This window comes from Astatotilapia calliptera, chromosome 9, assembly GCF_900246225.1.
Source record: "Astatotilapia calliptera chromosome 9, fAstCal1.2, whole genome shotgun sequence".
NCBI lineage: Eukaryota > Metazoa > Chordata > Actinopteri > Cichliformes > Cichlidae > Astatotilapia > Astatotilapia calliptera.
This window is the reverse complement of record NC_039310.1, coordinates 9,675,901-9,820,079: the sequence shown is the minus strand read 5'-3', so window position 1 is coordinate 9,820,079 and position 144,179 is coordinate 9,675,901. Positions and strand designations below refer to the sequence as shown.

General features: G+C 41.4%; 1 protein-coding gene across 2 annotated transcripts; it reads right to left on the bottom strand.

Moving 5' to 3' along the window:
* Positions 1-56,387: 56,387 nt before the first annotated feature.
* mmp16a (matrix metallopeptidase 16a (membrane-inserted)) lies at positions 56,388-132,516 on the bottom strand. 2 transcript variants are annotated; one of them, XM_026179200.1, is made up of 11 exons: positions 132,010-132,516; positions 111,138-111,286; positions 109,921-109,935; positions 109,516-109,638; positions 103,115-103,419; positions 83,537-83,698; positions 79,035-79,246; positions 67,116-67,254; positions 61,818-61,968; positions 61,152-61,267; positions 56,388-58,730 (listed from the first exon to the last, which is right to left on the bottom strand). In XM_026179200.1, the coding sequence occupies exons 1-11, from the start codon at positions 132,133-132,135 to the stop codon at positions 58,396-58,398; spliced, it is 1,833 nt and encodes a 610-aa protein (XP_026034985.1). In that variant the 5' UTR covers positions 132,136-132,516; the 3' UTR covers positions 56,388-58,395. The 2 variants fall into 2 exon arrangements, with proteins under 2 accessions (XP_026034985.1, XP_026034986.1); XM_026179201.1 differs by lacking the exon at positions 109,921-109,935.
* Between the last annotated feature and the right edge of the window lie 11,663 nt (positions 132,517-144,179).

The following is a 144,179-nucleotide window of genomic DNA, read 5'->3' as shown; positions in this document are numbered from 1 at the left end:
GGCTTTACCTAAAGCTAACAAGCGCTATCACCAAGCTACTTTCATGATTAAATATTTTATTTATCTGCTGATGAGTGTTAATCCACAAAACGTAAGAAAATAATACAATTTGACTCAGCAAACCTGGAGTTCAAGGTGCTCACAGCAGGTTGTATAGTTTGTCAGATAATTTCATTCACTTCCAATTCCACTAAAAACTCTCAACAACAGGACAAATTTCAGTGACTCAGAGTAGTTAAGTCCTAGCAAACAGCTACAACTCCCTGTGCTGGCAGTCCTGTGAATCACAGAGGCAACAGCCCAGATTCCAGCCTTACCAGAGTAAGTAAATAAGTAAATCAGCCAAGCAAGATAACATGCGAGTCTGCAGGAGTTTACCATTGCTTGGAGCCTCAAGTGGCCATTAGTGGAACTGCAGTTTCTGGCATTTAAGATACTATAACAATGGCCCAAAGTGCAGTACAGATGAATAAATACGTAAAAACAGATTCAAATGAAAAAAAGACACAAAAAGGATAATAAAATAATAAATAATAAAAACACATCTCAGCAGAAATGATTTGTGCGTTCCAGCTGTTTTAGATGATTGTTGGACTCATAAGGCAACTTTTCAATGGTTACCAGGAAGAGAACCCAAACACAGGACCCCCATCATCCAGTGCTGTCAGATGGTTTTTGTACTATTATTGTAGACGAATATTCTGTAGTCCTGTTGGTTTTTAGCACCATTTTAATGATATATAAGAACAAAAAAAAATGCAGTTTCTTTGCTTCCTGTTTTGAGAACTTCTCTTCCTGTAACAGCTCTGATGTGGAGGTTTTGTCTGGCTGGCAACACCTATAGTTCAAGGGAATGCTGCAGCGGGTCCAGCACTGTAACACTGAGTATAATTGGTTGTGTGAGGATGTCACCAGCTGTGTACAAAGTGAGCAGTGCAGCAGGTATAATAGGGCCTTTAGGCACCTTTATGTCTTGCAAAACCTCTAAAATCTTACATTAGCTTTTCAAACATGCATCTGCAAAAAGTATTATATATGAATTTAGAGAAAATTGGAACCTGATAGTTGCAACTTCAAAACTAGCAACGTGAACAATGGCTTTTATGATATCATAGACACACCCTGCATTATTAGCTTAGTTAATGTTTTTTCCACACATGTGGCCTCATTCAGAAGACACAAAGGATGATAAGCTGATAAGCGGTAGCAAAAATCCAAATAGAAACCCAAAGCTTCTTTCTGTCTTATTCAACTCTTAGGACGAGACAAACATTTAATGGCATCACACTGCAACAGTTTTTAAAAGGATTTTTAGGACAGTTTCCATTAATCTCCGCCATATGCTGCACAGCTGTCACAAACAAAAAGCCACCTCGCAAACCAATTACATGTCGGTGTGGGGAAGAAAACACGCGGGCGCAGCGACTCGATTAGATGGATGACAAAATGAAACAACAGAAAGGAAACAAATTACACTGTGTCAGCGAAGGCATCAAAAACACCCAAAGGGACGATGGCGGATCTGCCTCACACAGCTCGGCTCGCCTCCCAAACTCAGCTCCTCCCTGTTACTCCTCACAGCTGCTTCTTTCTGACTGATGAGCCAAGTGAATCATTCATTGGTGAAAACAAACAAACTCATTTGTCGCAGCTAGGCATTATCATCTAGTCTCATTTTTAACAATGCCAGTATTCCTTTGTGAATATAAAGTAGCTGCTCGGGTCCAGGTAGCTCCCATGGTCCAGCGGTGGAGTATTGATCCTTTCTAAAAATGTAAGAAACATTTCTTTCAAAAGACAATTTAACCACACAGTGATGAGCAAAATCGACGTTAAAAAACTGACAGGCAAAGTCGATAACATAGATTTTCTTGTTACAACAGCATTTGTCACAGGATGGGATGTACAATTTAATGTGGGAAGGGGACAGTCGAGTTCAATAACACACGATAGCAAGAGCAAAATTTTCTAGTGCACACATTTCATAAATCCAGTGGTCCATCCGTTTGTGTTTGTTTTGATTTCTAAGCAGGTATTACAGGCACCCAGAGAGGGCAGGTACTTTGTAGTCAAAAGTAGTTTGTAATGTAAGTTTTTTAGTGCAGTAAAAATCAGATAGGAGATTCATGGCAGCTGTTTGCTTTGATTATATAAACTTGAGCTCATTGTGTAGTATTATACTGCAGCATAGTTATAACTAATTAGGCAGCTCATTCTGTTTCCTTACAATACTTTCTTGAAAGATATAAGACATTTTAGGATCTACTTGACATAAAGACAGATGGGAAATGTAAAAGTGAGGTTAGAGGTCAAATTCAGTTTAGCTCAATTCAATTTTATTTATATAGCGCCTTTTTATTGTAAGGTAGAGACCTTACCAAAGTATAGAGAAAACCCCGACGCTCAGATGACCTCCTATGAGCAAACACTTGGTGACCGTGGGAAGGAAAAACTCCCTTTTAACAGGAAGAAACTTCCATCAGAACCAAGCTTAGGGAGTGGCGAGCATCTGTGGTAACCGGTTGGGAATGAGAGTGGAAAGTGCTAAAGAACAAGAGTTTTAGAGAAAAAAAAGACATTTAATAAAAGTTTGACCTCATTTGACCAGAAAGAAGAGGTCAGAGGTCAATAGTTACATGATATTTAAAATCCCCACATATCATTTGCTTTATGTATATATATTATCAATACAAACAATAGGAACAAGAATCATACTTTTAAAGAGCTCTTTCTCTCTTTACTATCAGTCTGTAGATCTTGAAGGAAAGGTCAGAGGTCATGTGCAACACCATATTTTAAATCTTTATAAGATACTTTCTTTATGTTAACAAAATAAACCACACTTGTAGAAATCATAGTTTCGAAGTTCCAAGGATTTTTGTCAATTTTCGTGCCATAGCTCATTAAGTTCACCTTGAAGACCTCGGTCCATTTAAGCTAAATTTTAATGGATTGTTAACATGACCCCACACTACACCCCTGCAAAATTTATTCAGAATTCCTGTCATTACCTCAGCCAGGGAGCAGCAAAGACACAGGGAGCTGAAATGATAAGCTAACAAATTAGCTAAAGGGTAAATGCATTTCTTATTTTTCATACTCATCATCTTGGCCCCCATTTCTTTGAATACCAGTTCATCCATTTTTTATATATATATATATATATATATATCTTTGGTTGCTTTTATCTGTTGCTCTTCCTGTCAGGTTATGGCTGAATAACCACCTTAAAAATTCACATTTGTAGGATTCTCGAGGAAAATTCAATCAAGGTTAAATGATAACTTCAATGATTATGCTGATTAAACAGCTTCTTTTCTCCATTCCTGGTTTTAAAAATAGATTACATGATCCACACTAACATCGGCTCATTTTTCAACCTTGATATCAGAATTTACTTTAGGGTGAACATAATAGTTTTTTGAACTAAAACACAGGCAAAAATGTGCACTAGGAGCTTTGTGGCATTAGTTTCAATAGTCAAGCAGCTCCTGTGGGTACAGTGTTTGGAGGCCCAGTACTTTTTGTCCACATAAATGGCCCAAGACGGGGCTTTCTAGTCCACTGGTCTAATCTCTGGACTAAGTATTTCCCAATTACCCTCCTACCCTAACTTAGCAGGCTAAAGCCTGTGCCTTATTAAAGTACTAGCTTTGGTCACAGTGTAAAACTAAAGAGCTCAAACAAACAATTTGCATTTTATTGGCAGACTGAAAGGTGTGCACAGTGAGCTCCAGCATAGCTTCACACTCATAACGATTTTATAAGAAAGCTATGCATTATCTTGTCTGATTATCATCTGCAGCCTAGTGAATGCCCCATTTTTATGGCTCCTTTTAGCCTGCTGCTCTGACATTACATCAGTTACCTTGTCATCTCTATACATGCTTCTGTCACTAAGATGGATCTTGGCCCCACACACACACTCACGCGCACTGTTCTCCATCAATTTCTGCTCCAGATGTGATAGCCAGAGTGGTGGAGTGGCTACAAATTATTCAAGATGTAATTTTCCAGCAGGGAAATCATATTAGAGAATCTTAACTTGGACCTAGGGGAAACTTCAAGCACTTCATCAAATAATGGGCATGGCATCCAAATAATATCCCTGACCCATTTCTGCTCTCCTGTGAGCGAAACCATCTCAACCACTAAGAAACGGGAAAATTTGGATGTTTGATCCTCCTGCCAGCCAGGTCCAGTTAAAAAACAGGAATATATGGCATAATTAGAGCTGCTAAAGAGGCTGATGACTGCTACAGGATGACTCGCTACAGTTCTGCTTACTTTCCTTTGATCGTGTGAATATAGCTAAAAGCTTCAAACCTACATTTATCACATGTATGTTTTGCTTTTGCTTTGGAGACCCTAACAAACGCCTGCTTTCTTCTGTCCACCGTACAAGCCTTCTATCAGACTGCACTACAGAGTACTCCATTACCTCTCTGCTAAGGAGCTAACCACTCTATCTAATCTTTGGTCCAAGGACAACACTGCTCTGATGAGACTGCCATATGATTTAGAATGGATCTTCAGGGTTCACAGAGGGTGTTTTAAAGCCCCCTCCCCTCATGTCTCGACAGCCATCAAGGTACGCCTAACATCCCTCTTGACCAACCCTGGAGACTTCTCTCAATGTACCCCAAAAATGAATAGTGGCCCTCTTAGTGCGCATTTCCATGATTGTTTGGCCAAGTTTCAGTTTTGCTCCTTCCATCTTTTATGCTGATAGTCTCCTTAAATTGAAGAAGGTCTAATCCATTCCTGTCTTTGCCAATATGGATTTGGATATCAGCTAAGTTCAGTGAATCAATCCAACTAGTGTGCCCAACTTTAAATTAGTGATTCGACTAATTGGTCAAGACAGGATGCAGATTTTTTTTTTTTTTAAAAAGACTGTCAATGTTAAAGCAGTGAATTTTGAAATAGTTGCAACAGGGCTGAACCCTACATTTCCTGTAATACAGTGCAGACACCTCTGCACACACTGACTAAGATCCAAGTCTAGGCCGAGAACAGTGGTCAGATCAGGGTTATTTATTTTAATTGAAGAATCACCAATCAGAGAAGACTTTTTTCCCCATTTCTAAAACATTTTCTGTTTCTTTTCATTTCAGATAAACATGCATAAGAACTTTACCTTTGAACGCTAGCGTGTTAATGAGCTAACCGCACTGACGTGTTGGCGCCATGCAACCCCACGCACGGGGCAATCTCGCGTTAACTCGCGAACGGAGATTTGCCTCGTTAATGCGGTTATGGCATCATTTAAAAGCGATTAAAGCTGACAGCACTACTTTGAATGCACCGTGAAAACTTTCTCAAAGAGAATTTTGACTTTAGCATACAGCTAGTCAGAGGCTACGTCTACACTAATCCGGATAAATTGGAAAACAGCGTTTTTGTCTGAAAATGCTCCACATCCACACTATCATTTTGAATCATTTTCATCCACACTGAAAACGGTCCAAGGACAACACAGCTCTGATGAGACTGCCGTATGATTTAGATATACTGCGCATGCGTGAAAAGTAAGATGATTGAGCTGCGTCTTTCCATCTGCCGTTTATTTACTTTCCGGCTCTTTGAAAAGTCACGGCAAAATTTCAAGGAAAAGTTCTGAGTTTATCCGGAGCTATCTGGAGCATGTACAAACTGATATTAATCTTTAGTAGGGCTGTCAACATTGAGAGCAAACAAAACAAGTGCTGTACAATGCCGTCCGCCCTCTCAGTTGAATTGGTCACATGACTGTATCATATGACTAAAATGCTTTTTGAAAGCCTCGGTTTTCATTGTCCAAACTGCGATGCGATTTCAAATGTATCCACTTTGGAGAGCGTTTTCAAAAAGCTTTGTTTTCCTTGACCAAAAACGCCGTCTCAGTGTGGACGGAAGGCCAGAACGGAGAGAAAAAGATGCGTTTTCAAACGAAAACACATTAGTGTGGACATGGCCTCAGATTAGTAAAGTAGCACCTTCACCACAACTTCATGAACGTTGAACTTTAAACAGTATATGCCTCAACACCAATCTGGATGACCCCATGGACTCGACATAATTGGAATACCACATTCACATAGACCCTTTCCACATAGCATTTTTTCTGGTATAAACATAACAAACTACTTTTTTTTGTATCTTTGCACATTACATTACAGAATGCTAAAACCTCAACGGTGAGCAGGGGGACTTTTCCACCTTTTTAGCCCTTCCTCTTTCCTAAACCATTTTCTTTGTCGTACATCAACAATACGATGCTAAAGTTCACAATGAGGTATTTCACATTTTGGAAAGTTAATCTGACTCTTGTGTAAACATTTGCACGAGTTTGAAATTTCTCCATGGGTGGCGTCCGATGCTTGTCATTGAGCTTTAAGTGGCTACACCCAATTTGAGTCTATCCTGTAATCCACATTGATCCCCTGCTCCAGTCAGTCCCAGGCAGCTGACCAATAACAAAAAGGATATGGGTCATGGAAATGTAAACCGAGCCAACATTTCAGCTCAATCATTACAGTATAATTAGATTTTAAATGCCCCGAGAGAACTGTTGAGCTCCAAATGCAGTAATAAAATGCAGGTATTCAAGTATTTCCTGCAGTCCTAACTGTGCTGTCAGCGAGCACTAACACTGTACAGTAGTGTGATGCCTAGTTACATACTAGGAAGAGTACGGGATTTGGTGAATTGGATGATGGTAATTAGGTGAATAATGACTGGAGGGGATAGGGGAATTGAAACAGGATAGAGCTCACTGTTTTAGATTATTACAAAGTAAAGAAAATCCCAGCGGAGGGCCGGGCAGGAAGAGAAGGAAGACAGTGTGATTTTGGAAGTTTAGTGCAAAAACTTGAGCCACCTGTTTCAGATCCACCTTGGGGGTTTTAAAGGCCCAATCCTACAGTTTCTTATTTTCCACCAACAACTGCTCTTTTTCCCTGAGATCATCTTTGGCCTCCGTGAAGGCCTACACGTTATGTGTATATGTGCATCCTAGCTGCGTTGGTCTTACAGCCAACAAACTTTTCACATCTGGTGAAAAATTAAGCATCTATGAGCTGGTTCCTAGAATTTTCCCTTTTTACACGTTATCCGGTCAGTCTAAATGGCGAGCTATTAAATAGTCCCCAATTACACTTCACATTTTATTTCCAACTGTTCCTTTTCTGCTTTTTGCAGCATTACTCACTGCCTCGTCAAAGACCGTTCTTTTTCTTGGATAGCCTTCTACATCCATCTACATGCAAACATTTTCAGTCCTCACCGGCTGCTTTTCTGTGCCGTTCTTCATCCCGTAAAAAAATAAATAAATAATGAAATAAAAAGATATATTCCTCTTCCTTTGACTTCCTTTGTTTACTTGGAGCTGATGGCTGCCTTTATTTCACTCATAAATCTCGTTGTCAGTCTTTGACTGGTAGATTGAGCAGACAAAATGGGCTGCAGCTCTGAGCCTAGAAGGAGTTTGTTCCACGACATTACACTGCTGTTTGCAGGATGCCTCCATCCTGAGAGAAAAGCGGTCCCGTTTCGGCACGGCGACAGGAAAGAGGAAAATAAATCCGTGCAAGGCCACGCTGCGAATTGTTGTAGGACATCGCTCGTCATTTTTACGATGCAAATGAGGTCATCTGTAAACTCCTACATAGCAATTTCCAGACATTTAGGTCTGTATTGTGAAAAATGTTTATTTGCTGAAGTTTCTGTTATTTTCCAAAGCAGTGGAAATCCTGGCACACAGCAGACAGACTTTCAGCAACAACTGCCATGTCTTGGGGATTATTTAACCTCCTGTTAACTGCAGTTAGTGCCTTCAGGTGTCTTGGTGTCTTGGTATGTACTCAAGGGTTTAGTCTTTGTTACCCGCCTCTCCATCATGTCATGAACCCTCACAGGACTGAGAGCTGAGGTGCAACTGGGGACCAAATGGGCTATTAAACCCACACCAACTGGTGTTCTGGTGCCGATGTTAAAAAAGCACCCAACAGCATTTGACTCAGCCCCCGTCTTGCATGGTCGATTTGAAAGCCAATTCTTCTGAAACACTTGGTTTAATGGAAGGCATCTGGATATTTGAGCGTCTCCTGATGACCCTCCTCAGACAATCTGAGACTCATGGAGCAGCAGGGAGAAGGGAAGAGGGGAAAAGAGGCAAAGAGAAAAGTCTAATGAGGAATTAGAGGAAATGAGAGGGAGCATGTGAACGAGGAAAGCAATATAGGAGATGTGAGCAGAAGAGATGACACAAAATGAGCAACCGGGGAAAGTGTTTTGCTTTCACACTAAATGATCCACCTGCTGAGGGTTGTTGTGGCTGCAGGGATGAGGTTTGTTTTGCCCTCGGGATGTTCCTCATCCTCAAAGTATAAGCTCACAGCTGGCTCCTCATTCATCCGATGGTAGTCTCAAATTTAGGAAAGCAAACCCGCAGTCAAATCCTGTGTTTTTTAAATTCCTGATATCTTTCAGATAAATACTTTCTGCAAGGTGTGCGAGCAATGCAAGTCCTACGGCAGGAACAAATGAAAAAAAGCGTAGAGAATTTTGTGTTATGTTTGTGTTTTACAATACACAATAGTTACAATAGTACACACAGAGTACTTGGTATTGGTCTGTGAAGTTGTACTCAGAACAGTGCCAGCATCGCTTGCTCACACAGTGATGTGAGCACATACATGGTCGTGTTTAATAGGTGTAATGTTCTCCCTGATTAACAAGCTGAGTTTTGCAACAGAACATAAAGCACAGAAAAGGTATCACTGGGTTCCAGGTGCTCGTACTGGTACTTTGCTGTTGTTTCAAATGTTAAAGGTCCCCAGCAGAGTGTAATTTACGATAGTTTACATCTCGGGCCACTAAAAAAGACTCTGTAGTAGTATTTTAGTGAAAGTCATGCCATAACAACAGGTAAAAACTACAGTAATACTTTGTAGCATATAGGACCACTTTACTGCTAGACCAATGCAATTTTTGCCCATGACCTTCACCCCTTTTGCCGATAAGTATGACTACTTTGGGTGATGTAGGTCTCTAAAAAACAAAATAAATACTGTGAGTATTTAAAAGTAGAATGGGAGGCAGAGCCTTCAGCTTTCAGACCCCTCCTCTGTGGAATCAGCTTCCAGTTTGGATTCAGGAGACAGACTCCGTCTCTACATACATCTCTCTGTATTTAATTATTAGTTATTATTCATCTCTGGCTCTCTTCCACAGACTGTCTTTTGTCCCATCTCCCTCCTCTCACCCTCAATTGGTGGCAGCAGTTGGCCGCCCCTCCCTGAGCGTGGCTCTGCTGGAGGTCTCTTCCTGTTAAAAGGGAGTTTCTTCTTCCCACTGTTGCCAAGTGCTTGCTCATAGGGAGCTGTCTGATTGTTTTCATGGGGTTTTGTCTATAATATTGTAGAATATAAAATGCCTTGTTGTGATTTTCAAAATTGTATTGAATTGAAAAATAAATCAAGATTAATAATAAACAAAAAACAAACAAACAAAACATGAAACCACGACTACTGTTATAGAACCTACTATTTTAAAAAGTGCTCATGTATACCAACTGGAAATAAAGCACCCATCAAAGCTACCACTGTGCACATATATGTTCCATAAGATCCTCTGCTGTGCATCGTCCTTGTTTTCTCCCTTTTATTGGGGTTTCGACTTCAGATTGAAAGAGGACTGTCAACACCTGGTCACTGAAAACCATTAGAGTCTTCAGAAAAGTCATTTATTAAGTCATATTGGTTTGCCGGCTGGAGCTCCACGGAGCAAGGTCGGCACTTCTCGTGTTCTTCTTTCTTATTCTCAGTGCTACATCTTTTGCACGTGACAAAAGCAAAAGAAATGAATTCATGGAAAGAACACTTCCTCTGGCTATTGAGATGTATCCAAAGTAAAGAGAAGAAAAACAGTCTCTCAGCAGCTCGCCTTTCTCTTCCCCCAGGACATCTGAAATGTGCCCTCCCCCTCCCTTCTTTTCTTTGATATGGGCTTAGAGTAGAGGGGGAGGCCCCTCAGGTAACCAGAGCTGGCTCTTTGGACTGAAGGGCCAGCCTTTCAGAGAGACGGATGTGTCATTGAAGTCATCCAACCGTGACCTACAGGCAGGCAAGACAGGCTGGGAGGGTCTGACAAACAACCACCAAATCTCTGCATGAGAACGCACTCCGCCACCTGTTTTTATGCTCTTATTATAATCCTGTTGAGAGGAAGTTTCATTCTCAGTCTGGGAACCTGAGAGGACTTCTTCTCCCTTTTCTGTTTCAGTCTTCGCTTTCTTGGTGAATTACATTTGATTTTGAAATGAAACATTTTCCCATGTGTGGATTGAAAATGTTAAAAACCCTGAAAATGTATTTTGTCAAGCTTCTCACAGTGACTGGTGGCTTCCTCCTGCTGTTCCAAACTTACCCTTTGGTTACTGTACACATTTTTGTCAGATCTTTCCACTGGTTTGGAGAAAATACCACTCAGTACATTATATTTTCTCACCAGTCACAGGTTAGCAGTGTTTGACTTTCTCTGTGCAGTATGGAATTAAACAGTGATCATATAAAGTGCCTATAGCAGCGGTCCCCAACCTTTTTTTGCGCCACGGACCGGTTTAATGTCAGACGATATTTTCACTGACCGGCCTTTAAGGTGTCGCGGATAAATAACAAAATAAAATGACACGACCAAGACAAAAACTGTGGTGTTTTGTAAATATAATAATAAATGCGGATTAACTGTGTAATTGTGTAACTTTATTAGCAGCGTCCTCCTGAAATGCGGCAACAACATTGAGCGTAACATCCTCCTCTCTGCCCCTTAACGTTCTCTGGTCGCTATGGTAACGTGTAAATATTTCTTTCAAAATAAGACACACAACTACAACACGGAAAAAGACCCAGGAACACAGAGTTAGCGATAAAAACCTTGAAAACTATCACCGCTAAGCCTCAACTCTCGCGGCCCGGTACCAAACGATTCATGGACCAGTACCGGTCCGTGGCCCGGGGGTTGGGGACCGCTGGCCTATAGAGTATTTCTGGATGTAAATGTGTAGAGCTTCTCTTTTAGATGGAATGAAGAAAAGCTGTATTGCCAGCAGCAGAAACAATACCTTGTCACACACGCATTTGTAATTCCGGCTTCAAAGATGTAGAAAAGCGCGTATCTCTGGAGCTTGTGTTTGAACAGACTGCTCAAATACAGAGACACTAATACAGATTATAAAGTCACTCCTCTCTGTGATATCTGGAGGCTTTATAAACACTGTAATATTATATATGTGGAGGTATATTCACATGTGGCTTATCTGTAAAACCTGACAGCTTTGGCATCTGCCAGAAAATCTTTGCAGTTTTATCATCTCTGTCATACAACGCACACCGTGAGAGTCGATAGGCAAGCTGAGAGCACCTAAACCAATGGCGGAGACTACTGATCCTAATGAAAACAAATTGGGATAAAGAAAATGATGGTTTCTGGGTAAACTTTACTTCTGTGCAGTATTTAGAGGGGTTGATTACAGCTGCACACGGTTTAAATTAAGCTGCTAAAACTACTGAACCGAGACAGAAATCTAAATAGTAATTTGTTGTTGAGGGAAATGTAATAATAATGCTACCATATTTTTTCCTGCTGCCCAACAGCAATAAGTCGCCATGAAAGTAATGAAGCCTTCTCTGACTGTGCACTCCAGAGGATTAATGCGAGCTGCCTTTTCTGGCCTAGAGACGATGAGCTTCCAAACAGCCTCCGCCATCTTTACACTAAAGCTCGCTGTCAGGCACAAGTTGATTTGTAGAACGGGCTGGGATACTGACTCGCACGTGTAAGGGCTATTCAATAACTGGGGCTTTACACATTATAGTTAAATGGGGTCATTTGGCAGCCCGTGCCTGCTCTCCCGCTGTGTATCTCTGACAGGGATCAATAGGACTCATTCTGTTCCATTGACTTTCAATCACCTTCCTCTGAGTTCCCCTGTTGCCCCACCAGCCACCAACCGCTGACTCATTACAGGGCTGGGTAAGGGTAACTAGGCCTTTGCAGCTGATGCATTATGGTCTGAAGGCCCGCGGGCAAAAAACCATCTCATCCCCTCCGTGGCGCTCTGATGACAGGACGCTGGTGTTTCTGTGGTAAATTTGCCTGCCTCGTTCTCCGTGGAAACTTTTTCTCGTCAGAGAGCATCGACTGGCTGAAATCATTTTGAAGCCATCTGAATCTCTAGCGCTGTCACACTCTGTGGCAACGGGTGAATTTGCTGAACGAATAATTGCAATAATTAGTCAACGTTGAATGCAATTGATTCTATTTACAGCACCTGGGAGCCAAATGATATAATTACAGAGTCTGACGGAAATTTGAATTTGAAAAGCTGCACATTGTTTTTTTTAGCTAAGTTTAATTTAGAACTCTAAAGGTTTCTGTGTGATGTAGATTCAGTCCACATGATGTGCCTTAAAGACATTCTGTTTTCACTGATCAGTGGATATACTATACTGTTATACTATACATTATTATGACCATTATTGTCCAGAAGGATCATAAAGGGGGGCATGCTTTAGGGTGTGTATATTACTCCATGGCTGCTGTTTGAGTGTGTAACATCGGTCTGGTTGTAACGTCTGGTTTCAAAAAGCAAAGACAGCAGAAAACATAAAGGTGAAGGTTTTAAAAGCCGGACTTGCTGACAGTTGCTGACGTCACAGTGGCACCGTCCATCTTTTTTATACAGTCTATGGTCTGTAACAATGTTTTGGTGGGTGGTGCGAGTTGAAAACACAGACAGCTCTTTAAAACAACTTTGTTTTGCATTTTAAAACTTATTCCCACCACTGAGACTGCAGCACTGGCTGTTTTTCCAACAGAGGAAAAAGTTCCCATTGGAGGTTTAACAGTTTTAGATCATGTTCTCTGCACAGTGAAGTTATTTGAGCCCTTTGTTCAGCTGTCTGTGCACCTATCCCTACATCAGTGCCGAGGCCAACTAACATCACTTTCCTGTGAAAATGACTAGGAACTAAGTGAAAACCTGCTGCTGGGAGCCAGCGCTAACAACACACATCCCATCTGTTCCACTAGTTCAGCAAAAAAGAAAAAAAAAAGGTTTCAGGTCCATCTGAGCAGACACAAAAAGAAAAACAGATTCATCTCCTTTGGAAAATATTATTAGGCCTCCATGGCTATGTGTACACAAGGTCTGCCTGCTGCCAAGCACACAAACACAGATGAGTTTTTACTGTCTCTTCGGCTTCGAGTGAGAGGTCAGCTGGGAACATTTCCTCCTCCTCCCCTTCTTTATTCTCTCTGTGTCTGTCGCACTGCAAAAAGTATCCTCCTTAGTTTTTATGTGCTGTTTTGACAACAGCTATCACGATTTCAAAACAGCCGAGTTTGAGGGAGTATGTGACAAGATGTTTGAATTCATACTGTGCAGCGCACTGAGTGACAAGCTAATGCTACATTCACACCAACCACTCGCAGTCACTTGTCCTCAAAGCAACTTTGGTGCGTCAAGACAACGATAAAACAGTAATAGGAAGAAGTCAGTCTGCTATCAGTCTGCAACTAAATAGAGTCGTGTTGGCAATTATTTGCAATCTGTGGCAATTAACTGTGATAATCCAAAACTGCAGATCTGTTGCTGTCGACATCTTTTACACAGAAATTTACATAAATTCGTAGTCCAGTCAGAACCTTACAGATTTGAAAGAAAAATCTTGAGATTTTGCCAAAATTAGGGACGTCGTTGCTGCAGGATGGCAATTTAACTGCAAAATGACACAGATAGCATCGCTTGCATGTAGCAGTACAAGCAGAATATGACCAGCTGGTGACCAGATGAGTCAAGGCCTTGACTGCGAAGAGATGCATCGTAGACGAGTTGATTTCACTGTGGTGGAAAATGCCTGCGTTGAATTAGAACAACATTTTTTGCAAACCTTGGCCAATTTGTCTGAGAGTGACTGCAGTCAGTCCAAGTCAGACTGTGACTGTGTGCAGACAGGGATAAGCATTGCAGTCCAATGTGGTCACCCAGAGGCTGAGGGTGTTACACTCTTTACCTCTGGGCAACCAACTGATCACCACAGATACTTGCAGTCGGTCACCAAATGCAAAAAAAATACAACCACTTGTAACTGTGAGGCAGCTGCATTTTCTCATCAGTAACCTGATGTCAAGGGTGCTTTCCCACATTCACACAGATTGTTTCAGTGGCTTAGTTATGACTATTCACTGGGCAGGAGAAACAGCAACAATGGTTATGAGAACCACAGGACACACAAGGACAACAGTCTAGAAATGTTGAATTTAAAAGCTGAAACCTGAGCTGACAGAAACAGGACAAATTTCACTTTCCGAGACCACGCCTGGAAAAATAAACATCTTCTGAACATTACTCAATGGTAATGTAAGTAATAAAATAAAACATAGCTGAACATTGTCACACTTGTAAGTTTCTAGCAAGACTGCCTAATTGAAGAGGAAGCGATTTGTTTTCGTACAAATGAAGCAGATTAGATATATACTGAATAAAAATGTGATTAATTCTTCAGTTCTTGGCAGCTTTAAAAACGCATGAACCAATTCCAACCTTTGGGCTGAAATGAAGCCAGTGAGGTGTCGATAAAAAGTGCAGTTCCTTCAATGTCCACTTAAGGCTGGCTTCAAAATCAGGCCAGTCCCTGTAGACTCATTTCCCCTTGTTAAATTATAGGGGAAATCTCCAGAGCCGAAGAATGAAACCAACACAAAAGTAGTCTATGGAGCTTGGAAAGAAAAGCGTCTGGACCTCTTTAAGTTTCTTTAAAGACGTTTCACTTCTCATCCGAGAAGCTTCTTCAGTTCTAAGAGCGATGGGTGGACAGGGCCATTTGACCTCAGTAAATCAAAATAGGGTGGGGCTAGGCTTCACAGTGGGTTCACCCGAAACCTTGGGTGATTGCAATGCACACCTGTTTTCACACCTTCGCTCATGTGATTAGGTAGAGGATCAATAGGGGGTCCGTGGCCCTATTTAGGACACTCCCATAGGGCTTAAAATCTGGGGCTCTCCACCAATTGCTCTTAGAACTGAAGAAGCTTCTCGGATGAGAGGTGAAGGTCCAGAAGCTTTTATTCCAAACTACAATGACCTGGATGGCTGAACCTTCACAGACAACACAAAGGTAACAAAAACTGCAGTTCCTCTAGGCACCACTAGAGGCTGCTTCCAAAAGCGAGTTAGTCTCCCAGCGTTAAAAAGCAGCCACGTAGACGATATTTGAGCTCTGCGGATAGTTTCCCCCTTCATAATAACTCAGAGTGGGCTGATTTTTCTATAACTCATCCACCTGGATAATTGAGTTAGGGGCTTAGCTGTGTTGATTGACAGATGTCTGACACAGGCAGCTGGACTCCGTTGGCGTCTGTTAGGCCTCATCCACTGCTTTGATTTATTAAACTGGACCTTTTCACCACATAGTGTGTGTGTGTGTGTCTGTGCGTGCACTGTTGGTTCCTTTCAAAGCAATTTTAATGGATTACCTAAGAAATATTATGGCTTGTTGTGTAGTCCACACTGTACCAGAAGTATGTTCTTCCATTTTGGTGAGTGAAATTCTAGTTTTTCTGATATGTGTATCTGCATGTTGCTCATGTACACTTTAAGAATGACTAAATTAGCCAGCATTAACAGATAAATGAGCACTCCACCTTTCATCTACAGTAACTCCAAAATACCCAACGTAGCGACGGCCAAAACATTAACGATAAACCTTCACAATGTGGAGTCCAACGTCAGTAACTGAGCTCATGGTGTCATCATCCATCTTTTATACTGTCTATGCTGTCCAAGTCTGGAAAATAAAGAAATAACCCTTCCTGGCTTCTAACCGGTGAGTGAGATCTGATCTTACTCAGCCATTTAGTTTTACATTATTACATTTTTGTCTTTTTATATTAAAGTGTTTTCAGTTTTATTACATTTTGTCTTTGACTCACTGTTTTTGCTCGCCAAAGTTATGTCACTTTAAATCACTTTGATTTACAGATGCAGCCTGCGAACCCAACTCAACCCATTCATTGCTAGTGTTAGCTGATAATACTCATCCATGTTTGGGTTTGAGCTAAATCAAGACGGCTAAATTGTCAAAATCAAACGATGTTGTGACTGCAACCCTGTCCTTTTACACAATTTCTTTGTACAATTCAAATTTAAAAGGGTTAAGAGATAAAAATTTTAAATCAATTTAAATCAAAATTAACATTTCTTACAGTGCGCTCTCTCCCTCGGGCTACTGTATGACATCTTTCCTTCCACGTTGCTTTTGGAAAGCAGGATGCACAAAGGGAGAGACATTCATTAAGGTGGCCTTGACATCAAACGGCAGAATGGAACAAAAAGTGAAGAAGAAGAAAGAGAAGAGGGAACAGCGGAGGCGAACTGAGGAATAAATGCCTGCTGAGAGTCAGGTGGAGGAAGAAGGAGGGAGCGTGGGAAGGAGGCAGTAACTGTGTGCGTGTGCTCGGCACACATGCCTCTGCATGCTCTGCCCATGAAGTTGATGGAGATTGAGCCATTAAAGGCATTATCATCGTTCTGCTCAGGGGGCCAATTGATGGCGACGCAAACAGAGACAAAAGCATCCAACCTGTCTCTTTACCATTTATCATTGTTAGAACGACAGCTGGAGCACTCCCAGTATCCCCGCAAAATCCCCCAAGTGTGTCTCTGTTTCTGCAAATCCCTCCATCTTACACTGTATATTTTACAATGGAGCCAATTTACAATGACGCGAGGAAGATAAAGCCGAGGCAAACAGAGGCAAACGCAACTCTGATGGAAACATTTTATTTTGGTGGAGAATGGGTGGCCGGAGGGTCGATGGTGTTTTTTGCATTCCAGATGCTTGCTGGAAAATGGGCTGTCATCTGGGTTTCTATGTGAGCACAAGAGGAGACAGCAGGGGCGTCCCAGCACACGACTACTCTATACTCTTCAGCAAATAGGAATCCCTGGACGCCTATCCAAACAAACTTTTCTTTCTGCGCTTGTTTATGTGTATGCACGGTTCTCTGTCTGTCTGCAGACTGATTTCCTGTGGGGGCGTGCATGTTTGCATGTATGTCCAGACCCCTCAGGAGCCTGTCCAGGCGCACGGTGTTGAGCACTGAGCGTCGAGTCAGTGCATTAGTGTCACGGCAGATGTATCCTCCGGCCTGTCCCCTGGCTCTCACTGTTAGCCCATAGAGATGCGTTCAGCTGCAGCCAGCAGCACTTTGCGTGATGAGCTTGGGCAGTAGCCTCAATAAGGACTGATGGCACCATTTGGAGAAAAAGAAGGAAGGAGGCAGCGCACGGGAAACGAAGTGAGGGCAAGACAGATGGAGAGGAAAAACTAGAGGAATGGATTACTGAAAGGAGAAGATAGAGATTTAAGGATGGAGCGATGCTCAGCAGAGTAATGGTGGGGAGAGATGGGCACACCAAGAGTAATGTTAGTTTATACTGAGCAGTGTGCACTCATATGGGCAAACTGCTGGCTATTAAGAACAAGCAGTCATGTTCTGTGACTACAGCCCGATCCGACACCTATCATTACCCTGGTGAATTTATTATGAGGTACTGAGAAAAAAAGTCTACTTCACAGGCACATTTAATCGATGACTGCAGGCTCGTTGGCAGCTGAGCCCGTGGCACGTGTGAGCCAATGGCACACTTTTATAAGCTTCAGTAAGTCTGCTGCTGATGGGAGGGGGCCGGGGGGAGAGGGGGTAAGCAGGGGGTGCCATGTCATTAGCACTTCACATCCATATTGCTGAGGACCTATAATTAGCAGTACAGCACTACGGGGAACCAGACATGCTGCCGCTGAAAAATCAACACAAAGGTGATTCGTTTAGATGAGGGTCGTTGACTTGATGAAGAGTTCGGTCTCCACATGTTGGTGGTGAGCTGTGAAGGCAAACATTATAAACAATATCATGTTTGATTTCACAGCTGATCAGCTGTTGTGTGCTGATCATTAAAAAAAGACGCAGTCAACAATCAGCTGACAGGTTTCTGCCCTTCACGTAACGCTGGACAAATCAGCAGGAGACAGGGAGCGCCAGGGTTTTCTTTTCATTCGCCCAAAGTTGGTTTGCACCCTTAAACCTAATCAAAGCAATATCAGTATCTAAAAATGCACTGCAGCTAAAACACTGCCAGACCAAAATCACTGAACGGAAATTTCTGGAACAGCTTTCTAAGGCTGCAGACGGGAGGAGAAAGACATCTGAAGAGTGTTTCCAATCCTGCTTTTCCTTTCCATTTTCACCGCACCGTCATTAGATGATACACTACTTTTAACTAATTTTAGCTAAATCATTAGATTTCTTTTCTCTTCGCGTGCATTTGCCCAAGTGCACTTGAGCTATTCCCAGATGCATTTACAGTCGATCATTTCCAGCGGTGCAATTTGCTCAACAGTCCGTCTCCTACCCACAAGTAAGGACAACTAATTTCCAAAGTCTGGTAATGACTTCGTTTGCTGAGGTCGACTCAGTCAGAGAGCTTCCTAATCAGGCGCTGATCACCCACCGACCTGCGACACCCACTTCCTCCGAGCTTGATTATCTCAGCGCTGATTTCCGGCAGTGTGGCAACGCCGCATGTCGTCCGAGATCGCTACTGATGACAGTGAGTGCTAATTAAGAGGGAAAGGATGTAAGGAAGGATTGACTTTCAGAATCAATGTGAGAAGAAGCTGTGGGATCGGACCGAATGGCCAAATAAAATGAAATTACTTCAAACATGTATTTCTGGATAGTATTATAACATATAGCATAGTATTATATCAAATCTGATATTCTGAATTTTTTAATTTCCTTTAGGAAACAGTTACTCAGTCCCGAAAGGAAATCATGAGCTATGTTATCACAGATATGGTGCAAATGGTTTTTCTGAATAAACGTGTACACTGAGCGCGGTTCTTATCTCCCAATAGGCTGCACTGCCCTTATAAAAGGCCTTCTTCAGTACACCAGTCCCTAGGGCTGCTCAATTAATCGAATTTTAATCACGATTATGATCTGGGCTTTCAACGATCATTAAAAATGACTGAGCCGAATATTAGTGTAATAATGTGAATTATTGTTTGCAAGATGTTTTGTTCCACAATAGATTGTGTTGCTGCACGGACGTTTTAGAGTGTCACACAAGTAAGGATTGTTAGGCTGTATGTTGCTATTGTACATGGCAGAGGACCAATCTGAGTCGCATGACTTGTTAATAAAATTTACTACCCCGTTGGGTAGGAAATAGATATTCTGGAGTCTGTCGTGAATGAGACCAGAATATAACAATTAGCCCCTCCCTCATTTATCCGCGACACCTTAAAGGCCGGTCCGTGAAAATATTGTCGGGCATAAACCGGTCCGTGGCGCAAAAAAGGTTGGAGACCGCTGATTAAGGGGACCCGAGGGAAGCTCGGAAAGCTAAGCAGAAGTTAGTTGGAGAGTGACTGCCGTTGGTTGAAAAGAGAGTTTAAAAAAAAAAAACTTCAGTGGTGTTGCACACTATTTTATATTATTTTTTTAAAGTCATTGTTAACCCTTTAAAGCCGGTCAGAGCAGCACGCTCCGTTTTGCGTAACTATTTTTAAATCCCTGTAGAACCTGAACCATGTAAGCTAGCGCAATAATTTGTTTTGCATATGAAACCGGAGGAGTTGTACTTACATCTTATGCCATCAGCTTGTCCTCGGTCACGGTTTCGTTCCACATATAGCTTTGCAAAAATTGCATAAAAAGCGCTTGCAGGAACAAAAACATAATATTCCAGAAACACGCTTTGCCGTTCCTATCAGCTGTTCGTAACACTTCCCACAGTGAAATGATGCACATGCTGTTTTCTTTGCAAATTTGCATCATAGGATTGTTTTTTGTTTTTCCTGCAGTATATAAAAATTGCTGTATCTCCAAAATAAAACTATGAAGACACTCAAAATTAATTTCCTGTGGTGGGAAACTATTTTTTGCAACTTTATTGTATTTAAAGTTTTGAGGGATAAACCTCTTAAATTTCTCCAAGTAGAAATATATGTAAACAAAACAAAAGCAATTTTCAAATTTTTTTGTAGTTTATTGCACTTTTTTGCAATTTATGTAATTACTATGGACTTAATGCATACATATTATTAAAATATGGGCTATAACAGTTGTATTGATGTATAGCAACTTGAAATGCTCCCACAAATGGCACTACAGCATGTAAAAAAAATAATATAAGCTCTGGCGGACTTGGTTCTATAGTAGGTCTTAAAGGGTTAAATAAATATCGTCAAATAATCGTGATCTCAATTTCAGTGAAAATAATCGTGATTATCATTTTTGCCATAATCGAGCAGCCCTACCAGTCCCATCCCACCTCCTAGCAAACAGACCCACTGTCATTATGTTCCCATTAGCTCTCGCTAACTCCGCTGCTCCAAACATTATCACGGCTAGACGCTAATGTTATGACTATGATTATCATTATGTGTTCCTGGTTCTGGAAACACACACACCAGCACGGGAGACTTCATTCCATTTCCCTTCCTGCCGTGAAACAAATCAAAAACTAGTTATGCTGCCGTCCGTGAACGCCATCGCCGCTACCTCGCCACGACATTAATATCAACTATCGATAGAAGCCGGCTGAGAAACTGTCGACTGGGGCCCACTTCTGAGCTGAAGTCAATTAGTGCGGAGGACGACCTCTTCAGATCTACAATTATTACCCCCGACTAAAAACTCTCTGGTTGATGCTAGTCTGCTCTAATAGCATCTTTGGTCGGCTACTCAGTAGAGCTAATTCACATTTATGAAAGAGCATAAATGTGCGTGTATGCACAGTGTTGCTCAAAAGTTTCGAGTCACCCGTCCTTTCTTTATATTTTGTTGGGAAAATAGGTGCAGCAGTTTACTGAAACATATAGAAACATACATGGAAACACAGCTTATGAGACAAATACAGATGGTATGACCATCTTTATTCTTCAACACGGCCTGAACTCTCGTAGGCAGCTTTCATGTAATTTCTTTACGTAGTCTTCAGGAATAGTTTTCCAAGCTTCTTGAAGGAAATTCAAAGCTCTGTCTGATCCCACAAAGCTTCAATAATGTAGTGCATTGGGCTCCATTGTGCGTTTTTCTAGGCTGATAGGCAGTGTGTTTGGGATCATTATCATGGTGAAAAACAAAGTTGTTGCCAATCAGATGCTTTCCGGATGGTACTGAATGGTGGATTAAAATCTGAGAATATTTTTCTGCGTTCATTATTTGATAATTTTTAACAAGATCTCCATCATTACTGCCTCAAACCACGGCAGCGCCTCCACCGTGTTTCACAGGTGGCTGTGGACACTCGCTGTTGTACCTCTCGCCTGATCTCCTCTGTATGTATTGAGGATGATTCAAACCGAAAATGTCCACTTACCTAGTTTCCTCAATTTCTTAAGGACACAAGTCAAGTCAATAATCCTTTATTTGTCACATTCATTGTTACACACACATGTCACCTGCAGTGAAAATTTGATCCCTTCCGACCATACATACATTGCACAAACATCACACTGGGAAGACAGGTTGGAGACAGGTAGAATGGTGGAAAAACAATGGAAATACACACACTACATGTCATGCTGAGATATGGCAAGTTCTCACCTAATAGCACTTTGAGAATAACCTTGTTGGTGTAAAAATACTGTTTTGTGCTGACAAATTGTGTAATCTTTGGTATTTTTCAAAAATTAAAGACATGGAAACTAATTATATGTTTTTTGCTACAGGCTGGAAAGTTGTTGTATTATTCCTTCTCTTTTATATTTTATTGCATCATTGTTGTGCATTTTACTTATTTTAGTTGCATTTGACATTGTTAAGCACTTTGTGCAGCATGAGGTGTTGGAAATATGGAATAAAAATAAACTTGACCTTGACCTTACACAATTTCTTTGCTAAGTTGACTATTAAGTGTGTTGCCAGCGTTGTAAAGACATCCTTCAAGTTTTTTATTTTCGAATGATTCATAGGTCAGTTTTAAGTGGTTCAGAAAAGAATCCCCCTGAAAATGCTCAGGTACAAGAACTGGATTGAGAATGAGTAAAAATGCAGAGAGTGTATCAAGAAAGACTTTTAGAAAGCTGGAGAACTATTATGACTCAAGACTTTTGCACAGCTCTGTTGCATGTTGCTTTAAAACTCTTCAGCTGCTCTTTGTGGACATGCATCCCAGCATACACACTGAGATAAAAACTGGTTTTCACAGATTGTGTTCCATTCTCTTGACAGCTTTCAGTGTTACAAGCCAAAGACAATGTTACCACAGTGAAATCGACTCCTGCTGCAGCAGACTGGATAATAACAGAGAAGTAACAAATACACAGTTTTCTTATATTCTGTAATCGAAACATCCGGAAAAGGGACCAGACTTTCAACAGGTTTCATTTATCTCTGTCTATTTTCTATTAACTTTTAACTTGGACGTGTCAAACTGTGCCCTGTCTTTGAATTACTGTGGTTTAGTAACAGTGCAGATAGATAAATGTTGACCTGTAGCATGTTTGTAAATGGTTAAACTTCCATTGAAAAATCTTGATGCATGCTCAATCATCTGGGTAAGGAAATCCCAAGAAGTGGATTCAGCTCATCCGGACGTAACGTTTTCAACCTTAAGGTTGGGAAACCTGCAGGCAGTGGACTCTGAAGAAGTCCCTGGAATGAGTGACAAACCGTTTGTCCCACTGAAAACGCTACGTCCAGATTAACAGAATCAGCTTTTTGGGATTTTCTTAAAATAAAAATAAATGAAAAAGACTCCACTAGCTTTATAAAGAAACATCAAACAATGAGAGTCCACAGAGGTCTCCAGTCTCCAGCATCGCTAATGGAGCTGATTTCACTCACTGTAATCAACGTCTCTTTGCAGTTTATGCATCAGGAAGTGTTCAGTAAACCTAGTTTTGAGAGATATCGGCAAACAGTGAAGTTGGGATAACAAACACTGAAAATCCTGGAAAGTCCAGCAGGTCTTTATTACATCATAGCTCGGCTGTTTTTGTGCACAGCTGGGATTATTGGTCTGTGTTTTAGCTGGCATTGTGTTTTTCCACCGAGCCAAGCCAGAGCAGTGCTGCAAATGTGAGTTGTGTGACTTTTCCTGTGGGATAAATGAAGTGGACTTTTACTTCCACCCCGGAACCCTGAATAGGTTTTCCCACTTTGCAACTTACCTGTAAAAGTAGCATCTTAATCATGCATTTTGTTTGAATGGCCAGTGAGAGGCGACTGCTCTGGCTGCAAGAAGACATGAAGGTGTGTTGTCACCATTCATTCATCTCAATTCAGTTTTATTCATATAGTACAAATTCACAACAACAGTCATCCTTAGGCACTTTATATTGTAAGGTAGACACCCTAAAAGATTAGTAAAATCCCCAACAATCAAAGCGCTCCCTATTTTCGAGAGTGGGAAGGAAAAGGTATAGTTTCAAAACATTAAGCTGCAGACAGATAAAACTGCAAGCTTTATGCTCTGTAACGTACTACAGTGGTTAAGACTGTATTTTATGGTTTCTGATATATGATTGCAAAGTGTGTCTTGTGTGTCTCTTCACCTCCTTGCCTCTACTTTCTCTGCATCGTGTTCTTTTTCCTCTTTGATCTCACTCTGAAGCCTGCTTGGCTCAAAGTGCTCTCATTTTGTTAATAGGAGAAGCATGATATAAGCAAAATGCAGCTGGACTCTATTTGCAATACAAATGCAAATTTCATTTCCTCAGGAGCAGCGTGCATGTCTCATTCTTGGCATCAAAGATGTCTCCTCTTATTCTTCTCCAAATAGTTAATGAGTTAAAGCGATCCAGCATGACTTATTTATGAAATCAAAGCCAGTTCGGTGGGTCAAAGTTCACCAGTTCAGTTTAACATTCAGAGTATCACTGTGTCACAGCTTGTAATATCACCAGGTAATCCGAGCTGCGATCAATCTGCAGTCCTCTACCAGAGCACACAAATGTAGTTTCTGTCCCATATATGGAGAAATGTTTGACTTTTCCCTCATTTTTCTTTGAAGCCTTCAGAGTGAAAGTTTCGGACTTTGCAGTGAAGCCCAAATTGCACGTGAACAACATGGAAAACAGACAATTAATAGAAACACCTCCCAAACCTGCTCCATCCCCATCTGCATCCCTCAATTTTCTCTTCACCTTCAGCTCTCTAATAACAGTCTTAAGTTGACATTCGGTTTTTCCCAGGGCCAAGCACTTAGGGTAGTGCTGTCTGCTTTCTAATTGTAATAATAATTGTGGTTCCGGCTAATCTCGGCCAGAGCTGTGACCCTAACCTGCTGTGAGCGGATTTGAGATAATGAAATAATTGCCCCAAACGCTTTTTACCCAAGCAGTCGCTGAAACCTGAACCCCCTCAGACGAAGTGGCATCGACATTCATTCAGTCTCTATCAGCGGCGTTTTCCACTTTAATTGAAATTTAGATTGTTGTTGACCCTCTGGGTGAGGTTTCATGGACCGAAATGTGTTGCGGGAGGATAGCATGCAGCTCTAACGCAGCTGCCATCGAGCCATCACTGAATGTCTGTATGCATGTGTTTGTGGAAGCTCGTCTTGGTGTTTTCATAATAAAAGGATATCTGTGCCTTTTATCTTCCTCGGCCAGCTCTGCAGCCGTTTTTTGCATATGTGTGTTAGTGATTAGACAAGTACCCCACACACACTGAGTCCTAATCACTCCCTGTTTGTCATACAGTGCACACCATTCACCATCTCCTCTGCTATTTTATTTCATTTCTTTCTCCACAAAATATTGCCAACAAAAATTCCATAATGGAACAAAAACACGTTTCCTCTAACAATGAGGCAGTGCATCGGGCTGAATCGATTGTCTCTTTTGACAGCTTAAATGCCACGCTGCATTTAAGCTGTCAATAATTGCACAAAATTATGATAAATAAGATTCCAAAAGCTGAATTCAAAATACTCCTTTTTACTGAATAAACTGAGTCACCATTATGTAAGGAGCAGAAAGCCATGGAGTGGTCAATTCAATTCAGTTTGGGGTTTTTTTTCTAGAGAAAGAAGTCCAAACAAAAGTCAACGTGAGGCCCTTCATACTGTAAAGATAAAGATAATACAAATGTAAGATGGAAAACCTTAACAATCTGACAATCCCCATAAGTCTGGTTCTGTCAGAGGTTTGTTCCTGTGAAAATGGAGTTTTTCCTTCCCACTGTCGCCAAATGCTCAGTGATTGTTGCCGTTTTCTGTGTCATATTGTATTTACCTTACAATCTGAAGTGCCTTGAGGCAACTGCTGTTGTGATTTAGTGCTATATACTATGATCTGAATGAATTTAATTGATTAGCACCTTGTGACAGCAGGAAGGAAACCCTGGCTCAGGGAGGGGCAGAAGAGAAGACAAATGAAAACAAAGAGGAAAATGAGAGATAAAATACAAACTGTTGGAGAGAGAGAGCAGACACAGTTTAATGGCATGCAGTAGTGGTGTATAAACACACGAGGATTAAAAAGAAAGACATGGAGAAGAAGTGCTGATTGCATCATGGGAAGTCCTCCAGCAGCCTAAGCCTGGAACAGCATACTGCCTCTAAGACATGGATCCTATAAGCCTTCTCAAAAGGAAAGCTGTACGTCTAATATTAAAAGTAGAGAGGGTGTAGGTCTCCCAGGTCTAAACTGGAAGGAAGAGAAGGCCATATTGGCTTCTCTTCATCGTTAAATCCAAAATCAAGCTGAAGATCCTTCTCCTCACATACAAAGTCGTGAATAACCAGACCCCTTCTTATATTAAAGACTCCAAAGTACCATCACCCTAATAGAGCTGCCATTTTCTTTCTCTGCATGTTTGCATGCCACTCTGCATTTAATCATTTTTTATTATTATAAATCACTGGCTGTCTCCCACAGTGAGTGTTTTGTCCTGTCTTCCTCCCAACAGAGTAACAAACACATGTACTAAGTTTTCAGCATCACCCTGACACAGGTCAAGTGGGTGATTTCTGACACGGCCACACTTCAAAGATGGATTGTGTCTAACTGCTCACGTGAAGTTATCTTATACTTGCGTTCTTTCTGCTGGCCAGCAGGGGGCGAGTCCTCTGATTATTTATTTATTTTCCTAAGAGAACACAATGTTTATTTTCATTTCATTTCAAGTTATGTCCCAAATTAAAGTCATATAGTAGTAGTAGTAGTTGTAGTATATAGTATCCATATTACATATAATAGTATATAGTAGTAGTATATAATAGTAATATAATATAGACACCATGTAGTCGAAAGAATGAGTGAATATGGAGGAAAATTCCTGCAGAAATGAATAAAGTCTTAAAAAGCTCAAGCTTAAGGATATCAGAACACATCAGCTTCAGTTGTTCGAGTTCTGCATCCTTTCACTGAAGCACTTTAAGGACCTCAGAAGTGAAATCGACATGAGCTATCTATACACCAGCTATTCAGCACATAAGGAAACAGAGCTGAGCGTAGAAGTGAGTCAGCGTGATATAAACTACTCTATTCAATTTAGGAAGTACAATTTAAACAGTGTGGATTTAAATTGCTGAAGACCAAGACATGACGTGCAGTCATGTGCTGCATTAATGAGCTCTAACACTATAAAGGCTTATATGCAATGACTTTTCTTTTCTTTTCTTTTCTTTTTTTTTTTTTTGACGGCTATTCAATGATTCTTCTGTTTTGCACCTCTTTACTATTTTATTGACTTTCCAAGGACTTGACTCATGTGGGAGCTGCAGAAACCACTGGAATTTCAGGATGATTTGCAACCTGATTGGCAGAAAATGTCAAACGTGGTGCAAGTTTGTCCCTCTTTTTCCTTGTTAGGGACGACTTCACACATATCTAAAATCAGAGCCTAACACATAAAGATGCATATGAATTAGTAATAATGCAGCAATATGGTGCGTTTCACAATGATTTGAAAGGACATGAGAGTTGTGCCCTAAATGAACCACAAAGTTTCACTAAAACTAAAGATAAATACTGACAGTGTGGTTTTTTTTGTCCTGGAAAGGAGTATTTAAGGTGATCCAGAGTACATAAACAGATAAAAACAAAAATCACCAGGTATATTTATACTGAGATCTCTGCAGCAGATTACACAGCTCGGATCTGCTCTGTGGGTTGTATACATTTATCTTACCAACTTAAAAACAGCAACAATGCAGCAAAGAAACTGACTTGTACAAATAAGAACCAAATCTGAGAAGATGGAACTGTGAAAAAAGCTCAACAAACCCATGCATGGACCCAAAGTACAGTATCAGTATGGGCACCCAGAGCTTGCATCCATCTGGTTTCTTAGCTGCTTATCCAAAATAGGGTTGCAGAGGGAGCTGGAAGCTATCCCAGCTGTAATTGGGCAAAAGGCAGAGTACACCCTGGACAGATCGCAAGTCCAACTCAGACCTAAAACAAAGAGAGAGACCGACAACCCCACACTCTCAAATTTACACCTAGGGTCGATTTAGAATAACCAATTAACTTAACAAGCATGACTTTGGAGGGTAGGAAGAAAACCACAGAGGCGCAGGGAGAACATGAGAGCGATTCTTTCTACTGTGAGGCAACAATACTAACAACTGCACCACCACGTCGCCCTAGGAAACATACTGAAATATAAAATCTGTTTTTTGGGGGTGTTTATGGCATCTTACAGCTTCAGTGTAAAAAAAAGAAGCCTTATCACAGCCAATCAGCTTCATGTTAAATATCTATAGAGATTTTTGACTCTGCATCTTTGGTGGGAGACACCGTGTTTACGCTGTAGCTTTGAGAGTTCAAATATCACTGAGGGGAATCACAGAAACATGACGCCAGGAAAGCAAGATTCCACAGAACGACTCGTGTAATATGGAAACCCCTCCTGTGCCCAGTTTGGATCGATATTTCTAAAGAAAATAGAAAATGAGACGTCTTCCTCTTGCAATATCTCACTGAAACACAAACACACATGGAATGCACTGAAGCACACATAAACACATTTAGTGCGAAGGCCCATTGTGCTAGAATTGTAGTTATAAAAGCTATGACACAACAGCATGAATAATAGTGGCTGTGAATCCACTTCAGGGCCACAGTGGCCACAAGATCAGGAATCAGTGAGCTTAAATTATTCAGGCTGTGAGGTGATGGGACTGTGAGAGTGAACATCCTGTTTGAGGATTAAAGGTACACGGATGAGCTGTATATATTCTCTAAACACCACAAAGTGACAGTGTTATTACCGCTGGCAGATTGTGTTGTATGTTATGAATGAGACAATCTTCCCAATTACATTTAATGGCGTTTATAAATGAATTAAAGTTAGTATGTTTATTTTTCAGACAGCCCGTGTTCAATCACGGCACGTTGACTTTTCAGCTTTTAAACCGCGGCTGCACCTCGGAAAATTAAAATTAAAATGGAAATAAAGGACAAAGACAAAGATTTTTGCTCTGACTCCACAAAAAAAGAAAGTAACGGCCTTTCTGTGCTGAATGGCATTTAGATCCTGTTTTTTTTTTAACACTATTCATCGCACTAATTAAACTGACTGGGGAACAAAAGCCAACTTAGCCCATCCAGTTTCCTTAATTGCTTTTGACACAGTGCACAGATGATCAAAGATAAGATCCATAGTCAGTTTTAGAGTTAGTACAATTTTTAATTAGCCTCTTTTATGGAAGTAATTTTCATGGAGGCACCAAGAAAGACACACAGAGAGTTTTCCCGACCACTGAGAGTGCTCAGCTTCAGGCAGCACTCAACCGAATGTATGACCTGATTCATATGAACGCATTGCCTCTAACATGATGCTCAAATGTCCTGCAATAGTGTGAAAGGAAGGAGTCATGCTAAAGCAATTACACTGCTGGAAAAGGAACACTTTGAAATGATGCTGAATACCTATACTCAGTGTTGGGTAAGTTACTTTAAATTAGTAACTTAGTTACATTACTAGTTACTTCTATCAAAAGTAACTCAGTTACTTCAAGTTACTCGTTACTTTCAGAGTAACTAGTTATTAGGGAAAGTAACTTTGGTTTTACTCAGAATTCTCTTGTTAATGTGTTGCTTCCGTAACTGGATACCCAGCCAGATTGCCAAAAATCATAAAGCCTTTGAATGAAAACAAACACTGTTGTGACAGTGATGTACACTGTTTTGATGGTATGTATCAATCTATCAATTGTTTGGTGTAAGACTCAGATAATTATTTTTTAAAAGCGAGATATTTTAAATGAGAATAAGAAAGAAAAGTATTTCTTTGTGCCCCCCTCTCCCTGTTAATGCCCTACCTGGCCCCCCTGGCAAAACTTTGCTAGACCCGCCCCTGCACAGTTACCAGCTGTCAGCTACCTAAAAAAGGATCCTGGTGTTATTTGTCTCTCAGAAACAGTTCATAACTTCCCTTCAACTCATTCATGTCACCTAAAAGGTAAACCTGTTTCTCCATCACAGCTCTTATGATTCAGTAAGGACATCTCCTGGTTTCATCTTCATGTTTCCCTCTCACCAGATAACCAAACCGACATCATGACCAGCAGCTTTTACAGCTGTGGCTCCAACAAACATCAGCCGAAATATGTAAGACTGCTTTCTTCCATTTGTGCAACATCTCTAAAATTAGAAATATCCTGTCTCAGAGTGACGCTGAAAAACTAGTTCATGCATTTATTACTTCCAGGCTGGACGACTGTAATTCATTATTATCAGGATGTCCAAAAAACTCACTGAAAAGCCTTCAGCTGATCCAAAATGCTGCAGCAAGAGTCCTGACAGGGACTAGAAAGAGAGAGCAGATTTCTCCTGTTAAATCCAGAATTGAATTCAAAATCCTGCTCCTCACATACAAGGTCTTAAATAATCAGGCCCCATCTTATCTTAATGACCTTGTAGTCCCATATCACCCTATTAGAGCACTTCGCTCTCACACTGCAGGCTTACTTGTTGTTCCTAGAGTATTTAAAAGTAGAATGGGAGGCAGAGCCTTCAGTTTTCAGGCCCCTCTTCTGTTGAACCTGTCATGGTCCTGGGCCATGTGGGCCCAGTATTCTTAGTTTCTTGTATTTTTGTATTTCGTTCCTTATTTAGGCCATGTTTCCTGAGTTGTCCTGTTGTGTTGTTCCTTATTTGACTTCCCCTTGTGACTTTTACCCCCTGTGTGCCCCTCTATGTATCTGTGAGCCCTCATCTCCCCTCCTTGTGTTTCATTCCATGTTTCCCCAGCCCACTATGCCCGTGCTCTCTCTCCTCCTGTTTGCACCTGTGTACTTCCTGTTTTACTTTGACAGTCTCCCGTCAGTGTTGTTTACTCCTGCCATGTCTTGTTATGTTTATCTGTGTCAGCTGTGTTCCCATGTGTGGCCACTTCCCCTGATCATCCCTCTTGTGTATTTAGTCTCTGTGTTTCATGTAGTCTGTGTCGCGTCGTCTGTGTTACCACCCCCTGTGTTCTGTATCTCCAGCCATAGCTTTTCCTTAGTTTATGTCCAGTTTAGGTTTCTGTTTGAACTATTACTCTTATGCTGCCCTCACTCTGTTTTGTTCCTTTCATCAGCCAGAATAAAAGGCTCGCTTTTGTTTAACTCCACTCCTGCATCCTCGCTTGTGTTCGCTCCTGGGTCCACCACACACATTTCCGCACGGTCTGCATCCGCAGACCGTGACAAAACCAGCTTCCAGTTTGGATTCGGGAGACAGACACTATCTCTACTTTCAAGATTAGGCTTAAAACTTTCCTTTTTGCTAAAGCATATAGTTAGGGCTGGACCAGGTGACCCTAAATCCTCCCTTAGTTATGCTGCAATAGACGTAGGCTGCCGGGGATTCCCATGATGCATTGAGTTTTTCCTTTCCAGTCTCCTTTCTCACTCAGTATGAGTTAATAGACGTCTCTGCATTGAATCATATCTGTTATTAACCTCTGTCTCTCTTCCACAGCAGGTCTTTTATCCTGTTTTCCTTCTCTCACCCCAACCGGTCGCAGCAGATGGCCCCGCCCCTCCCTGAGCCTGGTTCAGCTGGAGGTTTCTTCCTGTTAAAAGGGAGTTTTTCCTTCCCACTGTCGCCCAAGTGCTTGCTCATAGGGGGTCATATGATTGTTGGGTTTTTCTCTGTATCTATGAAGCGCCTTGAGGCGACTTTTGTTGTGATTTGGCGCTATATAAATAAAATTGAATTGAATTGAATTGAACTGATAGTAGAAAGTAAGATTAAATAAATTCTAACAACAGCTGATCAAGCTTAAACGTGCTGCTGTTGTTTAATGCGACCTCCGCTGGTTTCCTCTTTCTGGCGCAAAGTGGGAGATAAACAAACAAGAGAGAAAAGCCGATCAGCTGATCATTGATCAGTTTCATGATTGAAGTAGAATGAGAGAAGAAGAGGCAGCTGTGCAGCGTAAACACAGAATAACTCCAGCTTTGTGTCTTTTTCATTGTAGCTGAAGTCCGGGACAAACTGTATTCCTTTTCACCTCAATACGAAACGTGTAATAATTTCTCTGAATACGAGACGATTCTGTTTTTTACGGGACGTTTGGCAACTCTAATAATTAACCTTATGAACAAAATAAAGTTCATCATAGCACCACCCAGCTGTATAGAAACGCCGTCATGCTAGCTAGCACGCAGTAGGAAAAAGTCAGCATAACGAAAATAAACTCCACCTAAACTTGGTTTATATCTGACCCAGATAGACTGCAGGTCATAACTTCTTACCTGAAGTTCAGTCACCTGACACTCGGACCGGCGGCCGCCTCGGGTCTCTCCTCCTCCTGCCTCCCCTTTCCCTCATCCACCTGCTGGCCTCCACCACTTGTTAATGTTACTGAATCTGTGGAAGCTCCGCGATAACCACCACACGAAGTAACGAGTAACGCGTTCCTGATTTTGGCATAATAACTAGTTACCGTGCTCGTTACCACAATAATAACGTAGTTACTGTAACGCGTTACCTAATAACGCGTTAGTTCCTACACTGCCTATACTGATATGCACTTTTGGTCAAGTTACTTGAAAAGAGTAATTTGTTACTAATTACTGAGTACTTCTCCAAGAAAGTAATCCCATTACTTCACTGATTAATTATTTTCAAAAGTAATTCGTTACTTTATTAGTAACTAATTTTATTACGTATTCATGACCTGAATACATAATAAAATTCTATTTTTTCTGCATAATCCATCATATAAAATTGAATCAATTAAAAAAGTCTCTTTTTAAAACTTCGTTTTATTCATTTTAATCTTTTAACTTCATGCACATTGCATCAAGCGATGCTTGATGTGTTTACACTCACTCTTTCAAATAGATGCAAGCAAAACACAGCAAAAAGAAAATAGAATCAAAGATTCAGCAGCACTAAGTTTTCACCTGTTTAGCAGGAGTGGGGCTGGTGGAGTTTTGCCAGCGTGCTAGGTGCTTGCTCAGATTTGAAGTTTAATTATTTGCTGTAGAAAGAAGTTTCTTCCCACGTAGAGTGTACAACAGACGCTAGTGTTTTTGTCACTTTTTACAGAATCAAACTCAAAGTAAAGGAAGTACTTCGCACTCTGTCCATGAGAGTATTATCCGTTGTTGATCTACACACGTCTGTTGCTGCCACAGACGTTACACGCGCTTAAGTCACTGTCATGAGAAACTCTCACAAACAAAATCACGGTAGTAACAGTAACAGTAATGTAATTACTTTTTTGCAATAGTAATCCCTCACTTTACTCATTACTTGAAAAAAGTAATTGGCTCACAGTGACTGCCCATCTCTGCTGATATGTACTGGGTAATAATAATAATAATGGATTGCATTTATATAGCACTTTACAATTCCACTATTCATTCACTCACACACTGGTGGAGGCAGCTACAGTCGCAGCCGCAGCTGCCCTGGGGCAGACTGACAGAAGCGAGGCTGCCATATACTGGCCAATACCAGTATGCAGTAGGGTACAGTGGTCCTTGCCCAAGGACACAACAGGTATCGAACCGGCAACTTTCCGGTTACAGATGTGCTTCCCAATCCCCTGAGCCACGGTCGCCCATAATGTGTTAGGAGTGAAAGGATGCCCTGCTGTTTAATGGAAATGAAAAGTGATCAACCTACAGATTTAGAAACAATGTCATTGCAGCAATTTGAAATGGTACTCTGTTGTTTGCATGTCCCACATGTGGTTGTGTTACCATGTGAGTATTCATCAGTTAACTCTCAAAATAGACATTTTTACATAAAAACAACAAGAAAACGGTCTGTTCACCATATCCAAGGCGTCCTACAGAAATACAAATACACACGTTTGTTTATAATGTTTCAAACAGTATTTGAAAAAAAAGGACAGATTTTTTTTTTAAAAGATAATCTTCAGATTCACCTCTACTATAAAAATGTTTTAAATCTGCAACTTCTTGTTTGACAGTCTTGACCTCCAACATGGCAACATGGCAGACAGAACCCTTCATTTCAGTACTACTGGTACTGGAAATTACTTTGCAATAAATGGTTTTTAATGTGTGGGCCCACCGTGTAGTTATTTGATAGTATGAAAAGAATTAAAATGTTAATTTCTAGAAAAATTATCAGAAATGTAAATTCCATTTAACCTCACAAAGACTGAGCAAACTAGTGGAGGAATGTTCCACAGCAGCTGGTCTCATATTCACACCAAAAAACAGCAACTCCATTTTACCAACTTGATGTAATATAACAATAGTAATTGCTATTAACGTGTGCTGTTGGGCATATGCACACTCAAGCCACACTCATGAAGTCTGTTTCTGATTGTTTGGTCAGAGACATTCCCATCAGCGGTGTCCTGCTGGAGGTCATTTTGGAGCTTTGGGCATTGCTCATCCTGCACAAAGCAGCTGATACTAGCCCCGCTGATGGGTTAAGCACCTTCTACGGCCCTGTCCAGCTCTCCTAGAGTAACCTCCTGAATTTCTTCCATGCTCTTGAGACTGTGCTGGGAGACACAGCAAACCTTCTGGCAGTGGCATGTATTGATGTGCCATCCTGGAGGAGTTGGACTACCTGCGCAACCTCTGTTGGGTCCAGGCATCACTCATGGAACTGACCCTAGCCAGAGAAAAGAGGAGGAAAATGTCAGAAGCCTCCACCTGTGAAACCATTGCTGTTTAACAGAATTTCCCATTGTTGCTCCTCTACTCCACCTGTTAATTCCCTTCATGCCAAAGCAGCTGAATCAGATTAACAGCCCCCTCTGCTACTTAACCGACCACATCAATATCCCACATGTTATTCATCTTTCTCATTGTTCAGTTTAATTTGGGCTCATAAGAGCTTTTCTAAAAATCCTAACTTTACCACATGTTCAAGAGCTGCAAGCTTGCATTAATAATAGCTGTTAAAATACTGGCAATTAATATGAACGTTTTAGAAATGACCTTTTGGTGCACTTTCAGGTGGCCTTTACCTTGAATCTTTGACTATTTTCTCAACACAAGAACACAAAAAAATATATATACTGTAATCAAACTCAGATGCTGAATTCCTTCTCATTATTTATTTATTTTCATTACTTGTACTGTTTATATCAGAATTAAAATAAAAAATCTCATGTTTTCACTCAAAGTAACATAAACATCTTCTCTGGCAGGACACACAGTTGTGCTTAGCCGATGATCCAGGCAAATCAGACGATCTCAGACCCGGCCAGCATCAGCCGATGACTAAGCTAATAGAGCTTTATGCATCCTATAGACAAAATACATCTGCAAGCCCATTTGCAACCCACCTTCACCGCAGCCCCTTCATTTCATTGTATTCATGCTATTTCTGAATGAAAGCTCCCTGTGTTCGATAACATGGCCTTGCAGTTACTCTCCCTGCCTTTAGGTTCTTGGAGGAGAGAGCTGTACTGTCAAATATAAATGACTACAGATGGAATAATAATCCCACCACTAACACGATAATGACAGAAACCTATTTAAATGTGCTGAAATCTGGTTTCTTGACACTGAGGAAGCTTTAATTCCCAAGTACACAAGAAAAAAGAAACGGCTTGTTGGGTAACCATCTCATAAATTTATGAAGTACATTAGTCTGTGCTCCCTTGGATTAGTGGGGAGATTAAATCTGATCAGAATCGGAGACGTCCTCAGTTATCAAACACAAGGCCTGAGCTGACAGTCCAGAGTGAATTCATATAGTCGAGTGTGTCCACTGAAAAATGGGCTACATCTTACTTATTGATAGATACAAGCCTCAGAGTTAAAAATTAAACCATACAGAACATTTTAAATTGAGTGCAAATTTATGTTTCATATTTGGAATAAGCTTTCCCGAGTATTTTAATCCAAACATTTCAGCCTGCGCTCCTGAGAGGTTTGGAAATGAGATTCTGCTGTCGTGTATAATCCACTTCTATAATGACTTCTCTGTAAAAGGGATAGATAGTCTGAGGCCACGGGGGTTTGCTAAGTAACTCTGTCAGAGAGCTACAGCTACTCACCACTAACACAGCCACTTACTAAAAATACACACTGTCTGCTGAGTAGCACATTTCACAGCTCTGCTCGACACTGTAAATAGACATTTTTCAGTGTCCTCACTGTAAAGGTGAAAACTTTGAGTCACAGCCAGCTTACAGCAGAGGCTCAGTGAATGACTGTTTTTAGATACCCCTACAAAGGGCCATCTGTGGTGCACAGCCACCGTTTTATCATGCCTGCCACTGAATCATTAATAATGAAAATTCCATTATGAAGTCTTAAATCGATTCATAAAGTGGTGCCAAGTAGTGCCAAGGTTTAGAGTTTGATAAGGAAGAAAGATTCATTTTTTTAAAGAATCCACTGTGTTGGTGCAGATGAAGCCATTTGTGTCCATTCTGACAAGATGCATGAACGAGCTCTAATGAGTGCAGTTACATGAATGGTTTTTATCTAAGGCAAAATTACATGAAGTGATTCATTACAGTTTCAAGAGAAAAAATGTGAACAGTTGGATTTTACTCATAAAATGTGGCCAAATCTGAAGACACTCATTGCACACAAACAGCTGCATTTTTAATGTCTTTGTTGAACTGCAGGCTGGAAAAAGTAGGTAAACTCTTAGAACCACAGTCAGAGGCTTCCTGCAGCTGCTTATGAGCCTTGTACACAATAATGAGGTCAATTTTTGATTATTCCTGCTATTAAACTGTTTCAGTTAGTCATTATCTCTGCTACGTCTTGATCTTTTTCAGGTTGTGCTACTCCCATCACATCTCTCTGACTAGCTTATTCCAAAAAACTTGTTGTTTCTCATGTTAATTTGTTTTTAGTCTTGGGTCATTGCTGCATCGCCAAACCTACCTGCTATTCTGGCATCCACCTGGAAGTGTTCTTGATAGAATCCAGGTCCAGGTTTGCAAAGCATCCAGCCCTTGGGTAGTAAAGCAGCAACAAACCACGAGTCTTTCCATAATTTTCCATAGCTGTTATGGTTTTTTGTGTGTGTTTGTGCGTTTTGGTGTGCAGTTAAATTATGTTTGCAAATGTATTTTGCCAAATTGTTTTCACTTTTGTCACATCTGTTGACTGTTGTCTGTTTTGTTTTATACTTTGTTATCCTTGTGTGAAGCACTTTGTGATCTAGAAAAAATAAATAAAGTTTTACTTACTTATTTATCTGTGCACTGAACACTGTACCTGAAGTATTATGGAACATCTAAATGCCTTTAGCAAACCTGTAATACCCTACACTGTATTTTTTTAAGGTACAGTTAGTTGCACTGATTTGTGTGTAATTCCAACAAAATTCTCCAAAACTTTCTATTAAATTAACCCTTTAAAAATACATCATATGAAAATCACCATGTTCACACACACTCTTGAACCCAGTATCTGAGATGGAAATCACTGTTTCGCCCAATCATGTATTATATATGTGGCTACAGACAAATACATATTACGCCAAAGGCAGAGGAGAGGTTTGCTTTGGAGGCAAATTTTAATGCAAGTCTGCACTTTCAGACACAAAATATAAAACATAGGTTTTATCATAGGTCCCTCTTCAAGAGACAACCCCACTGGCATCTTAATAAAATGTCTTTCTCCTTAGCTTAAGTCACGAGTCTAACATGAAAACATACCTGGGCTCATGTATTTAATCCTGATATTATCACAATTACCTATTGTTAGCAGATTAGACGTGTATCCGTCCCATCTCTGAACAGGTGACAACGAGTGGGTTAAGCAACACCTGGTTATAAAATAACGTTATTCAAGCTAAAGTAAGGTTTCCTATACAAATCACTGTTTGTCTCTGATAGATCTACATCGAAGAAAGTTTGACTAATGCTGGCTAACAGCAGCTAACAATTCACCTTAGTGTCGCTGTTGTCACCCAGATATATGTGACTCCTTTCTTGAAGATTTACAGCCTCTTCCAGAGTAGATACAGAGTTGTTTGTCTTACAGCTGCCACCGTAGATAGGATTATGCACTTGAATTGGGAGGGGTAAGAAATCAGAATTCCTCTGACCACAATCTACTGACATCTAGTGGTGAGATTTTACACACGCTACCTTGAAGAGTGATTTCCTTCATGTAAAGAGGTTGTAATTATTTCTGCACGTGTCAGTGAATAAAAGCCAACATTGGTTGATTTCTACAGTTTACAAACAACATTCTCTTTCTAAATTGATTAACCTCCAGGTCTTTATAAAGGTTCTACTACAGTCATGTGAGGGTTGTGATGGTTGGTATGTTTCATGCTGACCAGTCTTCTTATGCCTTATTCACAGAGACTTAGACACTGTTTAGTTACAATCTGGCAACCACAGATCACAATTGTTGTTGGAAGTGCCTGCTGGCTGTCGCTAGCTAATCAACTACTAAAGCCCCTTCATTCAGGCCAAGAGAACAGTCAGTAACCCATCAGCACCTGCCAGTTGTTAGGAAAAAGTAAGGCACAACTTTAATTTTGACCATGAATGTTTTCTGTTTCCATCTTTTATTCTACACTTCTAAATCTCACACATCTCCAAGAGTAGAAATTGTCCATGCAAGCCAGAGCAACCACAGAAATCTGCTTACAACCAGTGCATCACAAGAAAGTTTTTGATGTTGCACCCTACTTTGTTATTTATTTCACCTTGCATCAGTGAGCAACCTCCCACAACCACTAATAACTAGTTGAAGAATACACCTTTCCTTAGTGGTTTAGAGTCTCTATGGAAAAGTGTTTCTACAACCCAAAGACAGTTTTATCTCCTTAACTAGAACACCTTACCTCAAGTAGCTTTTGGATAAGACGTATATTTTATAGCCTGGAGTGTGAATGGCTAAGGATGAAAATACCTGAAAGCATTTAGTGTGATAGCGGCTCTGAAGAGACCTACATGACTGCACAAGCTTAGGGTGAGAAAAAGAAGAAAGTTGCTTTATGTTATTAAAAAACCACAAAAATAAAAGACAACATTAGTTGAATACAGTAATGTGAGAAGTCTTATATCTAAATGTCAGATGATAACATTTTTAGTGGGTCCTAATATCTGGTGCTACAGCTGTGGTGTTCTGGCAGAAAACGGTTTAAAACCCTTTAAACTTGATATCTTAGAGATATTATTTATTTTCCTTTCTTATATTTATATTTGATCTGAAACTACAACAAAACTGTTGTGCAGTTTCTGTCAAACTATCATCTACAAGAGGGTTTATGAAAACAAACAAAAAGCTAAATTAGATTGCCAATGAGTGTGACAGCACCTTCAATCAAAAGACTGTAGCTAAGCAATTTCTATTAGATAAAGAATTATAGAGCAGGCAGTGAATTGAAATATTTTCTTATGCTTCACAGAATATAAAGTATGAGGAGAAAATGTGGTTGCAACAACCTCATCACCTTGAATGGGGCAAAAGCAATATCGTATTGACTTCCCAATTACCAGAAAAGAATATGTATGTAGAAGCAAACCCTTTCTCATCCTTTAACTGGCACGTGTTCTCTGTGCAGAGCAAAACAAATTCAGGCCAACCAGCCACACTGCTATAATGAGACAAAACAAACAAAAGAAAATGAGCTTAACCGCTGCAGAAACTTTTCAGAGCTTATATGCAAATTTGCATTGATTTGGCAATCCCCTGTAACTGTACGGACTAAACATCTTTCTTTCAAACAATGTCCCCTCATTCGGTGCTTTGGTGATGGTGGCGGAGGCGCCTCCTAACACTGCTGACCCCAATCTCCCTGATTTGAAATGTAGTGATTAGCGAGGTTATAGCATATGATTTACATCAGACACTACTCCAGTAAGTTTGTTTCATCATAGCGTTATAAAAAAAACTATTCTGAATGCTGCTCACATTGTGCCAAAAAACAGTTTGTTCTATGCGCACACTTGCCTGTGTTATGTTAAAATCACACCATTCGGCATCTGTTTATCATCTTCACAGAGAAATGTGAGCTACTTGCTACTGCTACTATTTCATTCAATTCAGTTTATTTAATATAGGTAGAAAATAACAACAACAGTCACCTCAAGGTGCTTTAAATCGTTCGGTAAAGTCCTTGCAGTAACAGAGAAATTCCTAATAATCAGCTCTCCTGTGAGTAAGCACTTAGCGACAGTGGGGCAGAAAAACTCCCTTTTAACAGGAAGAAACTTCAAGTAGCAGACACTGCTGAAAAGAGCCAGAGATTAATAATCAGTAATGGTTAAATGCAAAGTGGTGTATAAACATGCAGAGAGTGAAAAGAGGTGAGTGACAAATGTACATTTCATATATATATATAAAGTTTACTTTAAGTGACTTATGCAACAAATGAAAGAGCTTCTTTGTGCATAGTGCTGGGTGCAACACATTATAGTTTTCAGTGACGCAGTAATGTAACGCGTTTCTGTGGACATGGAGGAAAATTGTGGAGCAGGAGTGGAGATATGGACACTAATTGTTATTGCTCAAGAGCGCTGTGGTAAAGGTAAAACTGCATTCAGGACAGAATCAAATGTATTATATATATATACGCATGTGTCTGCACAGATAGCATGCTAACACAAAGCTACCCAAGAACCCAGAGTGATGACAAACCTGAGTGTTTGCTGACTCTGTAGCCTGATAATTATGTGACAGTGCGCTCCAGGTCATCTTTATGGAGTAACGAGAAAGTAATGTAACAGGACGTGTAACAAATTACTTTCTCTGGCAAGTAGTTAAGTAACACACTGCATTACTTTAAAGAAAAGTAATGAGTAACGTGCTATAAGATTCTTTATTTGAGTAACCACCTCAACACTGCTCATGGATAACCAGCTTCACAGATATTCTTTAACAGAACAGGAAAAAGTTTTTAGCACTGTTAGCTAAAAGTCCTATTTATTTATCAGGCATTCATTACAAGAAACAGGAACAAGTGTTTATTTATATTATAAATCATATATAAGATTTCATTAATCGGGCAAATTATCACAAATTGTGCCCAGCACGGCTCACACAGTCACAATATTTTTCTCTAAAGGAGATTAGCATCCTTTACATTTTCCTTAGCGACTCAATCCTAGTTAAAACCATCAGCAAAACCGCCCCTACATCCAATTAGGGAAAGGCTCCTCTGTCTATAATTTGCTCTAATTATTTCTTAGATTTGACTTTTCAGGAATTTGGTTCAGAAATAAAATATTATAGCTGAACCTACTTTTCCTATTTTCAGAAAAATAAGCCAGGAAAATGTAGAAAGAAAGCACTTTGTGCATGTATCTGAGTATCCACCAGTTTTCTTATTTGCTCAGGGTCGCAGGTGTCAGAATGTAAATTTGTGCAAACCTTTACAAATATTTACCATTGCACCTTGGGGTTTGAATGTGAGTTGCCAATTTGGGCTGGATCTAGCATGCATATACTGTATGCACCCTAAAGGTGAAGGCTGCATTGTATGACCCAGTAACTGGATGCTCTAGCGTGTGAAACCAACACATCAGTATGCCCATGACTCATGCTGAACTCACACCCGTGCTCAGGCATAACACAGATTGGTGTACACAGTGCACACACACACATTTCACACTATTCAGGCCACTGACCATACATGCCTCCTGTAAGTAGAGCACCATGCGGCAGTACTCTTCAGTGCTCCTTGTCAGCTCCTGTGTGATCACACAGTACAGCATACATAACATGCACTTTGTGTTACAAGGGCAAAGCCCCGCATTTCCTTTGTGAAGAGCCATTTACATCAGGTTGACTGCTTCGTGGAGCTCCTCTCTTTCCCACAGTCATTTATCTCATGCACCCTGCTGTCATCTTATTTTAACCTTCACTTCCTTTCCTTTACATATTCCTCAGAGACTCTGTGTAGTCGAAGCCTGCTTCCTAACAAGACTAAAACGTTTTTGCTAGATATTAAGATATAGATGTGGTTGATTTAGGCTTGCAAAATTTTGCAGATCTTATCCCAACTGCCTGAGATTTGAGCAAAAAAATAAAAAATAAAAATGCTGATCTACCGATCTCTGGAAACAAACCAGGGTCCATAATCCCGCTGGTACCAAAAAGTCCAGAGCGGTCATATCGTCGTCACATGGAGGTTTGAGACAAAGCAGGAGAAAGCAAATAATATGAATTGCCAGCGAGTAGCCGTGCAGCCAGCCTCTGCGGGCTGCTTGAAATACGTAAAACTTCCTGAGCCTGAGGTTCCCCTCACAGAAAATAATTGCCAGAGACGGGGGTGGGGTGGATGTCTGGGGTGTGTGTTGATTTAGCAGATTTGTTGCTGAGGCCCTCAAAAATGGGAGCATTGAACATGAAAAGATTGCATCCCATGTCTCCTGCTGATAAAACTTTATCACTGTCAAAGGAAGCTGTGAAATCAGCGCAGGAAAAAATAAACAGACATTTTTGCTCTCGGGATGTTCTCACGCTCTTGTATCCACTCGCGTAAGGGTCAAAATGCGGACTCGTAGCACTCAAAGCCACCGTGGCAACTTTTATGAAAGGCTGCTGCGGTTATTTTAAACACGGAGCTCAGTATGACCAGTGCTAATTGCTCCATGAAAACAGTTACATAATGTCAACTACAGCTCTGTAAGGGAGCACTCCATCATCGAAGAAATAAAATAGCCCTGCTGATATCATCAAGGTTTGGGCCCTAAAAGCTAAAAGCTTTGTATCAGACTGGGGTATGGCTGCTGAAAGATATTTATCAAAAAGGCAGGTTTCGAGGGGTTCAAATGCAAAGTGCAAATGGCAGAGTTACAAAGAGATTTTTGAACTGCATTACATGTAAGAGTACCAGGATACTTTATTTATAAAGTGCATTTGATGCACAGGATCAGTGAGTTTTGTTTCCAATAAATATTAAAATAACTCTGAGCATTTGTTTCATGCCAAAGAAAACAGATTTATGAAAGCTTCTCTTTAAATATCAGCAATTTATTCATTGTCATATGAGTGGAGACGACTGAGAACAACTGTTGGGTTCTATTAAGATTTTGTTTTAATGTATTAACCGCCTTATATTAGGATGCCTGGGTGGTTGATCCAGGGTTTTGAGTTTATTGTATTATTTATCATTTCTATTCTTTGGTTTCTTCGTTAGATTTATGTCTTATGGTTTATGTCTCTGTGTAATCCTTAGTTGCTATATCCCCGTGTCCAGTCAGTGTCTGTCTGCCCTGGTCCCATGTCTTTGTTCCCTCTGTTGCAGTGCCTGCATATGAGTCTGTGTCTTTAGTTCAGTCTGCATTATGTTTCCTGTTTTATTTTGAAGGTCCATGTCTGATGTTACAGGAAAGAGGTTGAGCTCCTGACCACGTGGTGCAGAGACAACAAGCTCCTGCTAAATGTCAGTAAGACCAAGGAGATTATTGTCAACTTCCAGAGAGGCCACACCTGTCACCCCCCATTGACCATCGACGGCGCTGCGGTGGAGAGAGTGAGCAGCACCAAGTTCCTGGGGGTGCACATCAGTGAGGACCTCTCTTAGACCACCAACACAGCATCACTGGCCAAGAAAGCACAACAGCGCCTCTACTTCCTGCGCAAACTCAAGCGGGCAAGTGCTCCACCACCCATCCTGACTACATTCTACAGAGGAACTATTGAAAGTATCCTCTCCAGCTGCATCACTGTGTGGGGCGGTAGCTGCACTGACTATAACAGAAAAGCTCTACAACGCATTGTGAGAACAGCTGAGAGGATAGTTGGTGTACCACTCCCCTCCCTGCAAGACATTTACACCACTCGCCTCACCCGCAAAGCCATCACAATTGTCAACGATGCAACCCACCCCGCGCACTGTCTGTTCAGCCTCCCGCCCTCTGGAAAGAGATACAGAAGTCTCCGCTCCCGCACTACCAGGCTCACCAACAGCTTCATCCACCAGGCTGTGAGACTGCTGAACTCTCTTCCCTCCCGGCTCCCAGCCAGCAGAATCACCAGATTGGCAGAACTCCAACAAGGAAACACTCTCTGAACCAAGAACTGAAAACATTCCTGACTTGCATTGCAATTGCACACACCTGCTGCTATATATATATTTTTAGTATTTCTTTTAGCACTATTTATATTACTATATTACTATTTATTACCTTATTGTTAGGGCTGTTTTTGTTGTGCATCTGCACCTTATTGTTGTCAATGTCTACGCATGGGACAGTGTGAAACGTAATTTCAATTCCTTTGTATGGCAAGTACATTTGAAGCAATTGACAAATAAAAGTATTCTATTCTATTCTATTCTATTCTATTCTATTAATGTATCTGGTTTTGCTTCCCCTTGTCTCGTTAGGCCTGATTTGCCCCAGCTGTGTTTCCCTCCTGTTACCTATTCCCTGATTGCTCCCTCTGTGTATTTAAGCCCTGTGTTTCTGTGTCTGTGTCATGATCTACCCTTATCTTGCTGTGCGTTCTGTCAGTCTTCCGGTGTAAGTTTATTTTGATATATCCAGTTATGTTACATTTGAGTTTAGCATTAAAGCTGTTTTGAGTTCAAGTTTTGCCTCCGATTGTCTGCACCTTGGGTCCTATTCCTGCCTGCACACAGCCGTTCATAACACATTAATAATCACACTAACATTTCTACCATTGTAGAGCAATAGAAATAACCCCAGACTTTATGGATAAGACATAAAATGATATTACTGCTCTAAAAATGCTCAAGTGAAACAGATATGAAGTACAAAAATGCTCCATATCATCCATGTCCATAATAATACAACACAGGCTCTTCACTGAATTTGCTTTGCTTGGGCTTTGTGATGCATTTTAATACCATACAAAGTCATGTGAAAAAGAAAGTTTCCACTTACTGTAGGCACAGAGGGTAAGTAAGAGCCAGGTGCTGCTAATGAAGTGCACTTCATAACTTGATCATCAGCAAGTGTGAGCACCTCTATAAACACAGAAGTTGTGGCAGTTTTCTGGTGTGAATTCAGGTGCGTGTTAACACTATGCTGCAATTTTCCTTGGAGTGAAAATCGCAAGACATTCCCCACACAGGCAGACTGTGCAACGCAGATGCTCGGAGAAACTGCAAAAAACCTAAGAGCTAACTTTAGAACTCAGTTAGGATGTTAAATGTTCCTGACAGAACAATTAGGAAAACATATAGAATAGATTTGATTTGTTCGGAAGTCCTGCCAGCGGAAAGATTCTTCTCTCTAAAAAAAATAAAGATGGCAGCACGACGGCTTGCAAAGTTACAACCTCTGATTGCTGCCCCTACTTGAGCCTGGTTCTACTGGCGGTTTCTTCCTGTTAACAGGGATTTTTCTCCTTCCCACTGTCACTAATTTTTTGCTCACAGGGGGCTCCTGATTGCCCCCAGAGTTTTCTCTGTATTGTTATAGGCTCTTTACATTACAATACAAAGCACCTTGAGGTGACTATTGTTGTGACTTAGACGATGTCCACACGTACACAAGAAGATTTTACGTTTTCGTTGTTTTTTTACATTGTCCACATGTGCAGTTTTTAAAAAATCGAAGTCAAACGCTGTCAAGAACATGCCAAATCCTAACCGTATAGAAATGTTGGCCAATCAGGAGTCTAGAAGCCTGCGAGGGAAAAAGTAAACAGGGTTTTGGGCCCGGACAAAACCTTAAGTACTTCTGAAAAGTTTTTGTGTTTTTATGGGAAGGCAGCTAATTTTGTGTTATTGTTCAAGTGGCTTCATCATTTCAAATGTTAATTACTAAAAACAGTATTTTGGCTGGTGTAGACTCACAATTTAGGAATGAACAAAATGCATACAGCATACATAAATGAAAAAATATATATATTCAAAACCGACGACGATGTTGGCGTCGGGATTTGTTTGTGAGAGCATCTGTGTTGAATGTAGAAGCCACGTCCTAAGTTCACTCTGACACCTCTGTCTTTCTTAATGGAGGGCCGGTAACTGTGTGTGTATATGTGAGCGTGTAAAAACTGCAGATAGCAGGATCAACAGCAACAGTATTTTGTTGAAATTAATCTCATGTAAGCAATAACGTGGCGCGTGACGTCAAAAACAGCGCACACCTTTGACATGACTAAATCTCACTTTTCTGCTAGCAGCAGTAAGTGAAGGAATAAGAAGAGTTACACTGGTTGTGATTTCCAAGCCTGACCACTTCCAAATGTGGTGCGGATGATCACAACTATTACGCACAATGCATGCATTTAAATGTGTTTTTAAATGCAGATAATGTATTCAGATACAGCTTCTATCTTGTAGATGAAGTATCATTGAAACAATGATGGCTTCATGTTTGTGGGGGCCATGACTGCCAAAACAAAGCCTCTAGGTTTTGGGTCACATTGTGAACTATGAAAACTGTCACGAACACAAGTAGACACAGTGAAACCTCTGTGGAGAAAGCATCAGAGTGACTGAAGGAAAGACATTCGGTTTATGTGTGACACACTTCGGTAAGGTGAGCATCAATCAAAGTGAATATTTTTTTTATCTCCCTCTTAAATCTCACAGCGCATGTCTGGGTTAGAAGACAACAGGTAATCTATTGGTAGGAGGAAGGACTAAGGTGGCAATAGAAGAGTAAGATTTAAAAGTTTTCAAGTAAGTTATGAGTCTCTCTTCTCTGAATGAGCAGGGGATGGAAAAAGTTTTTAAGCCCAATTCTTCTTAATCTACACGTAGACAGGTATCGACTGTTCCCTCAGACTAAAGAAACGTAAACAGCAGAAGAAAACAACCTCCAGATAAACATCAGACAATTCAATAAAAACTATTTCTTCACGATCAAAACATATCATTTATAGTTAACCAGAGACCCACGCCAGTCTCTTAGAAGTTCATAAGTGCTCCTTGTGAAGGAGAAAAAGGAAGGGTCATTGCTTACTGCAGCTGACCAAATCAATGGTGTGATTAATGGAGCTAATTTTACCTGGACACTGTGGATCATTACTTCCTGCTCTCCATCTCCTCCTTCCTCCTGTCTATATGGAAGCCAGTGTGGATAATGTGTTTGCTTCTCTAATGAGAGCCCCGCAGAGACGCAGAGGACAGTGGAGGGTAAAAGCCACGGACGACATGTCCTCTGGGACTGCGGCCCGCCGCACAGAGATGATATCTGCAGCAGTCGCTGAAAGCATCACCACAGCTTACAGAGTCGTGACCTTCCACCACTGACAATGTGCTGACTCAAATGTTACCCTGCATACCTGTCTTGTAACAATATTTCATTAGTCTGGAATTTTTGCCTCAGAAAAGATTAACATGAACAGAATTATAATCCCCAACCCCCTCCCCGTGGCAAATGTTGCTGCCCGTTGAGCTTTCCATTCTCGTACGGTATTAAAGCAATTCCTGATTACAGCAGCAAAATGCACAATTGGAAATAATGAACTTGGGTGATCCTATTTGTATTTCCTGAATGAACTGACCACTGTAGCTAACTCACTTGGCAGACACTCGAGTTTGTGGAGTGGCTCTAAAAACACAAAATGCACTGCGGTTAAGATAAGGTCAACATATAGTGCAAGTGCTACGTTTAGTTTTCCTGAGCCCCTGCAAAGCTGACATTTTGGAATTTTTCATCCAACATCAACAGTAAGTAAGTAAGAGTTGACCTTAATGCTGAGTTTGACAGGGTCATATGTGCAATGGCCTTCCCTGTGAGCTTCAGCCACGGCCAGCTGCTGCAGTGCAGAATGCAACTGAAAACATGGAAGCTGGTGGGGGCAGTTTCAACAGGATGACTGCAACAATGTCCGAACTTATGACCTGTGAAGGAGAAGAGAAAAAAGTGGCCCACAGAGGCTCACACCACAGTATATATGAGTTAGGTGAGCTCTCTCCATCAACTACTGAAGAGTGCTGTGTCCCTTCATCAGCAGTGTGGAACCTCTTTTGTCTTTATTGCCATGCAAATTGTTTGGGTTTTATTTCATTGTGTTTCGAAGAACTCCATTTATTATGTTAATGACCATGAAAAACTTTACACCAAACAAGCGCTCCCTATAAAAACGACTGACAATGTCTCCTCATGTAGAAAGACTAAACAGAAATCCACAACAGTCGCATGAAGCATTAAAACATCAAACAGACACTTGTGACGACAATGAAGCACATGTAAAAAGATGTAGAAGTACTAGAAGACAGGAAGTAAAAGCATGGAAAGCACACAAGTGACTGGACAGGAAGCGCAAAGCAGAAAGACAAGGGTACAAAAAGTCGAAATACTATTTTTGAGAGAAAAGCTGAAATGTGGAGAATACCGTTGTTGTCTCAAGACAGACTGCCGCGGCTGCTGTAGCCTCTACACAATGACTTAGATGAAAAACTGAAACAAATTCATCAGCCGACTTGTGATACAATATACATCCTCTTTCTTGCACAATATAACCATTGATAACCTTAAATCTGTTCATTACAAGCCATTTCAATCTTCCAAGATTGTGTGTTCTTCCGTCTGACCAGATGCAGCTGTCTACACCTTCTTTACTACGTCCTCACACTTAACACCACACTGTGTTTATGTGCTCAAACAAATCATTTCCTTCCTTGTAACTAAAACCAGTTCTGAAGTACAAGTTCACAAACTGTGGCACAGTGGTTGCCTCACAGCAAGAAGGTCTTGCGTTCAATGTCATCATCAGGCTGGGCTCTTTCTGTGTGGAGTTTGCATGTTCTCCCCGTGTTTGCATGTATTCCTCCCAAAGACATGCTGTTAGTTTAACTGGAAACTCTAAAGTGCCCATTCACTCTAAAGTGTGAATAGTTGTCTGTCTCTGTGTGTTAGCCCTGTGACAGACTGGCAACCTGTCCACGGTGTACCCTGCCTCTTGCCCACAGCTGGGATAGGCTCCGACGACCCTGAAAAGAGGGTATAAACTCAGAGGGTATAGCAAAGTCTTGTTTGTCTTGAAACAACAACGTTAATCTCCACGTTTCGAGTTTTTCTCAAAATACAATTTTGACTAATTTCTCATAATGGTAGATTACATATTTTTTTTTAATGTGGCCCTAATACTGGCCCTAATACTCTGTCATATGATGGCACACATAAATAGACAAGATAGAGAAACACTGGGGACATCAGGAAAAATTAAAAAAAACATTATAAATTCAACGTGAGACCTGAGAATTATGCCCATGAACGCCGACTATAGCGCCTCCTGCAGGTGGTGAGTCTACAAGAGAACAGCTCCATGACGCTTCTTCGAGTTGCTCCCAGCTGGGCCTCGCAGGCTAAAGCCACACGCACACTCGAAGCGATTCACAGCAGTGATGACTACACACCCCACAAAGTCAAGGACATTCAGGAACTTTCAGCAACTACGGCTGAAACAACTGTTGCTGACAACAAGTGATGATAAAGCGATAAAAGTTCATTTCAAATACAGGGGAGTGACGTTAGCAGCTACCAGTGAGAACAGAGGGTTGACATATAACTTAGCAATAAATACGCAAGAGGTTTACCTAGGTAATCTTGGAATATCCACAAGCAACCAGCCATTTCTTCCCATGTGTATTTCCTGATTGACAACTGTTGCTAACTTACTTGGTGGACACTCAACGCCCCAAAAACATTAACTGCAGCGCGGTTAGAAAAGGTGACGGAGAAGAGAAACACTGTAGGCCTGTTCTTATGCTGAAATGCATCTTAGTTGCTGTCTTTATAATTAGCCATAGCAATATTAGTGGAAGGTTTTTGCTTGCAAAGTTAGACAGTAATGGAGACCTCAAAGTAGCAGAGGTTTCATAGCTGAAAGCAGGATCAGGGTTTAATTGATAAGCAGATGGCCTTTAAGTTCTATGCACTGAGTCTATATGACCTTAATCTGCATAGTAAGATAATGTCTGCTGCTCCATTAATACCTAATTGTAGGTTGTGCCATCTTGTGTTTGCAGTACCGTTAAACTAAATGCAAACTCCAGTAGGAGGGATCGCAAATGGACCCAACAGGAAGCAAGTGAAAGCACAGCATGGAACTTTTTCTTCACTTCATTTAGGCCTGCTCTGTATTAAACCTACTTTCCTTTTTGTTTCGATCCATCAGCCCCATACCATTGAAGCTACTGATGTGAACACGGCACGTATAAGAGCAATGCGGGAGACAGTCGGGGAAGCGCAAACTCAAAAGCTTTCAGTCATAACATGGTGGGAAGGCTAAACAGAATGTCAGCAATTAGAAAAAAAAATCTAATACTGTTACAACAGTGCTGAAATACTTTCAACAAAGGCCTAATGTGTCTCATTTGAGTGTCTGGAATGTACACTATGCCGTGGGTATGTTTTCATATGCATGTAGGTGTTATTCTAAGCAGATTTCAGTGAGAAGGTACACCATGGAGGAAAAAAATCCCATTTGGAACCAATGATGGAAATGATAGAAATTGAAAACAGATTACGAGCCCGTCTGGTCTGAGCAGTCCGTGCACAGCTAGCCGACACCAAATGGGCACTTCTGTGCAGATGCAGAGCTGAGCGTGCTGCGGCCGAGAGGTGCCGCTGATTGGTTCATTCAATCTCATTCTACATGGTGCTGTGTTTGAAATTCTCCTGTCCTTTCCGAGGTGTTTTATAGCTGCAGAAATATGAAGATGGTCTATTCTGTGGTATGAGGAGAAAGGCTCTATGCCCCCTGAATAGACCTGAGGGAGATTGGAAGATGGTTTTCATCTGTCACACTCCACATGCTGACAGTAACTATTCTATTTCTTTACAAAGAGAAAAGTGAAAATGGCTCCGTTCATCACTCTGAAGGAGTGATGAAGGATCTCTAAATGGATGTGGGAGGAATGGCATGAAAGGCAGGCATATGATCAAACTCCATATGCAGCACTGGAGGGGGTGAAATTGCCAAAAAGGATGCATTATAGATCTCACAGGTATGTCTGATTCATAGTCAAATGCAGATAGATTAAAGTTAAAAAAAAAAAAAGTTCCTTGATCATCTTTAAAATTTTCCCAGCGTCAACCTGTAGTGTCACGACTGCGCGAGCGCGACTTTAATACTGCAAGGAATGGTGGCGGGCGAGGACTACGCATGGATGAACACAGGCACCAACAAGACAGGGATGCATGTAAACGTCTGAACAAATGTATTTATTGATCGACAGAGCACTGCGTTGAAAGACGGGCAAGAACAGAGGAAAGAGGAAGAAAGATGTTCAGAGAGACAGGCGCTGGGGGGGGGCAGTTCATAAAAGAGCCTACAGGGTTTTTTTTAATGGTTGCTATCACAGGGCCTCCTCAAAGATGATGAAGCGACGGACAGTTTATGGTTTGTTAAGAAATCACCTTTCTTCCTGTGTTTGCCTGTTAAGCTCCCTGTTCCTGTATCAACCTTACAGTCCTTGCAGCAGCAGAATCACCACTTTATATTCGTGATAACATTTGAAACAGCAAGTGCCTGATTTTACACATTGGTAGACCAAAGCAGGCTTCTCATTCCTACTGAGCAACTGATTTATGGCACTTGTGCCTTTAGTTGCTGTCCATGTAGAGTGACTTAGATTAGATAAGGTAATAACAGTAACCCAAATAACAAAGTCAGATCATGCCACAGTCCAAAGAACCAGTAGAGAAAAAGGTCCAAAAAAGCCAGTTCTAAGGCTTTGTAACTCATGAACCACAGTGAGAGCCATTATCCACTAATGGAGAAAACCTGGAACAGTAGCCGACCTGCTAAAATTACTCCAAGAGCACAAGAGGAGGTTACAAAACAACTCAGAATCATCTAAAGACCTCCAGGCCTCACGTGTCTCAGTTAAGGTCAGAATTCAACAATAAGAAAGAGACGGGGCAAAAATGGCATCCATGGGAGAGTCGCAAGAAGAAAACCCCTGCTGACCACAACAAACACAAAGCCTCGTCTCACATTTGCCAAAACACATCTTGATGATCCCGAGACTTTTGGGAAAATACTCTGTGGACTGATGAGATGAAAATTCCCGTTGCTGCTGATCTCAAACTAACACAGCAGTTCACAGAAAGAACAGCACAGCAACAGTCAAACACAGTGGTGATAGTGTGTGGAGTCGGGGCTGCTTTGCTACTTCGGGACCTGGTTGACTCTCTAAGAAGGCTCGGCCATCAGTTCGTGTCCTGAAGCTCAAGTGCACTTGCACACACAAGCAAGTCCAACACTGAATGACTAAACAAACAAACAACAAAATAAAATAATAAAATAATGAGGCGTTGGAAAGATCTAGTCAAATTCCACATTGGAATCCAACTGAGATGCTTTGGCATGACCTTAAACAGGTCATTCATCGTCTTATTTAAGGTGATGCCAAAAAAAACCCCTCAAAACTCTCTAAGAAGGCTGCAAAGAAGAGTGGGTCACAATTCGTCCCCAGTGATGTGAAAGACTCGTTGCCGGTTATCGGCAGTTATTGGTTTGGAGTTTGAAGGGCAAGGGAGATTTGGATCACTTTTTTACCCATAATAAATAAAATTCTCATCTGCATTTTGCATTTACTCTGGTTATTGTCTACTTAAAATTTGTTCAAAAGTGTGACAAATATACACAAAACTCAGGAAGAGGCAAATACTTTCACATCACTGTATTTATCTTTTGCTTAAAAAACAGAATTAACACTACATCGTGTCAGGTAGCATCCTTACGGCCAATCATCCACCCACGATCAAGCGTTTTACGTGTGTTTGTGTATGTGTGGCAGTAGAAGTCAAGTTTGTTTGTTTTTGTATGTAATCTATAACCCTAAATATGAATGCCTGTCTCTGGTAGTAACTCCTCATAACCGAGCTAATTATATACGCATGCTAATGATGACAGCTTCCACTAGGCCTGATAAACACTGTTTATACGTTCGCTGTTTCTGTGTTTCTGGTCTCGAAAAGGTTTTCAATAAAGGGCGTCAAATTATCTGGAGTGGCTCCACACACATAAAACTGCAATGCTTGACAAGCCTGTTTGGTACATTTATTTTGGGGGAGGTTCAACAAACGGTGGGTTTTGACAATGAGTGAGCTGAGAGTCGAGGAGGAAGTGGTGGTGCTGACAAGTCTCACAGACACAAATAGAGGAAATGTCATCAAACTCCCATAAAGACCCAACGAGCACGTAACAGAAAACAGGGAGAGTCACACAATGTTTGTTTTTTGCTTTCTCTCAATATAGATGATGCGCTGGCCTTTCTGCTGCAAGACAGTACAAATAAACAGCCACTGATCTGCGTGTGCATGTGTGCAGTTATGTGTTTTAACCTTTTTCATCCAGCTAAAAGCAACAGCTTGATCCTGACTGACCTTCAAGAAGCTCCGTTCAGCTGCTGCCTGTTCTGCACTAATACTAGGAAATATGGTCCTTAACCTAGAATGAACCATCAAGAGGTGAATTACAAGCACTTGGGTTAAAGCATGAATTCAGTTCCCATTATAATAATCCGACAGCAGGAGGAGAAGCAGTGCTGCCAAAAATGGAACTGTTGAAAAAAACGCTGGGTCCAGCGTAGGTCAGTTTAGCACCCGTGTTTCAGCCTGGCAGGAGCAGTGGAGCCTGGTGAGCCCACGGGGTTTCATCCAGGCTCCAGTTGTGAGACTAAATGCCCTCAAACACATATTCACTCTCTCTTGCATTGTACACTAAGCATGGAGACCAGAGAGGGATCTAGGCACAGATGCAACATGTTTAATGCACACGAAGCACTTTTCTCTGTGTGTAGTGTTGCACATACAGACTTCTTTGAAGCTTTCTGACTGACTGAACAGCTTATATTGCTGCTAGAGGAAAGTACATACACTAAATACACCCCAGGCCATCTGAGGGAGAACACAAACAGGGACGTGGACACATACTCCAAGTCTGTATTTACAGAGACAATGACTAAAAGCCTCCGGAAAAGAAAAACAGCACCGATCTAAACATAGCTGAGCATATAATGCCTTTGTCTAACAGCAGAGGCAATTTCACCATTGCACAGGCCTATGACGAGAACCGATGAAGGGTTTTCCCTAAGAGTGTAATTTCATCAAACACACCCACACTCGGAGTCGTGACCACAGTCAGTAAACTGGCGTGACCTCACCCACTTTGTTGTCAGTAACTATATGTCAAATGTGTCCCAGCGAAGCTAGAATAAACAGTATCGAGGCATACGCGGCTCCTGTTTCACATTCAGTCCGCAATAAATGCCAATGCTGCACCTCTGGGACTGCACATCCAAAGAGCCGATTTTAATCATGCCACATAAAAATACAGCAGCGCACAATACCAGAGGCCTGCTGAGCCCAGATCAGCACGCACACACATTTCTCTGAGCGTGTTATTTTTTATTTCTTTTTGTATATCTTTCCTGCCGATGGCTAAGTTTAATCTCTGGAGTGTAGAGTGCACCGTAGGCTGAGCCAATACCTGTATTTACTGTATGTCAGCCCTCTGACTGCACCGTGTGGGAGGGCACAGTGAACGCTCCCAGTCATATTTCATGTCAGTTTGATGAGCTCGATATCGCCCTCGCGTCCGCAATCATGCCGCTCTAACCAGCAGCTGATTAGTTTAGCTTAGGATACACACACTGGGGATGGCAACTATGTGCTCCAACGTTAAGAAAACCAAGCACTTTTAGAGCTCGACAGATAAGTTGTATCTTCCTGTTTAATCCATAAAAAACTTAAGTGTAGAGGAAGTGTAAAACCATAACTGATACACAAGTCCAAGGGTGTAACACTCTGAAGCAGAGACTGAATTGGACTATTTAGGAATTACAACCCTTTATATGCATTGTTTACCATTTTGAGAGGCTTAAAAATAATCAGACAAACTAACATTAGTTTAAATATAAGCATTATTCACAATACTTGGATTTTAAATCCTCTGCAGGCAATGATGGCCTAAGGTCTAGGACCCATAGTCCTGTGTTTCCATCCTTAGATGTTCTGCCACCTTATGTTGCTTCTTGCATGTGGGTCTGCACTTAATTAATAGTTTTCTATTTAGCAACTGAAAAGCAGCTCGGCGATATGCACCGAAGGTCGTGAGTTTGAGTCGTTTGGTGTGGAGTTTGCATGTTCCCCTCGGTTACTCCGCCTTTCTTCCACAGTCCAAAGACATTAGGTTAGTAGATTACCCATAGTTGGGACTGTGACTGTTCTTTATGTTCTGCAACAAAGTGGCAACCTGTCCTGGGCTGACCCTGCCTCTTGCTCTATGGCAGCTGGGATAGGCTCCAGCCTGGGGCAGGTCGGAGGTTTTGTGGTTTGATTCCTGGCTGCTCCAGTCTGCATACCAAATATCAAAGTGCTTTATGTTGCATAAAGCACTTTGAGTGGTCATGTAGAGTAGAAAAGCACTGTACAAGAACAAGTCCATTTACCATTTTTGTGATCCTGAATTGTAAGACTGACCGATTAAGTGGAAGAAAAGCCTGCTCTGTTGGCCATTGAAGAATTTGTTTTTGTAGCATGCTTTGGACCATTCACCTGCACTGTGACTTGTCCGATCAGTTTTGCAGCATTTAGCTGAATCTGAGCAGAGTATAGCCCTTCACTTCATATATCCAGCCTCCTACTTCTATCAGCAGTCTCATCGTTAAACACTAGTAACCTGTTTCCACTGGTAGCCATGCATGCTATAACATGCTCTCTTACCTGAAGACTTTTTAAAATTAATCTTGAACACAAATACTATTTTGCTGCTTGTTTTAAACTCTGTGTATTTAAATTAATGAAGCCTGCCTCTTTGAGTGCTTTGCTGAGTTGGTAAGATGTTGTGAAGTTGCTTTTCCTAACCGTGGAAATAATTCTGTCATCATGCACTTTTAGTTGTCTTCTCTGGCCTTTCAGGCCTTTTGGTGCTGCTGTGTTTGCTAGTGCATCGTTCTTTTTAAGAATAAACCCAAGTGTTGAGTTAGCCTAGGTTTTTCTGCTAGGATTTTGCACTGATATATAATTTTGATGATGGAACAGGACTGCTTGGGAGCCAAGGGTCCCGTTACGTTTGAGGTTGGGAAGATATGAGAAAGGGTATGAATATGACAAACTAAACATTTATCACAAAACTTTTGTATCTACACCTGACTGATTTACAATCCACTGTAGTGGTGTACAGAGGCAAAGTGAATGATCTATGAATGTAATGAAAAACTAACTCATCACATTGCAACAGAAAGCCGTTAATATCTGGTTTAAACAGAGGACGTTCTGTTGTGATGGATATCGAATAAATAAATAAAAATGTCCTCATTAACAGTATGTGTCAAGAATTGATGCTCACTATACCTTTTACTTAATGTTTCAAGCAGGGTGAAAATAAAAATAAAAGCGAATGCATGAGGACAAAAACTATGATTAAATGTACTGAAACTTTCATTAAAGATGGCAATTTACCTTTTTAAAAATCTTTTATCACACATTTATGTTTTGCAGGATAATATAGAGTGTTGAAGGAAAACGCCACACCCATACATCACAAGGCTGTAGTGGAAAATTCCTGGACACAAAGGACAGGGCATAGAGTCTGAGGTGTGTGTGGGTACGATGGAGTTTTGTTTCTCTTCACAGGGAGAAGATGCCCGACTGGTGTTAAGATGTAAGATGAACCAGCTACCAGACCAAGTGCCAAATTGGGAAAGCCAAGTTTCCCTACAAACTGCATCTCCTTTCCAACTTTTTAACCAACCATACACACATCTTATTTGTGTGATACAATAAGAAGTTCATTCACTAGTGTGGGCGGGTGTTTGACAGGTCCACAGCGCTGTGTAACTTGAACCTTCAAAACATTTAATTAAACTTTGAAACTGTATATTTTACGTTTGCTCACCAAGAAAACATAAGAAGCTTTCACACTTTAGATTGAGTCTGCAATAATCTTATGATATTTAACCCTATAAAAAAAAAACACTAAAGCTAAAAGGATTTAGATGCCTGAATGAAAATTAACACGGTTTCAAAATGCAGTCTACCTGCTGAGTTTAAAAAAACGAGTAGAAAGTTTGAAGGCGGTTCTTCAATGTATATTGATCAGTTTATTCATTCAATCGGGACATGTTTTTCTCTTGTCCCAAAGTCTTACACAAACAAGTCATCGTGACATGTCCAAGTTGTTTTGACCAGAAAACAGGAAAGAAAGAAAAAAAAAAAACAGTATGTGATCATGAAAACAAACACACATTCAAAGACTACCCGTCATGTCTCCATGACACTACGTGTTTGGTTCAGGCCAATTTGACTTGCCAATCACCCAAATGTACCACTTAAATCTTTTACAGTTTGTTTGTCTCGGATTTAATTGTAGCTGGAGGAAGGCAGGCGGTGGGACCGGGGTACACTTAAAAGATACAAAAGTGAACATAAACAGTATTTTTAAGAGAAAACTTCCTCCTCGGCTCGATGGGAGGGAAGGGGGTCAAAGCCATGTTGAGCAGAACCGATAGGGTCGTACAGTAAATGCTTGCATGCACGTTGACACAGGCACTGATCTTGACTTGCTGTCTCACTTCAGTCTTCAGACAAGAGCATTCTGGGAACTGTGAGCTCTCTCAAACAAGGCAGTCAACAGGATTTTATTATTATCATTATTTTTAATTAAGTCCATTCACAAAAAAGAAATAAAAAAACCCAAACAAACAAAAACAGAGGAATATGGGCCAAGGACAAATCCAGAAACAAGACTCCTGTCAGCCTGTCTTATGGAAATATCAAAACTAACAGTAACAAATACCTTAACACACAAAAATAGTGGCTTTACTCCAGAACCTTCCAACATCTTTTTTTTTTAGTATACAATACATTACTTTCAGTACAGGCTGGACCTACTGTATTAATCTGTCCAGAATGGCTCAGCAAGCCAGTGCTGAGGATTCTGAGTAACGTAATAAAATTCATAAAATACCAACCACAAGAAGCAATTAAGCAGCTTCTTTAAAAAAAGGAAGAAGAAACAAAAAGAAATAATAGCGGTATACAAATTAAAATAATAAAAAAAAAAAAGAAAAACACCAAGAACAGCAAAACCAAGCACAAGTAGTATGATGTATAATTAAGGCGAGTTAAAATATTGCAGAATAATTTGGCCCCTGTGTCTCAAACAGACTGCCACAACAGTCAGAGCTCCCCCCAACTCGTAATCGCTGCAAGGATCCAGAGAAGGGAAAGAAGGAACTAAAGAAAGAAAGAAAGAAAAATGTGATCCTCTTTGGAGAGAGATGGATTTTATTTGGTTTTGTTTGGTCTCTTCTTCAGGGATGTCTTAAAGGGAACAGTGAGGACCTCTTTTCTCACATGAATTCCAATAAAAAAAGAAGAAAAAAAGAAAAAACAAACAAAAAAACAGATGAATGATTGGTTACGTAATAAAGTTGTGTTTATCTGAGACTTATTTTTTTATTTTTTTATTTTTCTGAGCCCAGTCTGAAGCTGGAGGAGGGGAGGGGCACGCGGATCAGAAAATAGAAAGCTGTTTATCAACAACCTGATATGACACAGTTGACAATGCAGTGCCCTGTGGGAAGAGTTTGTTCCCCTGAAAGTCCTCCGTCTGAAAAGCAGTCGGGCAAAGAAACAAAGAGGACGGGGATAGGAAGTCGAGTTTCTGAGATACAAAGTGATGCTGACCCTCTTGTTGATTTTTTTTTTTCTCATTATTTTTGGACCGGGATCGAAGGTCACATCCGACAAAGATCCCCCTCCACAAACTGTCCCTCTGGGCCCCGTTTGTTAAAAAGGCTGGGGGCTGGAGAAAGTCAGCTTAAAGTCCTGGGAGTCGCCTTTTTTTAAACGCGGGATCACCGTCAGACTTCTCGGCTGGTTCTGCAGGTCTGCACGAAAGTTTCGATCGCCGAAGAGGAGGAGGCGTGGCTTGTTGTTTTTCCCATAAAGCTGTCCAGTGTCCACCGTCCTCCTCTCTGTGAAAAGTGGGGGGCTGTTGTACTGTTTTTCCACAATCCTCTTAACTCCCACCCTAGCTCTGCCCTCTCGTCTCTTAACCCCACCCCCCTCCAAAAAAATTCAAACCCATTCCTGCATGGAGCGTTTGCAGTACAGTATGTGGCGAGGCGTGCCCTTCCTCTTGAACTGCACCACGGTGTAGACCAGCACCAGCAGGCACAGCGCGAGCACGCAGGGGATCACTATGGCGATGGCCTTCACCGTGTTGGCCTCGTTGTCCAGCTCGATCACCACGTCCGAGTTGCCGTCGTCGGCCGGTGGGCGGCCGGGGTCGATGGGCGTCAGCTCGCAGCCCATGAAGTCCTTGAGGATGGAGCGCGGGTAGCCCGGTTCCACTCTGAGGAACTGGTTGCTAAACTTCCAGTACTCCTTCCCCTTGTAGAAGTAGGTGAAACCTGAAGCAAGGACACACGCACACAAAAGTTGTTAAAGAGTGATTTAGCACGTTTTCAGCTAATGCTCAGCTCTGTCAGTACTGTCAAAATGTGCATTAAGCTGTCACCGAAAAGCCATCAAACTGGATATAATGATAACAATTTCATTCAGCTGACGGAAAGGTCACCAGCTAGGGCGAGTGCTAAAACGTGAGGAATACGTCACATTACTAGCTTATAAGCCATTTGCTGTTAGATCCTCATCGATACACGTCAGGCATCATTTTTACTGCTAACATATACTGAAGTAACCGGGCACAACTGTTGCTTTGGAGGAAGCTCTTTCATGTATTTAATAAAGTCACGAACTGTTCAAAGAATTTATTACTAATTGAATCTTTAAAAAAGAAATCACCTTTTATCTTAAAGGAAAAAAATTATTCAAGCGAAGTCAAAATGAAGATAACCAGCCAGTAGTGTGTGTGCTGCTCTGATGCTGAGCCACAGTTTCGGTTTCAGTTCAGTTGTTCTGCTGGGATACCTGTGCCTGTCCCTCAGGACTAATTATACCGGTCATGAAAGAGAAAACACACCCGAGCGGGAGTCAGGCCCCGTAGCTACGCTCACACAAAAGCGCAGCAAATGTCACTGGCAAACAAGGCGCTTTCTAAGCCACGAGAGCGACGGTCGATTTTGTGACGGGACGTGAGGGCGACTGTCCCAGCGTCCCCCAAAGATGCACAGATCCGCTAATGCAGTCGGCCGCCGTGCATTCAGGTGAGAATTTACCCCTCCTCTCCACAACGGCTCCAGCGATGGAAAAAAAAAAATCATGAAGCACAAAGAAACTATTTTTTTGTTGTTCCATGCCCACAATATGTTCATTTCAAACTTTGCCTCCACCGTCGCTCAAATGCTCACTGGGAAAATGTGCCGTGTAAAACTGGTCCGGACAGCCTGGCTGAATCCTCGAGCTCTCCTCTCCCTCGTTGGCCTCCTTTCACACTTTGTGTTTCCCCATTTGTTATTTATGCGCACTCCTCTCTGAGAAGATGAGGAAAGAAATGTTCTAAGTTTCCAGGCGAGGAAGGCCAGCGCTTTTTAAACAACGTGTCGGTTGGAGATGGTATGAGCGAGGAAATGAAACAGCGTAAGGTGGGATTTTAGATGAAAGAGGGGCCGGCCTGGCCGAGTGGGAGACTTGATCACCTTGTCGGGCAGAGCTCTGTCTTCACAACCTGGCCGCGTATAGTGAGACAGGCCAAACCACACAATGCTCTTTGAATTAGTATTTAGAGCTCAGCTGAGTATTGTGATTAGCTGATGAATTACAGCCACTGTCGGGATGCTCCTCTTTCTGATCTGGCGGCAGGTTCTGTCACACTTTTCTCCTACATTTAACCCAAATTAAGCGAAAAAGGGTTTTTTGTTAGAAATAGAAAGATCCACATGAAGACTAACTATACAGCTCCATAACAAGTAGAACTATTCACTGAGAGACACAGAGGGGGAGAGCAGATGAGAGGTCAGACAGGCTGAGCTTGTGTGGGTTAGAACCAGGTCAACGTCGCCCTGGGCTCCCCGCTCCGAAACGTGCCGCCTCATACACACTGTCGTGGGCTACAGTGGCGTGCTCAATTACGCCTGGCGATCTGGGTCAGTGTTATGAGCGGTCCACTTGGCACGCTGTCTCGGCAAACAGCCGGCTCTCTCAATAAACGAAGGCCGACACATTTACGTGCAGAAACATACACAAACAGCCATCATCCGCTTGGATATCAGTCGATCCTTCATGCTCTGATTGATGCCCGCTCCACCTGGCCTCACCGGCAGAAATGCCCAGCTACAGGTCTGGCGGGGGATCTTCGGCACAGATGGCGCGAGCTTTCAACACCACCTGCTCTGTTTTTTCCAAACGACTTGCAGCCAAGACCAGACCCCAAACCCACCTGGCACGGTGCATCCAATGGGAAAAGATTATTTTTGTAGCCTTGCCATCTGAGCGGCCTATCGTTGAGCTCCCGGCGAGATTTTAATCCCGCCTACCCAAGCCTGAAGAGAGTCAGTTGGCTTAAAACCGGAATGAGCACCCAGCGGTGGTCTTGTCCTTTCTGCTTTCCACAGTCCGGCTCCGACTGGGTCTTATGGCATTCAGAGCAGGATGGACCGATTACGCAATATTTTCTTGTGAAACAATTCATAAAAAACAGGGACAAAATGTATTTCTGGATGATCTGACCTGCTTTTTGTTTGGAATACGCAAAAAACATTTCCCTCTGTATTGCATGTATGGAAGCGTGCCACACACTGAGACTCAGTTTAATAAGTGGGGCAAATTTCAATCAATGCTACCCTGCCAGTGACCATCTGAAATCAATGCAGCCTGGCAAACAAACTGCAACTTGCTTGCCAAACCAGAGTATTGTGCAGGACAAATCGTACCATTGGCTTTGTCCACGAAGGCCCCCTGTGGCGATTCAGGCACACCTCTCCACACTGTGATAGGCTTAGGATAGCCAAGGTCCATGATTCTCATTTCCTCATTGTAGCGCCAGTACCTAAACAGGAACAAACGATGAGCCACGGGAAGACAAAGCAGGTACTATAAGGCTAGAGGAACACAGGGCTGAAAATGGAAACAGATGGTATTTTATGTGTATACCTAGTATCTTACTATCACACTGTCAGCTTCCTCTAGTGAGTTAATTCAAATAATACCTATCATAGCAGGTGTGAGAGGCATGGGGAAAATCTAACTCTATCCCACATTTTCCCTGAACCTTTTTCACCCTGATGATGTGGGACAGCAGACAAACAAAGAAAACTAATGAACCGTCCTCTAAGAGGAGTCGCTGACCTGATTTTGTAGCAACATATTACAGATGGTTCTTTAGCACAAGTGTCAAATGAAATCAGGTTGAGAGCGACTCTGTGTCAGATCAGAAACGCTACTTTAAAACATTCTTCCCGTTCTTGTTTAGTTATACTAAATATCCACCAATTTAAGATCATACGCTTCGCTTTTAAGAGACCTTTGCAGGCTAAATTTGCACACGGCTTTCAAGGAAGAAAGTCCAGAACTGATCTAAGACCTCCACTCGTACCCACCTGTCCCCTTTAAAGAAGTAGGTTTTGGCCACATCCTCCCACCACAGAGCGGTGTCGATGCTCTGTGAGGGCATGCCATGGGCAAACTGGGAGATGTCCTTGGGGTATCCGGACTGCAACACCGTGTCCTTAAACACCCAGAACTGCTTTCCTGCATATCGAGAAAGAGAGTGAGAAAACAAATTAGAAGGAAGACGAGTAACCGTGGGGATTACCATACAGGGGGGCAAAAGACCCCAAAACGCACTGAACACACGGCAGGCAATAACCTGTTGCGTTGTATTACTGTATTTGATGCTGATACTGTTGAAAGAGGGAACAGAAATGGTGACAAGCTCCCCTTGCCCTTGCTTAGAGGTGCTCTGGGAACTTTTTGGCGCTGGCAAACTGAGCTGGTAACTGCTCAGCTGTGATAAAAGGAAAAAAGCTGCAAAGCTTGTGGGAAAACTGGCAACCAAACAGTCAAATTAAAACCTTTATTTTTTAAAAGTTTCCTGGATCCATGAAGCCAAGAAAATACTTGGGTTGTGATATTGTTGCTGAAATATTAAAAACCATATATCTTTTTCTGCTTTGTTCCTCGCCTCCATTTTTTCCTCTCTACAGCCTCCTTCCTGTGGAGTAATTAGGTTAAACAGCACATTTCTGACACCGCGTGACCCCAGGAAGTGCATTTCTTCATCAATGGTGGAGGCGTAGGGTGGGTCAAGAGGAAATGTGTGTTGGGGTGTGTGGGGGGAGGTACGTGGCAGAAAAGAAAAAGGGAAAGAAGGAGTAGGAATGACAAAGGCAGAGCAGATGGCGTTTTTATTATTCCCTTTTTATGATTAAATCAAATGAAACGGAGCCTGAGGCTATGAATGTTTGCTGTTTTATGAGCGGGAAAAGAGCAATCATCGGTTTAATATCTGCAAAATACTTACAGTATTTCTTTCAATAATCGCGGCGCTGACAAAAATAAATCAGGGTTTGGAGGAAAACATAAAAAAGGGCTGACAAGGAGGAGTGTGTGACATGTGCAGATGTCAGACACACACACAGTACGCTTCAGTCACCTCTGAAACTCTGTAACATTCAAGACATTGAATATAAGTAAATTGAAGTTTTTTAAAGCTTGTTTTTAAGACAAAAACAGAGAATCAAAGATTCAAACCGTGTTTGCAGAATCCGATTAACTGGCTGTGTTTAAAGAGCCGGATCCTCGCGTCTCCCTGGTGTCTAACTAAACACCAATCAGCCTGAAACACTACATGGAATTTCTGCAGGGTCAGCTTTACAGATGACCACACAACTTCTTTCTTTCTTTTTTTTAACAAATGCAGGAAATGGATGTCAAATAAGGGAGGCAAAATCCCAGCAATATCTGGCCTCATTCATTTTCTTCACAAATTCCCCATGTCTGACATTTCACCCTAAAGTATTTAAACAATACGGATACCTTAGAGATGGAAAGGTGGAAGGAACAGTAGGACAGGGTGTTGGCTGAATGTTAAATGGGAAGGCGAGACCTGCAACGGCCTCTTTTTTTCTCAAAAGGAAATTCCTGTCATTTCAAGTCATTCTCTCTCAGCGCTCCGCTCACCGTGGGTCACGCTTCCTCCCGGCCTTGATACGCCACGCTAACACGCCACACCCTGAGGTTAATAGTGACCCGTCCCCAGAAAGAATGAGTTCAAATTGATTCATAAAAAAACTCCCAAACTTTCCCTTCTCTCACTCTTTTTTCCCCCCAATCCCACATAGAATGGGATTCTCCGTTCTCGCTTTCTTTTTTAAATTGGAGTCGACTTGCATCGGCCTCCACATAAAAGTCGAGCTTCATCTTCAGAGCTGTGAGGGCTGCTTTGATGTAGTGGTGGCTCTGGCATCTGCTGCACTGCAGCGACTAATCCCCCCCCCCGCCTGCCTCAACAGTGTATGAAAAGTGTTATATAGGATGAAGATTTGTTCCAAAAAGGAGACGCCTCCTCTTTACACAGGCCACACACAAAAACGGGAAAACCAGGAACCACACATGCGCCTGTGAGTACTTAACTTATTATGCATACGCACGTCCAGTGTGACCCCGTGGCTTTAATGTCTGCTTGAAATCATCGCGTTCAGATCTGGAAATGTATTCTTCGACACGGCGTTTAAGCAAAAATCATCGCAGGCTTTTCCACGTACAACAAACAGCCTATGGAGATTCTAAGTTTGTCAGATATTCTCCCATAAAACTAAAAACTGCTACAACTGCGCCGATGGAGCACGAACCGTGCTGACTGCTACTACTGAACATAAACCAAACATAACCCCCATTTCTCACAAAAAACAGAAGTGTAAACTGACTGCTATTTTGCATGATACCTCCATCTGTAACCCTGTGTTATAAGGTAGGGAACAGTAAATGTACTAAAAGGTTACACTGTGCTAGAAGAGTTCCTGCTCAGGACCCGAGCATTCACCCTTTCAGAGCCAAAATGCCAGGGTATTAATGTTTTGGCTAAAATTAGATGCTCTGTCCTAAATGTTTTATTTCGTCTGGGGCAATGAGCATTCATACCTAAATTCATTATACCGCCCCCTCTTCTCTACTTAATGTTTCAGATTAGAATCTGCTGCTGAAAATATCTTTGTTTGAGACATTTTATCCTGCATTTAGCTATCGAGTACATACAAAAACCTCTTCATGGGGCAACAGTTTTACAAAGAACAGCCAAAAACAGTAAAAATGTTAATAAAAACTTTATATAATTCATGGAGTTAACATTAGCTGCAACACTTGGTAGCTAGCTCTGATGCAGAAGTGACAAGCTAACAGTAAGTGGCTAACAGTAAGTGGCTAACAGTAAGTGGCTAATAGAAAACATACGTTACTGTAGAGTATTATATAAAAAAAAACACTTTTTCTACTTTTGTTTTGCTTTATTAAACTTCTGTTAAGTTTTGAGTGTTTTTGCAGCATGTTTATATTTGCCGGTGTTTTCTTAAATTGCAGAGCATTTGACCTCTCATGGCCACCGTGAATATCTGCACTGACACAATATACCACACAGGAAGAGAGCCAGACATAAGCAGGATACCAAATACCTGTGGCTGTGTATAACTGTAACCAGCACCATGACCTCAAACTTGAAATAAGACCCTACAAGAATACGGAGAAAACCTCTGAGCAAGCATTTGGAAACAGTGGGAGGAAAAAACTCCCTTTTAACAGGAAGAAACAAGAACAAAGCAGAACCAGGCAAAACTGGTTGGGAGTGAATTCAATGACATTTTTAATTTAAAATTCAATGTACACGCCAATACTGGTCCAGCCTACAGCTCGAGTTCAATGTGAGAGTTTTGATCATCTCTAAGTGATTAAAATTGGACGTGATGAGCGAGTGGTGAGTGTCACTGATCTTTTATGACTCTGGAGGGGACCATAGGGTTGCCAAATGAAAATCAGGTTATATTTAGAAAGACTTGAAACTATCAATCAAAGTCATAATTTTCCCATAGATTTCTACAAACCTTTATTCTTTCTGCAACGATAAAAGTTGCCCCCTGCTGGTCATTAGAAAAAATGCAAGTTTAACCTACCACATTAGCCGAGCCTGCGTATTGTTCTGCTCTTAATCTGAAATAAAACAATATAAGCCATGTCTGCATAATTTAGATGTAGGGAGTAGCTTTGTCTGTCCTCTGACACAAAAGCCTCAATCAAGCTCTGATTGGATCCTGCCTCCCAGGAGGAAGATACATACCCCTATATGTGTGCTGTGCATATGCAGGGCGCCTCCGAGTAAAGCTGCAAAAGCCCATGCTAATCTGATTAATTTAATTTCAATTCACAACACAGCTTCTTATTAATCAACATTTCTCCATGTAAAACACTCTTCTTCTAAATCTGCCTGCATGGTGTTGCCAAACTGTGAATGGTAATTCTGTAAGGGCATATAGCCTGATTAGCAATCCACACAGCAGGCCCGGTTCGACTGATGCGTTTAAAATTCATGCTGAACTTCTTGCGTCTCTGAAGAATTCAGCGAGGGAAACAACTAATACACTGACATTGGCGTAGGAACGAAGAGCACACTCTTAATGTATACTGTGTCTGTTTCCAGACCTGCCCAAAAAGCACTAAGCTAATCAGTGTCTCAGCCATGACAGCCAAAGCAGACTCCAACGTCCCCATCTGTGGATGTATTTTAAGAGAATTCATCAGACGAGAGCTGTTCAGAGTATATTCAAAACGCCTGGTTAGACGAGGAGTTAACGTGCCGCCTTCTGCTTTCTGACCGACTTTCTTCCTAATTTTTCTTCCAAATGGTGACAGTCAGAACAAGGCCTTCTGGGAAATCAGCTGCATGTGTTCAAATGAAAAAAGGCATTCTGTTAGTATGAATTTTCTAACTCCACCGCTGCCCAGTAAAGAGCAGGGTGGAGGAGAAGGCAGCGAAATCAAACTTGCAGAGCTCGTGGCACACCCGGGACCAGCAGTCTGCATTTCCAGGAATTGTTTGGTGTTGGAAATAGAAACGAGTTTGAGAGAAGATTTGTAGTTTTTTTTTTATCATCCCAGCAGAGTTTCGTTGTTACCTACGTCTCCTTTCATCAACACACTTCCTTCCCCGCCTTTCCCTGCCTCCCGTCCTCTCTGTGTGTATGCAAATACGAGGGCCGTGTTTGTTTGCTGCTTCTTTTAAGTGGCTTTGCAGCTTCAGACATAATTAGTCGTAAAGCTGTGTTTTGGGGGCTCAGTCTAGATTTGAATGTGAAGACAAATCTTTCAGCAAAGCAAAAAAAAAAAGAAAGAAGAACAATTAAAATCACGTCTCATCAAGCGGCGAGGCTCTCCTTGCACATGCTGTTCCAGTGATTTCCTAGACCTGTGCATACAGATTGTGTTTAACTGCAGTGGACGATTTTATATGAAAATATATCACTGGAGCAGAAAAATGCAACACATGCATTATTAAAAGGCAAAACTGTTTGTGGTAAACTTTCCTACCAAAGCAAAACAACTGCTTTAATCCTCCCCAGACTTGCACTAAACTCTGCAGTGCTCAGAGGGAGCATGATAACATAAAAAAATCCCTCTATTTTCAACATACACACATGGAAATTGAATATAGGAGGAATGAGCGTCCAGCTTATACAAGACGATGACTTGTAGGGATAACAGAGCAGACATGGAGCTACTGTAAGCCGGGACTGCACGGAGGCAACTGGGCTACAGCACTGCAGGATCAGATAAAAAGCTTTATGATGCTTTGCCTGTAATGAAAAACAGCTTTACTAAACAGTGATGGTGGTGGAGTGTAAAGGACTCACCTTTGAAGAAGACAAACTTGCCCTCGCTGTTCTCATAGACTGCGTCTATCTTGGGCGGCAGGCCTCTCCAGAACATTCGGATGGGCATGGGGTATCCCTGCATTACAGAGTTATCTTTCACCCGCCAAAACCAGTGGTCCTGAAAGGGAACAGAGGACTATGTTAGGAATAAATGAGAACCTTTAAAGGTCTGACACACAGATTGTCAGAGGTAGAATATACCCTTAGAAGTTGAAAGCATGATGTCTGCCGTCATCCTATAAAGGCCTTTTTGGCAAAAAACCCCAACAAAAAACCCAACAAAAAGCCCGCTTAGCGAAGATTTAGCTTTCCTCTTTCAGTGCAGCAGCAATCACAGGAAGAATCCAGTGTGTTCTAGAGAATAAGACGCACGCATGTGTGAAAAACATCATCAGAAGACCAAGTAGGAAAAAATGCACATGAATGTTTCTAAGATCCCAAACAACACGCTGCCCTGATCTAAGAACAGAAACAAACTACAGCTATAAGGAATTTCTGCATATAGTGACACAGCTGGCAGTGAATCTATCTGATACGCTGAATTCAGGCCAGCGCCTTGCTTTGCTGCTCATGCAACAAAGCCTGCTGGTGACAGCCGTGATGCTTTTAAGACACACATGTGCTTTCTCAGGTTGTCTGGAAAGCCTCGGCGACTGTCGCTACACATGCAGAGCCTGAAGAACATGCTGGGAAAACCATCAAGTAACAGGGGCAAAAGTGATAGTCAGGAGCTTTATGAGGACCCAAGGGGCTGACTTCTTTTTTTTTTGGGGCGGGGGGACAAGTGGAAGGTGTGTCTTTTTGATGTTGGATGAAACTTGATGACAGAGGGAGCCGGGGAGAGACACAGCTGCAAAAGCCATTAGGACTCAGAAAGATGTCCCACCCTTTGGCAATGAATGGCCAATTGCACCTCCTTAACACGCTGGGCGCTCGGGCCAAAAAAGCCCGACCTCGTAGCGAGGGATGCAGGGGAGACAGCACATCATCGCACCCTGCCTCATTCACAGCGAAAGCTAAATAAACAGCCAATTTATCAAAGACTCTCTGCACAGCTCTCTTTCTCTCTCTTTGTCTAATCCAATTGTTTCTCTGGGACTCTGCACTCTCCCTGGACTCGTCCTCCTCTTTCTTTTCATTTCCCCCTTGTCTCTCATTCCAGTTCCTCTGCTTTTTCCTCTCCTCTCCCACTCTCGCTCCACACCTACTGCCTCCATAGATTTCAGTTGTTCAGCATTTTCTTCTGTACGCGGCCCGGCCGAGTAATTGAAAACAGATCAAAACTGTGAAATCCGAGCCATTTGAGTCCTTTTGACTTTATAAAAAGGGAAAATGTTCTTTCTCCCGCCTGCCCCAACTTCCCACTCCCACTCTGAAAACAAAGCTCGGGCGACTTGTAGAAAATTTCAGCAGGCGCTTCTCAATTACAGGAACGTTCAGAATAATCAGAGCGAGTTCAGTCTTAGCGAAAGATGGAAATATCACACCGCTCTCCGCTTTGAGGAAAAGGGCGGTACCGAGTTTATCAAGTATACAGTCTCGTGGCACATGACGATGCATTCAGAGCGATGAGGCTGAATTCAAATCTGGTTTCTACAGGAATATAAATTCTGCCCTCCTGGATAAATAAAAAAAATCTGGTTCTACCGATGAGTTTTTGTGCTGAGGAAAGTTTGCGAAGCGGATCCCAAACTGCCTCGCCGACAGCTGAACCGAGTGTTTTGTTGGCAAAATCAATACTGCACAACACACTGGTGTACTGCATGAAGTACCTGACCTGCTGAGCTGACAAATCAACAAAACACACACACACACACACACACACGATGGAGAGCACTTTGCACTTCATTAATTCTGAAATGAACAGGTATCTGTTTAGCGCATTAATTCATGAGGATTCTGCCGCAAGATGACTGGCAAATAATCATTACACAGAGACACCAATCAGCAATCCCGACTAAAACCGTGTGCCTAATTAATGCTCGGATCCTCCTCGTTCCACCTTAACAGCTCTGAACCACCGCAGCATTGACACCTGACCTGTGGGAATATCTTTTGGTGTCTGCTACTAGTAGGGGTGGGGAAGATTATTGATGACTGATAGATTCAACAAACAAAACAGCCTCAAGTATCACTTGAGATTTACAGTGGCGCAAAATACTAAAATGAGGCGCAAATCAGCCATAACATTACACTGAATGACTACAAAGAGGCGAAACAACAACAGAGTGAAGCCAAATGTGCCCAGACAGCCAAAAAAACTCGAAATGACTACAAAGAGATGCAAAAAAATCATAAAAGTGACACCAAAAAATGAGAAAGAAATGCAAAAGAACAAAAAAATGCAATAACATGTACAGAAATCCAAGACAATTGCATATGTAGGCAAAATGATTAGTAAAGCGTGCAAGTGAACAAAGTTACACAAAAAGATGCAAAACAGCCATAAAATGACAACCAAGTGACACAAAATGACCACAAAGAGAACACAACAACAACAACAACAACAGCAAAGTGGCGTCAGACGTGTACAGAGATCCAGAAAATCATAATAAGACCAGCGATGCAAACGACCATAAAATCACAACATAAAATGGTAACCAAGTGACACGAGACGATTAGAAAGCGAGGGGCAAAAAAACGATTACAGAGATTCAAAACAACTCAGCATCACTAATCTTTGTGAGCCGAGCTGAAACACACTGGTGTGAATTACACTACGCGTTCACATGCCGACCCTTCACAGCGGCATGCTGGGTACATGACTCAATCAGACTCTTAGAAAGTTCGAGGCTGATGACTTACAGACTTTGCCCCGACGTAAAGCGCCAACACAGGAATGAAAAACAAGAACACGGCACATTTAAGAAGTGACTCAAATCGTTGAACACTGCATAAATACTTATCAATCAATGAAAATGAAAAGAACCGGCGTGAAATCTTTCTGCAAAGGACAAAAGAGCAAGTAGACCGCCCTGTTATTAGCAAAGAACAACAAGTGGAGACAATGAAGCTATTCCGAGAGATCAACGCTTTTTTGAATTTGTTGTGTAAAAATGAGGTTAAACCTAAAAACCTCGACACCCACGTCAGCCCCGGGTAAGCATCTGCTGCCGCCTTTTGTGTTTATGTGCTGAGAGAAGAGGTGAGAATATGACAGGCAGTGATATCTGGATGACAGCCGCGTTGACCTCTCACTCGTCTAACACGACGCACGCACTCGGCTTGAGTCGTCAGCAGAGCACGGGTGCAAATATTTCAGACGGATGAGGATTAAGGTCACAGTTATCTATCTGCTGAAGTCTACTCTGTTCGCTGAGGAACTGAACTCTAGAAGATTTTTCTTAAATACATGTGCGCTGATGCATTTTGTACGCCTTCTACATGGAAATGGAAATGGGGAGGTTTCCATCTCGCTGCAGGGCAACCTGCTAGTGACAAATAAAAGCTGTTTCATTCATTCATTTCATACATGTGCTCAAGGCCAAGAAGCAAGACTGCAGGGACGTAACTGTAACTGCTGTAAATAATGAAGCGCGACCTTCATCAGCGCAACAAAACACGGCAGCTTTCACTTCTCAACCTGCAGCTCTTTCTTTCCGTTAGATTTTAATTCTAATACGCCAGCTTTACAGTTCATCTTTGTGGGGACATTTTCCAATCCAATAAATGTCAGCGTGGCGCTCTGTGCACGATGTAAGCCTCCATCCCCAAAGTCAAGAGTGCAGAACGGTGTTTAGCAGCTCCGGCATCAAACTGCCAAAATGACTGGCTGTGTTATCAGTTTCTGCAATTTTATACTCTGAAATAAACTTCAGTCGTATTTTTTAGAGAACAAAAAGTGATTTCATTGGAAACAACAATTGCAACTGTTTATTTTAACTAGGTGTGTTTATGTTTCGGGAAAAACTATGTCATCATGGGGAAATTTGCCGCTGCTAAAAAGGCTAAAAAGCAGGGGTGTCAAACATAAGGCCCAGGGACTAGAATTGGCCGAGCAATGGCTATAATGGAAAATACGATGGATGGCATAAATTTGTACCTGTATTTGCTACACCAAAGATAGAATAGATAAACCACAGAATGACTTTCTGCTTAGTGAGCAGAACTTTTTCTATAATTTTATGCAAAAAAGCTGAGATGTGCTGTTAAAATTACACTTCTTCATCTTATATTAAGATATCACAGGGATTAAATTAGTAGTTAAATGTCTGTAGGTTGACAGAAAGTCAAGTTTCACTCCTCTTGTCCAACCTGAGATCAAAGTGGGCTGTACGTGGCCCCTTGATATAAAATAAGTTTGACATTCCTGCTCTGAAGCACTTAGGTACCAATCTCACAGGAGGACATTAAACATATGGTAAGAGAAAAGGATCAGAGAGTTAGCTTAGCTTAACATAAAGATTAGAAAATGGGCAAGCGGCCGGCACATTTCAAACTGGAATGTGGGTACAGATTAAAACAAATGATAACACATAACACATTATTAAGTGAAATTCAGAGGTGCTGGTAGGGGGTTTGTTACCTTTGAGCATGCCCAAGCTGGCTGCTTCCCCCCTGCTTCTCATCTTTCTGCTCAGTTAAACTAAGCTAAGCTAATCACCCAGAGGCTTTAGATTAAAATTAGACACGAGAGTGGTGTTCAGCTTTTCATCTCTCTTTCTCTTTGAATTCTCAGGACACCTGAAAAAGAAGTCTTACAATTGTCCAAAAACTGAATTGGTGGCATTAAAAATCCACTCCAGACGCGCGCTATTTTTGGACTCTCTCTCTCTCTCTTGCTTTTCATTCCACTGCTCAAAAAGATATTAAGAAGACACGACAGCTTACTGCCCATTTGGCAACTGCTTTCTCATTAATGGATGTCATAGTCAAGGAGCGTGGCTCCGGCATCGGCAATCCTGAACAGCGAGGCGCCCCGCGGCAGAATCCCCTGCTCTATATCTGTCCACACGAAGGAAGGAAGTGTCCCTCAGTGAGTGGGCGAGAGGGGTGGTAGTTTCCATTTATTATATGTCTATATAACGGGCAACGCACCAATAATGGAAGCTAGAGTAGATGAAAGCATTAGTGTGTCGAGTGTTGGGTGGAAGCTTATATATAGACCTGTAGGGGAAAAAACGTATACCTGCATGTGGGCACAACAAAAGGCTCTAATCCTGTCCGTGTAATGCAGCTACAAGTGTCCGAACATAATGAGTCACTGTTAAACGACAGCAGAGACATAGTGGGTGAAATGAATTTGGAGATTTAAACTATCACCTAACAAGAGCTACAACAATTTCTATAGCACCGCTTTCACAGAGAGGTTTTACTGAACAGTGAGCTTTAATAAAAAAAATTAGCTTTAGGGATAAAAACTACTTTGGGAAAAAAAGAAACCTTATAGCACAAAGAAAAGCATGAGCACAGTAATTTCCCTTTTTGTAATCCTTGCATCCTTGTTTTGAATTCTTGCTCCATAAAGGCAATACTGCAGCTATAAGAAAAGCATGTTGTAGGGAATGTTTAGTTAAAATCCTCAAATCCCTGTTTGGATTTTCTGCCTCTAAAAACTGACAAGACAGCAGTGAGCCATAAACCCAAATCCAAACTTTAATTATGATGTCTGAGACTCCATCCATATTTTACTACAATCCAAGCCTGATGGGAATTGAATGAACTCCTGGAAACTTTTTTTTGGTCTGCTTGTTGTCAGACAGCATAAGCGTCACACGCGGGCACGTTTGCGGTACAGCGGGAAAAAACTGGTTGCAATTAAAGCCCGAGAAAGCACTCTTCACCAGTGTACGCATGCATATACATGAATGTGTGTGCTGCTTCTAGCTCCGGTGGGAGAGCATATGGCCTGCGGGTTCACAGAAAGTTGAACCTGAAGTGGCTGCGACCATAAAACAACAGTAACTTTGTAGCTTTACGGGGCATTTACCGTTGACACTGGATCTGTGAAGTCATCGGTGAACCCCGGGTGACCCCGTGTCACCTCACTAGGAAAGAAAAATGAGCCACCGTAAAAAAACCACCTTTAACAAGCATGACTCCCGGCCTGGCTGTGTAGATTAATGTTAACCCGTATAAATCAGACATCTTTCAGCACTGCTTGAAAGACTAGTCTATCCCAGCATTCTTTATAACAAGGACTTCTGCGTCATAAAGAGCCACAATCAGGGCGTCTCAGCCCTGAATGTTACTCATCGATCCTGAATCTGTAACGTTACGTGAAAGTGGAACATTTTTCCCAGCGAGTCTTTGATAATCTGCTCTCCGTTTTAAATTCACAGGTGGAACATGTGAATATTTTCTAAAAACAGAAACCTCTGTCTCTGCACGGCAACGTTGTCGCTCTTGATTCACTGTTTTCTGCTGCTGTTTTAGTGCCACTCGTTAAGAATACCTGATCTGTGAGCATCTGAAGGTCTAGAACAGCAAAAATATTTGATGAGTATCCGACAGCAATCATCCAAATATCCTGGTTTGATAAGAGATGTTCCGTATACAAACCTGTAGCCTCCTATATGTTTTAAAACAGAATACTTGCGATATCCAAAGTTTCGACATACATCCTCATCAGAGTTCTGCCCTGAATGATCATTTTAAATACAACAATACTTTTTCCTGCAGCCTATTTTTCCTTTTGCAGAGCAGCGGGTCCATGTGAAAAGAAATCCAAGCTCTGAATTGCTCTAACAATGAGCTGCAAAAGCCTACTATGATGCATATCAACAATGAAATTGCACTGAAAACCCCACTGCTCCCAGTGAATTTCATCAGATCACCTTCACTTTAAAGCTCCCTACTTTACATTGCTGGACCACCTGTCAGGGGCGGCGGGACCGCTGAGATCTCTGCTATAATGACTTGGCATCGACTGGCCTTTGGTTTTCCAAAACAATCAAGCTGGGATGGTGAATACAACCCAGTTATGTGGGGCCAAATGGACCCGCAGAGCAAAGTAACCAAGCAAGGAATCAATCGAACAATCAAGTAAAGAACAAATCAGCCTTGTGAAGTTAAAAACCCCCTGAAAACTCAGCGAGCCATCGCTGCAGCCAGTCTGTAAACTCGTGCGTGTACATTGGCTGGTTCTGAAGGGAATTTATCAGAGTCCGGAGTAATCCAAACATCTCTAATTATGATTCCAGATAAACTGTTTTACAGTTGGGCAGCTTCATCTACCAGGAGGAAAGAGGCGTTAACACGATACGTCAGTCTGCTCGCAGAAAGTTGGCAAAATACTCACTGAGAATCAAGAAATATTAGGACCACCTGCTCCTCCAGAAAAGCACACTTGGAGATGGAATCCAAGTCAAACCCGTGCTCCCTTATTCATTTCACTTCACTAAACACACTTGATTCACGGGCTGAGACGCAGATTACTCTAAGGGGAGAACAAATCATCATGACTCTGATATTGCTGGTGGTCTTAACGATGTGAACACAGTGGATTTACAGCTACGCTTACATGTGTTCTGCAAATCTTTCCCCTTCGCTCCCCGGGATGTTTAGGAAAATGTGAGGCGGTGCCAGCGAAACGCTGAAAGCCAACAAAATAATGGAAGCACCATGCCAATTTAACATAAGTGGATGCCCACTTAAGCCGAGCAATTACAGGTTCCCCTGCTTATTTAGCACACTATCATTAACTAAGACAAATTGCAAACATGATGTCTTTTGCATACGGGTTGTTTTTCAAGCACTGTGCACATAAGCTATCATACATCACAGCTTTACGTTACAGAGTTTGTGAATTATGAAACAATTGATAATACAGTGCTTAATAGAAAAGTGACGGGACTAAGCCAAATGATGCGTAACAAAACAAGGCTGCAGTGTACAGATGAGCAGCAAGTGCGACACAAAAGAAACAGCTGAAATATGACTTCATCAAAATGCTCCTTATCGTTTTAATATCTGTTTGCTAAAATGGGCTCTCTCCCCACAAACCATCACATCTCTGCAGGTCCATTGCATCCTGGAGAACTATTGGAACATACAATAATAAAAATGATTCTTTTATTTTGAAAGTGTAAATATAAGTAAATAAATCCTAGCAATACACAAAAATGAAATCAATACAAAAAATTACTGAGCAAAGGGTTTAGGCTAAAACTTTAGCTTATTACACTTACAGCCTTTTATAACAGGTATTCATTTATAAATAACTGGACATTATTAACTTCAGCTTATTGTTATTATTATCTATATAACTAGGAAGCTCATTCTCCTTCTCTTGACGATACTTTAAAGATATAACACATTTTGGGATCACCTTAGCAGAAGGCATCGACAATATCATTTCCTAAATGTTGCCAGCATAAACAAAGGCAGTAAAATTTTAGCCTCATTTAAAGATAAAAGCCATTTTTACAAAAGTTTGACCTTATTTGACCTTGAAGAAGAGGTCAGAGGTCCAAGGTGACATGGCATTTAGAATCAGCATAGATCATCACCTGTATGTTGTCAATGCAAACAATGGCAGGTTTCAATAGTTCCAAATAGCATTATTATCACTTTGACCTTCAGATTAATCTATTGGCTTTAAAGGAGATGTCAGAGGTCAAATGTGACATGCTATTTTAAATCTGTCAACAGTACTTACTATATGCTGACAATATACACCACACTAAGAATCGTACTTTCTAAGTTACGAGCCTTTTTGTCAGTTTTCCACCAATAAATCGTGAGGATGAGCTTGAAGATGTCGGTGGATGGAAGCCAAATTTTAGCATGACCCCCTCTACACCCCTACAAAGTTCTAGCAGAATTCATTCACAATGTTCGGAGCTATCGTGTGTCCTCATCACAACTGCCAAGGACGTTTACCCCTTTTACAGAAATACATCTTTCCAATATTTACACTGACCCCTGCCTTTTAAACATACTAGTGTCTAATTTTAAAGAGCCTCTAGAAGCAGATTCTTTTGTGCTTTACACATCTTCAGCACAGTGCTGAGATCAACAATATCCTACAATTGTAAGGTGTGAGTTATATGAAATGGTTGGCTCATAACAATAAAATCATGACATCCCTTGTTTTAGGTCCTCACAGTAAAGCAGGGGAGCACATACACAGCATCCTTCCACCAAGGCTGAAAATTCACTCAACACCGAGCATCAATAGAGTCTCTTGATCCAGAAGAATCCAGGTTTGTGTCTGAAACCTTCTTGTGAATATAAGGATGATTTCTCACCTCACTGTTTTTTTCCCATTTTAATTGATATTTAATTGTAATAAATAAATATAGTCTGTGTGTCAAGCCCCACCTCTGCAAAACTGTTGTTTCTGAATAATAATTTTTCAATAATCCTGAATCCTGCAAACAAACTAAACCAATCACATAACCTCTTTGGCAAAGGTAAATATATAGGTAGCCATAAATTTAAAAAAAAATAACGAAATATTCATGTAGACTGTGTTGGATTGTAGTGTTATTTTATGCCATGTTATACCCCGAATTAAAGATTGTGAATTATTATGTAGATTAGTTTGCATTATTCTCCTGAATTAGAAGAAGGTGATAACTATTGCATTAGCTAAACTGATTTGCATTACATTAAACTGCTGACTAGTTGTGAATGAATGACATTGCTTTATGATGCATTATACTGCTGAGTTATAAGAAATACTGTTCACAGAGAGTTATTGTCTTATTTGTCTGATTAGAAGAGAACAGAATATGCTGGAGTTTTCTGCCCCATCTCAGCAGGAGCAGAGAAACAGGGAGCCAAGGTCGTAGCTTAGGCGCTGTGTGAGAGAAAGCATGTAAATGTTTAGGCTTTTTATGATAAGGTGGAGGCACCAGAGGCTATAAAAGTTTGAGCAATGCTCCACCATTTTGAGATTTTGAGGCTGTCTGCATCAGTGTCCATCTCCCACGCGTGTGTTCATTAAAATCATCGTTTGACTCAACCCGACCGGACCAGTGTTGTTATTGTGGTTTTTTCTCTTGTTTCCATCCCCAATTTTGAACCTTAACAACTGAGAAAAAACAATGCTTGGATATTTAAACAGATTAGATATAAACAATATCAAAGTCATGCTTGAGACGACCAATGTGATAAATTAAGACCAGGAAACTTCTGCAGCAGTGAACCACATTTTAATTTCAGACGCTGGGATCACTGGGACAGATATTTAGAGCCTTTCTCCTTCACTTCCTAAAGTCATAAAACATTTGGCTGATTGCTGAACATCTTTTTTATCTCAGCACTACCTCTGAGCTCTGTAGACATCCCATGATCCTCATCACTCCATCAGGACAGGCTGTTGCCCTGGGAGTAATGAAGGCTGACAGTAGCTGCTGCTGCAGGCACCATGTGAAAGAGAGAGGCTGGACTAGACTACTGTGACAAGCAGGTATTGTTTCCACAGCCAAACCAGGCTCAGTGTGGGCTTCCAGTCTAATTTTGGGTAAATATCCTTACAGGCAGCAGCTTCAGCTCCACGAGTCCTTTTTTTTTTAATTTATTTTTTGAGTCAACAAGAAGAAAGTTGCAGCGAGGGGTGCAGAGAGGACGAAAACTGGTTTTACTCTGGCTCCACAAGTCTCTTATTTAACCAATGAATACTGTCTACTTATATCCACAGAAAATACAGTCACACTCACATAAAGCATTAGAGGCACTCTTTCTCCTTTCTGTGGAGAACACAGGACAGCTTTGTGCAGCCCCAGGGTTTTTCTCTGTTCCTTACTGCATGTTGCCAAGGTCTCGCTCTCACAAGCTAAGACCAAGGATAAAGATGTGTGTTTTTTCTCTTGTACTGGAATGAAAACCAAGCTGAGCTTCTCTAGAGAAGGAGAAACTGTATTCTACTGTGCACTGCATGCCTTTCCTTCTTTGTAAATTCTAGTTCAATAGACCCCAAGTTAACTAGGAAGTCTTCCTTCAGACATAATAGCCTCTTTAATAATGGGATAAAATACAGAGGCAACAGCTTCAAGAGAACAGAACAGGTTCCACAGTATTTCCACAAGCTAGAACCGCACTGTGAAACTGTGAAATAACTTATATTACCATCAAGTGAAGTTTTTCCACACTATGCACATGCCAAACATGAAGCAGAATAACAGAAAAAGCTCTTATTTAGGTAATAATATTTAGATAATCCTCCAAACTTACAGCAATTTATTCTGCATGTAACTACAACCCAACTTTAAAAAACAAAACCAAAAAAGTAGCTGATGATAACAAGCAGGATGCAATCAATTTAAAATCATGTATATATTAGATCCTATTATATGTACTATTGTGTATTAAACGATTACACATTTTATATTACACAGATTTATAATACATATTTACAATATTGTTGTTTCAAATGGAGATTATATCCTCAAAGCTAAACTTTGTCAATATCTGTTTAATCCGATTAGATAAAGTTTTCTACTTCAGTTATTTCGTGCTGCAAAATGAGATTGTTGAGCATGCTAACACTGACCTTATGACCTGTCATGAATCCTACCATAAGACCGAGCCGGGCTGCTATCAGTCTGAAATTGAGCCCTCTTGTTAGTAGGATTCCCAGTGTATTTTCATGTATTTATTATTAATTGTGTTTTCATATATTTAATAAAATATTTATCACAATTTTTCTCTGTTGGTCTTTATTAAGACTAACAGAGATGGACTGTAGGGCCAGGTTGTTCTTGTGTTGGTGTTATCAGCTAGTCAAGTTATGTATTACACCCAGACGTATGGTGCAGGGATGAAGTCTCTTCTAGCTCAGTGGTGATTTGGACTGGGAACAATGATTTCTGTGCTCCCACACAGCTAAGAGATCCAGGCTATTGGTAAAAGAAAAAAACAGCTCTTGGGTTAAAAACTTGAGATTGCTGGAAACAAACCAAACGTGAACAGCCCCTAGCTTTGTTGTGATATCACATGCTGTTGTTTTACCTTGAAGACGAACATCTCCCTTCTCAGTATGGCCAGGGTGTTGAAGCCTCCATCGCAGATGTTGGGTTTAGCATTGGGCTGCGACGGTCGCGTAGGCAGCATTGGGAGTTGCGTCTGCCTGTCTTGTTTACGAGGGTCCGAAGGAGGATGGGAGCGAGGAGAGGGCGCCGTTGGCAAAGGCTTGGTGGGCTGGGGGAGTTTATCGGGCGGCCCTGCGGGGAGTCAGAGAAATACATCTTATACGTCTCCGCAACATGTTGTTTTGCTTTTTCATTACTTCACCAGTTGAAGCTAACCAGCACTCTGATCTTGCAGGAGAAACGAATGTTCAAGCCAAGTTTGGTGGTGCCACTTGGAAAAACAACAACAAACAAACAAAGGTAAGAAGTGATGAAGGCTGCCAACGAGGACTCAACAAAGATATGAGAGAGAAAGGAGTCCACGGATAAACAAGATGAGGTCAGTGGGTAGAAATCAGTGGGTAGATGTTAACGCTGCCAAGTTTAGAGATTCAGCTTAGCAAAGCATAATATCATACGCTATAAAGACACAAAAAAACATCAGAGCAGAATTAGGTTTAATAAATGTAGATCATGTGATTTCATGCCAAATTCATGAATTACTGTACGTGATAAAGGGAAAGGAGTTATGCACACTGAGGCAGTGGCTAATAACAAATGGGCGTTGCCTATGAATAACGCATGACGCTGCATGATTAACGCACTCTGTGACTGTAAGGGGATGAGGTGCAGACAGACTGAGGAAGACAAGACTGTGACAAGACTAACGCTTGTTCCATGGTACTGCGCCTGTGTCACGTTTGCGCAGGTATTTGCCTGCGCAGAGCTTTCTAGAGTTGTTTTCAACCTGTGCTAACGAGATCCCGTGCAGACTTCCAAAGATAGAAAATTGCAGTCTTAAAAGTACAGACGCTCATTTCACGTCAGCTCTTTGTGCTTATAATTTTGCTGACTGATTGGACCAACAATAACACCACATACTTGGCACGCTAGCCTCTATCTGGCAGCAGACGCTTTCTGCAGGTAGACGTTTCGATCCGTACATCCCTACAGTCTGCCAACAGAGACCAATATTCAGCCCATAACGTGACAGAAAGACCTCACCTTAATCAGATAAAATGTATGATTTTAATGGCCTTCCATTCTTTCAGCAGACGTTCACAGACTTGCAGAATCAATGCCAAGGCCCACTGAAGCTGTCCTGGCAACATATAGTGGCTACTTAGACATTTTACGTTGGCTCTTCCTTTAATGTGTCATCCATCTGTAGTTGACAAACCAGACAATCGCAGGATTAAGCCATCACCCAGTCCACAAAACTGATCAGCGGGTCTACACGAGAGTGATTCCATTCACTGACTGAAGTTAATCCCCTGAAATACATCCCAGATTAGTGGAGCCAAAGTACTCTGAAGTTATGTAAGCATGGGGGAGATTCACAGTCAGATGGACGTGTAAACAAACAGGCAAATGTGTACTTGCAGCTACATTGTGGTAAACCGACGACAAGAAAAGATAAACGCAGCTTTTTTTGGGGGCAGATTTTGGCTCTTTTGGTCACCCTGTAATTTCAGCATCTGGCTGTTGTTAATTTACTGGAGATGTCCAGGTGGCCCACGTGTTACACCAGTACTGTGGTGACTGGCTGGACCAATCAGCTAATTCCACCGATCTGTGCACTTGAAACAGGAATCTAATCAGCGAACTCTGTGGGTGGGAGTGGGAGACAAACTTCCCACACTTACAGATATTAGTGGAACACAGATGAAAACCAGCAATGCAGCCTAAGAACAAAGGAGCTGGAGAGCCTTTATAACCACAGAATTCATTCATGAACCACTCGTAGTTCACGTTCATATTGCTGATCTGTTTGGATTTAAATAAATACTGTGTATTATGTAAAACACTCAACACAAAAAGTTCAGACATTTTTCATAGTGCATGTTTGAGGTACTTATTTTATTTTTAGTGGGCTACATACTGAATTTAGAGCACAGAAAGAAAAAAAAAATCAATCCTATCACACTAGTATCGATCCGATACTGATACCAGCATGAGTATCGATACTATTGATATTTGGCTCGATTTGCATCATGGTTTCACCTTCTCATGTTGCAATTCCCTGACCACTACCTCAGCTGCTGCTGACCTCTCATCCCTACTACTAAAGCCATTAGCAGGATGTGAAGAGATGTAAGTGCAGAAACAGGAGGCCTGTGTGACAGAGAAACTTCAGAAGTATTACGTGACAGTCATGGTGGAGTAGTAAAGGATAGTGTTATTGCTGTAGCTGACTCCAGGGTCACTACTGATATGTTAGCCAATCTATGTGGACATACCAACTAGCAATGTGGATATGCTGACGCCTGTTTTTAGCATGCTAGTGTGGTTAAAGATATAAATGTGCAAAGAGTGAACATATACAGAAAATGAGAATATCAATATTGGAGTGTTTTATTGTTCATAATGGAATTATGACACAGGCTAATGGTCATGGTTTAAAAGGAAAAATATCAAACAAAGATTTAACGAGGCCTAAAAGATAAGACATGTGAGACTTTTAAAATTTAATGCAGCTCTTGTTGGGCATCCGGCCATTTAGAAGTTTAAGGCAGATTTACCCTTTAGTTATTTATGTAAAATTAGATTTAGCTCATTTTGTTTTCTTTAAAAGGTCCTAAAAATATAAACTCCAGCCCAACTTTTAAATCATGTTTACTGTTTGAGGGCTTCAGCTGAATTTCAATACAATTATGGCCTGAATAACATTAATGATTTTTGTTTCTGTCATCCCAGTCATCGACATCATGGTGCCTGAGCTCTGCTGCTTCTGTAAAAAGGAAGTGGGCTCTGAGAACGCAGGAAGTCATTAAGTTCAAAGCCCAGTGGGAACATTTGGATTTGTCCAGGAAGAAAAAAAGATTACATGACAGAAATGCCACATCTATAGGTTTGAATGTGATCTGTACTTCATTCTTTACAGTTTCAAGCTGCCAAACTTTTTATTCACATAAGTCAATACATATCGAATGCACTTTACAGTGTTTTTTGTGACTACGGTTCAAAGAGTTGAAGGAATAAACAGAAGCAGCAAAGCCAAAACGTCCAAAAACTCTAGAGGTCAACTGATCCTCAGCAGCTCTTAGCTTCCCACAGTTCCTCGTATGATTGTGCCCGACTCTCCCAGACTGCAAGCCAACAGCTGTAAATGAACGCCAATTCACTCGCATTTCCTTCACATCTCCTTATACCGCTTCACCTTCACACAGAACCAAGTCGCACTTTTTTCCTACTCAACCTTAAGTGCATCACCTTGTACTCGATGTAAGCTGTGTACCTCCCACCTCTTCTCCTGTTTAGTACCACATCTAGCACCGGCACTGGCATGTGGAAAAAAAATGGAGGCCAATTACTGCGAGGGGGGTGGGGGGTACGAAGCTGAGAGCAGAGCTGTCATCAGTCGTCCTGCCCTTCAACTCTTGGTACGACACAGAGGAGAGGGAGGGAGGGGCAATGCAGAGGAATAAAACACGAGAGGGATGAAGAGAGATTTGATCGCTTGCCCAGGTCTGTCACTCCCAGAGGGATGTGCCCTGACCATGTAAGCAGATGGCAGGTTCTATGTGTGTGCGCGCATGCAGCCATTCAGCAGAGTGTGACTGGTGTACAGTGTCGACAGCAGTAAGGAACGATGCTGTCATTCGCCAACGAGTCGTTTCCGAACTTAGATGTCAAGCTGAGGTTGAGACGACAGCATCGGCACTCCCGATAACACATTTAAACATTAAGGCTTCCGCCTCCACAAGCCAGCCTCGTCTGAATTATCATTACAAGTATCCAGACTGATAACTGATTTTTGTCACTGCAATCTACTAATTCAACTACGAGTGAAAAAACCGAAGAAGCAAACTCTGTGGGTGCTTCCATAAATCCTTTGCCGTCAAATTGAATTTCACACTGCCGCCCCAGAGCTATATCAGCTTTATGAGAAGACAAAGCACTGTGCAATCAGCGTCTGTCAACTCCAAATGTGTGTCGATGAGGGATGCGTGCTGTAGGCGCTCTGATGATGAAGTATGATCGGAAATGTAGGTCTTAATTGAATTCAATTTAAGTATTTGAGCCTTAATTTGAATCTTGGTCTTAATCTTATTTCTGTAACTGTGAAAGTTTGTTACAATAACGCAGAAAACAAGAGCTCCAGGTGAAGGAAGATGACTTACTTTAGCTATGCCAGCTTCATATGGTTAGGTGTGTTGGGCAGTGTACTTATAGTTGAGCTCTTACATGGTCTACTGACTTGATATGTCACAGGAAGATGACTATGAATGCTTAGTATGTTATTGGCTTGCTTGTATGACAGCTAAAGCCTGAAGACTAACTCCTCAGACCACACTGATAAACTCTAATACTTGGCTGTGTCCTGCGTTTGCTTAACAAATTGCTGAATTTAAATAAAAAAAAGAAAAAAAGAAGGCTTACCATAAATTTTCTGGATGCCTAGCAGGTCATCCATTGGTAGTTTGAAGTCATCCGTGTCCATGTACTGATAGAAAGGAGCCATGATAGCTGTGGGGTCGTTGGAGTGTTCGAGGCCCAGTGCGTGACCAAGCTCATGGACGGCTACCAGGAACAAATCGTTACCTAGAAACACGAAGAGAGAGTGAAGGAGAGAGCAGCTCTGTCAGTGCTGTTGGATGTAAACGAAAACAAGCGAATTCGGAAAGAAAAAGAAAAGAGAAAACGTTGTCAGCCCCGGGTTATTGTGGCTTGTCATGGTCCACCTGTTCTAGTGCCAGAGAGGTTCCCTCAAAATAAGGCCAAGTTTTGAAAGTTTGTACAGTCGTGTTTAAATAAGCAGCAGCCCTACAGGGGAAAAGCTGACTGTGTCTTACAATATGCATCCATACATATATAAGGGTCTATGCATGAGCACAGATAATCCACCATCTGCGCTCCTAACCAGTCCATCTTCAGACAGAAACACAGGCTCGTACACATACACGTGTAATAAATACAAGTGCACTTCAAAGAGCACAGGCAACCCTGCGAACTGTAATTAGTCTCTAGCTGCGGTAAGCTGAAGACTACACTGGGTTCTTGACCTCTCGACTCAGAAACTCTCTGTGGCTAACAGCCAAACCCCAGCCCAACCCTAGCTGTATTAAAGCTGAGATATTTGGGATTGAAAGCCTCCTATTCCTCAACTTACGTCACTGGCAACCAAAACAACAACAAAAACCAGTCCTCCTCATCCTCCTCTCTGATGTTCTGCCAGCGTTTTGAATCTGACCCATAAAGAAGCTCATCATCATACAATTAGGGTTAGACTGCTACGTCTTCTATTATTTGTGGCTATACACGGGCTGTCTGTGGGAAACTATTAACCTGATTCCAATGAGACGTCTTACGCTGCAATATGTTATTGCTGAACTTCAAAGGAAAGCTTTTTTTCCTAGCTGTCAGACACAAAAAGTTATGGTTTACCGTTATGCATGAAAATGTAATAGCAGTTAGACAAAGGTCGGCTGGAGTTTAGAGTCAAACTGGTCAAAAACAAAAAAATATGGGGTGAGCACCATCACCTCGCAGCAAAAAGGGTATGCTCTGGATACTCTGGCTTCTTCCCACAGTCCAAAGACAAAGATGGGGTTAGGCCAACTCGTGACTCTAAATTGAGCTTGTCTGTCTGTGTTAACCCTGCGACAGACTGGCCAGGGTGTGCCCTGCCTCTCGTCCTGCGATGCTAACCTGGATTAGTGGAAGAAAATGGCTGGAAGAAAAAAACAAAAAGGATTTAATGTGTTTTGAGGGGGGTTTCTTTTGCACTCTCCAAGCTGCCATCTCTCTTCAGTTTTACCTTTGCTTTTTTTTTCTTCTCCCCCCTTATCGCAACAAGACTCAGTGGGGATAAGCATCACTTATTCATTGGTGTTCCTACGAAAGTGAGGCACTTATCTGCTGCAAATCTGTCACATGAAAAACGCATCAGCAGATACAGAGACTGAGATTTAGATCTCTTCATCGCAGGTACAGTGCGATACTTAGGAATTTACGGACAAGGCTACAACAGAGAAACGGGTTAATTGGGACCTCATGAATGATATTTGACTGTATAAATGTCAGCAGGTCTTTATAGGCGTGATGGAAAGCTCTTGCGTTAATACCCAGGTTTTCGCTGAAACAGCTTCGGGTTTCAGTCCAAGTCGTCCAATGAAAATAGATGGCTTGTAAAAGTTAGAGAAGTGTAGAAATTGAGGCAAAATTTATGCAAGCTTGTAATATTGAACAAGTGTCTGAAGATGTGGTTTATAGCAAATAAAGAGAGGCAGAGAGAAAGAAAGGAGATAAAGAGGAGAGAGATACAGCTAAGTGATTCAGGAATTATTAGAGGAGGAAATCGGGCGAGCCAGCTCTGCAGCTGAAGATCTTCCACCCCCCGCCCGAGTTGTTTCCTGGGATAGCAGCGGAAGCAGAAGGGTAAGAGTGAACAATTAAGTCTAAAAAAAAATGAAAAAATCAAATTAATTCTATGAAAATAGCCGGTAGAGTTACAGCACACAAATGTGATGGTGGTCTGTGAAGAGATTTTGATCTTAGTGTAGCTGTACACGTGCTTGCTTGATTTACCCACACTAACTGGCATCATTTCTGACTTCATAAATCATATTAATAACTCACTGACCGCATCAGCACTCACTGACTCACTGACCTCTTTTTCTTTTCTTACCAAAAAAGACTTGAAGCTCAGAGGAGTGTTAAAAAAATGTGTGTAGCACGTTTTGACATCATATGTGAGTAAAGTGGAATTATTGACTGTATATGTAATATTAATGCGACTACATTTACACCAGATCTCTGTCACCTCATCGTACCTGATCCTTAGTACCCAGAAGGTTATTAGTAAACAAGTAAAGGTTTATTTATGTGGAACTTTTCACAGACTAGGCAGTCACAAAGTAAAAAATATTGACTGTAGTAAGTTGTCCCAGTATGTATGTATGTATATATATATATATGTATATATATATATATATATATATATATATATATATATATATATATATATATATATATATATATATATATATATATATATATATATATATATATATATATATATATATATATATATATATATATATATATATATATATATATATATATATATATATCATAGACTGTTTTATTGAGAAATACAGTATATGAGAGCTATTGCACAACGAGTTCTGACACTACAGATGCTCAGGTCATCAGTTGCACGACTTAAGTGAAGAACTGTCTCTGTCGTTTTCCGTCTCCATCTCGTTCCATCGCTCAATCTTGAGTCAGCCTTCCTGCCTCCCGGGTCCCTCTGAGGTCAGTGTCGTCGCTTTGACTCGGCTGCTTATGTAAGTCACGTTGTGTTAGATGGGGATGTCCTGTCGACCCCGGGGCCACAAACAAAGCTAAGGCAGTTTGTACCGCCTGGCTAATTATCAGCTGGAAGTTACAGAGAGCCCAGAGAGAAAATGGTGACGCCTAGACAGACGTGGGTAGATGAAGAGGATGGAGCCAGATGAAAGAAACAAAGAGCAGTGCACAAGGAGGGAAACCAAGCGAGATGAAGGTGAGAGAAAAAGTTATAGAATGAGGAAACAGAGGGGGGGAGACAAAGATTTGATATAGTGGATACATAGAGAGATAAAAAAGGTGAAGTAAACCAAGGAGAAAGGGCGTTTGGAGTGATAGCTACATGAGGGAAACTGGGGGGAGAAGGATGATAAAAAGAAATAGAAAAAACCTGAGGCGAGGAAAACGATAAGGTTCGGGACAGTGTACTATCGTGTAAGAGTGCTCCAGTATTCGTTCAATCACAGAAGACGAAAATGATGAATTACACGACTCCAACCTCTGACCTTGGCATTTATAACATCGCTCTACTGTCAGTGGCCCAATCGCAACCCCAAACACAAAATAATAACGCAGAAAATAGAGGATGCAGTTGAAGAAAACAATGCCAGGAGATGAAATGCATTACAAATCTGTGCAGGGTTTGTGCGATAATCCACAGAGGGTCACAGTTTTTGGATTGGGGGGATTTGAGTCCTGTATTTTCATTGTGCGGTGAGTCATCGTTATGATGTGTGCTGTTTGCGTATTTGAGCAAGATTTCAGCACAAAAAAAGACAAGTATTTATTTAGCACATGAATGAGTTTTAAGTAATAAAAATCTGCTTGTGTTAAATGATTCAGCAGGTTTTTTGGTTTTTTGTCCTGTTAAGTGGGCAACGATCAAGCGGCAGCTGCAGTGTTGCCCACACTGCTCAGGATAGGGTCAAGGTTGCTGCTAATGAGGGTCGAGGAGAAAGAAAAGAAAAATGAAATTAAAAAAATTGAAATTGGAATGAAAGTGGAGATTTACAATCTTTGCCCACAGGATGTGCAGTAAGCAGGGGCTTTGATTAAAACGCAGAAACCTCTACCTGCTCTCCCTGAACTTACCGCGAGGAGTGCAGAGAGACTGCGTAGGGTTGGAGATGAACACACACTATGGTCACCACTGTTCAATTGCAGTAATAGCTCAGGTTGTCAGCAAAAGCCTCCAGGGGCCCATAACCCTTCCTGCCTGCTTACTGCTTAACTAAGTGCCCGTGGTTCACTCAATACATGACATCTGATGTAAGCTACAAGCCTGGGTGACCAGCAGTCAGCCCACTTGTAAGTGTACCTTGTTCTTTATCCCTCCCAGCTCTCACGTTATCACATTCTTGTGCTTCTTTTTTACTGTACAAATCCCAAACGCCACCAAAGGACCAAGTTTTCAAAAACACAGCATCCCCTGTGACTCCTAACTACACATCAACATCAAGCTAGTGAAAGGTGTCAAACAAAGCAATTACAACTCTCACTTGTTTTATTACAGTGAAGAGGGCACCCAGCAGAGATGAACAAAATTCTAACTCCCCCACCCTTTCTTTAGAAAACACAGCTGTTATTGTGCCGTCCGAGTGTAAGCAAGCATAAGCACTCTCTTTGTCTCAGGGGATCACAAATGTTTCCTATTGTTCAGCTCCCACAGCGCCCTGAATGGCTGACACTATGATTTCAAGAGTGGTGTTCGAAGAAGCAGCACTGCACAGTAAAGTAAATGCAAAAGGATGTTAATTGCCACCTCAGGAGCGTCTCTGGTGGATTGACAGAGCACAAGAAACAAGAGCAAGGACACTGGTTCCTTGGTTTCATACGGAAGTCACAGCAGAACCTAAAGCAGCCCTCACCAGTTGTTTTTAAAGCCTTGTCTAAGCCTAAATTGTAGGTCCAGGTCTAAGAAGTTAACCAAGGAAGTGTGACACTGAACCTGCGCAATTATGAAGTAAGAAAAACACTGTTTTAAACAAAAGAAGCTAAGCGTACGTTAGCTCATCCTAGCTGCCATCTCTTGGCTGCATAATCCCTTCTGGTTCCTTTGCTTTTTTCTACTGACTTTAACTGTTTTTACATTACAGTCAAACTATTCATCAGTGTTTAGCTATGACTTTTAGCTAACTACTTCAGTTCCTTAAGCACTACTGTACTGTTAGTTAATTATTAGCTATTTTAATAGTTCAGCTATTTGTGCATGACTTTAGCTTATTATTATTTTAACTGTCTGTGCATTATTTTAGCAAAACGTGTCAACTGTTTATTCAGTGCTGTTGCAGTTCATTACTTCTGTTGTTTATGCGTTTATGTGTTTATTCAGCTCGTTAGTCATTAATTCTTAGCTAATTATTTGCTAATTTTAACTATATATTAGTATTCAACAGTTTAAGCATCACCTTTAGGTGTTCTAACGATTTATGCATTTCCATCAACTAGCTGTTACGTGACCTTTAGTTGACTATTTCAATTGTTTATCCATCATTTTTATGTTTCTCCATTAAATTTTAACCCATAAGTTTATGACTTTATACTTTAACTAAGAATTGTTAGAACTATTTATTTATCAATTTCTTACAATAAAATCAGTAGCTATGTGATGTAGTGGTTACTACATGTTTCATGTGTAAGGTGACATTATCAGACAAGACTTTAACCATTTAATCATTTCTCCCATCCATAAAGACTCAAACAGAGCTACATATACTTTCAACAACTGCAATGGAGACCCAATGAGGTACTGATGCAGGGTGTACTGTGTCATCAGCCTTCATGAACATGTAAGGTAGAGAGAGGATACAATCGCATTGTCAAGTAGCTGTACTAACAAAATTGCGTTTGTGTCAAAATACTAGTCATGCAGACCCTTAAAGATGCTAACCTAATAAGGTTTATTAAAAAACCTTAGCCTTTTAAAAAGTGCTTGACTAGAACAGGTACAGTTTACTGTCTGAAAGGAGGAAAAAAAACAGAAATCAGCTGTTGTCCTCCAGCTGGGGTGAAGTTCACGATACCGACACAGGATGCTGTTTGTCCAACTCAGTACGTCACTGGAAACAAGAGAAGCCCTGACAGGGAACCAAGCTGGAGATATGCGAGTCCACAGAGGCAGCAGAGAAAGTAAAACCGAGTGTGAGTCAATGAGAGCACTGGCTGTCCAGGAGTACTATGCTGTGCTGACAAGCTGCCAGAGGATCTCAGCCCAGTGATTCAGTGCCTGGCTCAGAGGGCCTGGGGCACGCAGACCTCTGCTGGCTGTCAAGCCAGAGCTGTGCGCCTGATTTGACAGAGTGACCATTGTGAAGAATGCAGCCAAAATACAATAGCTGCATTCTGCTCACTTCACATTCACACCCTCAATACTTCCAACACACCCTCGCAGGACAATACAGAAACACGCTGTGCGCCACTCTGTGCATTTCACCAAATCAGCTCACAAGTATTGCAAATACAAACACTTGAAAACAAGATTTCAAAGCGTCAGACTGAAACTTTTGCCCCATGCTGGTTTCTTGTGGGTACAATTTACAAATAAAATGTAACACCACTCTTCCAGTACTCAATTATATAACAGAAAGAGACTGTTTAGTAGCCAAAGTAGCCACAACACAATCTGAATACTGTTCGTAATGATGAGATGAGCTGCTTTCATATTTAAAAAACACTGCAAAGAGCAGTGGAAACTGATTAACCTCCATGTTAGTGTTGTTGAGTTATTCAAACACTCCTATAGTCTAGCCTTTCTCTTTGTCTGTCCTCTCTCTCTAGGTTGTAGACACCCTGGCTGAGCAACACTTGTGCTTTTGAATCTATTACCCTTAATTCTCACAAGCGTGTCAGAGAACAAAGCCCAGCTGACGTGAGCAACATATGTACACTAGAGTAATTATTTATTTACAGACTGCTACAGACTGAAATTCGGTGTTGGGAACATTGCCAGGGATCCAAAAAATTGGCCGTTCCAGTGGACTCAAGATAAATAAACCAGCTGAAAGGAGGAAGAAAAAAACAAAAACGCTGCCAAAGAAAAACATCTTTTATTCGTGTCATGTTTATCTCTGTGCAGCACCTGTGAGTGAGACGGGGATGCGTGTGTATTTTCATTGTGATCATTAATCATTAATAATGCATTTGCCATGGTAAGTGCAGCGATGGTGTATGCATGTGTGTGTTTGCACATCCTTTGGCGGTCTGTTCCTATAGACACTGCAGGCGGCAAACAGCCATGAAAATGGTGCAAACAAGTTTCAGACCTCGCTTTGCAATTTGAAATAAAGCTAAAAAACACTAGAAAAATACTGGCTGCATCAGCATGCCTACAGTGTTTTAAACATGCCCTTCTTGTAGCCTTGCAGGTAATCACAATTCCTGATTAAAGAAGAAGAAGGCACAATAGTCGCTTTTGCCATCCCTCTGCATATTCACCTGACGCTCTTCTTTGTCTTATTTTACACACTTTTACACATGCCCGAGTGCATTTTCTAACTTTTTTTTCCAAGTAGCTGTTGTGGTGGTCCTCAGTGTCATCTAGCTGTTTTGTATCTGTCGTCCAGCAGCTGGACAGACTCCAGCACCACCATCTTGGACTGCAGCTGGAGACTAGTCCTTGCTCTGCTCTGGAGGTCTGCTGCGAGCTGAGGGCCACTCCATCCAGAACCTGAGGCAGATGGAGAGCCGGTGCCACAGCGCTGAGCTCACCGAGGCTGCAGACCAGAACAAGGTCTTAAATCAACAGTTGCACGTCAAGACGGTGGAGCCCGTCCACAGGACCAGGAACTGGCTGGAGAGGAAGTTGTCATGTAGTTTATAATAAATGATACACCCAGCTGACTATTACCACAAACAAGGACTAACTCTGTGGCAAACACTGAAATCCCCATCATTTATTTAATGCCTTACACTTCAGCTTGGCACCTCCCTTCCAACTCAGTCAGGCCTAACACTTCAGCACTTTCAGTTCACCTGCTGCAGCATTTTACCTTCTTCAAAAGTTTGGTAACAAAGCCTGAGATGCACTGATGCACGAGCCATCCTAAAACATACCCACACATTACAAAAAAACCTCCCCTGAGAAACCCTGATGGCGACACGGCTACTCCCATCCTTAAAATACAAAGAAAATGTGCACAGCACATCAGAGCAGACGCAAGAGGTACTGTTTCAAGAGTGTCTTCAGAACAAAACGAACCCCGGCCAGGTTTGTTTACACTTTTTGTTTACCGAGGATTATGGGTATGAGGTTATGACAGCATCTGACTGACTTGTGGGAGGGCGAGCCTCCCGAGGTGTGCGATTTGTTTGCCTCTGAGAGTGTTAAGTGTGTGCGTGAGCGTATTCATGTGTGGGGGCAGAAGAGAGCACAGCCACCCACGTAGAAGTTTATCCTGCTGTCAGTAGGCAGCCGTCTATTTCTAGTGGCAGCCATAGTGGGCAGGAACACATGGTGATCTCTCTGCTGTCTTTGTCTTTCTATTTCATTTTCTTTGGGAAAAAGTGGAAAAACTATTCGGTGAATGCTTTTTTTTCCTCTTCAAACAGATACATAATATTCGGTGTGCTAAAGATACTGCACCTGGCAAATTCAAGAACTAGTAAAAAGAAGATCCAGAGACGAGGTGGCTACATAATCTAACGCCTGTATTACAGCCCATGGTTGTAACAGTGCAGTGCAGCTTTCATGGCATTCTTTAATTACTTGCTGTACATTAATCTGTCAGACTAAAACAGATACAGGATCCCAGTCCTTTCTGTCATATTGATGTCTCCGGTGGCCTGACTTTAAATTCAGAAGTGGGCTGGACAAAATGAAGACAAATGCTTTAATTTGCAAACGTTATTTTCTGCACTTAACTCCGCTTATATAAGTGACACGCTTTTGTAAAACAAGACAATTAACTTGAGATTTCGCTGCATTATTAGCTCCTGTGTGCCACATTCACCCAGTGCCAACTTTCTTCCAGCTTTATTGTTGCCTGAGAGCCAAAGCCGGGGGCATAAAACCCCATTAACCTCTTACTTTTTTCTTTTAACATACTCATCTGTATGTATTACATCACATTTCACAGATATGCCTCGCACAGTGTTGTGTATATGCATGTATTCGGTTATATATTATTCATCGTGCTCCCAGGCAACCGTTTCAAACCATACTGTCAAATACTTCCGTCCATGATGCAAGAGACAAACTGCCTCATATGTAGCACCACTGCACTGGGTTTGTATATGTGTGTGGACATTTCTGTTCTTCTGTTTTACAGCATGTGTCCTCCCACAAACCTAGCAACCCAGCCATCGATACAGTTCCTACCACCTGCCCAAACAGCCCTGTTTGATGTCCTCGAGATTCACGAGTACACGTGTTTCCAGTAAAAAGATAAAGATCTATTCCTCGGGTAAGAAAAAAAGAACCCACATCTGAATCTCCCCATTTATTTTCTCCATCTGGGAAATAGAGAGCGGCAGCAGGAGAGCAGGGGAGATAGGACAAAGACAGAGACTGAAGGGCACAGGAAAGATTACAATTCTTTATAGAAACTGGCAGATGATGAAGTGCAGTTTTGTGAGTGGGACAACCTTGAAAGAACTTTTCTGGACTATCCTGTAAATATCAGACATAAGTTGTGTAATTAAAAAGAAACAGCCCCTATTAACAAAACAAAACAATACAGAAGGAAAAAAATAAACTGATGAATTTTCATTTAACTAAATATTGCTGAGAAAGGCTAAAATGGTCATTTTACACCATTAGGGCTTCAACGCTAATTCAAATTGCACTTGCGAGTTAATGGCTTTCACAGTATTTCACATTATTAGCGATCCTGAGGAAACAACACTTTTTTTTTCCTGAGACTTTCAGAGCTGCGTCTGGTTCCAGTACAGGAGTATGCTGCCAATTAATTTACTCGTTTACTTGAACAATGCACTGCAGAGCACCAGAGCCCAACGAGAACAGACTCTGATTCATGCTGGAAATGGACCGTGAAAGCCACTGTCCTTTGCTTCGGCGTACAGTGCTCCGTGTTTTAGTCAGCAACGAGCCTCTAGTCTATCCGGTGAAGTCAGTGGGACACAAATCAAAGCATCCAAAGGCTTAATCAATGTTTCGTCTCTGGAGGACGAGGAACCTCTGGAGGAACCCGGTGAGTTTGGCCTGGAACCAGGAACGGGAGGTAAAATAAGATCCAGGTAAATAATTTGACCCTTTAAAAAAAAAAAAGCAGCTGCTCAAGGGAGATAAAATGAAGAACAGGTTTCAGATCATACCTCATTTCATTTCAGATTTAGAAGAAATAAAACAGCTGAGAAAATGCTGGAAATCTGTGCAGGCTTACCCCGCCTCCGCAGAAGATCCATCAGGAACCAGAGTTAAGCAACCTTGGGGGGTGGGGCCTACAGCACTAAGTGTTAATGATTGGTCAAGTGATTTGATATTCAATCAATTAGTTGGTCAGAACTGGTTTACTTGCTTTAGGCCTAGCATTTTAAGTGTTGGGTATTTGGTCAATCAACTTTTTGATTTATCAATAATTATGGAAAAGATGCTCGGTGTAAAATGAATGTAAACCAATTATGTACATTTCATTTGATCAGATTCCTTAATCTGACGGCTGTAATTTTTTAGATTGTACTTATATGACAAAATTACATGGAAAAAAAGTTAAAACCTTGACCCTATAAGACCAAATGTATCATATGGGATACGGTAGTGTTTGTGTTTTTGTGACTTTCTGAGACTTCTACAGCATCATTTTTCACCCTCCTCTAAAACAATCTGAATAATCTGCACAATACTTTACCACACATACCAAATTAAAACTCATATGTGCAAATTACTATTTCATTTTGTTTCTTTTTTGACAAAAGGTTCAATAAACACTCCATTCTCAAATAGTTTTTTGGAATTTTTGCTGAAATATTCTGGAAATTATTGCATGTTTTAAGGACATAAAGTCAGCATTTCGGACTTAAATATTTTTTCGAGTGTCAAACTCACACTTCGCTTTTAGGGAAGAAAGCCACTACATGTCACTTTTAACTAACAAAGTTATTTATCAAATGAATGACTTTACGCCCTTTCCTGCTCTGAAGTAAACAGGCAAAGGAATCCCCGAGCCAGCTCCTGACATCACAAACCTGAGCCAGCCACAAAACACAGAGGAGACGCCACTTTGGAAATTAGACCAAATTACGAGGGAAGAAAAATAGAAATACATCACTTGCTGGAGTGGAATGACAAATCCAAACATGCTGCAGGAGACTTAAAAAGAATAAATAAATAAAAACCCGATAAGAAATCTAAAATAAGACCATAGGAGCGTACAGACTGAAAGACCGTAGCCTGACAGCAGACAGGCCAACCTTCCCAAAACGTTGTCCAAACAACATGCAGAGAACTTCCCCATTTGGAAAAATATATATTGTCATTTTAATGTCTGGACAACGAGGCAAAATGACTCTTCAATCCCGGCAAGTGCTGCCCATTAAGCATGTTTCTGCCGCCACAGCCAGAAGGAAATATCAGCGAGTCAATCAAGCAAATAAACTGGGTTCCTCGGGTTCTGGCTTCGGGATACGCAATCACCCATATATCTGAATCATAACTGCTTTTTATTTTTGTTGTTGGATTGATTTGTATTGTAGCCATTACTATTTTAACAGCTTTATAACAGTGCTTTGGAAACACATCAAGTGCTACGCCAGCCAAACCCACTGAACCTAATGGACAGAGCCAGTGCAAGAATGAAAGCGAGGAACAGGAGAACAAGAGAAACGGGGTGGAAAAGACAGAGCGCACCGCTTCCTCCTCATCACCCAGTAGGAGTAGCCTAAAAATAAACCTGCAAGGACACCATATGTTCTTCAGTTCCTCAACTACTCTTCCTTTTCTCTCTCTTGTACTCTACCTGCTCTAACATCTCTTTTTTTTTTCTATGTGTGTGTGTGTATTCTTCTGTTTTCTCATTCGTTACGGTACCCTGACTCAACAGGGGCTGCTGCACATAACAATGCCAGCTCTGCCTGCCGTGGAGACGCCTAAAAATCTATCGCCTTTCATCGTCAGCTGGTAAAAACAACAACAACAACAAATAAAAAAAACCCAAAATGGCATCTGCTTTGAATGCACCACTGGATAACAAGGACCAGACGTCGATGATAAACTGTTTTGGCGAATGTCATCGGGGATCTGAGCTTTCTTCCAAGACCATCAATCAAATGTGTCGATCCCGACGTCCACTCCATCAACCAACCTTCACTCGGTTATCAAGTGCCCCACTAACACCCCAAATTTTCTAATCCTCCTACCTGGAAATGTAAATTCTTGGTGTATTTTTCCTTGGCCAGGGTGTGTTTTTCTAACCTCCGGTTCATTTTTGGGGGGTAAGGGTGAAGAACATAATAATGCGCTGGAATCTCTCATTTCCTGTGTGTAGGTCTAGCCTTCATGCTGTGTTGTTACATAGTTTCCCCTGATATTAGCGAAGGCTGGAGGTCCTTGAAGACATACCAGGCCTTATAAGTCACCCTCGGGTGAAACTGGGTGTTTGTGTACAGTCATGGTATGCAGTGAAGGTGATGAAATGTTTCTTTAGTGCCAGGCTGGTTTTTTTTGTTGGTTTTTTCCCCTCAAATCCAGTCAGCCTCTCTGCGACTTAAAGTCTAAATGGAATACATCTTATCTGTTCCTGCATCAATCGCTTTTGGTTTTTCCACAAAGGAAAACACAGCGGCCTCAGCCCACGACGATGACCTCGTGATAAAGCACAGATGAGTGTTGATGCTTATTTGCCTCATCTTTCTTTTTTCCTGGTGCACAAATGGAAAAACTGTCAAAAAATAAATAAATAAGTAAATAAAACAACTTTTGCAAATGTGGTCACGGCATGTTGAGATCTGCTGAAGAGACAATCTAATCATCTCCATCTCCAGTTCTAGTTCTTTACTCCTTATCATGTGTTCATACCAAATCCCTCCAATCTTCTCCTCTTTGCCCTCCAGCACTCCCCCCCCCCTTTTTTAAATTTATTTATTTTTCCATGATGTCTCACGCAATCCTCTTATCCTCCCGGCATAATTTTCACATCCACCCTCCGCTCTCCTTTCGATTGTACCCTATGACATCTTTAGCCCGTTCTCTTATGCCTCCATCTATCCCTGCATCTATCGATCTCTTACAGCCATTCATCCATCCATCGGGCTCTTAAGCCAGGCATTTGGGGAGTGTACAGCAGCTGCAGGAACTCCAGGAGCACTTCTCTCTGTTTTTGGCCACGGGGTTTTTGCAAAGCAGAGCAGAGATAGTAACAACACCAATTGAGAGAAAGAGATCTCCAGTATCCCACTTTAAGGTAAAATTACATAACAGCATTGCTAGCCGCACTCCAGGATGGATATACTAATCAAATCATACACAAATCATCAGGCTGCATATGTCCAATTTACCGTTTGTCCCTGTTAGAGGTGATTGTTAAGGTGTTTTAACCAGAGTTGTTTAAAGAAATCAAGCAATGTTTGTTTGAAAGCAGCACAAGAGGCAGACACGCCCTTTAAACACAGGCTTCTAGGAAAGCGATCTCACCAAAGCGCCGTGTCAAACAACCTTCACGCGCTCTTTTAAGGCACGACACCCTGCACGTAAAGGTGCGATATGATCTGTGTCTGAGTCTGCTCGCTGCAAGGAAGAGGAGAGGGTTTAGGGTGAAGCAAAAAAGCGATAACACCGGCCGGATGAGAGTAACTTCTCCAGAGTTGAATCAATGACATGAATCCCGCTACAAGCAAACACAGTCTAATTTCCAAATATCTGTATGCTAACAATTCATGTGTTGTGACATAGCACCTTTATAAGGATGAAAAATTAAAAAGGGAAACAAATTCATTTAAGTCTTGCAAGAACTCTTTCATCAGTCGACACAGGTCAGCGTGAAGTTACAAACATAACACTATAAAAATGTTGCGGCCATGCTAATACTATAAAGCAGGAATGGGTGATCCAGCATCAAAGGAAATTTGTGGCACTGACATTTATGATGATGTAGAAAAATAAAATACAATATTTAGCAGGGATTGCAGCTTTCAGGCAGAAACATTAATAAATGTAAGCAAATCAGGGATGTTGTATGTTGTCTCGAGCTCTTTATCCAGCTGCTTAAAGCCCTCATTTTGCCACCGTGTAACTGCATCAGTAATTTCCACCGTTTGGCTCCTCCTTTCTTAAGCAGCGCAACTCCAGAGATGCACGGTTGAGTCACTTGTTTACTTTTGGGTTGCACGTCGGCGGCGACTAGCATGTCCTCCTTATGTCGCAGCCGTGTTCTACTCGACCACGTGTTTGTTGTCTCGCCTTTGGTGGGAACAGTTCTCCTGCATATTTTGCAGTATTGTGATGTGTGAGAGGATTGTTTTTATTAGATTGTTATTAGAGGCTGAGATGATGCTCTCGCTCTCAGACATTTCAGGGCTTGTCTTGTTGTTGGGAACATGAAAACACATGATACTGCTATAGCAGGACACGAAAATATGGCACTTTTATATCATCATGGACAATATGATATGGCACAGCACTACTGTAAAGAACTCAAAACCCTTAGATCTTAATATTCAAAATGCCTTTTCACTTTTTCATCATCCTAAACTGTATCTGAACATGCCTTCTTCCAAAAAGCAACCACAAGCTCGCGTTATGACTGTAATTAATATTATGTCCATTTCCACACTAAAAGGAAGCTTGGAGACCTCTGCTTATTTCTCAAAGTACCGTTTAGTTTTTAATACAGCGTTGCACTGTTGGTTACAGAACGCAGCATTTGGCTCCTCTAAAATGTGATAAACAACTCTTTCAGAGATGCATTAGACTTGAAAATGAGAACTGAAAATCTCTCATTTTTGATTTTGGTTACATCCAAGTAAAAACTAGACCTGCAAATGTTTAAGTGGCCACTTACACGACTCTCAAAAACCCCCACATGATGTTATTAGCGAGCAAACAGCTAATAAGTGGGTGAAAGTGGAGTCTCCACAGATGGTCTGGCACAGCCTTGGTTTGTTTACTTTCACATTCAGGATCCATTAATGTATAAATCACTTTCTTAATGAATTACTTTTTAGCGCAAAAACTGATATTAGGGAAGCTTGAGGCAGCAGATGTTTAGAATTCTTAGCTTGAAAAACAGATTTAAATTTTGGCAGAAACATCTTCAGGTACAACACGGTTTTCTTTTTTTCTTTTGTCACGCTGCCGTGGTTGTAGCTTTTCTAGTGTGTTTTCATTTAGAGTCGCCACCTTCTCTCCTTTGTGATAAATGTACCAAAATCAAACACACATAACAGCTGCATGTTAGCTACTGTATATCAAGACTCCCTCAAAGATTACACTGAACTGTTGTTATGGCACTCTACCATATAGACCATATACTAATATATAGACCAAAGCATTTATGGTGTAGTACTTATAACACAAATTTGATCATCAGATTATTGTAAGAACTCTTGGTCATGGTAGCCTAACGCTAGCTAAACTTGAACACATTTCTTGATCACAAAAACAACAACCAATGTCCAAACACAAAATACTTTACAAAGACTTAGTGACAAGTCGGCACATAAAATGTATATGCTATGACTGATAACTCTAACCCTTGCTATAACCACGGAGCGGTAGGGATGCAGTTGTTCGCTTTTAAAGTTGTGTCTTAATGATTTAACCAACATCCCTCTAAGGCACAGCTTTTACATTGAAAGCAAATGGTCTCTGTTTCCAGTTTGCATCACATTTTTTGCAGTTTCTCTACCACTTAGCAAAAAGTTGGCAAGTGTGCTTGAGACCAAAGCAATCACAAGGAGGTTTTCGGTGTTGCACCACATACCTCAGTAGCAACAGAAAGTGACCTCCAGCAAACACGCGCCTACTGGGTAGGGAATACCAATTTTTCCTAGCAACCAGTGGTTGTCAGACAGCAACCAATCAGTGTCTAGTCTTGAATAAATCACTCTCCAACATGTGCTAAAAATCACACTGAATGAAACTTTTCCATCAACACCTGTGCTGGAGTGTGAGTGGAACTGTACATGTGAGTACTTAAACACACATGTATGCAAGTGTTTGTCTCAGCGCAAACAGGGATTAATCCTTCAGCGTGCATCTGTGACACCATTGTCCAAAACAACAACAATAACACTGACGGTGTGACGCTGGCAACAGTCGCCCTGATGACTGATATTTTTCTTTTCTCTCGACAACAGTGCAGGGGGAGGATTAGGTATGACAGCTTACCAGACAGCAGCTCATCTCTGATGTGTGCCTGTGTGGGATTGTAACTTTGAAACACAACAAAGAAGGAGGGAGAGGAGACTGAAAGAAAGAAAATAGGATGAAAAAAGGAACTGAAAAGCTAAAAATCATGTGCTGGTCTGAGCAAACATTACATCATTCCCAGCTGTTCTTACAAAGTGTGGGATGAATCAGAGATGGATTACAAATCCTTGAAATAGCATGCACTGGAAATATATGGAATTATCCATCCCCGCCGCCACAACATCTAGATTAAAATGAACATCTGCGTGCGTGATTTTACTGCCGCCGATTCCAGATAAACAAAAGCGAGCTGAGTTTCGCATCTTTGGCTCTTAAATCGTAAGTCAGCCAACAGGCTGACTTACGATGACATGACATGAAAAAAAAATGCTTCTGGAGATATTTCTTTGTAAATGCATTGCATCGTTTCCATTTTACACATTAGTCATAATCTAGGAAGCATCACTTCAGCGTAAGACCACCTGTCTGCCTATTGTTTGAGGAGGAATATCGACACAGCAGCAGTGCCAGTGCAGAAAGCTCAGAAATGTACTGCACTGGCCAATAAAATCCATGTAAAAGCAAGATTATGACAACTCTCCACAGAGCCTCGTCTCTCTAGTCTCCATCATTAGAACCTCTGTGCAGTTTTTCTGGCATCTGAGGAGCTTTCAGTCTCATTGAGCTGTTAGCACAAACACATTTTATCATTTCTTTGCCTTTATTTGACAGCAAGGACCTTGCACTTACGTGACACTTTATAATCCATTACCATCCATCTACTGTATAAGGATGCAAAAACACGGGAGTAACTGTAAATGCCTTAAAATACAGTACATGCTCTCTTTTACTTTTTCTTTTTTTTTGTTTTCATCTCTGGGAAGCTGAGCAAATAAATGGCCAGAACAAAAGAGTTCAGACTTTATGTGTTTACGAGATGAAATAAAAACACCACTAACTGAAGCAATACTGCAGAGATTGTGTCATGATACATTAATCTGATCACAGCTACACTGGCTGCAACAGTACGCGGTGCAATGAAACAGGACTATGTTTAATTATTAGTACTGAAGTTGTAGCGTTATTGCTTGCGGTACTATTATCTTACAGTTTTTAAGTGTTCGTCTGCCAAAAGCTACACTATGGCTCAAAGCCTCGCGACCGTGCCAAGACGAGAAAAACAATCTGGCAGAGCGATACAGAGCCTGATATTTGCAATAGTTTTTGGCATAGGGATTGTTACATTTCAGGATAAGAAAGAAAAAAGCTTTGAGCTGTGTGCTTCTTCAAAACTCATCTAAATGTAACGCCAGCCGTCATACAGGAATAAGGGCAGCCCCCGCCACGGCGAGCAGTCAGGACTCAGCCAGTAAACACTCCCATTTGAAAAAGAAAAAAAAAAGCTGGAGAGAGCGTAATAGAAGTGCCTGCATTATGGGATGTTTTCACAGAAGTGTGGGCCACAGCAGGGCTGTATTAATACTGCACTGAGGGGAGGAACAGAACGTGTCTGCTAGAATCGTGGCCTTCAGTGACAGCTGCTTGTCAGCGTGCGCGTGAGTGCGTGGGTAACGTGCGGGTCTTTACCTTCGCGTGTGCTCATGTGCGTGTTAATACATATGTATCGTGTCAAAGAGTGGCGCAGAATGAACAACCAGCATTGTCGACGGTTACTAGAGGTTATCGTTATCCTAAATAGAGAGTCACACTGATCGATCAAAGCTTAAAGAAAAGCTGTTCACTCTGTTCTGTCTGAACCTGCCAATGCCCCTCCGCTCCAACTTAAAATTCTGTCTTCAACAGCAAGTTACTTACTCTGATTTCCAAAGTAGTGTTCACCAGCTCCCACTCGTCTCCCTCTCTTGCCTTTCCTCTTCAAATGTTTTCTTTACTCCTCACTACGCTGCTCATTCAGTCTTTCCCTCTCCTTCTGTCTCTCTTATGAGCGCTTGAACTTCCAATATTTGTCTAATGACACTGTGTTTCTCTCTGTTATCCTCTCTTTTGCTTGCTGTTATCTCCGCTGCCTTCCCGCTAGGAATCTCATCTGTTTTTATGTATCTATATTTTTTTTTCATCTGTGTCCCTCATTCTTAAGTGTCCCTGTGTCCCTCATCCTTGGCGCTGCATCGGTTACCACTGCTATTGTTTTTTGGCTCATGACTCGCTGACAGCAGGGCGGATCAGCTCCTAGAATTTAATGAGGGATTCAAGCAGAGGTACGTCCATCTTTTGCAAACTCGGACAAATCTTATTGTGATTGGATCATCTTTGCAGACCTTTCTTTCCACCCTCTCTCGCTCTTCATTGACTCTCGCTTAAGGGTGCACAGAGTTCAGAGTTTCACCTAGGACTGTCTGCCACTAATACACAAAAAACACAAGTGGAGACCTGTTGCATATCAGCACAACGACTTGGACGGCAACGCGCCTGCTCAGACTGCACCATGCAGAACACATGGCATGCAGACCCCGCTAAAGGCGGGCTGCAAGGCTCCAAGGGCAGGTACTCAGCAAGGGCACGGGCTTGAGATCGGCGCAGAGTGAGAGGGGATATGATTACTGTTGTTCAATGAGGGTGGTATTTGCTTTGAGAAAGCGAGATGAAGCAACAAGCCTCAGCAAATCACAGTTGTAAATCACAGCAGAGCAAGGAATGAGTAGTGACCTGACCCCGCAAAACCAACAGCATCACGACGCATGGCTCCGTGCAGACGTACTGAACATAAAATACACTTTTACCTTTACAATTACCACAGTAAATATGTAGTAAATGTGATAAAAGTATTAAACCTGTAACTATATCTGTAAAGCCACATTGACAGGTTGGAAAACAATTTCCTGTTTTACTGTTTTGGATGCGAGGCCGCGGGAAATCCTGTGTCGCACCTCAGGGATCACGATATCCTGTGTCGATCATTTCTGTCCACTTTTGGTGAAATAAAACAGGCGAGTGAAAAAAAAAGGGCAGAATACTCCACAGTAAGGATGTGTGTTTAACGTCATTGCAGGTTACCTGAAATCGATAGCAACTTCTGAGCATTACACATTGTTTAACGTTAACTAAAAATGAACGCACAGCCAAGGACTAATTAACAGTGTGACGAGTTTGTGTTTTATGGACATTCTGTGTGTGAATTAAACTCGTTTTAAACCTTATTGGCTGCCATGTCTCTGCAGAAAACGAATTAGCAGCAGGAGCTTATTATGCGTAAGGTCAGCAGTTTGGCTTCTGGTCGAGCTGCTGGGACTATTTTGTTGTAAATACTCAATAAAAGCCACTGTTTTATGACTGACGTCTGGTTTTGTTGTATTTTTGCGACAAGCTGATGAAACCATGAAGGTCAACAGTGTATTTACCATCCTTACCATCGTGGTTGGGGTTGCCCAGCGTCCAAGGCTCGTCTGAGTCAAAGTGTGTGTCGCCTCCTATTCCCGGCCCTGGAAAGTAGGCATGGGCCAGGAAGCCCCCCTCGCCATCGAAGGGTGAGCTGTCTCCGTGGAAACCTGAAGCAAAGATGATGGTGATGTCCACGTCTTTCTTGCTCCTCTCCAGCTCACTGTAGGGCACAGCCTCAAAGCGCAGTGGCGTCACGCTTTGCCACACGTCGAAGGCTCGCCGAATGGCGTCGTGGGTCTCCTCAGCACCCACTTTGGGTGTCACGTTCTTTATGCTGCAGAGATGTGAGATAAAAGACAGGGGGTAAAGAAGTTAGACTGGAGAAATGCACGCAGGCCAGATCATTTTCTTTTTATCATCAAGCCTCAAATCTGGATTTCTCTTTCAGCTGTCAAGATGAGCAAATCCACTGTAAATTGGTCTAATAAGGAGCTCACAGCACTGGGTAAAATAAACACACTGAAGAGTGGCTTATTGTGCTGGATGACCACTCAGAGGAAAAAGAAAAAAGACAAAATTAAAGAACAGAATCAAATCAGGGACGAAAATAAAGTCCTGTGAATCTGAGACATGGCAAGGCAGAAACTGACAGTGAGTTCAAGCACAACGGCTGAAAGAGGCGAACATCGCTGCATGTCAATCTATGTGATCTCACTACGCCAAACAAGAAGAGGAAAAAACCCAACTATCACCGCTTTTCCCTGCACGCTGCCATTTCACGCTCGTCCTGCTCGCCAACAGAGAGCTAAATGGAGCGATTTGTGAGAGAAAACAGCTGAGTCCTCCCCCGCCGGCTTTGAGTCGGTGCAGGTGTGGAGAGGATGGGACAATTTCCTGCCTCTGGAATTTATTTTCTAATTAAGGATTATCAACAGTCCACTGCCTGCTGAGAGCCACAGTCTGGTTCGGGCAATCAGGAAAAACCTCTCTCCGCTTTATTCTAGTCTGACAATATCTCAGTGTCACGCTCTATTAAAATCTGGTTCGTCTCCAGGGATAGACAGATAGGTGTAGCTTACATCAGTCAACTTAAGACACTTGTAAACACAAGCCGCTCTGTGTGTTCTTCTGCTGCTGCGTCTGATTTGGGAGGAACGATGATGTTTAATTTAAGTGCGTAAAAAAAGTGGGAGTCAAAACAGCTCCGCGTCAGTTTCTTTGTTTTCTTGTTCAACTGCTTCAGGTTTATTCGAAACTTCCCTGTTATCGCCTCGCATCCATCCCGTCTCATTTGTGTACCCTCCGTCACCTCGTCACCTTTGTTCCCGTTTTTGTTTGAGTTCTTCACAGTTTCTGTGTTTGGCTGTCAGCGCTGTCGTTTTCCATAATAGGAATAAATATTATCAGAACGCCTTTGTCTACCACTGCGAGGCACATTTATATACACTGCAAATTGATACCACACGTAAGCTCCGATTCATTATTGAATCACATTTGGTGAAGAGGGAAGCACAAAGGCTGGTCGTGAATTATAAATACTCTGCTATTGAATCACCTGCTACATTCCTTTGAATTGCTCTTAATCACTTATAGCAAAACACAATCTGCTTTTCTTTCTCTGTCGGCCGCTTCAAGACTGACTCGCAGGCGGCCGACCACCACTCTGCCAGAGACGTGTTCGCTTTAATTGCACTCTCAAAAGTCTTGTAAAACTTTCTCTTTCTGATAATGATTTCAGAACTGAGGCCTGCAGACACACACACACACACACACACACACACACACACACACACACACACACACACACACACACACACACACACACACACACAGAGCGAAAGTAAGAAAGTAACAGAACATACGTCATGATAAAAGACGAAGAAGCAGGGATGCTTTTAATTCTTTTTTTTAGAGCTATGTCTTATTTTTGATATCCTAGCATCCTTCCTGTTAGCCTACATTTAGACCTCCACTGTCAGGCAAACAGCAGCTGGTGCATGCACTGAACCGAGACTGAGAAGAATCAGCAGCCAGAGCAGAGTTTTTGTCCACCTAAAAAAGGAAAAAAAAGAACATTCAACCTCCTTTCAGCTTCCCAGTAGCTCTTCAAAATACAAGTCTCTAATATATCTTTAACTGATAATACCGCCATTCTGTTTGTTATTTTCACATCAACTGTCGCGTCTCACACTGTCGAGTACAGCCACAAAACTCTACAAGCGTCCAGACGATGCAGTCACACTGGTCAAAAAGTTGACTGTGGAACGCGATACACTTTTCTCCCCCTACGCTCAATATCTTGGCTAAAAAGCGAAAAGCGAGGCAGCATCACAACCCGACTGATTTTCAGTGCAGTTCTTGTGTAATCTTCTTTAAGAATGGCTTCTTGACAGCCACGTTCCACTGAGACCATTCCTGATGAGGCTTCACTGATGCATCTCTCAGGCCTCTGCTGGATTTCTTTCCCCCCCCATTTCTTAATGATATGAGCTTCAAAGATATACAATAATGTCTTTGAAGCTGATATTAAGTTGAGCTTAAAACTGTGTAAATTTTGAACTGTTCTACAGTTTAAAGTGCAGGTACTAAATGCTGTTATCTTAACCTGGGAGCTGACAAAGCCTTAAATTCCAGAGATAATCTTGAACATCATCTAGAAGTGGCATTAGCTAACTATTCCTACCTAATTGAGACCACTTAAAGTGGCATCATGAATAGCCACTTTGTCTTTTAAAGGGCTTATGTAAAGCAGACTGAAGTACAAACGTGATAAAGACAGGGAAACAGTCCGTCTTTTGAATCAATATCAGCTGACCCAGAGAGAGTCACAAAGGTACAAACGTCTTCCCTGTTATTAAAAGTAACACATAAACACTGTAGCACCACCAGGGTTCTGTGTGAATACATGCCCTTGTCCTGTTCTCTCTGAAAGGCCTTATCAACAACTGAGGCCACTCAAGGAATAAAAAAAAGATGGTTTTCATACGAGCCTGTGACCCAACCCTCTGTATGTGTCCTATTTTAAGGACAAGCCAGATAAAGAGGGTAACACATGCAGGGCGAAGCTGCACAATAACAAATGGAAATAATCCCTGCCTGCTCTGAGGCCACACCACATATTAAACTCCATACTGCGAGGTGATAATGACTCCGAATGCAACTCATGTGCTGTAATAGTACCTGCATGCAGGGAAAACAGTAGGGATGCCAAAGCTAATTAGTGCCTCCCCACAGAAAGTACTGTATGTGGCTACACCGAGACCAGCACACACCTGGGGCTTGCATGCATTTGTTATACTTTCCAAATGTCAGTGTTATTTTTTTCAGGACTATTTTAAATGCTTGAAGCCTGTAACAGAAAGGCAGAGGTTCTTCGGGGAGAAACAAGAACAAGATATCCACTTTTTAGTTAGATTGCTACAGTTTAACTGTAGTGTCTGTAGAGATAGTGTTTGTTTTGAGGTAGCGCCTGTTCCTTTCGCAAAAGACACCTGGGAGTCCAGTGACTGTGTGCAACAAGAGCACCTGATCTGGGATTGAATGGTTTAGATGCCGTTTTAAGTTTGATATTATATATGATGAATTAAGCCAGCGCTCATCCTCTGCACAGTACCATCCGTGCAGTGCAGCACGGCGGTGGCAGCATCATGTTGTTGGGTGTGTGTTTTTAAAATTCATTATGTCACCTGAGCACTCATGATCTTAGACTGAGCAGAAAGTTCTTCCATCAAGGCAATGACCCTCAACACACAGTCAAGACATTGACTAAGGGGCTTAGTGACTAGGGATGTTCTTACTAACTTCCTTGTTAGTCAGTCTAATTTTACATTTCTTTTTACTCAACAAATCATTGGGTAATTAACAATGACGGCACATGTGCAGCCTTTGACAGCTGTTAGATGACCCAATTTCATATTCAGCTTTTACACTTCCAGGCATTACCACAGTCAGATGGCACTGCATAATATCTTTGGGCCAACGGTTAACATAAACATAAAGTGGCCAAGTCACAGCTCTGGCTTGAACCTATCAAATATTTCAGGAAGTATAAATACTGTGCGAATACTGGCCCAACTTGACAAAGCTCTGGAAGGCGTGCAGAGAAGAATGGTAAAGATTCGCAAAAAGATTCGAGGTTATAACATATTATGTTATATTATGTTTTATAAGTGGGGAAATGTTTATTCCAGCATTTTATATACATAGACAAAACCTCTGTATCAAACACTCAGAAGTGTTCTAGCTAGCTAATGCTAATCACATTTTCATGTATGCTTTTACTTTCTTTACCATCGTCATACGAAACATAAAAACAGTTTAAGTCTACTGGCTAATTTTTGTGTTTACTTCAACTTTGATTTGAATTTTAAAGATCTGCGACTCTTGAGAACTCTGAGAACATGTTTTATGACTGAGGTACAATATTCCTAAAAGTCAGCATCCTAATAATTTATGGGCATAAGGTGCTTTGGATAACCGTTACCGTCACTGTGACTCATAGCTTTCAGCACCTAACCTTACAAGTTCCCTTGCAGTTAGCACAATTTTATGTTTACCACCGTCCATCGGTGAACCTCAGTTATACTTGAAAACGTTTTTTCTTCAAACTGAGAAGGAAAGATGTTGCTTCTTATTCTGACACGAATGCATAGCAGCATTTCTTAAATTACTGACAAGATTTTGATACTTGAATCAGATTTAAATGAGGTGACCCGTTCTAACACTACATAAAGAACATTTAAGCAGATTAAAAGAGTCGTTAGACGATTGCATTCTCCAACTACCTCCATTGCAATCTGACATAAAAGGAGCAGCTGAAGGCACATCTGACAACTGACTAGAGGCCACATCTATGTACACATCACACACACACACACACACACACACACACACACACACACACACACACACATATATATAAATATATATGCACACACAAATACACACACTCAAAATGCTCCCATTCATTTACATAACCCTAATCTGTCAGAGAGTACCCTCTGCCTTCCACAAGGGTTTCCTCCTCCTCCTCTCAGCTCATGTCTTTCTCTCTGAATCTGCTTCTCCTGTTCTCTTCTCTTTCCTCTCTCCTCATTTCCACCCTTCTCCTCCTCCACTCTGCATCGATCCGCCTCATTGGTTTGGTTTCTTATCAGTGGTGCTGCAAATGAACCACGTGCTCAATTTCAACTCAATCTCAAAAAAAGAAAAGGTTATTCGAGGCCACTGAGCCATACATTATATTTAGCAGGAATTACCGCTTATGCAAAACATTTTTAAAAATCTAGAATAATAACTGAAAAAACAAGAACAGCACTTGAGGATTGTCCATAAAACACGAAACTGAGGCAAGCAACAGTATAACACACATGAAATATTACAGAATCTGGGCTACTCACTACATCTTAGCAGAGAAAAATTATATAACCACAGAAAGCTGTCCTATACATTATTACTCATGTAGCGGGATGTCAGAAAAGGCGCTGGTGAATTATGAAATCGGTGAGGTCACCAGTGCGCGTACACTCTTTTTGCATTTGTGCTACATGTTCTGTCAGGAGCGAGACGGCTCCGGCAGTGAGAGGTTTGATGGACACGGCCTGTGCTGCTGTTAATGTGATGTTTAAGGCTCTGAGTGACGTGGAACTTTACTTGACCTTTGCTTTTGTAGGTTCGCGTCCATTACGCAAGTTCAAATATTGTGCTTCTTTCAGTGGAAATGAGGAAGTGAAATCAGGGATGTCAAAGTGATTTTACTTGGTTGGCCACATACAGCCTGTCTCAATACAAGAAACAGTTTTTGCACATGATAAAGAAGCTGCTAGAGTAGGGGTAAGACATCTGTCAGCGTGACTCTTTGGGCTTTAACTGCAAGAAATGAATGTGTAAGAAGGATCTGGCAGCTCATTGCCCAGACTGTCCTGTAATTATTACACAGATTTTGGTTAATCCAAAGAAAATGTCCCCTTTTTTTCTGTAGGCTTTTCTAAAAGAAAAACAAAACAAAAACCCAAAACACAGAAATTTCTTTGGTAGTTAGTGAAAAAACATCTGTCAGTTAATAATCTGTCACTTAATTACATTGATGTACCATGAATGGGCATGTGGGAAGTCTTTAGCAGAGGGAAAATCTTATGGGCTGGATTGGAGTCTTTGCTAGAATGATTCTGGCCCACAGGCCTTATGTTTGACAGCCCTGCTATAAAGCTTACAGGCAGGGACAGGTCAAAAGCTCAAACGACTCGGAAATAAAGGAGCTACTGAAGAAAAAAGTATTCTTTCTTCCTATCTCTATGTCTCCCACACGGCTGCTCGGGTGATTGGGGTCTCCTCGCAGTTTGGGGTGTGTTTCTGGGGTTTTCTGAACATGCTGTAGTGCTAGGTAGCACTGAAATGCCTTGAAAACAAAAGAAAAGCTGAATCCACCCACCTGTATGTGATATGTTTGTGTTGCCACTTCTGTCCCGTGAGGGCGTACCGTCGTTTCCTGACACTTAATCTGGACACACCCCCTATTTGGTCAGGAACCCCGCATCGGGGCTTCTTCATCCACCTGTGGAGAGAGGCGGGGAGGAAAAAAGTTATATCGGCAGCAGCACATTACCTCCCCCACCCTGACACAGTGATGTCACTGGCTCACAGGAGCCAACTCTGAGCCAGTGTCACACAGAACAGATGTGCAAAATAATTCAATATGATGTAATTTTTGAACATTTATATGTAAACGAAATGCAAAGATGACAACGTGTTGATAACAGAACACACGTACTTCATCGTAACACCCACACAGTGTAAAACTACATGTATTTAAATGTACAAAAAAAAGGTGCCTCACCTTATCGTGTTATCCCTACATTAATCGAGAGAAGCAGAAGGGGGGAAAAAGAAACAGGCACTGTTAGCTCATCACATTTCACTCTGTTTCAGCCCAGCGGTTGGATAGCTGTTAGTCTGCATTCACATAGCTGGCCACCACATCGCCACATCACAGTTCAGTGACCAATGTGAGCTCTTTTGCTGCGTGTGGCATGGATGGTATTTCGCTGTTGGTGCGCACAAATGTCAGCGAGCACTGTTTTAGTGATTTGCAGGTATAATGCGGCGAGGTTAAACCCGGGTAAATCCAGGGCTGCTTTAAAAACACAGATGATCTGTGTCCTCGTGCCACTGCCGCTCTCATACAGATGAATAATTTAAAAACATCTCTTTAAAGACTTATGAGAGCCCCAGGTGGGTTTTCACTCCACTACACTCCTGTGTGCAGACAAAATATAATATAACAATGAGTCTTTCCATTAAAAAGAAAGAAAATCCAAACCAACATGACCTGCTTGATTGCTTGTAGCTGCTGGGCTGAGGTTGGACTGTTCAAATGAGGACAAAGCCAACCAGAGTCGCAGCTCTTCTGTTTCTTCCACTGTCTATCAATACTAAAACATTGTGAAGTCTTTGATCTGACATCGGAGGTGTACTCTTGCAAAAACCCTCTTTGATCACATTAATAAGCCCCACTTAGTCTACGTTACGCCAACTTTGCGTCTGGCAAAACGACTCTGGTCGCCTTAAAAATGTAAGACGGGGCGAAAAGAAACACAAACAGCCTGTACCTCCATTTTTGAAAATGTCTAGTTCACTTGAACTGTGAGTCCTACAAAAAAGAAACACAAGCAACACAGTTCGCAGTGTGTTTTCCCTCCTCAAATTAATAAAACATCTACCTACAGTATGCCCGAGGCCCTCAGCAAATTTAGATTTTTAGTCTGAGACTATTCATCAAATCATAAAAATCAATCTGAGATCCACATCTCTCTCTTTTTAAAAGCCACATAAGCAATTCAACATATCCCAAGTAATTACTTGTATTCAGGCGAATACAAAAAATGACCAAAGCAAACACCACGGTTTCTCTGTAGCTGTAATTTCACACTCAGCCGCTTCCTGTTGTATTCTTACCCGTGTTTTCTTATTTTGGGAATAAACCCATCGTGAACCTTGTGCATAATTCATACTGTGGTGTCTTTAAGGGTATTTTTAAAGGTGTGTGTGACTCACTCTATAGTGTTGCTGTCCAGCGTGCCTGTGACATTTAGGCCGTAGCGGCGCTGCATGGCAGCGATAGCAGACTGCATGACTCGGGCAGAACGCAGCACTGACATTCTGGGGTCTGCAGGAGGGAGGTAGCCATACCTCTGGAGCCATGCCTATAAACAAGGAAACAAGGAGGAAAAAGGTTAGACATCACTGTAAACTCCAAGGAATAATCTGCAAAGACTGATTTTTGGACAGGAGCTAAACATGATCTCAAAATCATAAATAGACATTTGAAGACAGGAGGCAGCTTAGCTTGAGTATAAAGTTTGAAAAGGTGGGGAAATATCCAGCTTGGCTCTTCCAACAGCTATAAAGCTCATTAACCGCCTCCGCTGTGGCAAGACACTTCACCCGCACCCTGTCCAGCTGAGCAGCGCAGAGCTGCTAGTGCTGAAGTGCGAGTCCAGAGTTCCTACAAGTAAATTTATGGTGTAGTTTGTTTTTTTTCCTGTGCATGAGAAGCATTTTAAGCAGAAAGCACACTCCATACGACCTAGAACAACATTTAAATGTCATCAAGATAAAACTCCGCATTAAGCTACACAGAGCAAAGATCAGCTAGTAACCGGTCTAAGGACACATCTGAAAAGACATTTGTAAAAGGGCATAAGTAGAGAGAGAGAGAAATCTCCATACCAGTCTATAGTGCAGAATGTCATCCGTTATCATGTGATTTTACTTGTCTGGAAAGGGCTTTGGTGTAATAAAGCTTTGAGTGTCCCTATAAAATCCAGCCAGAGGGAATCATTGCTCAGATCTTTGGACCAAGCAGGAGAAGCGGGAATCGGCCGGGCGTCCCCACAGAAGAGGCTTTAGGGATTTGGATAGTCTCAGCCTCTCTGTATACACTCAGTCCTCATCGTAAAAATGCCAAATGTGGGATTAGCTAACTGCTGCATATCGGAACACAAAGCCAACAGCAAAACGAGGGTTAAATTGTTTTGCTTGAAGAGCGGGGAAAGTGAAACAACACAACGTTGGCCCGGAATCTCAAATATCCAGTGAACTCAGAACTGCCGCGTGTTTGCCTCAGACCTTCTTATTTCTCTTTCAGCAACTCTGTGCTGTGAAACCTGAGCGCCGTTCTCGTGCACAGTGTTTTCAAGCTGCTTCAGGCCCGCTGCTCAGGATAGCATACACACTGAGAATGAAATTTACTAAACAGGGAGGAAAGCCCAGAGTGCGAGAGCGAGAGGAGAATGCAATAAAAAGCAAGAAATGCGAGTCTATAGCTTCGTTTACGGTGACTGCGCTCCACATCCAAGCAGTAACAATGAGCTCTTTTGAAACTTATTGTATATGCTGTTTGTAGCAGCGGTGCAAACAAGCTGATATGTATGACTGTTCAGAAGGTGAGAAGAACTGAACATGTCACTCAGCTAATGTGCAAATGAGGACACTAAATAAAAAAATCATGACACCGGGAGGATGCCCAGGTGCCTGAGCATTGTGGGTAAGTGTGGTGGCAACTGCACAAAGCAGATCCTAGCTGAGAATGTGAGTGATCTCATAAATAGTTCATGCAAACATGGGGATTCCTACTGGTAATTAACAAAGCATCTTATGAGCAGGAAGAACGAGCAAGATCATTGAAATACATTTCTTTTAAAGAACTACATAAAGCTTCTCCATTAGGTGATTGTGCAACTGAAGGGTGATTAGCCTAGCTTGACTTCAGATCCAGATAATGCCCATGTTTGTCCAGACTCTAGGGGTGGGCAATTAATTATCCCAAAGGGCCACATGAGAAATTGGGACTGCTGTGAGTGGCTGCACCAATAAATAATAATTAACTTATATTAGCTTATCAGTGTGGCCCTCCAAACAGTCCCACCTTTTGGGAAAATTAATGCCCACTCCAGTCCAAAGCAAGGGCGAAGCTAAAGGGTGGTGCATGCCAGTGTAACAGGGCAGCTACATCTCTTTAATATATGAGCAACTCTAACCCACATAATTTTCTTATAGAATAATAAAGTATGCTGATTATGATTCTGATATGTTTGTGGAGACAGGAGATCTGTACTGAACTTTCAGCCAATTTTTAAGTGATTTCTTTATTGTTTTTTCATTTCTAATGAGCTGGTTGGAGCCCTGCTGTATTTAACAATACATGTCCACCAGCCTGCCTAAAGCTCACTCTTTAACATTTTATATATAACCTGCTTTGTTTTAAGGCAGCTTGATCCTTTCAGGCAAAGCCAGACTTCTAAACCTGCTAGTCTTTATGCTAAGCTAAGCTAACTGCTGCCAACTTAATTACCAGCCTTACTATATATACCATATTGTTTCTCGCAACACAGGATTAAGTTCTTTCATAAAAAGGTGACCTGGAAAAATAACTTTCTTTTCTTTCCACACAGCCAGTTATTCTGAATCCCAGACTTTTCCTTTAGTAATTTATGAGAATAAAGCTAAGAATTATATTGACAAAATATGTGGAAATTATGTTTTCTATTTAATTATTAAAGTAACTTCATACATTGTTAATTACACTTGAGATAAAGACACATTCTTTCAGTAAGATCAGAACTAGCCAGCAAAACAGCATTTCTAAACTTTCTACTTTCTCTACCCTGAAATTGTTTGATGAAAGGAAAATATTAACAGTGCCAATGACAAACCCAGTTACTAATATGTCTATATTACATTGGAATATAAATAACATTTAAAAAAGCGGCTTCTCATTGAAGTCTTAACTCTAGAATAAGCGAGACTTTCTCTCTGTAGTTTGTGTTGTGACTGGCACATCTACTGAGACCTTCATGAAGAGACTCAAACTCTGCATCAATGACTTACAGTATCAAACTCCACTCTCATCACTTTGGCAGATGCCAAAATGTTACACCTGTGTCATGATTCACACTTCCAAGTACCTGCCTGTAAACCCCAAACCTCTCTTTGTGTATTTTCTTTCTTCCCTTTCTTTACTGCACGCTTTGGTGCTTTTCGTGCCCATCCTGCAGCCGCACTCTCCTCGTCCCCCTCTCGCTGTGAGTGGGTGGGTGATAACATTACAATGTGTGTCAGATTTACTAGATTCAACTTTAGTTAAAATAAATGAATAAATAAATCTGCAAATCTGACTACACATCAAGCCACTTGTTACAGTTACTCCATTGCGTTTCCCAGCAGACTTCACGAGTACCAAACACTGTAAGATCTTCTCTTCTCTTTCTATGCCCACATCTTCTCCACCTCATGGCACTCTCTTTTCCTTCCAATGTCTGCTTTAATTCTTCTTGTCCTGTAATCATCTCTATGCCTCCCTCTCATCTCCTCTTTTTTTTTTCCCTTTGGTAACCAAACTTTGGCTCTGTCCTATAACCACTGCCCTAGTGCTTTCAGAGGGAAAAGGGAGAGAGGAAAGGGAAAAAATAGACGATACAGATGAAAAGCACACAAGTTCAGACGTGGCACTGCATATTTGTAGCAGAACGCTTTTTCTTTTTCTTCTGCAGTTCTAAGAGACTACTGTAAAACCTGATTTCATCAGCAGAGAGATATTTTAATTCGACGCCAGCTTCAATTGGCTGGATGGGTTTTGAAAAATTTTGGGCATATATTTCCTCCTGAGATAAAAAGAGGCTAGGGAGGCCAGTGTATTCGTTTTCCCAGAGGAAATATTTACTTCTGAAACTGAGATGTTCATGAACTTAAAGAAACTGTCAATTTGTGACCAACACTTGGTGTGCGGATGTCATCGATGTTTACAGAGCTACGTGACGATTATGTAAATTAAAGGCTGCAAAGAAAACTCGCTTTTTTTTTGGGATGCAAGAACTAAGTGATGTGTTTGTGCTTTGAGTTATTGCGGCTGTCGCTGTCTACCACTCAAACATTGAGGGGATATTGGATGGTGCCAGTTCGAGCGCGCAGGAGGGGTGAAGGGTTGTTCGACGTCCCATATGAGAATGAAACATGGTGGCAGGATGTGGAGGGTGTAGCTGTCATACCGGTTCTTTATGTACACCACCGTGGGGAAACAGCACGACAGCACAAAAGGATGAATATAGCAGCAGAGGGCGGCCGGTAATTCCAATGAAAATTTCCGCATTGACAGCAAAAACAGTCAGCTGAGTCATTTCGGTCATTGTGTCTCTGCTACTGCAACGTTTGGCAGAATAACCAAAATAAGGGCTATTGGTTCATGTCCACTTCCTCTAATCTCTGGACATCCGCTTCAAAACGCAGCCTCACTTCTTTTTAGAACTTATACTCTTGATACGTCGCTTTGACATCACCAGGATGGTTTTCATAGAGTCTCATTCATTAAGCTAAAAACACTCCAAACTGTTTGTTGTAGTTTTTAAAAAAAAGCTCAGATTACTTCAAAGCTTTTCCTCAAACCGCCGCTTTTGCTCGCATTTCCTCGTGTCGTCGTTCACGCGGAAAACCAGAAACTTCCACAGTCAAACAAAAAAAGTTGCGACAGTTGCAGTTTCAGGACCAAAATCCACACGCTGCAACGCAGGAATCAAAGAGAAGCACGAGCTCAAGGCTCACATTTATTAAAACTGCACACGTTCAAAGATTCAATCCAAGGCTTTGATCTTTAATTCCGTCATCGTGCCAAACTTTATGTGACTCCGTTGGGAGAGAGGTTAAAGATGGAGGAAGCACAAGTATAAATTATTTCCAGTATTTCCAATATTGCAGAATTTGAAGCTATAATAAACCGTGAGTATTATGTCCATTCGTTCATTCAGAGTTGACTTTTACAACCTTCACGATGGAGATCTTATAATCAGAGAGAGAAAAAAACTGAAGATCTAAAGACGTGTTCTGCTGAATCAGTGCCGAGCACTTTACTTTTTCTACATTTCACTCTCCCATCTGTCCTTATCTCTTTCTGTTTTCTTTCATTATCCTCCCTCTCTGCTGCTGCCCACTTCTCATCCTCATCGATTTACTCTTTCCCTTTGTGATCTATGGTTCCCGGGGTTCTGCCGATGCAAGGGTTCCTGAGAGCAGGAGGCTCCACTTCGACAGCATCCTTTATTCAATAAGACAGAAATTCTTCCCCGTCCTGCTCTCTGCAAAATGGATAACGAGGGAGCTTGTGAACGTAGATGGTTTGGTTCAATAAAGTTGCAATTTGGATTTCTTGTCAGTGTAATAACAGGGACACAGAACAGTAACCGTACTTTCTGTAGTCACAGGGATTGCAGATAGAAATAGAGCCCAGGACAAATGAGCAGGAGATGGTAAAACCATGAACACATCAGTAATTCAGCTCCCAGATCAAAGCATCAACACTTTTTACTTCATACGCTTTTAGTGTTTGCAAAGGGAGCTCAAGAAAGGGCAGCTACAAAGAATCCAAAGAAATATTTGGAGCACTGATGGAACAGTTCTGAATTGTGATAAATACACCTTTCAACTTGGATTTTTTTGTTATTTTTTGCACAAAGCAAGATATCTTTTACGACTAAAAATGTCCAAATAGCTAATAAAAAGAAAAGGAGCCCAGTTCCCCTAGAGGTCTGTTGTTGCCGTCTCCAAAAGAGAGTAAATGGTAAATGGATTGATTCTTATATAGAGCTTTCCTACTCTCCAACATGCCACACTCACCCATTCACACAAGCACTTTCTTCTATGCTTTAAGTGCTTTCTATCTGCCATTCACACACATTCACATCGAATGGATGCATCGGTTAGAAACTTGGGGTTAGTAACTTCCCAGGCATGCAGACTTGGGGAGCCAGGAATCAGACCACCAACTTTCCGATCAGGAGCTGACATGCCCTACCTTCTGAGCTCAGGAGTAGGGCTGGGTATCGTCACTGATTTCTAGAATCAATTCGATTCAGATTCACGAGATCCTGAATCGATTCGATCCACGATTCGATTTGATTCAATTCGATTTGAATCTGGGAAATTTTGCCTCAGACAGTCAGAAATATTATAATTCAGATCAGGACATTTACATATTTTTGTATCTATAAAAAGGAAGCTGACACTTTCGAGACTTTATCAAAGGTGTGAGCATCACAGCAGATGCCTTTGTGTCAAAGTAGCTGAAGATAAATCACAGAAAAACATGGTGATTTTCCTGGCCTGGAATTTTATAAAAATATTCTGCAGTACATCAAAAACGAAAGAAAATCATTAATCAACATATGAACATTACCTCTAAAGTTACAGAGGTTTTATTAGAGACACGGCTAAGCGTTTTGCATTTTGTATAATTTTAAAAAGTTTAAATTTGTTCAGAAGTTTATTGAACGGCAGAAATTAGGTTTTCATTTCGGAAGTAAGTAAAAGGAAAAAAAAACATTGGCCGACAGCGCTGTAAACAACGGTAGTCTTGTGCGTAACAAGCAAGCGAATAATGCAGAAAACATATTTCGGGGATAGACGGGAAACTGTTCTTGAAGTACACTGAGAAAGAGAGAGAGAGCTGTGCATGAAGTGTGATTTTATTGTGGTGGAAGCAAAACAGCAAAAGTAAGAGGGAGTCCATGACAATGTTTATGTGAAGCTTAGTTTGGATCTTCTTTTGCTGCTGGTTCGGTCAATATTGTTTGGAGAGAGATCAAACTAACAGTTTTAGAATCAGCGCAAAGGGGGCGTAAACACAAAGTCAATTCTCATATTAGATCCCTATGTTAAAATGTCTTAAACTAAACTGTTTAAAGTGGTGTGTACAGCTAATTACCACCTCTATTACAACTCTGTGCTAATCAGCTAATTTAGGTTATTGGACTGGACCTCGTGACTGATCAGAGTCAAGTTTATCCTGGCAAAAGATGATACTTTTAGCAAACAAGCCACTTATGGCTGCTCCCCTTAACAAGGGGACACCGTCACGGCTAGCTCGGCATGTTTGATTTGGCAGCTTTAAGGTGCCAATGTACCGGTATGTACAATGTAAAACCGGCACGATCGTACACTCGTGCCCCAGCTGTGACAGCTCCAAGTTACAAAGCTCAAGAGGTGCACTGTGGTGATAATTTCACAGTTTTCACCACAAACTAACTGGAATTAATCATCATACCTGGTCGATCAATTTGAGCACTCACTCCAAACCAGCCAAGCATTGTTCTTTAAGTACTGAGCGTAGGGCTGCACGATTTTGCATAAAATGAGAATCACGATTTTTTGGCTTAGAATTGAGATCCCGATTCTCTCACGATTTTCTTTTCCAGTATAAATATTTATTGCACTTATTAACTGCACATCAACTTCGTAACAGTTGAAACTAAACATAAAAACAATAAATAAACATAAAAACAACAAATGTCTCACATTTTGTTGTTGCCGCAAAATGTTGAACTGCTTGAAATTCCGTCTCCATCGTTGCTCGACACTGCGTGTATAGAGCAGGTAGCGCAACAATAGAAAAATAGTTGCGGGACGGCACTGTGTAGCGTTTGTCTAGGGTATTGATCATTTTCCTAAATCCTTCATTTTGCAGTGTTGATGGGAGCCATATCTTTAGTCAGGTGATAAGTGATAGCCTCCGTAATTTCTTTGTGCCTGCGGAAGTTCGACGTGCATAGGGAAGCGCTGTATACGGTTCCCGTTATTGATGTTTGGGTGGTTGACCGGACGGATTTTCTCCTGTCACTTTCTTGTCATCCCTGACATGCTCTCCGTTGTTTTTTTCCCTGCCAATTTTAGCAGCCAGCTTCTTTATCACGTGGTATAAGGCTCCGCCCTTGTCATTTGTGAGCGCTTGTTTTCATGCAGATTACGTCCCAGATCAAAATGTGGTACAATTGTCATCGTCTTTTTTCTTTCTTTTTTTTAAATCGTTGTCATTTGGAAATGAGATCGGACATAAGTATGAATTGAGATCGCGATTTTCTAACGATTAATCGTGCCGCTCTAACTGAGCGCACCCTGAAAGCAGAAGGCAGCAGAAGCGCTATAATGAGGTTAAACTTCTTCACAAATCAAGTCCCTCTTGAAGTGGAAGGATAAGGAGTCAACCAGCAGTGCCCTGACAGAGGCTAAAATCTCTGAAATGCATCAGTGTCTATTTTTGGGTTCTCCACACTTGATTTCACTTTACTTTGAAGTAGATTTCTCTCATGCTTCAGATGTGAGAAGAACCTGGCCTCCCCTAACCTGCCTGCACACTTCTTCACGGTAAGTGCATTTCTTTTTCACCCTTGTCACATTATGAGGAAAAGAAATCCACACACACACACACACACACACACATCTCACGGTTTCAAATTTCCATCCTCAAAGTTGCCCTAAAAAGCCTCTTCTGTCCCATTTTACACCTTTACCTGTTTCTCTACGCCTCTCATTCAACTACTTTCAACTACACTTTTCAGTTAGAGAATTGTCTCAAACAGAGACTAAAACTTGTATTATCATTAGTAAAGCCATCTCAGGTGAATTTGGGCAGCATTCAGGAGAGGTTCAGACATCCAGATGTTCGACACGAGTGCTGAACCGAGGTGAACTTCGTCTCATCAGACCACCTTCCAACGAGCTGACTTGGCCTGTGACTTAACGAGCAGAAGGCGGGCTAATTAGCCGATGGGTGCCATCAAAAGGCCACCTTGTAAGGCGACGGGATCACTCCATTATGGATGAGATGTGGCTCAGGAAGCCCGGTCGTCATGGCAACACACCGCCATCACACAGCAGCTGCTGATGTTGGCATTTGTGACTGATCAACTGATAGGGGCTTGGTCCCCTCAGGTTACAGAGACGGCATGTGACCTATGTTGGAGACCACATTTGCATTAGCTGTTCACTGTGAGCTTCAGTCAGAGGATGAGGGCTGTAGAATAGCTACAGTTAGTGTGCAATACAATTGTTTTTGTTGTTGTTGATTTTGTCTCATGAACAATTTACAGATATGGCCCACGTGGATTTCATGGTATTCTAACTTTCTGTAGGTTTTTCTGCTTCTCAACCTTAGTCCCTGTGATAAAGGGACAGCAACATTTTCTCAGCCTGTCTGCAAATCTCTGAATTACACTCCTACTTGGAGCAGGCTTGTAACAGACCCTCAGCGAACGCCAGAGAGTTTGTTTACAAGCTTGTGAGAAATTTCACAGGCATGATGGAACAGAAGAGATCAACTGTTCATCATATTTTAATTGAGCTTTGTCAGGCTGAGTGCACATGCTGTTGCTGGAGATTTATAAGAAATGATATTCTATTATATACAGACAGTGATAGAGCCAGAATATGTTAATCGAAGCAAGAACGTGCTGAGCATTTCTTACAATGCAGTGGGACATCACTTATATTAATTTTATCTTTTTTTCTGTAGGCTAAGTAACGCATTTCCTTGGTCACTTACTTTTACTATTTGGTGATACAAGCATGACATCCATCTAGAACATACCACGAAGAAACATTTAGTAATTTTATTTTATGATCAGTAGCTGTGAAAATGTTGTTATTAAGCATTAATAAAGTGCACAAGCGCATTAGAATTTAGCTGAGTGATTGTGCTCATCAAGTGTGTCCACATGGGAGTGAGAGTTGCAGAGAAATGGTTACTAAAAGTTACTCGTGGAAAACAGCTGTTACTGGATATAACTACTGTTCTCTGATTATGTGTTTAGCCTTCATTACACAGGCCTAGAGACCGGTCTGCACCCTCCTGCCAATGGAGAATATCTACCTCCAGAGTAAAGTTGTGCCTCAGAGATCTGAGGCACAACTTTACTCTGGAGGTCAACACATCAACACAATCAACACATTTCAAAAAGTGCAACTTTTACTTTGAAGACAAGTGGTCTCGGTTTCCAGTTTGGGGTTATAGTTTTCAGTCTGCAGTCTTCTATGCAAAGAAATGGCAATCGTAGCCACCTGCTAACAGTCAAAGACACTGTAAGGAGAATTTAGGTATTACACCCAATATCGCTTTGCCACTAATTTCCTGCTAGCGGCTGGCAGCAACCTTCACCAACCACTTGTCAATCAGTCACTTTTTTTTTTCCTAGCGACAGGTGGTTACCATAGCATTGCTGACCAATCTCTAGGCCTGCATAATCGAGGCTCTAGCAGTCAAATTCACAGCAGCTGCCATGAACCATTTGCAACTAGTGAGAGAATATTCATTTTTCTCTTGTTGCAACCAGTGGTCGTCAGCTAGTCTCCAACCAGTCTGTGTGAACAGAACTTAAAAGCCTTCACCTCTGTCTGGCCCATGGATAGACACAGAGTATGCCTCAGCTTGAAGATACTTTTTAAAATGTGGTAGTGCTATTTTTAAATTAGATTTTATAATTAAACAATTTTTCTGGTGGCTGAACTAGTCTTTAATTATTCAGGAGGTCCACATGTCGAAACTGTGATCAAACTGAGATCTAGCTGTCAAGAAATGGCCAACCCGTCTTTTCACAAATAGGTAGCTGCATTAGCAGAATGGAACTCTGTGTGTCAGTTAAATTGTTGCCGAGACAGAAATACAACCTGTTAAAGGGCAGCACCTGTCAGTTGTGGCCTCAGACACTGAAAGTCCTTCTATTTTCTATTCTGCTCGTCTAATGTGAATGATTTACACCCCGGCATGCTGACAGAATACAATTAGCTCCCTGCTAGGACAGAAAAACAGTATTGGAAGACCTTGCCCAGAGCCTTTTCTACACTACAAATAACACGCTGACCAATTACTCTACACTTTAAAAAGGAGAATGAATGTACTTTTTTAAAAATGATTTCAGCTGCAACTGTTAAGAAAGCCTGTGCCCAAGCATTACTGTTGAGCACATCCAGCCACTTGATTCATTAATAAAATTTTAGCAGAGTAGAGACATTACATCAAAATGTCCTGTGAGTATACCCAGTGATGATGGTATGAAGTGGCTCAATCTGTGCTGCAAGTTGGAGCAGAGCTGCTAGAAGTGATCATCTCTCAGCACAGGTGACTTGTGGGAACAAGATCCCAGCCTTCTGGGGAAGCCTGCCACCTCTGACCGCCCTGAATTATTCATCGGTTACATGCCGGACCACTGCGAGTATGCCAGGGTCGTCAAGGCAACCGCAGCCTTTTCCTGCCCACACAAATAACCACATACCCACATGATTCAAAGTGCCGTACTGAAATTCATACTGTAAAATTTAAACGAGGGAAAAAAGAATCAACCTGACTTTTAATGAAACCAAAACCATCGTCTGCACCTCATGACCCCAATGCGATGCGATGACTGCAGAGGCTTAGCAGGGCGCTGCAGCACATTTAGCCCCTAGTGCCTACACACACACGCACACAAACACACAATGGCTTTATGCATGCCATGTCCACCCTCTCAGTGGCCCCATTAGGATGAAATGTCACAAAAATGTCATGGAAAAATGTCAGAGTCTGATCATACATACTGATCAGAACAGCGGGCTTTAAGTGGATAATCTTTTGGGAGCTTGTCAAAGTATTTTAATGACTTAAGATAATGAAAAATGACAGCAAGAAACATCAAGATTATGGCATGTGACAGGAGCTGCAGTATGACATCAATCCTAAAAGACAAAAACCTCCATGAGGCTGTTTGATATTCAGGTTTCAAAGTACATTAATTTCTGCGATGAAGCCCAATCGCTAATTTAAACACAGTGAAATGTGATTACATGCACGCAGGAACAGATTGAAACAGTTGTCATGACTCACAAAACTATGCGTACGTTTATATGTACACACACACCCCAACACACCCCTGAGCGTTTGTCAAAAGCCTAATTGACAGACTTACACGTGATGCCCCATTGGCATCATCTAATGTTGCTGTTGTTAGTGACATTAAAGATTTAACAGCTCAGTAAGCTGTGACCAAAGACGTGTCTTAGAAAGAAGGAGACTGACATGCAGGGAAAAATTCTGAACAAAATATAATAACAAGTGGCTGCTCAGAGAAAGTCAGGTGTGCGTGCGTGTGTGTGTGTGTCTGCTTGTGTACGTGTGCATGATTATGAATCATTTACGTCTGTGCAGGTGTTGTTGTATTTCTCCAGGATTGGGTGAACAGACTGACACAGACACCCCAGTGGCTCACAAATCTGCTCTCTTACCAAAGCCAAATGACGTCAAGAAATGGTGTGTGTGTGTGTGTGTGTGTGTGTGTGTGTGTAATCCATATGATTCCTCAGTGAGAAACGAGGGCGAAGCGCACCAATATAAATACACTCATAAATATGCCTGCGTGCACTCAGACACAGGAGGTGAGCTCATGCACACTAAGTGTACTGTATGTAGGAGGAAAATACGGCTGCAGGGAAACAAAAGCAACAATTTAATATTGACTTTGTTAAAGATAAATTGTTAAGGAATAGCCAGCCCAGCCACTGATGGAACACGAAGCCTGTGCCGCAAAAGGACGTGATGCATTTTCAATTGGGGGCTATTTTGGAGAACTGTGTAGTTAAGTTGTTAATATCAGTGCTGATAACCACCGTGGCGCAGGGAAAGTATAGAAACATTCAGTCTTCATTAACTGTAAATTCAAGGAAAAACACACCAAAGTACTAAGCACACTGTTTGAGTGCCAAGCAATTTCTGGGAAATAAAAAAAAAAAAAAAAAACACACAGTGAACGATTATCACCAAAAATAGCAAATGAGGTCTGTTAACACTGTTTTCTAGTGTATGGTGTTATATTAAAACATAAATTCTCTCTATGACCTGCAGGACACACAGGCACATGGTGTGTCATCCACACACGTTCGCATCAATTGTTTTCCATTATTCAGATGCCACTCAGGGGCTGAGCATGCCAACTGGTAACATGAGCTGAGATGTGGGGATGAAGCTCTCCCATTCCTCACACAGTGACAACAGCACTGAGTAGTTTGCACTGGGCAGCACTTGAGCTTGGCTTTAGCCCAGTGCTGAAAGCAGCTACACTGCCTACATAGCTATGTAAAGAATATAACACAGTAATAGTTTATTTAATTATTGTAAACTTACTCAAGGGATAGTTTGTCAAGCATGATTTTGTTGCCACAGTTGGATGAGAACTTCTCATCCCATTCTTGTTTTGTGACCATTTAAAAATTACGCTAAATACAGAAGACAATAAGCTTTGATTAGCATAATGCCTAGCCCAGACTGCACAACATTTTTGCCCTTTATAATTAGGGGGGGGGGATGTGTATCTGAAAATCTTTCCTTTCTGTGACCTTCTGTGCGCGCTGTCTTTGAGGACACGTGCGATGGTCATCAGGAAGGAGACTCTAGCTAGAGATTTGCAGAAAACAAAGTGACACTGGATGTGCTCAATTTCAGCTCCAACACCAATGCCAATCACCACATCGGTCAGTTCAGTCACAGACTTGAAGGAACTGCCATCGAAGACTCTGAAAACTTGTAAGAAGCTACTTCCTCTGATTGCAGGTCTGACTTTCACTTGCTGTGACACACTATGAAATACAAAATGATCAAGTTGCACTTTCATTCCTGATGCAAAGCAACACCCTACTTTGTTTGTTGCAGGTCATAATCAGGCTCAATTCATGTAGTCTGACCTGAATTTGAAGCTGATTCAGAACAGCCATGTAGTTAAATGTTAAACTAGCAAGTTGGTATTAAAAAAAATTTAATCACTGCATAGGTATAACTAGAGCTGGGCGATAGAACGATAACGATATGTATCGCGATATAACTTTTTCTCCATAGAAAAATTAAACTATCGCGATAGACCTCGCCGCTCTTGTCCACTTAAAAAAAAAAAAGAACAGCCAATCCAAATTACGTAGCGCAGAGCCGAACCAATCACAGCCGCAGCGTCACGTCACGTGACTTGTTACGTACAGCACAAGTGCCAAGCCGCACATGTGTATTTGTTTGGGAAGCAGCCAGCCACCGTACCGCCCGGGTAATGGAGGAAATGAGTGCGCCGACTAGAAAAATCAACCGAGCGTGACCGAAGAGAAAACTGATGATGATTCCAATGCCGGAGAGATTGTCGAACGGAAGAGCCATAGAAGTTCCGTAGTGTGAAGGTATTTCGGCTATTTCAAGTCTGACAAAAAACAGAGTAGCGTGCACTGTAAATTGTGCCGAAAGCAAGTCTGGAAATACAATAAACTGGTGCATGCGCTACGTCCACACGTACCCGGGTATTTTTGAAAACGCAGATTTTTCTATGCGTTTGCACCTTTCGTCCACACGTAAACGGCGTTTTTGGTCACTGAAAACGAAGATTTTTGAAAACTCAGTTTTTGCATTTACGTGTGGACCAGAAAAACGGAGAAAACGCAGCGTCAAAGGTGTGCGCATTTTTTGACGTCACACTGTGCGCCACGTTATTGTTTCAGTGAAATGAATTTCTACAATACTGTTACTGTTAATTCTACTCTCTGCGGTGTTTAAATGCTTACATATACACACAGTTACTGTCCCTCCACACATACGACTCGGTTCTGCTTCTATGCCCCAGCTTTGTTTACTTTTTCCCACGGTTAGGAATCTAGCGCCACCTGCTGCTTTGGCATGTTCATAGCAGCGTTTTCCTTCATTTCTCCCTTTATGTGTGGACGGGATTATTTTTTAAAACGAAAACGGAAAATCTCCGTTTTCAAAAATACCCGTGTACGTGTGGACGTAGCCTCAGTCTCTGACTGGAAGCGCTAATTCGTCATTCGGCTTTTGTCAGACTAAAGTAACTGTTAAAACTGTTTGAAAAGCTCAGCTATACAACAAGGAGAGATTGAGAATTTCCTTTTAGTTCTCAGTTTATTTGATATTGACAAAAGTTAGTCAGTTTTGTCTGTTCTTCTGTAAAACAAACTAAGATTTATTTTTAGAATTAATATTTTGTTTCTAAGTGGAATTGACAATTTAGTCTGTTTTTGTTTGTTCTATTTTGAAACTTAAACGCTTTAGCGGCTGCCTTTTGTGTAGTTTGCAATATTTGCCTTTATTTATCTGAAAAAGTCTCATGTTCCTTAAGTACATCTACCCTGTTGAACTTATTATGGGAAATAAATATTTAAATAAAAACAAGCTGCTGATTATTTCACATTTTACTTGTGAGCAACGGCACATTTAAATCTTACAAATATAGTTATTTGGCTTATATCGTGATAGATATCGTTATCGCCTGAAATGAAAAAAACATATCGTGATATGAAAAAATCTTATATCGCCCAGCTCTAGGTATAACAATACATTCCAGTTCAAGTTTGTAGGATAATTAATATACATGTAAATACAGATGTTTATTGATGCTGATTGATGCATTTATAGTTTTGGACAGAACAAAGCAAGCCATCTTCATTTTTCAATTATGCTAAGCTAACAAGCGTTTATATTTGTTACAAAGATGTAAAGTGTATGCTTCTGTTTTACACTTATGGCCGGTCCATTACTGTGCAACAAAAGATCAAAGTTCGGTTCTGCCTTATGATTGATGATGATCGGCTCTTTCACGATTCCTCACTAACAGGTGAGCAAACAGAGCGAGCTGACAGAACTCTTGGTTGGAGTTAATAATCACAGCCGACAGTCAGCAGAGTCTAGCCAAACCACCTTTTATTAATTCATTCATCCATCTGAGAAAGGATGTGTTAACAGATGGGAGTACAACTTTGCGCTGTCTTTGTTTTACAGTAGATTATCTTTGACTAAGCAACTTGTCTTTGTCTCTAGTTGCACAGTGGCATGATTCAAACACTTCAAACACTCAGAGCGCAGCTCTGCACCTGATGCCTCCCAGTGAAACACTGAGTGTAACCAAGGCAGCGTGACGCTCACGAGGCTTTAGTGGGTGCACATCGGTGTTGTTGTGCTCCAAGAGAATCTTAAATGTAAATCACAGATCACAGAAATACCTGCAAGCAATACAATTAACATTTTGAGTGATTCGGCCATCTTTGGACACAGATGGAAATATATATGGTCATGTTTTTATAACATAATAACATATTTATATTCATATAAACATATTCAAAGTATTCAAATTCCAGAGGAAAAACAAACACTTAGGAAATGTTTCAGACACACTTTTCTCTTAAAGTTGTTCCAGTGTTTCGGCAAAATTCTGCTTTTCTTCCTGTAACTGACAGGACACATAATCATCTTTGTAAGGCTTCTCCAGTGGAAACTTATGTTATGTACATAATAAATGAGTGACTATTTGTAGTGCTCCATATTACAGCTTTATTGTACAGTATAATTCAACTGAAAATGTACTGTGAAACTAAACAGATTATTAATCTCACAGTGGTTAAATAACAAAAATATGTAGATTAGCAAAGAAAATTAGGAATCAACACATGCTACACTGGCAAACTTCTGGCTTCAACGTTAGCATTAGCATTATAAGGAACCCAGACAAAGTCCTTTTAGATACTGCACTTTGTGTCATGGATATATCTTCCAGCATACCATGTTAAAGTTGGCTCAGGGGCTTGCATGCCATGTTGCTAACATTAGGGATGCAACGATACCAATTTTTTCAAACCAATACGATACCGATACTTGGATCTGAGTACTTGCCAATACAGAGTACAAAAACCGATACTTCTACCACACACACACACACACACACACAAATGCAATGAATTGGAAGACAGGTTTTATTTTATTCTCTGCCGATAAATAATATATTAATAAAAATGACCACAAAAAAATTTCAAGTGACAAATAAGCACTTCTGTTAAATTATTGCAGAGTCTCCAAATTGAAATTTAACAAAATATCACTGAACTATTGGCACTGTCTCGAGCTTTCGGAATAATAAATAAACACTTCTGTTTGGAATAAAATAAATACAAATTAGGTTTGAGAATAAAATAAACTTTAAAGTTGTTGCAGAGTGTCCATATTGTAAACAAACAAACAAAATAACGAAAGTATTTGGCATTGACGAACTCCCCATCTGCCCGTGGATCATCAGTCCACTCTGCCGTTAAACCGAGGACTGACATCGCGCACACACTGCTTGTCTTTACCTCTTTAGAAAGTTTTGGCACCATTATCTCCCTGATGTGTGGGCGGCTGGGAATTTCATATCGCAGCTCGGGTATGCTGAGAAGAATCCTATGTTTTCCACGACTGGCATTGGCTGGTCATCCAGAGCGATAAAATGAGTCAGAGCCTCTGTTATTTTAACTGCCCGTGGATTTTCTCTTGACATTTTTCATCGCTTTTCCAAAACCTGAGTTAAAGTTGGCTGTTCCCAGTCCACACTGCTGACATTTTGTTTAGCCTAGCTACAGCAGCCTCCAGTTTCTCTTTTTTTATCTGGAGCTGCCAGTCTGACTCGTCTAACCCTGTGCCTGTTTAATGCAGGATGTCCCCCTAGTGGCCAATCTAGAAAACTACAACAAAAATGACAAGCCACCCTCTGATTAACGAAATAAGTTAGTATCGGTTCATGGTATCGGTTAACTTTTACGAGTATGAGTACACACACATTTTACAGTATCGGCCCCGATACCCGATACCAGTATCGGTATTGGTGTATCCCTAGCTAAGATGATTTTTGATTATCTGAATAAGCATCGAGTTGTAAGAAAACTAGCTACTTTATGCAACTATTTTTTGTTTAAATGATATACATTTACTTTACCTGGTAGCATGCTAAGCACTGCCACTAAAAGGTAGTGGTAAAGCATATAGAGGCTTTATTTACCGACCACTATTAAACAACAGAACAGAAGAAGAATACACGATTAACTGCGAAGTGACAGATTGATGAAACATCTGTGAGACTATACAGACAGCTACTTTCAACTTTAGGAAAGAAAAGGAAGGAAAATTATTTCAAGGCCAAACTGTGTCAGGTACAGCTAGCAGAAGACAAGAGTACCACAACTATACATAGTCATTTAAGGGGGGTTTAAGGGTAGGAGGTGATCTTGGAAGTATAACAGTGTAAAATGGAATCATACATTTCCTTGAAATGAGTATCTCCAGTGTAGTTACATTTTGGTATGTGTGTTAGAAGATCAGCATGAAATCAGATACACCAGAGGCTGATCAGCCAGTCATCCATCATGGCCAATCAGCTGAAAACAGCCGACTGGCCCATCGATCTGTGCATCTCTACTTCAGACAAACTTGGAGCGTGGCCGAGCACAGCTCGGCATGTCTCTGCATTTGTGACACTAAGTGGAGAAAACGCTTATAAAATATTAAGTTACATTTCTCCCTCTAACTGTCTGATATTGTCAAACAGGGATAGGGGGGAAATCTCTCTGTTTTAATTACTCTGAATTATGTAAGAGCTAATGATAAAAATAACCTGAGATAAATCAACTGCCTGCAAGGCCCACCTACAGCATGACGCCTCGCAGAGAAAGCACTTACTTTATTGGCTGTCGCACAAAAAACGTTGGCTCATCCATGTAAAATCAATCTGGACTGAAACAGAAAATAATACTCACAAGGAGATAAACAAAATTAAGTCGAGCCTGAGCCATTGTTAATGGCGCTGTCCAATTTGCAGAGAGAATTACTTCAGGGGAGACAATCGAATGGACGAAAGCTGAAGAGCTTTCAGAAATCTTTCTGCAGTAGCCATGTATAGTGCTGAAGTGAGGTGTTACACGTTCCTATTAATTACTCTTATCACCGAGTGACAGGCTGTCCTTCCTGTGAAAATGTCATCCAAAGCAAGAGGAAACAGGAGAAACAAGTGGGGGAATGACAGCATTACAGCCACTTTGTCTGTGAAGACAAATCCAGGAAGGTCGGCAGCAAAGGCTCCATCCAAAAGGGTGAGGTTTTCTAAAAGACCGCAGTCTGACCAGTAATCACAGGGCAGGCTCAGGATGACCTCCCACCTCAAACCACACCTGTTAATTAGAGGAAATACTCATCTGTGTCTACTCTCTAGAACACTTGGTGTAGGAGTAAACACAGCCCTAACAGCTGAGCGAGTGGCTCCAGTGAAAGCAGCACAGTCTCCAAACAGAAACTGTTTAGAAAGATTGCGAAACTGCAGCCAAATTCTACCAGCCTGGAGTGGGACTGCACAGCATGTGCTTTACTGTGACTTTGCTTTTCTTTGAATACCCCTTAGGATCAAATTAAACACTTTCTTTTGGGGGTTTTTCTTTAAGCCTCATTCATTGCTCTTTTCTCCCATGCCGGGCATTCCCAATTGAAGCAACTTGTCAGTTTAAAGCCCACCTGATGCTTAAATCAAACTTGTTGTTGTTGTGCATAGCAGAGTGCAACTTTCGGCAGCCTCGACGCCTCTCTCGTCTCATTTGTGACAAAGACGACAGCTAAATTAGGGACCAGAAAATGTCTCGCATTACAGCAGAAAGCCCACTTTTCACTAGCAAATGAATGAGAACGTGTGGAGGCTTTTTCAGTCCTCCACACGTGCATGAAAACACAGAAATCATAGATATCAAACTACTGTAAGCACGCTTGTGAGCTCGCTGGCATCTTTACCTGACAGGCACAGCAGGGGCTCATCTTGAGGTACTTTGCATTAATATGCACACTGGTGCTGTTGCATTTATTTGTAGGTTGTCAAAGTTAATCAGCTCCAGACCATTTGGCTTCCTGAGAATGACTTATTAAAGTTGAGAGACTTTGAAAAAAGACAAAAAAGAAAAAGAGAGCCACGACCGCTGAGCACATTCACAATTCAGTGACACAAAGAAACAACAGATGCAAGGGCTGGAGGTGGATAATAAGATTCAAGTGGAGGTGGACGACGTGGGAGAAGGGAACGCTCTGCGAGAGAACGATGATGTTAACGCTAATAATGCGTTTTTCACCAGGTTAAATGGTACCGAGCAGCACGGGTTATTATTATTATTTTTATTTTTTTACCAGAGATCAGGTCAGTGCTGCCTCTCTGCCTCTGGCATGCCCAGCTTGCAAATCATGTGGAAATGTGGATGTGGGACTCGAGTCACTGTCAGTACACATGCCAGGATGATCCTGTGCAGCGGCTCCTGTTTGCATGTGTGTGCATGTGTGAGAGAGACAGACAGGAAAGGGGCTGCTGAGCGCAGTGTCACAGCCTTCTCTGGATGTAAAAGGGGCAGACGTGCACGGCAAAAGCCACAGATTAAGTTGCACACCATCTTGAAAGAAACACTAGCAGAAGTTGGAGAGATTCTTTTTAAAAGTCTGAGTCTCAGAGTTCATTGGCACAACACTTGTAGCCTGAAGACGTTCAACTACCCATTAAGCCGGGCGGTCGTTTCAGAATACAAGCTGCCTTTGTGAAGGAACCTTCCCTGCTTTGTTAAATTCTCATCTGGCTGCCCACATTGTTCTCTGTGACCCCATAAGATCTCCTTCCTGCAGAGTGAAGCCTTAGACCTGAGTTTGTTTGTTGTTTTTGCAGACACTGGGTATGCGAATGCAGTAAAACCACTAAAACACAATAATCTCGCACATACCCACTCTGAATGTCTGCCCATTGACTTCTGACATCGTTGCTCATGCTGGCTCAGTTTTTAAAATCATAGGGTTATGCATTGTTTACATACCTAGATAAGAGTGGAAATGTTATTTTGTTTGTGTGTGGTTTTTTTTTTTGTTTGTTTTTTTACATTAAGGTAGCCCACATTTTGTTTCAATCCAAAATTCAATGTTTCAGCACTCTGAGAACACAAACAAGCACAAGCTGGGGAGGGAAATAAAGCTTTGAAACCCTCTAACAATACCTGCACTTCCATTCAGAAATGCACATTCCTTGGGAAACTGTCTAAAAGCGGCTAACGAACTGGGTAGAACTACAACCCAGCTGGGCATCTCACAAAGGCTCTGTTGTTGTGGTCGGTGAAACATCAGCACAAGGGACTGGAGTTACAGAGCAACTCTAACACTTTATTATTATTATCATTCTTTTAAATGAGGATAAAAATAACACAGTTTAATTTAACAAAAACCGTGAAGCTGTTGTTGTGCGGGAAAATCTCTTGGATGTCAACAAATCAGTCCTCTTACCTCTACACTGAAAGACTGCTCCTCTCCGTTCACGGCACATAAAATCCACAGCAACAACTGCAAGCATAACGTCCCCATACAGCAGCTATTAAGACATCTCCTACTGCGGAGCGCCAATAAAACCATAGTGACACCCGCTGTTGGAGCTTATTGTCTGCGCTCAGTTTTATTTACAGGCGACACAGAGAAATGGGCAGCGGGAATAAATCCTACACATTTGGCAGCAACATCGCTGATGTCTCGCTGTCTCTCTTGCGGTGCCGAAAGCAGAGGACGGGGGAGTGAAATGGGCGAAGGAGCGGATTCGTCGAGCCCTTGCACCCGCTGCTTTCGCCGCGGTTTCGGGAGGAGGTTATCCCCGGGGAAAGAATCGCTGTTAACGCCTCTCAGGCGCCTCCTGGTCCCACAGTCCCCGGGTCAGTCCTCCGGTACACCGGCCGTTGTTCCAAGCGGACGCGTCCAGCCCGTTTTCTGCACCGCGCGGCATAGCTGCCCGTTTTCAATCGTGTTTCCCACCGAATGCGCATGTGCACACTGGCACGAGCGCCCCCTCCCATCCCCATCCTCATCAAAATCCCAGATAAAAACATAACAGTCCTCATCCTGCCAGTGCAGTTTGACACAAACGTAAGAAGCGCTATTTTCCCACTCAGCGTATTCTGCTATTGTTCTTCTCTTTGGGTAAATAAACACGCAGGCTTCCGTATTTGGCTCCATGGCATTTTTCACATGGCAACAAGCAGGGACAGCTTATTATTGTGCTAATATAACCAACTTTATTTCATAACTTGAGACGAGTAGAAAATTGTGACTGTTCATAAATGCCCCATAAGCTTTTATTATGTAAATATTAAACTGAGTAGCATAAAAGTGCAAGTTAAATATATTTTAAAAATAATAAAATGTTTACATGGTTTTTATATCGTTTTTAATACCTTCTCCCTATACTGCTATGTATATTTAGATTTACATTCTTATTTTTATGATTTCTATCAGCCACAGCCAAGCTACATGTAATGTGCTCCTGTGCCCATGCGTATGGGATTTCTGTATCCATGTTTTAAACCCTCCTTTGCCAATAGAGGGCGATGACAGGCTCAGTGTTCAACCACCACCCTCAGTGTGGGTGTGTAATCCTACTCCGATATCTCCTGTGTGTCAACTTGGCTTCCAGTATAAGGTAATGATGCCATCAGGAGTGTTGTCACCGTAGAGAAAGTGATGTGTTCACGGTTTAAGAGCGCTCCTTTTACAAAGAAACCTTTCATCAAAGTCTCATCTTTGCATTAATAAAAGACTGTGACAAATCTGTGTCATTTATTATTGGTAAACAGAGTTATATTGCTTTTGCAATGGCACTTGGGTCCTCACTAATACACAAAAAGTGCCACATTAAAGAGCCTCTGTTTAATCTCCTCGTATAATAAAGAAGGGGCAGGCATAATGACCCAGGTCAATGATTTTCTACTTAAACTAACACCAGGGGACGAGGAACAAGCAGCATGTGTGCCACAGCAAAAAGGTAGGTGAGCCACACTATTAGGCTATTAATGAGAGTTGACTTTGCACACACACTCCAGCTTTATCCTGGGACAAATTCTCACACTAAATGGATAAAACTCCATTTAAAGTTTTGAAAAACACTAGGAGCGTCAGAACAGGCACAGTTTGGCTTGAACCCCGTGTGATCCACGTGAGTTCTGCAGGGCATCATGTCACGCTAACTCTTAAAAAAAAACATCATCTTGCTTATTACACTTCATGGAGGAAGTATTAATTATAGTTTGCAGATGTAAGTTTATTGTATCTGGACAGGAAATGACAAACACTTTGGAGCACTGTGTCAGCTCATAGGAAAGGGTAAAATTTATTGTGTGTCTAACAAGGTGAAGCTCGGACTCATGAATTATTGATTCTTCTTTTGCACAGCTCTGTTCTGAAGTGGTTAGGATGCCTCGTCAGTGATGAGAATGTAGACACCCAGTAGAGTATTTTAAAATTAATGTAACAAGCTTTAATTTGCAAACTTTAGAGATGACGATTATTAATTTACAGACAGACGTCTTGTTTAATAACTTGTAGAAACATCATGAAAGCATGCATGTATATTATGAAATTTAAAAAAAAGCAGCTTCCTGGAAAGCAGTGAAATTACCAGGTAAAGATAAAATTAGATGCACAGTTATGGTAGATGCCTAATGTGACTCACAAATTCCAGGAAGAATTAGCTAGTGGCAATAAAAAAGAGAATGTTAAAAAAAAGACGAGCTGACTCAGAGTACTTAAAGTCTCTACAGGTCGCATAAAATCATAAAAAGTATAGCTCCTATTTAGATAAAGATAACATAATATATTTATGTAATCATAATTATGTAGAGCACATTTGGCCAGATGTCACAGTGTGATTACAAAGCATAAAATGTAATAAAAATCAATCCAGAGATGAAAAAATATGCATTGAAAAACACTTAAATGTAACATTTTATTTCAAAACAGTACACAAAGTACATAAATACATGGAAAAAAAACCCAAAAAAAACAAATCTGCCACACGTGTCTAAACATCCATCCATCCATTTTCTTCCATTTATCCAATTCAGTGTGATGAGGGGACTGGAGTGTAGCCCAGTTGTCACAGGGTGAGAGGCGGGTTACAAAGTGGATAGGTCGCTAATCTGTCACAGGACTAACACAGAGAGACAAACAACCATTCAGGGCCAATTTAGAATCAGCAGTTAACCTAACCCCACTTAATTCATGTGTTTGGACTGTGGAAGGACACCAGAACGCCACACAAAAGACAGAGTGGATTCTAACCCAGAACCTTCTTGCTTTAAGGCAGTACTAACAGTATCAACCACTATGCCACCAGGCTGTCCCATGTCTAAACAGATATGTTTTTATCTTCCATTTAAAAGAATCCATGAAACCAAGTCTTTTAGCAGGTGTGTGGGACAAACAGCAAATTTAGCATATTTGTCTGAGGGTAAAAGACAATACTACAATGCTCTGTGTGCATGAATAAAAATATTAAACTGGATCCTGAACGTGAGGAAGTATTTAAAATAACCCACAAGACTGCCTAAGAGAGTAAAAGCATACTACGATTGTTGATAAACAACAATATGAAGGCATACACGAGCATCTTTAGCTGCACATTTAAAGCTCTAGTCTCAGTTTTCTGAGGTTTGTTATGTTCATCTGAACCTCCGTCTTTTCAGCGGTAGGCCATAAAAAATGGTAAATCATAAAATTAAGGCATTCTAGAAGCCAAGATAGGAGATAAGCTGCAATGACTTTGATGAAAAATAAAGCTAAATATCTATCTAAATTTTTGATAATGAGTACTTCAAAGGCAACAGAAAAAGGCCACCTAGGCACCTTGCAGTTATTGAGTCAGCCATGAACTCCTCAGACAGCCCGTTCTCACTCCAGAGGCTCCTCTGTTCACCACAGTATTATAAAGTCGAATGTAGAGCCAACATCCTAGCTAAATCTGACAGTTAAAGCTTTGTCCAAACTTGAAGGTGCAACTGGAAAATGATCATCAGCAAAGATAAAACAGAATTACCCCAAAAAAAAGGATGAAGTTGTTGCAAAGGCCCAGTCAAAATCCAGACCTCATTCTGACTTAAATGCTGTGGAAGGACCTTGTTAGAACTGTGCAAAAATAATGTCCTGCAAACCAAACCAAAGCTGTAGAGTGGGCTAAAAAGTAATCCACAACAATGTTAGAAACCTTAGAACTGACAGAAGATGTGCCTTCTTTTTATCATGACATATACAGGACAGCAAAGGCCCAAGAACTGAGCCTTGTTGGACACCACAGGACAGCGGAGAGGAATCTGATGAAAACCCTACAGAACAAAAGAAGAAACCTCAGTCAATGAAATTAATTAAGGTGATGATCTATCTTGCAAACCCTCAGAAGACGACCTCCCAAACTCTGACTTAAACGTGTCGTTATTTTATTCCTTCCCATATTCTTTTTCTTTTTTTCAGTTTGTTGTTTGGTAAAAACCTCTCTAGAATAAGATCACAGCACACCCTGGCATCACCAAAAACCATAGTTACTACTATAGTATACGTATAGTTATAGTTATAGTATAATATGGTATTGCATTCAGTGGGCTAGAGGTTAACTTCATTTAACTTCATTTAGTAATGAAGGCAGTAATCACTGCCTCTGACAGAAAAATACAGTAAAGAAGAAAGAGGTGTCAAAATGCAGTTGTTGATAATAACAAAGGCGTTCTTGGGATTCATTTTTGAGGAAGAGATTATGTCTGCAAAGTAACCAGTCGAGGCTTCTTTTACCGAGGCTTTAAACTAATACAAGCGATCTTTAGAGCACAGACAGTGGAACTTGAACTCAGTGGCTTTCCACAGTATCTGGGTCCTTTCTTGGGTAGCAGACATGTGTTTATCTTTTTCTGTTCATATAGGATCCACCTCTTTTTGAAAATCCAGGGCTGTGACAAAATTGCTAAAGATGAATGGCAAATTATGAGTTCAACTGAACTCAATTTGAACATTTTCCATTCATAAATCCACTGTGCAGTTATTAGCACAAAAACAACTTCTCTCGTTGGCCATTGTGGTGTCATTTACTAACAGTATGAATACATGTTTTTCCTAGAATATATTGACTGTATGTTCCACAACTCAAAACCACTCGTGTAATCAGTGAAGACGTGTAATTTTTATTGCATGTGATAGTCGATGCTGAATAAACTGCACAAGCACAACCCTGCTGAACTGCTCTGTCACTCATTCTTTGTGGGAGTTAAATAACTTCCTCATTTCATGCTCACTTTGTAACGATGCAAATTTACAATGATTTTTACCGTGTTAAAAATATGAAGTCTTTTCTTTGTCCTCCTTGTGCTCATCTAGAAGTTTGTTGGATGGTTGAAATCATTCGCTCATCCACACTTCCTCTCTCTTTTGGCTAACTCTTTCGCACTCACGTCTCTCTTCCTCTCCACTCCTTAATGACTTCCTCTCTCACTCAATAATCCTGAATACCCTATTTGAAAGGTTCTGGCCCTTTCCAACTGGTCCTCCCACCAGCGCAAAGCCCTGCCAGGCTCCTCAAAGCCTCCCTATGCAAACACGACTATGTCTCATAACTGCTGCATCTGCTCCCAGTCAGACCTCCTGGATCTCCTGGCAGCATGAATTTAAAGCTGCCCGTCTGTCTCCCTTTTTCAAGGAACAAAATAACAATAATAATAATTTTTAAAGAGATATGATGAAGAGAGAGCAGTAGTTGGTAATTAAAGAGTTTCTAATCTCCTTTGGGGATAAGTAATCCCATTACACTTCCACATTGGATAATTGGCCAAGACGTTAAATAGACCACAGTTCATCAGCAAAATGTAATTTGAAACAGGTATTTCCCTCACTTTGTTGGGATTCATGACATGTTTAATTTGTGATGTGCTTCCTGATGTTGGGTGGGATCACACTGGCTCCTATCCTCTCTCCAGATGAAACTCTGGGTCAGCCTAGCACAGCGTGGACTCGACTCTTCAACAAGTTCTCAAATTGATTACTATGTTATCATATGGTACTGAAGCCAAGTAGAAGGAAAACTTCTCCAGTGAGAAATAACTCATGTGTTCCAACAACAGTCTATTTCACAGTTGGACCAATTTACTAGTGTCTGAACCCAGAATCATTTTGGGGTGTTTCTCACAGTTACTTTTCTTTTGAATGAAAACTGATCCGACTCATAAACAAATGTCAGCATTACTTCATTTAATCTTAGAGTATCTCATGCATCTCACATTACAACCATAAAATACAGCTGCTGTTTTTGTCTAAGCTGCTGTGTTGCCTTATAGTTGTGGCAGGTGTGTGAATAAATGCATGTTAACTGTACATTGGTTTTGTCACCTTTATGTAAAGCCCAGCGAAAACCCAACAATCAAAGGAAATATTCTAGGATGCTCGTACTTGGTGATTAGCTAGAAAGTGTTCGTAGACAAATCAGCATCTTCCATGTAAACCATGGTCAAATGTTGCAATTTTCCAGTGGCCAAAGCAATCATAAACAGGTTTTTGGTGCAACACCCACAACCAACTGATTGCATTCAGCGACTGCCAACAAATTCCAGCGACCACGACCCAGTTCCATCGGGAACATTTATTTTTCCCTAGAGACTGGAAGTTTCCAGGGGGTTCCTGACTGAAATTATTTCCCCTAGGGATCAATAAAGTATTCTGATTCTGATGTCATGACTGAGGCCTAAGCACAATGAAGCATAACAAGTGTATGGTGATTTTTTTATAAACTCAGTTTTGAGTGAAAGGCTTGTATTTTATTAGGCTGTTACTTAGCATTAATTAGCAGAGATATGGGGTGCAACAATACTCGTATCGGTATTGAACCGTTCGATACAGTGTTTTCGGTTCGGTATGCATATATATCGAACAATACAAAATTTTAAATTTATTTGATCAACTTTTCTTCTGACGATGCTGTCTGTGTTGAGCGCTCAGTGGATCTGCGTTCGACTACTCCGCCTAGGCTGCACTGTCGAGCGCAGATCCACTAAGCGCAGCGCAAGTGAGAGCTCGTTGCAACATGGCAACTGCCTCAACGCTAAACGAAATTAAACTCTCTTTTCCAGAGATGAGTGATTTCTCGATCAGATAGATTTATTTTTTTCATTATTTTCTTGTTTCAGCAACATTAAATTTAAAAACTGTACTTTTGAGTCAATATATATATTTATAATTTTAATAAATGACAAATTAAAAAGGCATGAACATTTTTTTGTATCGAAAAAATATTGAACCGTGACACCAAAGTATCGAACTGAACCAAACCGTGAATTTTGTGTATCGTTGCACCCCTAGTGTATATGTGTGTATATATATATATATATATATAGATAGATAGATAGATAGATAGATAGATAGATAGATAGATAGATAGATAGATAGATAGATAGATAGATAGATAGATAGATAGATAGATAGATAGATAGATAGATAGATAGATAGATAGATAGATATTTCGAAATCCACAAAGAGCCTTAATTTACTTGAAAGCTTAGTTTTATGAGCAATAATTCCCCCACCCCCGTGAAAAAAAGATACAGTTAGAAATTTCTGGTGAGACAAACGTAGGCAGCATGCCTACATAGGAAGTTGCACAGAACATTGCACATTATGCTCACCAAACCTCTAATTTTACCATTGCAAATTATGGCCTAGATCGACATTCAAGAGCAAATGACACAGGAAAGCAGTACATCTGGGTCCTTGGCTCCAGTCGTAGCCCATCAATGATGTGATTGCACCTCCTTCTAGGAAGTTTTGACATAAGGCAGACAGCTGATCTCCATTAACCCAGCCGTGATGTTACTATCCGTGCCATGTGGCTCCATCAGAGCTGGGCACTGGCTTGTTTAAACTTTGGACACAGGCAAACAGTAGAAATGGGTCAGCTTGGTATAAAAATAACCCGATTACAGCCCACACATTGCCATCGCTAAAACAGACTGGATATTTGCATAATAAATGTAGTCATGCAGTCAGCTTCACACCACCAAGAAATGATAGGGCTCCAGCGATCTGTATTAAGACATATGAAATATGTGCATGTGTGCAGCATGCTTCACCAGTTGACTCAAAAACCATAACCTGATGGATATCTATGAATGAGATCAACTATTTAGTCGTAGGGTGGTCAGTAGATTTGGCAGTGAGTCAGTTGGGAGGACAATGATTTTTTTGGCTTTGAATCCTGGCAGTCTAAACTGATAAAAGCATAAACCCCAGTGAAAGGGACATGGAGATAGAAGAGAGAGTGAGAGAGAGACAGAAAGAGAAGGTGTGGAGGAGGGCTGTGAAAATCAAAGCATGGGATAGCACACACTGCACGCTGTGTGTGGACTTAATGTTTCAACGCAAGTTGGGGCTGTGACTTCATTGCCATTATCTAAGAACTTTCAAATTACCTTTTAATCTGTGAAGTACAGACAGCACATCTATACATTATATTTATCCAGTTTACCAAAAAATGGACACAGGACATCCATACCTTTAATCTAGAATGTTTTCACTGATGTACACTCCCATACCGCCATTGCCTGGTTCGAAGTCCAGGATGAGAAAGGAGGATTGGGCGTGGGGCTAGCAACCTCACCATGGAAAAATGTTGGAAAAACATACCAGAAAAAATAATAACATTTATATTTCATGATCAGATGGTGAGTGGCTGCTGGAGGATGCTAACAGTCATATACAGGGATGATAGTAGGGTTGTCATAGTGACCAGTAGTTGGCACAGAGGGTAAATACTTGCAAACTACTCGCTAAGTGACAGTGAAATTGGTGCAAATGTTAGTGCTCAGATGTAGCACGTCTTACTTCTAGAAACAGTCATGAGTTTGAATTTAAGTGCATCATGTTCTTTAGTAACATTTGCCAATTTCCACTTCCAGTAATGGCAAATGTAACAAGGGTCTAAATATTGTAAAATGTAGTAGGCTCTTACTGCACCTAACCTTGGGGTTCCCACTTTAAATTGTCCTTGAAGACTAACTTTAAACAGTACTTAAAAAATTATTTTTGGATCTGATAAGGCTAGACACTGTAATCTTCAAAGTCCCAGCACTGGAAGCTTACAATGCACACACAGCACAAAAATGGCTTTGGGGAGATTTTCCCTTGTGATTGGTTGTGGTTACAGCAGCTCTGAAATCCTGTACCTGCCCTGCACCGAGTGTTTTCATAATTCTTCTATGGGGCAATAATTCCAACTGCGCAGCCACCCATGGGCCAAAAACCTCAAACCTATTTTCACCATAAAATTGGAAGTGGGTCAGTTGGTGCAGTTGGCAAACATGCTCTGAGTAGCCAAAATGTCTTTGTCAAACGTGCTCTTTTGGGACTGAGGCAGACTTACATCATAACAGAGCTGTTAATAAGTTCAGTGTCAAAAACTGGAACAGAAGCATAACACTCAAGAAGGCAAAGGCCACTTCATATTTCCTGGATTAACGTAATGGTGGTATATGAAAAACATATTTAGTTTGTGTTCTGTGGTCAGTAAATTTTAAAAGATGACTGTAAATTTGGCGACAGTAAGATGGACCTTGTAAAGCCTTGAGCTGAGCCTTTTAGCTGTTGCCATCTTGTTGTTTTGAAAGTGGATATAATGAGGTTTGACTGAAGACCAAAGAAAACTGCATGTTCATATGGTAAAACCCTATAACAGTGGTGTCCAAACCCAGGCTTGGAGGGCTGGTGTCCTGCAGGTTTTAGATGTGTCCTTGATCATCACAGCTGATTTAAATGGCTAAATGACCTCCTCATGTCTTGACGTTCTCCAAAGGCTGGTAATGAACTAATCATTTGATTCAGGTGTGAGATCTAAAACCTGCAGGACACCTCGAGGCCTGGAGATGGCCAAGCCTGCCCTATAAATTACAAGGAAGCCCTGCTTTAACATCTTTTTTGACACTAATGGGAACATATGAAACAAGAACAACATCTAACAGATTAAGCCTCTGTTATTGTCGGTAGATTTTATTAACTGTGAACAGAACCGGGGTGTTTCCCAATGTTTCCAGCTTGAATGTTAACTGTAACCAGTTATTGGCGTAGTGTTGTCATAAATGGCCAGAGTTGTATTGCTTCTCATCATTGCTACAAAAAAATGTTAATATATTTATTCTCATACTGAGCCATTAATATTGCAAACAGCACCAATGAATGTGTTTTGTATAGACACAACAAAAAAGAATTGTATACATTATTTATTGATAGAGTTTTTTGTTTACTTTTGATATGTTATAATGAAGAAGCAGAGAAAAATGCCCCAGAAAATTAAACAAGAGTGCTGTGTTTCCACCAGGGTTCGAGGATTTTTTTAAAAATAGGGGTTCGGTGAGGACAGGAAATCAGAATATTTGAAATAAATAAAATGAACCAAATGAGTGTAGAAAATATTTACATTTTTCAGGCTCTACTGCTGTAGGACTGCAAGGAAAGTAAAACATTTTTTCCCCTTAATAAGTTATATTTAGGACCTGTTGCAGTTATTAACCTAAACTACATGCTGTTAGCTTATGCTACTGTCAGAGTAGCTAACAGTAGCTTAGCAGCTAACTTTAGCTTAGTACTTAAAGTAGTAATATTTCAAGACTAGTAAGGCTGTCTTGAAATAAACTGACAATTATTATTGCAAATATGAAAAGAGAACTAGGTGTGGTTAGTTATACTTTCAGAGACCACCCTCCAGCTTCAACAGTTTAGGTGGGGGAGTTAGAGTATGTAGTATGTATGAGGTATCCACCCCCCAGAGAATGTTGTAGTTGTTTATTTGTTGCCGTATTATAAAACGTTATAAAATGTGTTGTAAAAGTAGTACAGATTGTTCTCCTTTTTAGCCCGTTTCTGTCTGCAGGTCAAACCAAGAAAAACGTCAAACAACCAGTATGACGAACGCGGCCGTGACTCTGGCAGACGAGCTGAACACTTTCTATGCTCGCTTCGAGGCTGCAGCTAAGGACTCCAACAATGCTAGTGCTAGCGGTGCTAACGGCTGCAGACAGGAAGATACTGCCAGCACCGGAAACGTGCTCGTCATCTCCGAGCATGAAGTAAGGAGAGCCTTCAAGAGAGTGAACACCAGGAAAGCAGCAGGACCAGACGGCATCCCAGGTCGTATCCTCAGAGACTGCGCATACCAGCTAGCTCCTGTGTTCACTGAGATATTCAACATCTCTTTATCTCAGTCGGTGATCCCCACATGCTTCAAAGAGTCCATCATTGTTCCTGTCCCGAAGAAATTCCACCCTGCTTCTCTCAATGACTATCGCCCTGTAGCCCTCACCTCAGTAGTGATGAAGTGCTTTGAACGCCTGGTCAGAGACTTCATCATTTCTTCACTACCAGACACACTGGACCCACTACAGTTCGCTTACCGTCCAAATCGTTCCACAGACGATGCCATCTCTCATCTCCTCCACACATCACTCACTCACTTGGATACTAGAAGGGGGAATTATGTTAAAATGCTCTTCATAGACTGCAGCTCTGCATTTAATACCATAATTCCCTCCACACTCACCACCAAGCTGGAGCATCTGGAACTCAGCTCATCTATGTGTCAGTGGATCTCCAACTTCCTAACTGGCAGACCACAGGCAGTAAGGATGGGCGGACGTGTCTCAGCCTCCACCACTCTCAGCACTGGAGCCCCCCAGGGGTGTGTTCTGAGCCCCCTGCTGTACTCTTTGTACACATATGACTGTGTGGCCACTACCAGCTCCACCACCATCATCAGGTTTGCTGACGACACCGTCGTGGTGGGCCTGATCTCTGATAACAACGAGACGGCCTACCTGAAGGAGATTAGGAATCTGGAGAACTGGTGCCAGAGGAACAACCTCCTTCTAAACGTCAGTAAGACAAAGGAGCTGATAGTGGACTTCAGCACTAAGCAGGAGAGGAACTACCAGACCCCCGTCATCAACGAGTGCCCAGTGGAGAGAGTGGACAGCTTCAAATACCTCGGAGTTCACATCACGCAGGACCTGTCATAGTCCTGTCACATCAACACCGTGGTGAAAAAGGCCCGTCAGCGTCTCTACCACCTCAGACGCTTGAGAGACTTCCAACTGCCCTCCAAGGTGCTCAGGAACTTTTACTCGTGCACCATAGAGAGCATCCTGACGGGGAAACATCTTAACCTGGTTCGGGAACAGCACCATGCAGGACAGACGAGCTCTACAGAGGGTTGTGCGGTCAGCTGAGCGCACCATCCGCTCCGAGCTCCCTGACCTGCACTCAATCTACAGCAGGCGGTGCTGGACCAAGGCCAGGAAGATCGTGAAGGACCTCAGCCATCCCAACAACAGACTGTTCTCTCTGTTGAGGTCAGGAAAGCGATTCCGCTCCCTGAAGACCAACACAGAGAGACTGAGGAGGAGCTTCTTCCCGCAGGCAATACGGTCTCTCAATCACACCACCACACAGTACTGACCCACACATATAGTTCTTACACACACACTGGACTTTCTGGACATTGTTTTCACTTCATTACTTAAATCACTTTAAGCATATTTGCACTGCACAAGACATAATGTGGATTGCACAACACTGGTCACTACATTCTTCATTTCCAGTTAATACAGTATATATGCTGG

Coding starts and splice junctions, on each gene's coding strand:
- mmp16a (XM_026179200.1), bottom strand. CDS start 132,135: ATGGTTTTATTGGCGCTCCGCAGTAGGAGATGTCTTAATAGCTGCTGT. Junction 61,268..61,817: donor TACTTCTTTAAAGGGGACAG/GTGGGTACGAGT, acceptor GTTCCTGTTTAG/GTACTGGCGCTACAATGAGG. Junction 58,731..61,151: donor CTTCGTGGACAAAGCCAATG/GTACGATTTGTC, acceptor TCCTTGCTTCAG/GTTTCACCTACTTCTACAAG.